Consider the following 144,179-nt stretch of genomic DNA (forward strand, 5'->3'; position numbering starts at 1 on the left):
CTCTTTTGTGCCTGGCTTCTTTCTTCATTAGGTTTGGAAAATCATCTATGTTCTTACACATTGTGATAGTTTATTCATTTTCATTGCTTTATAATATTCCTCTGGATGAATAGACCGCATTTTATGTATTTTCTGAAAGTTGGAGATTTTCATGTTTTAGGCTATTATGAACACTATTGTGCATGTCTCTTGGTACTAATGTGCAAACATTTCTGTTAGGAATAAGCTCAGGAGTAGAACTGCTGTTTTGTAGAGCACACACATACTCACCTTTAGTAGATGATGCCAAATTTTGTTCAAAGGTGGTCATGGCGATTTATATTTCTACCAGTAGGATATGAGTGTTCTAGTTTTGAAAAACTTAAGTTCTAAATTCCAATTTATTTCAAATTATCAATATTTTCCTTGATGTTGGGAACTTTTGTGTCTTGTTTAAGAAATATTTGCCTACCACAAGGCAATATTCTATACAACAAAATATAACAAAAATGTTCTCCTATGTGATCATACAGAGAGTTTCATTGTTTTACCTTTCACAATGATATCGCCAACCCACTTGAAATCTCTGGGTTTATGGTAGAAAGTGGGGGTCGAAGTTTGGTTTTCCCCAGGGGTAATCAATTAATTGTGTACCACTTATTAAATGGGCTGTAGTTCCTTCCCACTGCTACCTTTGGCATAATTCAAGTGCCCATGTGTGTATGGTTCTGTTTCTGCACAAAGAGATAGCAATTTTTAATTTGAGACAATCAGTGTGGATTTAGCAACATTCTAGTAAGCACCTGCTTCATTTTAAATGACAATTCTTATGGATAAATTCCAAACCTCCTTGAGGTATAATATCGCCATTAGAGCCTCATACATCCCGTTCATCTTCTCACGATGAAGTTGGCCTAATAAGAGACTTCTGGTTGACCACCAAGATTAGGTGTGCCTTTTTAAAATCACACTGCTAATAGCAACTCAAAGGGCTAATTTCCCACCATTGTCTTCATTTAACACAGGAAGATGTTAAGGGTATGTGAATAAAACTTACATACTTAGGATCATGAAAAGAGTGAGGTTTTGAGATATAGCAGTTTTAAAAACTCAGATTCTAGGATCACAATCCTTAGGTTTATATCATAATCATGTCACCTAAAAGCTATGCATCCTTAGACAAGTCACATAAACGATCTGTACCTAATTTTTCTCTCTAGCCAAATGGTGATAATTATAGTGTTTTTGGGATGCCTGGGTGGCTCAGTCGGTTAAGCATCCACTCTTGGTTTCAGCTCAGGTCATGATCTCGGGGTCATGAGATCAAGCCCTGCATCAGGGTCCATGATCAGTGCAGAGTCTGCTTGAGATTCTCTCTCCCTCTCCCCCTGCCTTTTCCCCTGTTTGTGCTCCCTCTCTCTTTCTCTAAAATAAATAAATAAATAAACAATAAAATCTTTAGAAAAATAATAGTGTTTTATGTAGAGAATAGTATGTAACATAACATTACTATTATTAATTTTTGTTGTTATAATCATACAATCAATGGAGGTAGAGAACAACTCTGAGCATGCAGCTATAATTTATTACCAGTGTTTCTCATCCCCTCAGGATTCTTCACTTTTGTAAGATTTGATTCTGAGAATCACAGGATGATCAAAATTGTGTTTCCATTACAGCTCTGTGTCTGAAACCAGAGATCAAAAATGGAAGTCTGTCTGTGGATAAGGACCAGTATGTTGAGCCCGAAAATGTTACTGTTCAGTGTGATGATGGCTATGGTGTGATTGGCTCTCAAAGCATCACCTGCTCAGAGAACGGAATCTGGTTCCCAGCGGTGCCCAAGTGTAAGTGGGTAAGTGTCACACATTTCAGGATGTCCTGGCATGTTCTAAAAATTGTAGCCAGTATCAGAGCACTGTCAACCAACATTGATGAATCTGACTTATATCAGGACTCACGAGTTGTTTAAATCACTTTGGAAATCAGCCTCAAATCATTTGGTGAACTCATTAAAGCAAGTTCTAATTCTCTCATTTTAGAGAAAGAAGAACCAAGCCCCTAGATAGGAGGGTTCCGTAGATCCAGGTTACCTGGCCCCTAGCCCTGTATTTTCTACAATACACGCTACGCTTTTGCATAGCTGTCAGAACTATTCCTTCAGTTGTCTGTGAAGAAGCCCCCTCGGTGTCTTCTGCAGCCTCCTTCCTTCCCTGCTTCAACAGTTATTCACAGCATATGGGGAGTGCTGGTGTAGTGCTGGGTACTCTGCTGAGACAGAGTATCTTTTGATGTCCTCCACCAGTCCTGAGGATGGGCTTGATACTCTAATTTTCCTGTCATCAGTGAGGCATCCTGAAGACATCCTATACTTTCACGGTTAGAGAGAAGGCTCTGAATCTATCCTTTTACCTCTTCTAGGAATTCCAAATGGGCTGTGAGCAAGTGCTAGTTGGCAGTAAACTCTTACAGTGTCTCCCCTACCCAGAGGACGTGAAAAAGGCCCTGGAGGTGTACAAGTTGTCTCTGGAGATTGGACACCTGTGCAAGAATGAGACTTGAAAAGGAACGCCATTTAGAAACCAGTACATCCACCACCACCACACACACCCTTGTATCCTCCCCACAAAAGTAAAGAATGAGGTACATTTCTCTCATTAGCAAGTCTACTAACCGTTCGTTAAGTACTGTTTACTAAAAAAAAAAAAAAAAAAAAAAAAATTCCCCGTGTTAGGAGAATCTGTTGATACCCTTAGTACCACCGATAATGTGGAGCTCTTGATTTGTCTTTGCCCAGCCTATGCTTCTGCTGTCCTGGACATGGCAGAATGACAGAAATAAATAATGACCCATCAAAAACCCAGTGTCTTTGTTTTCACTTTGATGCCTATATAATGAAAAATTAGACCCTATACCAATCACTTCCTAATGTTTCTCTAATTAACTTCCTTTTCTATTTTACTGTATCACAAGGTATATGTAGTCCTGGCAAATGTATACCTGTGCTTTATCTGAGGTGTCTTTACCTTACATCTTCACTTCCTACCCATCCTTCACCGCCTGGGCCAAACATCACATCTTCCTCCAAGTCTTCTGTTTTCTTTCTCTATTTGATCACCAGTATTTCTCTGGAACAACTTCTTACTTCTTTACATTTGGTTTTGCTTGACATCCTTTCCACCCAATATTAACCACCTCGAAAGTCTTTGAAAGCCTAATCTTTGTGTCACCCAACCCTTGAGTATGGCCAAGGCTTCAACTCTTTTCTTAATATTTCAATTAAAATGGTTTTAATGTCTCTCTTAGACCAGATTCTCCAGAAGCAGACCCCGAGAAAAGGATTTGTGTGCAAGTAATTTATTAAGGACGTGTTCTGAGGAGAAACAGGAAAAGGAGTAGGGTGAGCAGGCAGGGCAAGGAAGGAGCCTAGCACTGTGATCGGGCCAAGTCCTACAGAAAGTGGCTTAGCCTTGTCCCAAAAGGGAACTCTGGACTGTGAATTTGCTTACTTTTTGTCCCAATTCCAGGTAAAGGGACTGAGCTTTCATTCTGCAGTACCAGTCAGTCATTGGTGAAGAGCCACCCTGGGGGCACACAAGCTCTTAGGCGTCCAGCTCTCTCTGGGGGGCAAAACTGTCTAGCAGCCTGAGGGGCATTCCATCAACAGAAGAGAAGGTAGGTCCATGAGAAACCAGAACACCCAGAAGCTTGCAGAGAAGTGCACAGAAATGGTAGAAGGGACTAAGGGGGCTGGGTGGAGCTCCTCAGTGCTTGTCCCTCATGTGTCCCTCTTAAAGTTCTGGATACTCTTGGGAAACATATTTTTGATAGTCATCTCTTCTTCCAATCTTTCGCCTCCTCTGAAGTCTTATTTCCACTCATGCTAACTTCCCTTGACCTCTGCTTCTCTACTACATCTTGATCCATATTAGAGACCATGGCCTCTTTTCTTTGATTTCTTTAAAATGACCATCACATGAGAAAGTTTGATAGCAGACTTAGACTAAAGCTTTGGTGTTAACCAAGGGGTAATATGACTGGATACACAAGACAGGATTTCCACAGTGAATGTTCCAGAACCGTGATCTTAAAAGACCATTGCTTTTCCCTGCCATCAGGAATATCTTCTGGCTGACTTTCTCTGCATGACCTTGTCAGTCTCTAGGCTTTTCTGGTCTGACACTTCCCTTCTAAAATCTCTCCTTGTCAGACTTCATCTATTCTTGCTCCCACTGCCCCAGAAACTCATTTCCCTTCACTTTATTAGGGAAAGCGTTTTAGCTCACCATCTTTCCCTAGTCTCAGGAATTTTATATCCAAAAATTCATGAATGTACTCAAACAAACCAAGCGCCATCCATTCCAGATCTGGACACCAAGCTATAGAGAAGATTCAGGAGAATCTCTGAAATACGAGTCTTTCCATATTTCCTTCCCTGCAGTCTCTGGAGGGCAGTGTGGAGACATTTTCACACTGATGTGAATTATGCCATAATCTTTGTATTTGTTAAGTCCAAGTTAATTACACATAATATATGTATATATGGACAAGAATTCAAGCCTTACAAAGGTATATATAAAAAATGAAAATGAAATTCTTCTCTCCTTCTGCCTAAGTCCTGTTGTTCTGAGTTTTTCTACTGGTTAGCTTAATCATTCTAAAGAGGAAGCACACACTTTTTCATTTGACTTTTTCTCTCTAAAGAATATATTTTGATTTCCTGCTACAAAATGATCAATCTAGCTCTGATTTTTCCCCCTCCTCTCTCTCCAAGGGTCAGTCTCATGTAATTTTATTTTCTCTTATTGATGACTTATCTTTATGGCTTTAAATAACCTACTTAAATCTCTATTATTTATTTATCTCTAATTTTTAGTAACTTATTATTTTACTAAAGTAATACAAGCAAATAATTATTATTTTTTTTAAAGATTTTATTTATTTGAGAGAGAGAGAATGAGAGATAGAGAGCACGAGAGGGAAGAGGGTCAGAGAGAGAAGCAGACTCCCTGCTGAGCAAGGAGCCCGATGTGGGACTCGATCCTGGGACTCCAGGATCATGACCTGAGCCGAAGGCAGTTGCTTAACCAACTGAGCCACCCAGGCGCCCACAAGCAAATAATTAAAAAGTCAAATAATCCAAAAAGACTTGTAATGAAAACTCTAGTAGTTTGACATACTCAATCCATCCTTTGGTCTTATGCCTCCAAAATAACTACTTTCAACTCCTTTAGCTCTTTCTTAGGGTATTTATCTACAGATTTCCAAATGACAGTCTCATCCTACTTAGGTTTATTTATTATTTTTCAACATTATGTATCAACTTACTATCTGGGAAGAATAGAGTTTAGGTCCTTTATAGTACCATCTTTTCTCAGTGTAGTTGTATCCTACTCTTTGATTAAATTAAGATTCAGTGTTTACCTGATTATGACTGAGCAAATTGTAATCATTGCTAACACACAGTAAACCAAGTAATGACTTACAATCTATTTCCTTACAGGCAAATTCTTTAATTTTTATGACTTGAATATTTTATTTTGCTTTTTGTTGTGGTTTTCTGCTTCTGTTGCTGCTTCTTGCTACATGCTCCAAGAGATCTTTTATAGTCTAGCAATATATTTCTGAATATGCTGAGATGTGTCAGATTCGATTTCCACCCTGCTCCGTGCCACCCCTCCTGGAGATTTCACTAGTCAGTGGTTCTGAAATTAATTGTTTACTTTTGAATCTTAGGTCTTTCCTTTGCTGTGCTCTTCATTACTTTGATTCCAAGTCTTCATGTATTTTGGTTTATTTCCTCTTTTTTTTTTTTTTTTGTTGCTTAAGAAAAGGTGCCTGGGAAGTAGTATCTTTACATATGTTAAAATATATATATATATATATCTTTTTAACCCTCACAGTTAATTGATAGATTACTTGTATGTAGAAGTCCAGGTTCTCTCAGAATTTTGAAGGCATTTCTCCGCTGTCCCTCGCCTCCTGGTGCTGCTATGCAAGAGTCCATGAGAGTCTGATCCTTGATACAGTGTTATTGATCCCCCCACTGTGATTTTAGTATCTTCTTTTCATCTCTGTGGCTTTGCTCTAGGGTGCTTTTTATGCATTCACATGGGTACCTTCTGGGAATTTTTGATCTGGAAACACACGTGCTTTAGAATTTAGAAATTTTGTTCATTATTTTCTGGTTTTATTTTGTCTTGTCTTCTTTGTTTCCCTCCTCCCACCTCTTGCCCCTGGAACTTGCTTCAATAAAATATTGTTTCAACCTTTTCTACCTTACTTCCCGTGTCTTTTTCTTTGTGTTCTACTTTCTGGGAGATTTTTTTGACTTGGTATTTTATGACCTTTATTGAAGTTTGAAATCTATTTATTTCATTTTAATTTCCAATAGCCCATAGCTGTATCTACATGTTCCTTTTAAGTGATATCCTGTTCTTTCCTCGCGAATGCAATATAATTCTTTCTGTCTCTGAAAATATTAAGTATAGGGTGGTTTTCTTTGATATTCTCTGCTTTCTGCTCATAAGAAAGAATGGGACCCTAACATATTGACTAATGTCTCTGTGTGAATAAGTAAGGCTTTTCTAATGGTGAACTTCTCTGTAGCAAAATGGGCAGCAAGGTTTAACTATTTGTATGTTTGTTTTATTTTTAAACGAGACATGTCTTTTCTTTGAGGATGCTCAGTGTCCTCTGAGATTTCTGTAATCCCCTCTGGATTGATCTATCAAAGTCATTCTTTTCTCTCGAGTTTCTTTTTTTTTTAAGGTTTTATTTATTTATTTGAGAGAGAGAAAGTGTGAGCAGATGGGAGGGGTAGAGGGAGAGAGAGAGAGGCAGACTCCCCTCTGAGCAGGGAGCCCGATGTGGGACTCAATCCCAGGACCCTGGGATCATGACCTGAGCCAAAGGCAGATGCTTAACTGACGGAGCCACCCAGGTGCCCTTGAGTTTCTACTACTACCATGTAAAATAAAGGAATGAGTTTCTTCTAAGTTTGTATCCAATTCCACAGCCCTTTTCACCTGTCAACTTCTATCTACATACTATTATTTTTATACTGCACATTTATATAGCTCTTTGATTCTATTGGACCTTTGACCTGTGATGATAATTAAGGTTCTCTAAAGAAGACATAAAAATTGTCAATAAACACATGAAAAGCTACTCAGCATCACTAGTCATTAGGGAAACAAATCAAAACCACAATGACACCCCACTTCCCACCCTCTAGGATGACATTCATATATTGTTGGGAAGAATGGAAAATACTGTAGCTGGTAGGAAAAGTTTGGCAGTTCCTCAAAAAATTAGAGTTAGTAATGATCCAGCAGTTCACTTCTAGCTATACACCCAAGAGAACTGAAAGCATATCTTCATACAAACATAAACACATGAACGTTCATACCAGCATTATTCACAATAACCAAAAAGTGGAAACAACCCACCCGATGAGTGGATAAACAAAATGTGATCTATCCATGCAATGGAATACTATTCAGCCATAAAAAGGAATGAAGTACTGACACCTGCTACAACATGGATGAACCTTGAAAACATGATGCTAAGTCAAAGAAGCCAGACACAAAGGTGATGATTCCATTTATTTGAAATGTCCAAAATAGGCAAATCTATAGAAACAGAAAGGAGATTAGCTGTTACCAGGAACTGGGGGGAGAGAATGAAGAGTAACTACTAAAGAGTCTGGGGTTTTTTGGCGGGTGATGAAAATGTTTTGGAATTAGATAGTGGTGATGGTCGCACAACCATATGAATTATACACTTTAAAATGGTGATTTTGTGAAATGTTATTTTATATCTCAAAAAAAAAAGCCATTGTTTTGGGCTAAATTATCTCCCCGCCCCCCTCTCCCCAACACAAATTCATATGTTCAAGCCTGAGGTACTCTAGTACCTCACAGTGTAACTGCATGCAGGTGATTAAGTTAAAATGAAGTCTTTAGGGTGGGCCTTAGTCCAATATGACTGGTGTCCTCATTAGAAGAAGAAATTTGGACCCATACACGCAGAGCTTAGACATGTGTGCACACAGAGAAATTACCATATTCTGGAACAGAATTCTCCTTCCCAGCTCTCATAAGAAACCAAACCTGCTGACACTGTGATCTCAGACTTCTAGCCTTCAGAACTGTGAGAAAATAAGTCTCTGTTGTTTAAGACATCCAGTCTGTGATAGTTGGTTATGACAGTACTAGCACACTAGTATAGACAACTTTAATGGAGTGAAAAGGCAAGCCATAGGCTGGAAGGTGGTATTTGTACCCCTGTCCAACTAAGGACTTCTATCCAAAACATATAAAGAATTCTTACAAATCAATAAGAAAAATATAATCAACCCACTAAAAGAATGGACAAAAGACCTGAAGAGCCTCCACAACAAAGGATATTCTACTGGCCTATAGACTTATAAAAAGATGATCAATTTCATTAATTATCAGGGAAGTTACAACTAAAACAACAGCGTATGGTTGGACTACCACATGGATGGACCTCGAGGCCATTAGGTCAAGTGAAGTAAGTCAGACAGAGAAACACAAATACCATATGATCTCTCTTATATGTGGAATCTAATATGTATAGATGCAGAGAAGAGATTGATGGTTGACAGAGGCAAAGGGGGGCTTAGAGAAATGGGTAAACTGTTTTTTTTTCAATTTTAAACAAATTGAATGAATTTTTATTTTTTTAAAGATTTTATTTATTTATTTGACAGAGAAAGGGAGAGAGCACAAGCAGGGGGAGCAGGAAAAGGAGAGGGAGAAGCAGGCTCCCCACTGAGCGGGGACCCCAATTTGGGGCTCAATCTCAGGACCCAGAGATCATGACCTGAGCCGAAGGCAGACGCTTAGCCATCTGAGCCACCCAGGCGCCCCTCAAATTGAATAAATTTTCTAAAAACAAAACAAAAAGTCCTTTAATATGAAAGCATAAACATGAAAAACTGATGAAATATTTTCTCATAAATACACATGCAGTCAGAGAAAGAACAATATTTCAATGTACTACAATGTACTACAGGGCATAAAAATTCCAGAAAGCTAATTCTCCAGAAAATTAACTCTCTAGAAATGCGTTTGCTTATTTGACTATGAATTTTAAGTGTAATATAACTTTGCAGAAATAAAGAAGCTGCAGCTGAATTTTATTTCTTAGAGAGTGAAGTTGGGAGAGAAAAATTTGGCTGGATGTTTTAAGTGGTTGTTGATTTCCCTAAGAATTAGAGTTGGTAAGGAAACACACACACACAGACAAACACACACACACATCCTACTCACAAATACACTAGGAATCAGGCTTTTTCATAAGAAATTTCAAGTATAGATACAGTGGTTATGTACTGAGAAACAATAAAAGAGCAACTATATAAAACAAAACAAAACAACCCCTCCCCCAAAATAAACAACCACAGAGCAATTTCAGTATACACCCAGAAGAACCGCTAAAATGAGAAAACACCAAGTGCTAGCAGAAACGTATGGCAACCCCAAATCTGAAACAAACTGTTGGTGAAAGTGTAAAATTTGTCCAACTGCCTTGGGAAATTCTTTGGCTGTATCTACTAATGCTGAACGTGTGCCTACTCTGTGATCTAGCCATTCTATTCCTAGGTGCTGCCCCTCAGATATGCATGCATCTGTTCAACAACAGACAATTATTAGAATGTTTATAGCAGCCCTATCTGTAATAGCTCCCAACTAGAAACCACCAAACTGCTCACGTGCGATAGAGGGGATAAATTAATTGTGGTACATCACATGGTGAAATATACAACAATGGAATGAATAGTTATATGGATGAATTTCAAAATATAAAATGTTTACTGAAAGATGCCAGACACAGAATAGTACATACTGCTTTATTTAACTTATGTAATGTACAAAAGCAGGCAAAAGTTATCCATAGTGTTCGAAGTCAGAATAGAAATCCCTCTTGGGAAGGGGACATGAGGAGGGCCATGAAGATTCTGGTAATGTTTTGTTTCTTTACCTGGGTAGTGATACATGGGTGTGAATCAGTGTGTAAAAAGTCAGCTAGCTCTATAAGATATTGCACTTTTTTGCATGGAAAATATATTTCAGTAGAAAATTCCCATAATCCTAACAAAAATATATTTTTACATTCTCTCAAAAACAGTGCAAAGGAAGAAGCAACTAAATCACATGGCTGGTGAGATGTGGGGGGCAAGAAAAAGAGAAGACATCAAGCAACCTGTAATCTCTAGCCATGGAGAGAATGATAGTATTTAAGACAAATATAATGACCTGGCTGCAGAGAATATCAGGATAGGCCCTCATGGCCTCTTCCTTTGATTTCAAGAGACCTCAGTACGTAACCTTCATTCCCATTCAGGAATGTATTAGTCAGGGCTATGTTACCCAAGGAGGCTTTGGTTCACTCTCTAGTCCCTTCAGGTAGGCTTCCCCCTCACCTTCTATCTTTTTGGAAAATAATGGTACCAGCAACTGAATATTAGGGCAAAAAATAAATCTTCGTCTAAACCTCACACCTCATATAAAATTTAACTAAAAATGAATCTTGGACTGAAATGTAAAACATAAAATAAAAAGAAAAACTTTTAGAATAAAGCACAGGAGAAACATTATGGAATCTAAGCCTTAAATGGAAATTATAAAACTATAACACGTTTATTTTTTATTGCTTTTTAAAAGATTTTATTTATTTATTTGCGAGAGAGAGAGAGAGAATGAGCAGTGGGGAGGGGCAGAGAGAGAGAGAGAGAGAGAGAGAAGCAGACTCCCTGCTTAGCAGGGAGCCTGACATGGGGCTCTATCCCTGGGCTCAACCCCAGGGATTGATACCAGGGCCTGGAGACCATGACTTGGGCCAAAGGTAGACACTTAACTGACTGAGCCACCCAGGTGCCCCAAACTATAACACTTTTAGAAAAAAAAACATAGGAGACAATCTTAGAATATATGGCTAAGCAAAGAGTTTTTCGACTTGACACCAAAAACACAATTCACAAATGGAAAAATTGATCAATTGGACCTCATTAAAATGAAAACCTTTTTATCTGCAAAATACCATGTGAAAGCAATAAAAGACAAGCTACAGTCTAGGAGAAAATAAGCTCAAACCATGTATCTGACTAAAGACTAATATTTAGAATAGATAAAGAACTCTCAAAACTCAAGAGCAAACAAACAAACAAACAAACAAACAATCCAATTAGAAAATGGGCAAAAATCATGAATAGACATTTCACTGAAGAAAATATATAAATGGCAAATAAGCATGTGAAAAGATGTCCCACATTATTAACCATTAAAGACATGCAAATGAAGACCCCAAGATACCACTACACACCTATTAGAATGGCTAAAATTAAAAATGGTGACAACATCAAATGCTGGCAAGGATGTGGAGAAACTGGGTCATTTGCACATGCTGGTATTAACGTAAAATGGTACAGCCACTCTGGAAACAGTCTGACAGTTTCTTAAAAACATAAAAAGGCAACTACAACATGACCCGCCAATTGTATTCCTTTTATTTATCCCAGAGAAATGAAAACTCATGTTCACACCAAAACCCGTACATGAATGTTCTTATCACCTTTATTCCTACTAGTTAAAAAACTAGAAACAGTCCAGATGTCCTTCAATAGGTGAATGCTTAAACACACTGTGGTACATGCATATTGTGGAATACTACTCAGAAGTTAAGAGGAATGGACTATTGATACATAAAATAACTTCAATGGATGTCAAAGGAATTATGCTAAGTGAAAAGAATCTAATCCCAAAAGATTATATACTGCATCCCTCTATTTCTATACACTTTTGAAATGACAAAATTTTAGAGAAGGAAACCAGATTAGTGGTTGCCTGGGGTTAGGGCTGGGGAGATGACCAGGAGGGAAGCGGACGTGGTCATAAAAAGGCAACATGAAGGATCTTTGTGGTCATGGAATTGTTCTGTATCTTGACTGTGATAAAACTGCACAGAACTGAATACACTCACACACGAGTATAAAACTTTAAATAAGATCAGTAGAGTGTATCAATGTCAATGTTTGTTCACTCAATAGCTCTTGATTAAGTCCTTTTGTGGTTTGGAGGAGGGAGATAGTGTTTCTGCGTTCTGGATAATAACCGCATTTTCTTATGTTCCTTGACTCTACTTTGTCTCTAAATAGTCACCTATTTTTTGACAATTATTTATATTATTTTAGAAATACTAGGTTATAGTGGAAAGCATGGATCCAGTTCAGATTTTGGCTCAGCCACTTATTGTTTGTAAATTTTTTGGCAAGGGTTCCTTAACATTTTTTGAGAAGAGGATTAAAAAAAAATCGCAGGATTGGGGTGCCTGGGTGGCTCAGTCAGTTAAGCATCTAACTCTTAATCTCAGCTCAAGTCTTGATCTCAGGGTGGTGTGTTCAAGCCCCACATTGGGCTCCACGTTGGGTGTGGACCGTACTTAAAAAAAATCACAGGATTGTTGTAAGATTAAATGGAAGCATTTATGGAAAATCCTTAGTACATAGTACGTGCTTAATAGAAGGAATAATTCAAAATAGTCTTCTAATGAATATTTTTAATTGCTTGCTTTTTTTCTAATGTTTAGTATTGTCTTGGATTCTTTTGCTAAAGTAAAGCAAATTCATGGTGAATTTATTTGCCTTTCTTTGTCTCAGGAAGACTGAAATTTAATTGTGCTGTAATCAATACTACATCATAATTTACCCACTGATCTCTAGTGGGAGTGAAGCACTTTGGATTTTGAACCCTATAACAGCCTGCAGCTGACTTGGGTAAGAAGATTGTTTCCAGGCGTTTCTCAAAACTCATTTTCTTCTTTGAATAAAAATCAGCCTATCTTCAAATATTACTTCCCATGAAAGATAAGAATAGTGCATGTGAACACTTGTCATTTGCTGCTTTAGCCAGAGACATAACACAGGACTGGTTGTATCTCTTGGCTGATTGGACACTTTCCAAATATTCTCAAGGTCTTAGGGAACTTTGTTGCTCTCTGCATAGTTCACCACTCCCAACGCTTTCAAAGTCTGGGGCTTGTTTCCTTGATGCTTCAGGCACCACTGTTCCTTTTTCTAACAGACTAGAATGGCACCTGAGTGTGATTTATTAGGTGTCTTAGGTAACTCAGGAATAACAAAAATGAATGTTCCACTCAGGAAATTTTTCAGGCCAGTCTGTATTCCTGAGTCTTTTCTGACTTCTCTCTCTCCCCATAGGCTTTAGAACTTCAGGAAGGAAATTTAACTTTCTCTAACATTTGTTGTTTTGTCTGTTTTTAAATTTCATCCTGCTGTTGCCAGAGCAAACTCTTCACCGTAGTCACAACTTTCCCTAATAGCTAATTCTTCTCAGGAGTAGCTTTCTTGCACACTCATTTTCAAACTCCATTGGACCTAGCACTCAGCTTTATCCTACTCAAGTTTTGCTTGGAGGGTTGCTGAGGCTGCCCACTCTGAACCAAAGTGCTCTTTACCGTCCCTTGTTTGTTACACAGAAGTCAATTATTTACATTTCTAGATAGCAATTTCCCACTCCTACCATAAAAAGGAAAGCTCAGGGTTACACTTCTAAATACTCTCAGGGTTGCACAGCTCTGCTTGCACCTGGCATCCAACCACTGACGCTGAAAGAGAGGTTTCAAGTGCCCTTTGACTCTCTTCGTTCCTGGAGCCCTAATTCCACCCTCTTCTGCTCAGCTTCTCCCTAACTTGGACTTTTCCCTAGGGTTTTGCTGACCATTGCACAGCTCAACTCCAGTTTGGCATGCTGCGAGTTGACTCTCTTTCTTCCAGAAATTTCCAGGTGAAATCTGAGACCTTTGAGCTTCTGCTGGTGCAGGGTCAACAGGAACCATGAGGGCTTTCTGAGGGAGCCACTCCCCAGCTCTGTGGGGTTCTGCCTGTGCTCCTATGCCCAGCCCACCTGCCTGGTGAGTAAGGCAATTACTGGTGCTTAGAGCCCAAGGCAAACAATAGAGAAGTGTTCAGTTAGTGAAGAGAAAGTAGTTTAGACCAATTTATCGCAAATGTATTCCTTACTAGGAATTCTAAAAGTGTGATCAGATTGCAGTATGTCAAACTTTTTTCAATGTTGATTAATTTATGAAAATTACTTACCAAACTGCAAAAAATAAAACCACATTTACAAAATGTCTGATAGTTTACACAGGACTTTTATACACACAACTCATGAATTAAGCTTTAGTGAATTTTTTCATAGTGATAATTACAATTTCACTTTTGCTTTATAAATGGTAAAAATATGACAAGCAATTAGAAACAAAAATATCTGGGATAAAAAAACTCATTTAAAAGATAAAGGAAACTTAAGCATTTGTGAATTTGTATTTATAAAAGTGAAGTTACTTGCAATTTATTCTTATCTGTTTACAGGAGGAGAGCCCCACGAACGAATATCAAAAAACTGTTTTCTCTGGTGATGGTAACAGCACATGCCTAAAATTATTAAAACCTTTTGAAAATATTTTGGAATTCAATCTTTCCATCAATAAAGTGGAAATTAATAAACAATGTATTATACCATAAATAAAACAGTTTCATTGTTAGTAAGAATTAAATAAAACAAGTTATACCTCCCACAAAGGAAGTTAATTACTTAATTAAGTTAAATTAATCAACATTATAAAGGTTAGTACCTGTAGGACCCTATGGGGAAATATGGTGACTGGAACATTTCATTAAGTTTTTTTTTTTAAAGATTTTATTTATTTATTCATGAGAGACAGAGGGAGAGAGAGAGAGAAGCAGAGGGAGAAGCAGTCTCCCAAGGAGCAGGGAGCCCAACGCAGGACTCGATCCCAGGACCCTGGGATCATGACCTGAGCCGAAGGCAGATGCCCAACCATCTGAGCCACCCAGGAGCCCTCATTAAGTTTTATATAAATGAATATCTATGCATTAAAGGTGATCTTTTTTATTAGGCGACAATGATTACTTTTCCCCCCCTTAAAACATATACAAAACTCCATGTACTCGTCACCTGACTTAAAAAAATTACCAACTCAGGGGGCCTAGGTGGCTCAGTTGGTTGAGTGACCGACTCTTGATTTCGGCTCAGGTCATGATCTCAGGGTCATGAGACAGAGCTCCTCCTCCGGCTCCTGGCTGGGTGTGGAGCCTGCTTGGGATTCTCTCTCTCCATCTCCCTCTGCTCCCCTAAAAAATATCAAGTCATGGTCAATCTTGTTTTATCCATACCTACACCCATTTTGCCTATTCTAAGTTATTTAAAAGGAAATCTTAGACATAATATTTCAGTTCTAAATATTTCAATAGGTGTCTCTAAAAGATAAGCATTCTCTTTAAAAACATAACCACAAACCATTATCATACCTAAAGTTAAATAAAAATTCTATAAGATCAAATATCTAGTGTTCAAATTTTTCTGATGGTCTCATAAATGTTTTTGTAACAGTTTATTTGTTCAAATTAGAATTCGTATAGTGTCTGCACATTGCAGTTGGTTGATACATCTCTTAAGTCCTTTTGAACTTATAAATCCCTCCCTTTTTCTTATATGATTTTTTGTGAGTTAATTTTTAACCTGAATTTTAAAATATTTATTCAGAGATTCCCATACCAGCTCTTAGAACATTAAAATACAAGATTTTGAATATGAGGAAAATGTGCTGATTGATTTCTATGGGTCTAAAGAAATTAAAGTGCAACTATCCTTTTTTAGACTTTTGAAATCCCGTAATACCCTGGTAACACTGGGGCAGTTTTTTCTAAGAAGGGTATGGAGGCATCTTTCTTTTGAAAATTTCTTTTACAGCAAAAGATGAAAATCACCAAGAGAAGTCTGAAAGTTAGGCAAAAGGGTCAATGTGGATCACAAATCTCTTCAAGTTTTTAGCTGGGAATTGGATCTGGTGATTTTTGACCAGATTTAATAAATAGATTCTCTTTCTTCTTTTTTTGCATGTGTGTGTGTGTGTGTGTGTGTGTGTAGTGTATTTATTCTACCAATCTTCCATTTTCATTTTTTCTTATTCCACGTTGACTAAGTCAATGAAAGAAGCCATACACCATTGGTCAATAAGTCTTGTGAATTATTCAATTATTTTTTGAACAAGTTCCTTCTTTTTCGTTCCCTTAAAAATTCCTCCATTATTTATGGGATTAAGTCTTTAACTCAGTGTGTTGCTCAAAACCTGCTGTACTCTGATCTCAAGTTATGTCACTTCTGCCCCATATGATTCTCTAGTCAAATTCATCTACTAACTCACCATGAATATTTCCATGCATTTCATTCCTTCCCCCTCTTGCTAATATAAATCTCCCCTAATATAAAATGCCTTCCACCAATGCAGCTACCTATCCAATTCCAATTCCTGATACCAGGAGGCATTTTCCTCTCTTCCTACATTACCTATTTTCTGCTCTCTTTGACATTTGTCAGACTCTGCCTGGTATTTTGACTTAACTATTCATGTGTTATGCCTTAGTACGTATTTGGGAACTACTCTTTTCAGAGGAACATGCTAGGTGCCTGTGGCATGGAGAGGCGTGAATTGTGCTCCTTGCTCTCAAAATGCAAGTTTTAATAAAAAGCTGTTCATTTATCTATCTATCTATCCATAGGCATAGATACACACACACACACACACACACACACACACACACACACACACACATCATCATACAACTGCCAAATCAGTGGAACAAAGAATAGAATCTCTTTAAGAGCACAGATTATGGAGGCAAATAGACCCAAATGGTACCCCATTCACTGAGTGATCTTCGGTGATTTATTTACTTAACTCTTTTTATTTCTAATTTATTTAGTCTGTTAGTCTGTTTCTTCATCTACAAATGAGGATGATAATAATATTTAATAAAATTGTTCTGAGGATTAAATGGATTATCATAAGTGAAGTGCTTAACACAGTGCTTGCTACGTAAATATTCTTGTTTTTACTAACAAGTGATATGTGGTTCAGAGAAAACAAAGATTGTTGTGTGCCAAAGGCAGTCAAGGAGGTTCACAGATGTGATACTGTGATTTATTTTATTTTTTTTATTAACATATAATGTACTATTTGTTTCAGGGGTACAGGTCTGTGATTCATCAGTCTTACACAATTCACAGTGCTCACCATTGCACGTACCCTCCCCAAATGTCCATCACCCAGCCACCCCCTCTCTCCTACCCCCCTCCACTCCAGCAACCCTCAGTTTGTTTCCTGAGATTAAGAGTCTCTTATGGTTGTGATTTTTTTTTTTTGCACAAGAATAAGTGTTTTATTGCAAAGGTGGTATTGCTATTCTTTTTTCTTTTCTTTTTTTTAAATTTTATTTTATTATGTTATGTTAGTCACCATACAATACATCATTATGGTTGTTTTTTATAAGAAAAACATATATTTGGTCGTTCAGAGTTCAGATGACCACTGTTCCTGACTCATGCTCTGCAAACCCTAGGACTTTCCTAAGTGAGAAGAACATCAAAGGTGTCTTTTATTATGTAATGACTTTTGCAAAGTACCTAGGAATAGTTGCCAGGGGAACCAATCTTGTGATTAGAGGGTTGGAACTTTCAGTCCCATCCCCCTGACCTCCAGGGAAAGGAAAGGGGCTAGAGATTGAATCAATCGCCAACGACCAATGATTTAATCAATCCTCCTAAGTAATGAAGCTGCCATAAAAACCCTACTTGACAGAGTTCGGAGAGCTTCTGGGTTGGTGAACATGTAGAGACAGTGAGGAGTGGTGTGCCTAGAGAGAGCATGGAAGCTCCTTGCCCTTCCCACATGCCTTGCCCTGTGCATCTCTTCCATCTGGCTGTTCCTGAGTTATTTCCTTTTACAATAAACTGGTGATGTAGTAAGTAAAATGTTTCTCTGAGTTCTGTGAGCTTCTTTAGTAAATTAATTAACCTGAGGAGGGGTTTTGTGGAAACCTGATTTATATAGCCAGTTGGTCAGAAGTACAGGTAACCATCTGGGCTTGAGACTGGTACTCTGGAAAATAGTATGGAGGTTCCTCAAAAAGTTGAAAATAGAGTTATCCTATGACCCAGCAATTGCACTACTGGGTATTTACCCCAAAGAGACAAATGTAGGGATCCGAAGGGGCACGTGCACCCCAATGTTTATAGCAGCAATGTCCACAATAGCCAAACTATGGAAAGAGCCTAGATGTCCATCAACAGATGAATGGATAAAGAGCATGTGGTATATATATATACAATGGAATATTATGTAGCCATCAAAAAATGAAATCTTGCCATTTGCAACAACGTGTATGGAACTAGAGGGTATTTTGCTAAGCAAAATAAGTCAATCAGAGAAAGACAAGTATCGTAGGATCTCACTGATATGAGGAATTTGAGAAACAAGACAGAGGATCATAGGGGAAGGGAGGGAAAAATGAAACAAGACGAAACCAGAGAGGGAGACAAACCATAAGAGACTCTTAATCTCAGGAAACAAATTGAGGGTTGCTGGAGTGGTGGGGGTGGGAGTGATGGGGGGGCTGGGTGATGGACACTGGGGAGGGTATGTGCTATGGTGAGGGCTGTTAATTGTGTAAGACTGTTGAATCACAGACCTGTACCCCTGAAACAAATAATACATTATATGTTAACCAAAAAAAATTAAAATAAAATAAAGTTGGGGGCAGATGCAGTCTGGTAGGACTGAACCCTTCACTTGTGGGATCTGACACCATCTGTGGTAGGACACCGAGCTGGTGTCTGGAGGATTGCCTGTTGGGGTCATGGAGAACGAGCCCCCACCCCACCCCCCTGCTGCTTCACACACATGTTGAAACTGGGTCCAAGAACAACAAAAAGAACAGGGAAGGTGGGAATTGAATTAGATAAGGGGGAAAGGGATCAAAGAAGTGGTAGGGAGAAAGGATTACATAAGTAAAGATACGGATGTAGGAACCCAAAGCATGATGGCAGAATGCTGAGCATTCATTTTCAATAGCAAAACCAGGAAAAAGTTTTTCTAAAAACCCCAGGATTGCTTTGTGGTTTCAATCTTTTATTTACAGAAAATACACAATTATGAAACCTTTCTCAATCCCAATACAACATCTTCTCTAAAACCTCTTTCTTTAAAATTATCTGTATTTACCAATGCACTAAAATATACTATTAAATGCTCTAACAAGGGTTTATGAAATTTTATACAATGTCTTTTCATATGAATGAATTCTTATTTCACCACTCAAGCAATTAAAATAACTCCCCCCCCCACCAAGATTCTTTTCTATCAAAGATTCAAAATCAGAGAGTATGGTTGGCAGTGATGGGGAAGGAGGGAGGTACTCGGGGATTCTGGATTTGCACAGTCCTTACAAGTATTTACAGAGCAATGTCTCCTTGTCACAGATGTTTCTTGAGTAACTTCAGTTTCAAAAAAAAAAAGGGACTCCTCAGTGGCTGACTCTAAGCCTTATTATCTTAAGGTCCCTCTCTGTCCCCAAGTAGCTGTTCTCTCAGCTGAGACAGCATATTTTCCAAGAGCATAGGGGCAAAATGGCACCGACTCTGTTCCTGCCTACTCCATCTCTCTGTTTCACCATTAGTAAAATGAGGATAATAATAATGCTTGCCTAATAGGGTTCTTTGGGGGGATTAAATTAGTTAATATTTGTTAAATGCTTAAAATGTACACACTATAGTAAACACACACACATTTTGTTGAACACTTAAATTTATTGAAAAAAATTGTTCCTACAAAGTGAAGAGTCCATCCCCTTTTCCCAGATAGCCATCCATCCATATGCAAACCCACTTAATTCACAGCCACATGATAATATGGAATGCACCCTTACTCTGTGAATGATTCCAAGTTGTCCTATGGGCAATGACATTGATTACAAACGATAAAAATCTTCCAATAAATCTCCTTACTTCTGGGTTATTTTCTTTAATGAGTCAAAAAACAAACAACTTTCTCTTCCTCTTTCTCTCTCTTATCATCCGAGGTTGCAGCACCACCCAGAATTCAAGGATACTGTTAAGATAATAGTAGATTGCTACTGTTCACTACAGTGATGGAGTATGGGTGCAAGGGAGGATGTGTGTGCTCTGGTCCGAGCAGCTAAAACATCCTCTGCATTTTCACAGTGGTCATCGCCAGCACCTCGATGAAAAGATTACCCCGGCTCCCTGGGGCAGAATGGTGCTAAGCAGGTAGGACCACTATAGAGTGGTTCGGAACTGAATCTGAGAGAAACGGTCCTCCCAGCTGGAGGCAGAGCGGTCTCTTTGGGCGCATGCTCCAGCCTAAGCGAGGTCCATCACCGTTTAATTCTAGATATCTGAGGAATAGCACCCGCAGCTTCTGATGCACTCCAGAGCCTCCCAGGAGGGAGTTGATCTGTGGGGTTGCCCTTCCTCTTCTCAAACAGCTGTTATGGCAGAATACGTAAAATGTTCCTAAGTGTTTACTCACAATGATTCCCGGAGCTGAGTCACTGTCATTGCTTTCATTTTACACAGGGGAAAACTGAGGCAAGAAGAGAGGTCCTGTAGTGCGTAAGAGCTCAGAATCTGGAATTAATTAACACCCCTGGGTTCACACTCTGGCTCTGCCACTTAAAAGGGGAAGGCATTTAGCTTCCCTGTGCCTCACTTTCCTGGTCTCTACAATGGGAATAACCTTAGTGCCTTGCCTCCCTCATGGAGTCGCTGAAGGCTTTCATGAAATAATGCATGTAATGTGCATGTAATGTGCAAAGCACATAGTGCTCAGTAAATACTAGCCAGTGCTAGTGTTGGTAGAGGTGGTATTGTTGGGGGAAGGAGTGGTGGATCAGTAGGGCAGGAAAAAAAGTAGAAGCCAGCAATATCCCTTTTACTATGATATTATCAGTGTTAAAAAAAAATGTATTTTCTCTGAGATACTCAAGATGCTAAGAAAATGTGTTTTGCTTAGATCTTTGGGCCGAAAACCAGAAATACCAAATGGAAATCTGTCTGTGGAGAAGGATCAGAAACTGTCACCATCCCTTATGATCCTGGCTATGGGATGGTTGGCTCCCAGAGTGTCTTTTGCTCAGAGAACAAATCTTGGAGGCTGAGAGGGTGAATTATACTCATTCAGTGAATTTTATGTCATATGACACATTGAAATAATTTACACGAAAATAGGATGGTTCAGAAAATAAGAATAGTAATGATATGTCCTAAAGGGCTATCTCAGTTGTTGGGGTTAGTTTTAAGGGGTTTACTGGCTCTTTCCATCTTGAAGCATTATGATGAGTCTGTAGTGGTAGTAAAGTTTATTGCACGGATCTTATCACAAGTCAGCCTGGGTCTGTGAACAGGAAAGTCTCCTGACAGATATCCTGGCCCTAGCTCTCAGCATTTTCTCCAATATATGATGTGCTTTTGTTCCATTTTTGGTTGGTCAGCTGACATGCTGCTTATTGTTTCAGATGTTTTGGGGAGATTCTCTCACCGCTTAAATTCCCTCTCTGCTTGAGCTGATTCTGATTATTACCTAAGAACAGATATGGCTTCAGCTCTTAGGGAAATCTTTTGTTAGGATCCAAAGTATTTTTCTGGGGTGTCCTGCCCATGAATCAGTACTGTGGTCTTTCTTCATCTTCCAGTCTTCCTCTTACCACAAGACTTCCTGAGGAAGCACAACCTTTTACACACTTTTGATTTTCTTGTTCAAGAAAAAAGACAGTGGGATAGTCCTGAAAGGCAAAAACAAAAACAGAAACACACACACACACACACACATGGCTATTTAGAGTATATATGTATATTATATACTGGCTATTACTGGCTATATATATATATATGCTATATATATATACAAATATATGGGCTATATTTATATTTATATATACTATATAGCCAGTAATAGCCAGTATATAAATAGCCAGACACTGTAAATATATACATATTTTGAGATATATATATATGTATATATACATACATACATATACATATCTATATATATACATATATATATATATATCTCAAGTCCCCAGCACCCAAAGGTGATCCTGGAGTTACATAAACTATCTCTGAAGATTGAAAAACTGGAGCAAGAGAAAGAGAATCATTTAAATAGTACTACACCTCTTTCTCCAAGAAGATGGAGAAAAGATTTGCTTTTGTCTACAGCTCTAGAAAGAAAACCTTAGTTTATCAGCTCCACTGAAACATCGTTTATTGTAATATATGACTTTGGTAAAACTTGCTAACACACATAGTGACCATGGAACTATGGATACTTTATATCACTCAGCTTAGATTTGTACTTTTCTGGATTTGGCAGGCTGGCTGAAATAAATAATTACCTGTTAAAAATCGGTTTGTCCTAATTCTCTTTTTTTTCTGCCCAATTTTCATTTGAATATCTATGTCATACAACTTAAGGGCCCTGCACAAGTCCACTTCCTAAAGTGAGTTAAGTTTCTTTTTCATTTTATTAAATCCCAATGGGGTCGTGAAGGGCAATGAGTTTACATAGTAGTGTTCATGCGGTTATTTCTCTCTTTCTGGACACCAGGTACATATTCCTTAGTTCATAAGAGACTGTTATCTGTGGTCATTGTAAACATCCCTCTGTCTTTTCTTATCTCCTGATTGCCATTCCCCATATCCCGCTCTCCATTTTCCAGTAATCCACTTTAATTCAAGATAGATACCCTTAACTATGCATGCAGGTTTGGGATATGAATATGTTCCTCACATTCCTTGCTCCTGAGTGCTGCATAATATTCCGTAACATGTATCTCCTAGATTTGCCTATTCATTTTCTTTGTGGTGAACACTTAGGTTGCCTCCAACTCTCCTTTACCCCATACAATACTGTAGTGAATATCCTTGTATACATCTCTGATCTGCTTGAGGCTTTCTCTTGGATATATGCTCAGCAAAGGAGTTGCAGATCAATTTACTTCCCTGTGCGGGAGAGTTCTTTTCTGTCCACACTCACACAACATACAGTAGTACTTACCTTCCTAATTTTCACAATAGTGATTTTCTTATCCTCTTAGTAGCTGCAGGATCTGTAGTGATGCTCATTCCTATGTTGATAATTCATAGCTTCTCTCTCTCTTTTTTCTTTCTGACCAGTCTGGCTATAGGTTTATCAATTTTGTTGATCTCAAAGAACTACCTGTGGTTTCATCAATTTATTCTTTTTTCTTTACGATATTATTTATTTATTTGACAGAGAGAGACATAGCGAGAGAGGTAACACAAGCAGAGGGAGTGGAAGAGGGAGAAGCAGGCTTCCCGTAGAGCAGGGAGGCCGATGTGGGGCTTGATCTCAGGACCCTGGGATCATGACCTGAGCCAAAGGCAGCCGCTTAACCGACTGAGCCACCGAGGCACCCCTTCATCAGTTTATTTTTCTCTTCATGTTTTCATTGGTTTCTGCTTTGATCTTTGTTTCTTCTGCTTACTTTGCGTTTAATTGGGTCTTATTCTAATTTTTTTTAATTTTTTATTGTTATGTTAATCACCATACATTACATCATTAGCTTTTGATGTGGTGTTCCATGATTCATTGTTTGTGCATAACACCCAGTGCTCCACACAGAATGTGCCCTCTTTAATACCCATCACCAGGCTAACCCATCCCCCCACCTCCCTCCCCTCCAGAACCCTCAGTTTGTTTTTCAGAGTCCATCGTCTCTCATGGTTCGTCTCCCCCTCCAACTTACTCCCCTTCATTCTTCCCCTCCTGCTATCTTCTTCTTTTTCTTTTTTCTTAACATATTTTGCATTATTTGTTTCAGAGGTACAGATCTATGATTCAACAGTCTTGCACAATTCACAGCGCTCACCATAGCACATACCCTCCCCAATGTCTATCACCCAGCCACCCCATCCCTCCCACCCCCCACCACTCCAGCAACACTCAGTTTGTTTCCTGAGATTAAGAATTCCTCATATCTGTGAGGTCATATGATACATGTCTTTCACTGATTGACTTATTTCACTCAGCATAACACCCTCCAGTTCCATCCACGTCGTTGCAAATGGCAAGATCTCATTCCTTTTGATGGCTGCATAATATTCCATTGTGTATATATACCACTCTTCTTTAGCCATTCATCTGTCGATGGGCATCTTGGCTCTTTCCACAGTTTGGCTATGGTGGACATTGCTGCTATAAACATTGGGGTACACGTACCCCTTCGGGTCCCTACATTTGTATCTTTGTGGTAAATACCCAGTAGTGCAATTGCTGGATCGAACGGTAGCTCTAATTTCAACTGTTTGAGGAACCTCCATACTGTTTTCCAGAGGGGTTGCACCAGCTTGCATTTCCACCAACAGTGTGGGAGGGTTCCCCTTTCTCCACATCCCCGCCAACATCTGTCGTTCCCTGACTTGTTAATTTTAGCCATTCTGACGGGTGTGAGGTGGTATCTCATTGAGGTTTTGATTTGGATTTCCCTGATGCCGAGCGATGTTGAGCACTTTTTCATGTGCCTGTTGGCCATTTGGATGTCTTCTTTGGAGAAATGTCTGTTCATGTCTTCTGCCCATTTCTTGATTGGATTATTTGTTCTTTGGGTGTTGAGTTTGACAAGTTCTTTATAGATTTTGGATACTAGCCCTTTATCTGATATGTCATTTGCAAATATTTTCTCCCATTCTGTCGGTTGTCTTTTGGTTTTGTGGACTGTTTCTTTTGCTGTGCAAAAGCTTTTTGTCTTGATGAAATCCCAATAGTTCATTTTTGCTCTGGCTTCCCGTGCCTTTGGCGATGTTTCTAGGAAGAAGTTGCTGCGGCTAAGGTCGAAAAGGTTGCTACCTGTGTTCTCCTTTAGGATTTTGATGGACTCCTGTCTCACGTTTAGGTCTTTCAACCATTTGGAGTCTATTTTTGTGTGTGGTGTAAGGAAATGGTCCAGTTTCATTCTTCTGCATGTGGCTGTCCAATTTTCCCAACACCATTTGTTGAAGAGACTGTCTCTTTTCCATTGGACATTCTTTCCTGCTTTGTCAAAGATAAGTTGACCATAGAGTTGAGGGTCCATTTCTGGGCTCTCGATTCTGTTCCATTGATCGATGTGTCTGTTTTTGTGCCAGTACCATACTGTCTTGATGATGACAGCTTTGTAATAGAGCTGGAAGTCCGGAATTGTGATGCCACCGGCTTTGCTTTTCTTTTTCAATATTCCTCTGGATATTTGGGGTCTCTTCTGGTTCCATACAAATTTTAGGATTATTTGTTCCATTTCTTTGAAAAAAGTGGATGGTATTTTGATGGGGATTGCACTGAATGTGTAGATTGCTCTAGGTAGTATTGACATCTTCACAATGTTGGTTCTTCCAATCCATGAGCATGGAACGTTTTTCCATTTCTTTGTGTCTTCTTCAATTACTTTCATGAGTATTTTATAGTTTTCTGAGTATAGATCCTTTGCCTCCTTGGTTAAATTTATTCCTAGGTATCTTATAGTTTTGGGTGCAATTGTAAATGGGATTGACTCCTTAATTATTCTCTCTTCTGTCCTGTTGTTGGTGTATAGGAATGCCACTGATTTCTGTGCACTGATTTTATATCCTGCTACTTTACTGAATTCCTGTATGAGTTCTAGCAGTTTTGGGGTGGAGTCTTTTGGGTTTTCCACATACAGTATCATATCATCTGCAAAGAGTGAGAGTTTGACTTCCTCTTTGCCGATTTGGATGCCTCTGATATCTTTTTGTTGTCTGATTGCTGTGGCTAGGACTTCTAATACTATGTTGAATAGCAGTGGTGACAGTGGACATCCCTGCCGCGTTCCTGACCTTAGGGGAAAAGCTCTCAGTTTTTCCCCATTGAGAATGATATTTGCTGTAGTTTTTTCATAGATGGCTTTTATGATATTGAGGTATGTACCCTCTATCCCTATACTCTGAAGAGTTTTGACCAAGAAAGGATGCTGTACTTTGTCAAATGTTTTTTCTGCATCTATTGAGAGGATCATATGATTCTTGTTCTTTCTTTTGTTAATATATTGTATCACGTTGATTGATTTGCAGATGTTGAACCAACCTTGCAGCCCAGAGATAAATCCCACTTGGTCATGGTGAATAATCCTTTTAACGTACTGTTGGCTCCTATTGGCTAGTATTTTGGTGAGAATTTTTGCATCCATGTTCATCAAGGATATTGGTCTGTAATTCTCCTTTTTGATGGGGTCTTTGTCTGGTTTTGGGATCAAGGTAATGGTGGCCTCGTAAAATGAGTTTGGAAGTTTTCCTTCCATTTCTACTTTTTGGAACAGTTTCAGGAGAATAGGTATTAATTCTTCTTTAAATGTTTGGTAGAATTCCCCTGGGAAGCCATCTGGCCCCGGGCTTTTTTTCTTGGGAGATTTTTGATGACTGCTTCAATTTCCTTAGTAGTTATAGGTCTGTTCAGGTTTTCTATTTCTTCCTGGTTCAATTTTGGTAGTTGATACATTTCTAGGAATGCATCCATTTCTTCCAGGTTATCTAATTTGCTGGCATAGAGTTGCGCATAATATGTTCTTATAATTGTTTGTATGTCTTTGGTGTTGTTTGTGATCTCTCCTCTTTCATACATAATTTTGTTGATTTGGGTCATTTCTCTTTTCTTTTTGATAAGTCTGGCCAGGGGTTTATCAATCTTGTTAATTCTTTCAAAGAACCGGTTCCTAGTTTCGTTGATCTGTTCTACTGTTCTTTTGGTTTCTATTTCATTGATTTTTGCTCTGATCTTTATGATTTCTCTTCTCCTGCTAGGTTTAGGCTTTATTTGCTGTTTTTCCTCTAGTTCCTTTAGGTGTAGGGTTAGGTTGTGTATTTGAGAACTTTCTTGTTTCTTGAGAAAGGCTTGTATTGCTATATACTTTCCTCTTAGGACTGCCTTTGTTGTATCCCAAAGATTTTGAACAGTTGTGTTTTCATTTTCATTGGTTTCCATGAGTTTTTTTAATTCTTCTTTAATTTCCTGGTTGACCCATTCATTCTTTAGTAGGATGCTCTTTAGCCTCCATGTATTTGAGTTCTTTCCGACTTTCCTCTTGTGATTGAGTTCTAGTTTCAAAGCATTGTGGTCTGAAAATATGCAGGGAATAATCCCAATCTTTTGGTACCGGTTGAGACCTGATTTGTGACCTAGGATGTGATCTATTCTGGAGAATGTTCCATGGGCACTAGAGAAGAATGTGTATTCTGTTGCTTTGGGATGGAATGTTCTGAATATGTCTGTGAAGTCCATTTGGTCCAGTGTGTCATCTAAAGTCTTTATTTCCTTGTTGATCTTTTGCTTAGACGATCTGTCCATTTCAGTCAGGGGGGTTTTAAAGTCCCCACTATGATTGTACTGTTGTCAATGTGCTTCTTTGATTTGTTATTAATTTCCTTAAAATTGGCTGCCCATGTTCGGGGCATAGATATTTACAATTGTTAGATCTTCTTGTTGGATAGACCCTTTAAGTAGGATATAGTGTCCTTCTTCATCTCTTATTACAGTCTTTGTTTTAAAATCTAATTTGTCTGATATAAGGATTGCCACCTCAGCTTTCTTTTGGTGTCCATTAGCATGGTAAATGGTTTTCCACCCCCTCACTTTCAGTGTGGGGGTGTCTTTGGGTCAAAAATGAGTCTCTTGCAGACAGCATATTGATGGGTCTTGTTTTTTAATCCAATCTGAGAGCCTGTGTCTTTTGATTGGGGCATTTAGCCCATTTACATTCAGAGTAACTATTGAAAGGTATGAATTTAGTGCCATTGTATTGCCTGTAAGGTGACTGTGACTGTATATTGTCTGTGTTCCTTTCTGGTCTATGCTGCTTTTAGGCTCTCTCTTTGCTTAGAGGACCCCTTTCAATATTTCTTGGAGGGCTGGTTTCGTGTTTGCAAATTCCTTTAGTTTTTGTTTGTCCTGGAAGCTTTTGAACTCTCCTTCTATTTTCAATGACAGCCTCGCTGGATATAGTATTCTTGGCTGCATATTTTTCTCGTTTAGTGCTCTGAAGATATCTTGCCAGTCCTTTCTGGCCTGCCAGGTCTCTGTGGATAGGTCTGTTGCCAATCTAATGTTTCTACCATTGTAGGTTACATATCTCTTCTCCCGAGCTGCTTTCAGGATTTTCTCTTTGTCTCTGAGACTCATAAGTTTTACTATTAGATGTCGGGGTGTTGACCTATTTTTACTGATTTTGAGAGGGGTTCTCTGTGCCTCCTGGATTTTGATGCCTGTTTCCTTCCCCACATTAGGGAAGTTCTCTGCTATAATTTGCTCCAATATACCTTCTGCCCCTCTCTCTCTTTCTTCTTCTTCTGGGATCCCAATTATTCTAATGTTGTTTCGTCTTATCATATCGCTTATCTCTTGAATTCTGCCCTCGTGATCCTGTAGTTGTTTCTCTCTCTTTTTCTCAGCCTCTTTATTTTCCATCATTTGGTCTTCTATATCACTGATTCTCTCTTCTGCCTCATTTATCCTAGCAGTTAGTGCCCCCATTTTTTATTGCACCTCATTAATAGCCTTTTTGATTTCGACTTGGTTAGATTTTAGTTCTTTTATTTCTCCAGAACGGGTTTCTCTAATAACTTCCACGCTTTTTTCAAGCCCAGCTAGTATCTTTAAAGTCATGATTCCAAACTCTAGGTCCAACATCGTACTAATGTCCGTATTGAGTAGGTCCCTGGCAGACGGTACTAACTCTTGTTCTTTGTGCTGAGGTGATTTTTTTCGTCTCGTCATTTTGTCCAGAGGAGAATAGATGAATGAGAGAACAAAATGCTAACAGGTTAACAACGTCCCTAGCAAATATACTCTATACAAATCAGAAAAGACCTGAAACCAGTGGAAAAGAAAGGGACAGAAAGAAAAAAGAAAGAGGAGGAAAAAAAAGGAAAAAGAAAAAGATAAAAACAAAGAAACACAGAGCAAAACAAAAAAAAAACAGAATATGATCAAATATGATCAGGCTAGTGCATAGATAGATCAGTGCCACACACTGGATTTTGGGCGTATTTTGGTCTGTTAGAAGAAAGTGCCTCCTAAAATTTTAAAGGAAGAAAGACTTATATATGTACAAAATAAGGGTTGATACAATGAAGGGATGGAAGATGACTGTAAAGACGAAAATTATAAAAGATTTTATAAAAGGAATTGATAAGAAGTTGTTTGAAAAAAGAAAGAAGATTTAAAAAAAAAAAGGAGAGAATGTGATCAGGCAGGAGACTAGAACAAAGCCATACACCAGTGATTTAGGGTATATTTTGATCTGTTAGAAGAAACTGTATGTCAAAATTTTAAAGAGAGAACAACTTCTATATACGCCAAAAATAAGGGTAACTACTATGAAGGGATAAAATATGACTCTAAAAAAGAAAAATAAAAAAATGTTTTTTTTTTAAAAAGGGATTGATAAGATGTTGGTTGAAAAAGGGGAAAGAAAAATTAAAAAAAAAACAGTTAAAAAAATTAACTTTGAAAAACTAATGAATCATGGTAAAAAAGCCATGAATTCTATATGCAGTATTCCCTTAGCGCTGGAGTTCTCCCGTTCTCCTTGATGGGTAAACTTGGTCTTGGCTTGCTGGCTGTTCGTGCTGATCTTCTGGGGGAGGGGCCTGTTGCCGTGGTTCCCAAATGTCTTTGCTGGAGGCGGAATTGCCCTGCCCTTGTCAGTCCGGGCTAAGCAATCTGCTCGGGTTTGCTCTCGGGAGCTTTTGTTCCCTGCAAGCTCTCCCTACAGCTTTGGAGGACCAGAGTGAAAATGGTGGCCTCCCAATCTCTGCCCGGAGGAGCCAAGAACTCGGGGCCCCGCTCCTCAGTGCGCCCCCAGAGAAATGCAGTCACTCCCATCTCCCTGGTCTCCGGCTGCACTGCGTGCTCACCCGGCCTGTGACCGAGTGTTTCTTTCTCTGGCTCCCCACCCCGTGTGGAGTCTCCAAACCCAGCAGATCCCTGCGGTGCACTCCCACGCCACTCCTCCCCAGGGAGGAAGGGGAGTCTCCCCAGCTCTGCCGCTTGTTGGGTCCCTGCTGGAGGAGCAGTGGCCCGACTGGGCCGCGGATCACAGTTTATGGCAACCCCGAGCTGAGAGCCCGCGCCTCGGCTCCGTCTCTGCAGCCAGCTTCCCCGCTCCGATACCTGGGAGCTCTGCCGCACTCAGACACCCCCGGTCTTTCTTGACCCCGAGGGTCCTGAGACCACACTGTCCCGCGAGGGTTCCACCCCCTGCTTAGCGACTGGAGCGACGTCCCTCAGCGGAGCCGACTTCTAAAAGTTCCGATTTTGTGCTCCGCGGCTCTATCACTTGCCAGAAGCGGCCAACGGAGGCCCCTCCCCCGCCATCTATCCTCCCGAATATCGCCTCGGATTCACTTCTCCGCACTTCCTACCTTCCAGTAAGTGGTCGCTTCTCTGTTCAGAGAGTTGTTGCTACTCTCTTCTTCGGTCTCCTGTTGAGTTCGTAGGTGTTGAGAATGGTTTGATCCCTGTTCAGCTGAATTCCTGAGACCAGACGAAATCCAGGTCTCCTACTCCTCCGCCATCTTGCTCCGCCCCCGAATGTCATTATTCTAATTTTTTTAAAAAGATTTTATCCTTAAGCAATCTCTATGCTCAACATGAGGCTTGAACTTACAACCCCAAGATCAAGAATCGTGTGCTTTCCCAACTGAGGCAGCCAGACACCCCTTTATTTGGGTCTTCTGATTCTAGGTTTTTAAGGTAGAAACTGAAGTCATTGACGTAGATCTGTCTTTCTTTCTTTCTTTTTTTGAGAAAGACAGAGATTGGGGGCTGCAGAGCGAGAGGGAGAAAGAGACTCTTAAGCAGGCTCCACACCCAGCATAGAGCCCAACATGGAGCTGATCTCATGACTCTGAGATCATGACCTAAGCCAAATTTGAGAGCTGGCATTTAACTGACTGAGCCATCCAGGTGCCCCCCTTCTTTTCTAATATAAGCAGTCAGTACCACAAATTTCTCTATGAGAACCCCAGTACAAGCATTCCACAAATTTCAATATGTTGTGCTACAATTTCATTCAGTACAAAATACTTCCTAATTTCCTTTTCAAGCTTTTCTTTTATCCATGGGTTATTTAGAAGTGTGTTACTTAATTTCCAAGTATTTGAAGGTTTTTTCCAAGTATACTTTTGTTATAGATGTCTAACTTAATTCCAGTGTGAACAGACAACATGCTCTGTGTGATTTGAATCCTTTCAAAATGTATACATATTTTGTAGTTCAGAATGTGGTATCTTGCTAAATGTTCCATGTACACTTGAAAAATACTTGTGTATTTTGCTGCTGTTGAATGACCATTTCTTATATATGTCAGTTAGGTCAAGTTGGCTGCTAGTATTGTTCCAGTCTTCTCTAACCTTGCTAATTTTCTGTCTACATGTTCTATCAATTATTGATAGAGGGATATCAAAATTCCCAACTCTAACTGTGGATTCATCCATTTTTCCATGCAGCTTTCAGTTTTTGCTTCATGTATTCTGAAGCTCTATTATTAGGGGCATCAATGTTTAGAATTTGTATGTTTTCTTGATGAATTGACCCCCTATCATTATCTAAAACCTTTATCTTTGATATTTTGTTCCCAAACTTAATTTGTCTGATATTAATATAACCACTTCACCTTTCTTTTTCCTAGATTAAATTCTAAAATAAATTCTGAGAACCAAAGTGAGACACTTTGTATAATTTTTTAGTTGTTACATTGAGAAAAGTAAAAATAAACCAGTGAAATTAATTTTAATAATGTATTTTCTTAACCCAAGATTTGAAAAATATTTTCATCTTAACATGTAATCAATATAAAAGCTATTAATGTGATAGCTTTTTTTTTTTTTATTTATTTTTTTATTTATTTAACATTCTTTTCTTCCTATCTTCAAAATTCAGTGTATATTTTTTTATTTATAACACGTCTAAATTTGAACTAGCCACATTTCAAATGTTCAATAGCCATATATGGCTAATGGCTGCTGTATTATATGATGCAATTCTAGGTTTTCTACAATGTAAATGTTAACAAATATTAAAATAAGTGTTAATATTTTCATATTTCTAGGGGTATATTTGACTTTTTTAAGTGTACCTTGGAATCTGGAAGACATAAAGGAGACATGTGCAAAGAACATAATGCCAGGTACAAGAAAGGAAGATATTTATCTACAAGTAGGATATAAAATATTACAGGAATGCCAGTACTGTAAGTGAAGAGGTAATAGAAATGAAAATTACTCACTGCTCTAATTCCTCCAAGCTCTTGAAAATGTACATAGTAATGATGAGTTACCAAAACTTTAAATATCGAGTTCCTGATTCAGAATGTTGATAATAACTGTGAGTGACAGATTTATCCCAAGTCATACAGAACAGCGTTTAGTGCTATGAACACCAGTGCAGATTTGTGACACTAGATATGGGGCAGGAGTGACTTAAGCCTCTGAAGGGTGGAGTGTGGAGTGGAATGAGTATATGGAGTGGATTCACCATCTCTGATCAGGAAACTCTTCAGAGCAAGCCTGGGATGGAGACCAGCCTGGGATAGAGACCACCCTCTTAGGGCAGATGGCAAAAAAAAAAAAAAAAAAAAAGGCCATGGATGCTTTCTGTCCCTGTATTCACATCCTTAATAATCTCTCTCATCAGAAGTAGGGTCTTTCTTCATCCCTTGAGGGTTTGGGATGCCTTTGATTTGATTTGGCCAATGGGTCAAAAATAGCAAATAAGATGCAAGCAGTCTCGCCAATCATTATGCATTAGGACTTGCCCCACTGCTGCTCTTAGAACCCCATGTTCTAAAAACTGGAAATCAAGACTCTCTGCCTTCCCTCCTGTCTCCTGGGACCTGAAATTCCATCGCTGGTCTGATTGATAAGTGCACCAGGTCCTCCAAAGAGGGTGGAGGGGAGTTCAGATATTTTGCTGTAAATCTATGTTTCCTTTACCATGCCATTTACTAGGTCTGATTTGTGGCCACATTCTATTCCCTGCCCACCCCACACCCACCCAAAATATAGTTCCCAAGAGAGAATCAAGCCTACTGGCTCCAGGAGGTAGCAACCCTTGAGGGCTAATTAGGTGAGGTTCTGCTGGAGATGTTTTCCCTCTCATGAGTCCTGCCTCTACAGCCTCCCAACCCTCCCAGGGCTGCCCTTATTCCAAATTTCAGAGTTTATACAGGAGGGAAATCTAAAGTCATTGTATAGCTTCTTATGCAATTTCAATCTTTTATGAGTAATATGGGTTCTTGGGATGATTGGAAGAGATGGCATCTTCAGCGTTCTGACTGAAGGGAAAGTGGAAGAAATTAGTGGTTGTGCACATGGAACTTAACATTCTGCTCCCAGAGGTCACAGGTGGTTCTGAACACTATTTGGGCACATGACTGCTTACCCAGAACCTGTCAATGGATAATCCAAAGAATTAGGGTGCACTTCCGAAATGTTGAGCTGGGCGCAGTCGGTCTCTGGTGATGTGCCTACAACTGACATCCTTCAGTTCATCACTACCTGTGACAATGCACCCAGACCAGGAATGCATGCACCTACCCCTGCCCATGTGTCTCAGAAAAACTATCACATTCGATTTCACAATAGAGCACCTCCCCTCCAACCTCATAATACCATCTTAGTGGTACAGAGACTAGAGATGCTCCTGTACTTGGCCTCAGTACTTGTAGTAGTACTAGTAGCCTCAGTGCTTGACTACAATTTGCAATTCAGCTTTGTCCTGTGGAAGGCCAAATAGCTGATGCCTCTTTCAGCATCATCTCTGGCATCCCACAAAGCCATATCTAATCACATCTAATCTGAGTAACAATGACGGTCATGTAGAAAAAGAATGTCATTGAAATGTGTAGTCACTACTGAACTTTCTCTTTTAAATATGGGTAGCAGGTATTCTAGATGCAACTTGGTGAAAAGTCTCCTTATGTGCTTTATATTAGGATTCCATCAGTCAGTTGAAGGATATATACTACACATGTCTTATTACAAATATCCCTAATATGTATTACTGTGATAAATCACTGTTAAACCTATTGACTGTATGTACAAAAAACGTTTAAATATTTAAATAAATAGGGAAATAGTTTGACGGTTAATATTAAATATTGACAGTGAATTATAAGGACAACTTTAGGGAAAACATAAATTTTCAGCCAACAAACATCTAATAAAATTACATAATTGCACAAGGCAAAACAAGAGTTTCCATCAAAGTGATAATTTTTATGGAATTGCTTGATATGATAGCACTCATTGTGTTAAACAAAATGATCTTTCATAGTTGTATTGAGTTAATTTATTTCCTTTAGGCTGTTATGTTTTTATACAAGTCCTCTAGGAACTCACCAAAGCAGAATGGAAAAAGTGTCAATGCTGCCACTTCAAATGTGATAAAAAAAGAGAAAAAACTTCCAATCACATGTGATATTCATGATAAAGTATCATCAATTATAATGTAATAAACTATTATAAGATATAGGAAAAAAGGAAGAAATTGTGAAGAAAAAATGTCATAGTTCCCAAATATCTTGTTCTTCTGACTTCATTGGAAAATGAAGGTCTGGGAAGTGTCACAAAGAAGGAGTACAGTAATCAGGGGATCAACCCAGCAGCAGACAGTGCTGAGAAATTCTTGATAAATTCTTGTTCCTGCATGAGAATAGAAACATTAAAAAGTTTGACTATTAAACTTTCATAATACATTTGCAATAATTGTTCAACTGTTTTGGTTTACCCAAAATACTAATTTTTCTCCCTCCAGCATCCAAATTCATTCCATGATCCTCATAATAAGCTTTGGCCTCCACTTTGATCAACTATTATATTCCTGTACTTGGCCTTTCGGCAGGAGGCCAAAATGTATATTTGATACGCCCTTGAAGATGACCTCTTTGGAGTGGTTCCCTTCTAACCTTAAAGCCAAACTTCAAGCTTTCCCAGACACAGCTCATTCTGCTTCCAGGGTCCACCTTGCCACTTCCATGGTTTCACCTGCCACGGCTCAACATTTATATGATGAACCCTTCTAAAAGCTCACCTCAGGGTTCTGCACATCTGTGTTCCCTGAACAGGGTCAGACACAATATATCAAATTAGTACTGGAATAATTCTTTGTGGTTACCAAGAAAGAAGACAATAATTTGGTATTGATTTGCCAGCAAGTGTTTTTTTTCTACTATGTGGCTGGAACTTTCAGCCCCACCCCCTGACCTCAGGGGAGAAGAGTGGGGTTAGAGATGGAGTTCAATCACCAGTGGTCAATGATTTAATCAATTGTGCCTCTGTAATGAAGCAGCCATAAAAAACAAACAAACAAGGGACTGGGTTCAAGGGCATCCTGGGTGGTGAACATGTGGAGATGCAGGGAGATGGGTGCCAGAGAAGTCATGGCCCCCCCCCACCCCTTCCTACATACCTTCCATTTCGCTGTTTGTAAGTTGCATCTATTTATAATAAACTGGAAATCTTGTAAGTAAAACGTTCTCCTGAGTTCTACACGCCAATCTAGCAAATTAATGGAACCTGAGGAGCATGTCCCAGGAACCTCCAATTTATACCCATGGGTCAGAAGGACAGATGACAACCTGGATTTGTGATTGACATCTAAGTGGGGGTGGGGAACAGTCTGGTAGGACTGACCCCTTAATGTGTGGGAGCTGAACTATCACCAGGCAGATAGTGTCAGGATTGAATTGAATTGTCAGGTATCCAGCTGGTGTCTCAGAATTGCCTGGTGTGTGGAAACGCCACACATCTGGTGTCAGAAGTGAATGGTGTTGTAGTGAAGTGTTGAGAATAGAGGAGACACAGGAGGAGTGTGTTTTTCTTTAGTAGAAAAAAAATGCATATTAGTTTCATCCCTGTGCATGTGTATGCTGACGTACTTTAGAAAAAATGAACTCACCACCCCTTGCTGGTTGCATCATGTCTCTGTGGAGATATTCATGAGATGGGAAAGCATGCTGCTAAAAGCCATGACTCCAACCATTAGAAAGAACCATCTGGCTGACAATACCTTGTGTTTTTGGCAGTTAGAATTCTGAAACCATAGAAAGCATGACACTGTTGCCTGGAAGAAGCAATTTAGCTTATTACCTAAATTTAAACATCCTAAATATACTTGCCAAGTAGTTTCCTGGTTTGGAAAATTACCACCACAACAGAAACAAATAAAACCTAAAGGGAGAATACAAACAATGTCAAAGAAGGAAACACTTTTTGGAACATAAAAACCAGAAATAAAGTTTCCTAAACAATATTTGAAGTTTTCATGAGTTTTCAAACAATATTCAAGGGCTGTATCTGTAGAAGGGACTGCTAGCCTTTGTGATCAAGACTGATGATAATTTTTAAGTGAAAGAAAATTCCAAATAAATTGCTATGCTACCTGTTGTGTAATGTTAAGAAACTCTGGAATTCACTGACCATTCAAATTCTGGGTCCTCCATCTACCTGCTGTATGTGCTAATCTCTTTGTGTCTCAATTTCCTTATTTGTGAAATGAGGATTTAAAAATATTATTTATTTCATAGAGCTTTGGCTACTTATGAAACAAATATTTATAGAACACCTACTATGTACTTCTATAATCAGGTAGAATTTTTTTTAAAAGGCTGATGTCTTGTGGAATGTATATTCTGTAAAGAAAAGACAGAAAAGGAGCAGTAAGCATAATAAACAGGTAAATAGTACTTCAGAATGTGAACGTTGCTATGGAAAAGAAAAAGTATAGCAGGTTGGGGTGACTAGAAATAGCAGAAGTCGGTGAGGCTGTGACTGAAGTAAAATGATAAGAGTAGGACTAAATAGTTTGAGGAACAAAAGAAAAAATGGATATAACATACTTATCACAGTATGTGATATATTGCAAACAATATTAGCTGTGATGATGAGATCATGAGTCCTGCATTATAAGTTTTAACATAATGTAACACACATTTTTTATTACAAAAGGTCATCTTCTTCCCATCTTACTAAATAAATACTGAACCAGAGTTTAAATAACACCGACTTAAGGGGACGCCAGTTATTAAAACACCCACGTGTCACACTCTGGTCCAGGAATCTCAGAGAACTCGTGGCTTTGAGAGAGTTCTGGCTATTACCTTGGTCAGATCACATAGAGTTGAAATGCAGTGAACTAGCTGTCCATCCCCAGATATACTCTGTTCTTGCCACAGTTATATTGGAATTTTTGTGGCGTGACACACATAGTAGAAAATACTTTTACCTCCTAAAAAGTGAAAAGCAGATTTCCTGGGTGTGTCTGTGGAAATGTAGGGCTTTGTCAATTACCCTGGAAAATGGTGGGCAGAAGTAAGCACCCTGTATGTATATATGGATGTATAGCAGTTTGGCATGGCTGGAATGAGAGATATGAAATTCTGGGGGTGGGGCATGTCAGAAAGTAAAATTAGAACTATGCCATAATAAGAGATTTCCAAGCATGTGAGAGGCTTGGAATTTACCCAATAGGTTATAGAGAATCATTAAACAATTTAATGGTGGGAAAGAATATAAACAGATATGTAATGTAGAAAGATTATTCCAGCTCCTGATGAGAAGATGGATTCCTTGAGACAAAAGAAACGGGGGAGAGCAAATGTCATCATAAGAGCCATATGGACCGTGCGTTTACATTCTGGAAGTAATTAAATCAAGAGTTGGAAAGACTTTTAGTGAAAATGGATTGATGGGCTGAAAGGCACAGCAGGATAGAAATTTCTATCATAAAATAAGTAGGAGTAGACAATAGGGATTTCATAAGAAAAGGCAGCTGAGCATGAAGTATGATCAAGATAGCTTGGTTTCTGTTAAGATGGGAGGGAATAAAGGTAAACCTGTTCAACAGGCTAGCCGTGGGTGTGGGGGTGTGGGCTGGCAGGACAGTCAGGTGGTGGGCAGCAGGATTCGAGTCACTTGGATTATTTTGAAGGGAAAGCAGAGGTGATGGTTTGGGTCTGTTTGTTTGTTTGTTTTGTTTTAGGTTGTAGGAGTAAATAGCAAGGATGAAGGAAACTGAAGGCTTAAGTAGCAGACTGGGAACAAAATTTGGCAGTAGGGCCAGGAAGAATAAGTGAGAGCAAATCTTATTGGTTAAGGAGGCTTGAGGTGGGTGGCAGAAAGATTCCAAGCTGATAGATGTATCGTTCATTTTATAGCTCATTTATTTAGAGTTTATTCCAAATAATCACTCCTGAATTTGATTAGGTATTTATGAGTTGAGCAACAAATGTCTGCTAGAGCTGTTTCCTTCTCCAGTGAATAGAAAACACTTTGTTTTTGTCTGAATTCATGTTTATGAAGTTGGTAAGATTAATAGGTCAGAAGTCCATACCCTGCTTTTCTCAGGCTTCGGAGGCCAGAAGTGAGGAATGGAGCTTTTTATTTCAATTCATTCATCATTGTTTTTAAAAAGCAGGAAGTATGGGGTGCCTGGCTGGCTTAATTGGTGGAAGGTGTGACTCTTGATCTCAGGGTTGTGAATAGAGATTATTTAAAAATAAAAACTTAAAAAAATACATTAAAAAATAAAGAGGAGGAAGCTGCTGCCATAATTTAGCAGACTACTTTTTCCTACTCATTAGCTTTCAGACATTTGTCATTCAGTTAGAACGGCTGAACTTAGAATGACAAGCACACACCCTCAATAATGACCAAATATCTAATCTTCCTTTTTGGGAATTTGTATGTGTGGTGGGGGAAGGGCGTGGGGAGTTTCTCCTACTCTTCTGTGTTCTTCTAGCTGATCTAATAATCAAATTGACATGATTCCTGATCATGGAGAGAGGTGGGGGAGAGAGAGAGAGAGAGAAAGCAGCACACAGGGGATTGCACAAGGTAAGCACTTTCGACTAGGAAAACAAGAGGGGCTGATTATCATGAGTTTTTACAACGAGCAGAGCTCAAAGACTGGAGTGTTAGAGGTCAGTGACTTGGCTAGTATTGAGCTCAGCAGGCACTGCAGTGCTCCTGTGGAGAAGGAGGTCAGAGGCCTGGGAGTGGAGGGTGCAATCTGAGGGCCCCCTGGTATGGACGGGGAGAGATGGTTCTCCCTTCTTAACATGCATCCTAATACACAAAAGAGCTGGCAGGTGCCGTTGCACTGCCCCATTCCTTAGCATAGGGGCAGATACACCTGCTGAGTGGGGCTAACCCGGACATCAGCTTTTTGTTGTGCTTTACTCTAAGCTTTAAGCTCCTGCATGTTGGTGCAACTGCCCTGGGACAAACCAGCACCAGACCCAGTGAGGAGAGACCCTCCCCCAAAGGATGTACATGGGTCCACACTGTGCCGGGTCCCCAAACTTTGGAGTTGTGAAATTCACCTGGCCTGCCTGGGATAAAACACAGGTGCACTGCACTGACAGGCAGGCAGATGGCCCAGGCATAGACAGGGTGAAGGCAGGTATATGAGGGGCGCCTGGGATACAGAACGGAGATTGTTCATTCTTCTGGGAGGGCTTCCCAGACAGCAGGGAGGGGAGGGAGGTGCAATCTCCCCTCTCTGGGGATGAAGAAGAGGGCTGGTGCCATTTTTTTCTCCCCCACCCATCAGCACAGACTGACTTCAGTGAGCAGCACAGTGCCAACAGTGGAGGCCAGAACTGCTTACACCAAGCCCCACCCCTCTGTGCTCTGCAGGTGCTTCTTTACTAAGGCAAGTGTGCCTGAGAACCACAGCAGCAGGCCCCTCCCCCAGAATACCAGCACAACCCCACCCGCCCCACCCCCCACACACACCATGTCTACCGAACATAGAGTGTGCAAAGCTTCAGTTCTACTGGAAATATCAGCCGGTCTCTTTTAAACAAGCAAAACCAGAGTACACCTAGTTAAAACTCATCACACTCTGTACAAGGTTCAAACACTCCCCACTGCAAGCAAAGAGAAACTCTGCAGAGGATAGACCTGAGGGATAGAGCAACCAAAACACAGCAGAAGAGTGCACACAGCATACACCAGAAACCTTTTCTGAAACATGAGGCACTGGACACTCTTCTTAATAAAGCCATTACTCTAAGGAGAGGAAACTTTCCTAATACACAGTCTTTCCTAATACACAGAAAACAGGCTTTCCTAGTACACAGAAGACAAAGACCTAAACAAAATGCCAAGATGGAGGAATTCATCCCCAAAAAAGAACGAGAACAGGTCATGGCCAGGGATCTAATTGAAACAAATATAAGTTAATATGCTTAATCCAAAATTTAAAACAATCATAAGGATACCAGCTGGGCTTGAGAAAAGCATAGAATACACCAGGGAGTCCCTTACTGGAGAGATAAAAGACCTAAAAACTAATCAGGCTGAAATAAAAAATACTATACCTGAGATGTAATGACCACAGGATGGAAGAAACAGAGGAATGAATAAATGATATAGAAGATAAAACTATGAAAAATAATAAAGCTGAAGAGGGAAAGAAAAATACTGAATCACGAATGTAGACTTAGGGAACTCAGCAACTCCATAAAATATAATCACATTTGTGTCATAGGAGTCCCAGAAGAAGGGAGGAAAAAAGGAGAAGAAGGTTTACCTGAGGAAATTATAGCTGAAAGCTTCCTTAATCTGTGGAAGGAAACAGACATCTAAATCCAGGAGGCACGGAGAATGCCCATCAAAATTAACAAAAGCACGCCAACACCAAGACATATCATAGTAAAATTTGCAAAATATAGAGATAAGGAAAAAATCCTAAAAGCAGCAAGGGAAAAGAAATCCCTAACTTACAAGGGAAGACAAATAAGGGTAGCAGCAGATCTGTCTGCAGAAACTTAGCAGGCTACAAGACAGTAGCCTGACATATTCAAAATGCGGAATGGGAAAAATAAGCAACCAAGAATACTCTATCCAGCAAGGTTGTCATTCAGAATAAAAGGAGAGATAAAGAGTTTCCCAGACAAACAAAAACTAAAGGAGTTCGTGGCCGCTAAACCAGCTCTGCAAGAAATATTAAAGGGGACTCTTTGAGTGGGAAAGAAAGACCAAAAGCAACAAAGACTAAAAAGGAACGGAGAAAATATCCAGAAACAATGACTTAACAAGTAATACAAGGGCACTAAATTCACAACAATCAATAATCACTCTGAATGTAAATGGACTATATGCTCTAATCAAAAGACATAGTGTGTCAAAATGGACAAAAAAATAAGACCCATCTATATGCTGTCTACAAGAGACTCACTTTAGACCTAAAGACACCACCAAATTGAAAGTGAGGGGATGGAGAACCATTTATCATGCTAAGCGATGTCAAAGGAAAGCCTGAGTAGTCATACTTACAACAGACAAACTAAATTTTAAACCAAAGACTGTAGCAAGAGATGAAGAAGGGCACTATATCATAATAAAGGGGTCTATCAAACAAGAAGTTCTAATAATTGTAAATATTTATGCCCCCAACTTGGGAGCAATCAAATACATAAAATAATTAATAGCTAACATAAAGAAACTCATTGATAATAATAGAATAATAGGAGGGAACTTTAACACCCCACTTACAGCAACGGACAGATCATCTGAGCAGAAAACCAACAAGGAGACGATGGCTTTGAATGACACACTGGATCAGATGGACTTAACAGATCTATTCAGAACATTTCACCCTAAAGCAGCAGAATACACATTCTTTTTTTAAATTTAATTTTATTATGTTATATTAGTCATACAATACATCATTAGTTTTTTGATGTAGTGATCCACGATTCATTGTTTTCATATAACACCCAGTGCTCCATGCAGTACATGCCCTCCTTAATACCAATCACCGGGCTAAACCATCCTCCCACCCCCCTCTCCTCTAAAACCCTCAGTTTGTTTCTCAGAGTCCATAATCTCTCATGGTTCATCTCTCCCTCCAATATTCCCCCCTTCGTTTTTCCCTTCCTTCTCCTAATGTCCTCCATGCTCAGAATACACATTCTTTTTGAGTGCACATGGGACATTCTCCAGGATAGATCACATAGTAGGTTACAAATCAGACCCTAACAAATACAAAAAGATTAAGATCATAGCATGCATATTTTCTGACCACAACATTATGAAAGTTGAAGTAAACCACAAGAAAAAATTTGGAAGGACCACAAATACATGGAGGTTAAAGAACATCCTACTGAAGAATGAATGGGTTAACAAGGAAATTAAAGAAGAAATCAAAAAAGACTTGGAAGCAAATGAAAATGAAAACACAACAGTCCAAAACCTTGGGGATGCAACAAAAGTGGTCCTAAGAGGGAATTATATAGCAATACAGGCCTACTTCAAGAAGCAAGAAAAATCTCAAATATACCACCAAACCTTACACCTAAAGGAAGAACAAATGAAGCCTAAAGCTAGAAGAAGAAGGGAAATGATGAAAATTAGAGCAGAAATAAATGATATAGAGACAAACAAACAAAAAACCCCAGTAGAACAGATCAATGAAACTAGGAGTCGGTATTTCAAAAGAATTAATAAAACTGATAAGCCCCTAGCCAGATTTATCAAAAAGAAAAGAGAAAGGACACAAATAAATAAAATCATGAATGGGAGAGGAATGTGATCTCTTCACAACCAACACAACAGAAACACAAACAATTATAAGAGAATAGTATGAAAAGTGACATGCCAACAAATTGGGCAACTTGGAAGAAATGGATAAATTCCCCAAAATACGTAAACTAGCAAAACTGAAACAGGAAGAAATAGAAAATTTAAACAGACCCATAAACAGCAAAGAAATTGAGTTAGTAATCAAAAATCTCCCAAAAAACAAAAGTCCATGGCCAAATGGCTCCCAGGGAAATTCTACCAAACATTTAAAGAAGAGTTAATATCTATTCTTCTCAAACTGTTCCAAAATGTAGAACTGGAAGGAAGACTTCTAAACTCATTCTATGAGGCCAGAATTACCTTGGTTCCAAAACCAGACAAACACCCCATCAAAAAGGAGAATTACAGGCCAATATCCCTGATGAACAGGGGTGCAAAAATTCTCATCAAAATACTAACAAATTGAATCCAACAGTACAAAGAATCATTCACCATGATCAAGTGGGATTTATTCCTGGTCTGCAAGGGTGGTTCAATATTTACAAATCAATCGATGTGATACACCACATTAATAAAAGAAAGGATAAGAACCATATAATCCTCTCAATAGATACAGAAAAAACATTTGACAAAGTATAGCATCCATTCTTGATAAAAACCCTCAACAAAGGAGGAATGGAGGGAACATACCTCTATTTCATATAGAGGTCGTATATGAGAGACCCACAGCTAATATCATCCTCAATGGGGAAAGACTGAGAGCTTTTCCTCTACAGACAGGAACAAGATAGGGATATCCACTCTCACCATTGTTATTTAACACAGTACTGGAAGTCCTAGCCTCAGCAATCAGACAACAAAAAGAAATAAAAGGCATCCAAATCAACAAGAAAGAAGTCAAAGTTTCACAGATGACATGATACTCTATGTAGACAACTAGAAAGATTCCATCAAAATATTGCTAGAACTGATAAATGAATTCAGTAAAATCTCAGGCTACAAAATCAATGTACAGAAATTTGTTGCATTTCTATACACTAATAATGAAGCAGCAGAAAGAGAAATCAAGGAATCAGTCCCTTTTACAATTACACCAAAAACCATAAGATATCTAGGAATAAACCTAACCAAAGAGGTAAAAGATCTGTACTTTGAAAAAGATCTGTACTTTCTTATGAAAGAAATTGAAGATGACACAAAGAAATGGAAAAACATTCCATGCTCATGGATGGGAAGAACAAATATTGTTAAAATGTCTATACTACCCAAAGCAATCTACACATTTAATGTAATCCTTATCAAAATACCAATAGCATTTTTCACAGAACTAGAACAATCAATCCTAAAATTTGTGTGGAACTACGAAAGACCCCAAATAGCTAAAGAAATCTTGAAAAAGGAAAGCAAAGCTGGAGGCATCACAAATCCAGACACCAGCTATATTACAGAGCTGTAGTCATCAAGACAGTATGGTACTGGCACAAAAACAGACACATATATCAATGAAACAGAGTAGAAAATCCAGAAATGGACCCAAAACTATATGGTCAATTAATCTTTGACAAAGCAGGAAAGAATATCCAATGGAAAAAAGGCAGTCACTTGAACAAATAGTGTTGGGAAAACTGGACTGCAACATGCAGAATGAAACTTTCTTATACCATACACAAAAATAAATTCAAAATGAATGAAAGATCTAAATGTGAGGCAGGAAACCATCAAAATCCTAGAGCAAAAGACAAGCAGCAACCTCTTTGACATCGGCCATAGAAACTTCTTACTAGACATGTCTCTGGAGGCAAGGGAAACAAAAGCAAAAATGAACTATTGGGACTTAATCAAGACATAAAGCCTCTGCACAACGAAGGAAACAATTGACAAAACTAAAAGACAACCAATGGAATGGGAGGAGATATTTACAAATGACATATCTGACGAAAGGTTAGTATCCAAAATCTGTAAAGAACTTATCAAACTCAACACCCAAAAAAATAAATAATCCAGTTAAGAAATGGGCAGAAGACATAAATACACATTTTTCCAAAGAAGACATCCAGACGGCTGACAGACACATGAAAAGATGTGCTCAACATCACTCATCATCAGGGAAATACAAATCAAAACCACAATGAGATACCACCTCACACTTGTCAGAATGGTTAAAATTAACAACACAGGAAACAACAGATGTTGGTGAGGATTCGGAGAAAGGGGAACCCTCATGCACTACTGGTGGGAAAGCAAACATGTGCAGCCACTCTGGAAAACAGTATGGAGGTTCCTCAAAAAGTTAAAAATAGAACTACCCTATGATCCAACAATTACACTACTAGGTATTTACCCAAAAGATACAAAAATACTGACTAGAAAGGACACATGCACCCCAATGTTTATAGCAGCATTATCAGCAATAGCCAAATTATGGAGCCCAAATGTCCATTGACTAGTGAATGGATAAAGAAGATGTGGTATATATAACATATGCAATGGAATATTACTCAGCCATAAAAAAAGAATGAAATCTTGCCATTTGCAATGATGTGGATGGAGCTAGAGGGTATTATGCTAAGCAAGATAAGGCAGTCAGAGAAAGACAAATACCATATGGTTTCATTCATGTGGAATTGAAGAAACAAAACAGATGAACATAGGGGAAAGAAAAAAAGAGGAGAGAGAGGCAAAAGATATAGACTCTTATCTATGGAGAAAAAACTGAGGGTTGCTGGAGAGGAGGCGGGCAGGGGATGGGCTAAAATTAGGATGACGGGTATTCAGGAGGGCACTTGAGATGAGCACTGGGTGGTATATGTAAGTGATGAATCACTAAATTCTACTCCTGAAACTAATATTACACTCTATGTTAACTAACAAGAATTTAAATAAAACCTCGAAACAAAGCAAATTGATATGAAACAGATTAACAGGAGAAAAATGAATTTAATTACCTATACAAAGGGGCCACAGAGGAATATGACACCCACAGACGGGCAGCTGAGGCTTACACGCTACCCTGAGCTAAGGAGAAGCAGGGGTCTGGAACTGCAAAAGGGAGGAAGGCAATTCACTAGCAGATGGGAAGAGCAAATATTTGGTAAACAAATGTTTGCCAAGATTTGTGAAGTCTTTCTCACCTAAAACAAAGTTAGCTTTGCTAACAGCTCTCTTTTTGGCTCATGAAGTCTCCTTATCTAAATTATTTGCGGCAGTTAAGGGGAAGGTAAAAAGAAAAACTTCTTGAGTCTTCTGTTTGTTAAAAATAATCAGCCTAAAATAATCCTTATGCCAAAGAGACACATTTTGGGTGGTAATTGTGCCCAGTTTCTCCACAATTTCCACATGGATTCTCTTTGCAAAGGCTCATCCAACCTTATCTAATAAATTCAGGGTCCTATGTAGGTTTGAGCAAACTGATCTCATGAGAACAGAATAAAAGAAAGGTTTTAGTGATAGAAATAATATATACAAATAAATCAGTAGGAGTCATTTTAGGTAAAAAGTATAGCGGTGGAAGGGTCATCAAACCTCTTTGCTTCAATAAGCATTTTATGACATAAGCCCACTGGGCCGATGGGCTGGTGGGGAAGGACAAATATGGTACTTTCCAATGTTAGGTTGGGTGTGGGAGAGAGCTTATCCTGATTTTTACGGGAGCAGGTACAGCTCCTGAACTGCCATGTTGCCTTACCCACTCTCATTGTATGGACCTGGGCATGTTGTGTTAATTAGTCATTTATGGTATTTCAGATCATTGGACCTCTAAAGGATCTGGTGTGTGCAGGTGGGAGAATCTCACCTCAAGAGTGGGGTCGTTCATGGCATCAATCAGTTGACTAAAATATGTTTTTTCCTGTCAGAACATAGGAAGAGGCTCTGTTAGTACTGGTGGGGAAGGGAAGAGGGAAGCCTGGGTGGTTGAGTGGAAATCTCTCTCTCTTGATCTGGACCACCTTGTGGGCAAGATGTGTAGAAAGAAACTGAGGATGCTCAAATGATTTCCCCCATAGGAAGCCAAGCCAGATTTTGGAAGTCAGAGCACAGGCAAAATGAATGGGGTTCAGGACACACCACCCCCCAAATATAGCACTTTTAGCCTATTGAATCTCTTACACTGAAAGAATTTGAGAAAATGGCAGAAAGAGGAAGGTCACTCTGATTGTTCCCTCCTCCCCAACCTCTTGTGTTTGTTCCCTGAAAGTAGGAGCGAAATCTCCCATGTGAAAGGTATCCTCCCTACGTGAGGGGAAGGGAAAACATCCTTAACCCTAGAGAATGGGAATTCAGAGCCAAGAAGGGTATATAAATACACCTTCTTATGTCTTCACCATTTACTACCCCTAGCCCAAACCCCCTTGTGTTGTCAATTCATCACATATTTATTGTGCCTTTGTCTGAAAGGTATAAAAGCCTCCTGCTCTGCTCACTTGCGTCTTCATTGTCTTGGGAAGGCTCCCATGTCTATGTAACCAACTTTTTTTTCCATGTAACCAATTTAATAAATTTGCATGCTTTTCTCCTGTGACTCTGTCTTTGTCAGGTTAATTTTCAGACCCAGCCAGGGACCCTAAGAGGGTCAGGAAAATTTTCCTCCTCGAGAGGGAGAAGGCTGTAAATTTGTGTCAGCCATTTGAGGTTAAGTAAACCATCTCAGTTAGGGTGTAAAATAGGACAAGGTCTATAAGCCCTCAGTGCACACCAGCACAAATAAAATAAAATTAGGAAACTGTAGTTTATATGCCATAGTTTTCATGCACTTATATATTTTATGTTCCTTTTCTTTTTTTGTTTTGTTTTAACTGGTATTTTAGAAAATCTTTTGTGAAAGTTCCAATCTGTCTTAGCTGTGCTAAGGAGGAAACAAAGAAATGAGTTTGTGCTTGGACCAAAATTAAATGGCACAGAATTCAAATACACGTCAGTGTCAGGTGGCAGAAACAACCAAAACGTGAGAGCAGGTAGGTGGGGAGAAGAGCCACTAGCTAGCAGTTGGACCCGTTTGGAGATTCTCTTACAAAATAAAAGCTTGGAAGTGATTTCTTTCCTTTTGCTAATACATTTGGCTGTTCCTTTCTGGGCTAACCCAGACCTCTAAAGTGAAAATACCATCACAGTCTCAGGAAAGATTCATTGCTGACCTTTAGCTGTTTTTATTCCAGGATCCTGGATCGCCAAACAGCTGGGTGAGATGATCTCTCCCTTTAAAAATAAAATAACACATAATAAAATAAAATTAAAAATAAATAAATAAAATAACATTAAGTGATTTGTGCAACGATATCTGACAACTTATTTCTGCAAGAGATGTTTATTACAGTTACAGCCGGCCTCGTTAATACTCACTGTTAGTAGTTACTTACCCTTAAATTAAAAAAAAAAATACATGTATTTCTTTCATCTGGAGTGGGCTAATGCTTGAATTTCTGTCATTAACAATGTATTTGTATTCATTATCACTGTTTTACTGCATCTTCTTTAAAGCATTTTTTCTCACAGGGGAAAAGTTAGCAAGTTCTGTATGTTTGTAACAGATTTTTTTAAAGACTTTATTTGGGAGAGAGAGAGAGACAGAGAGAGAGAGACAGAGCAGGAATGGGGAGAGGGGCAGAGGGAGAGGGAGAAGCAGACTTCTCGCTGAGCAGGGACCCCCGATGTGGGGCTCGATCCCAGGACCCCGGGATCATGACCTGAGCCAAAAGCAGCCGCTTAACTGACTGAGCCACCCAGGTGCCCTGTAACAGATTTTTTTTTGACCGCAGGAACAATAGTAGAAAACGGAACAATTTGTGACTGAGAAAGCAGTTGGCTTGGAGGCAGGATACGGAACAGTGGGTAGGAGGCACGTGTAGGACAAACTTTACCTACGTCCAGGTTGCTTAGAATTGGTGATAGTTGGTTTTTTTTTTTTTGACCGGATTTTTTTTTTAGTTTCTCAATGGTAATGACCTTTAGGATTGCAATCCAAATGACATAGGAAAAGCATCATTTAACAAGGCTGGCCATTCCCAACATTAATCATAACTTATGTAACTTCACCATATTATCCGCTTTACTTTGTTTTCAGTGACCCTGTCATTAGGAAATGTGTTCTGTCCCCTCCCTTCCTCTGAAGGTTGTTGCCAGGGTGGAGAGTGAGAGCTGCAAGAGCATATCGAGTGTCTCATGTTGAGATGATCACTGGGTGGCTCTTTCCAGATAATTCGCGTCTGATTTTGCTGCAGTTGTGAAGATTAATAGCAGAACCACAAAAGCAATTTACAAGTGGGACTCTAGAGTGTCAAATATTGAGGGCATCTATTTAGTCTGAGGGGACTGATGGAAGAGAAGGAAGAATCGTTCATTAATTAAGCAAGTATTTCACGAGCACTTAATATAGGCTTATTGAAGGAGGTGTTACTAGGAAATAAAGGGAAAGCTAAAACAAGGCGTCCTCCCTTTAACAATCCAAAATCCATGTGGGGACACAAAATGTCCGTAGCAAAATAACTGAGGTTTGACCAAACTGAGGTTTGGTCAAACCTCAGGGCCATGTACAGGAATTCAGGGCCAAGAGAGGGCCTTTTAGCTGAAAGTCTTGTGGAGGAGGTGGGATTTTGGTTTCCAAATTTACACCTAATAATTGCCTCTTTCCATTGAGCATGCCTGAGAATTTCGAATAATGTAATTTTTCAAGACCCCTGGTAGTCCGATTAGGGAAGGAACAGAAGTGACATGATTCCCTCTGGGTCAACAGAACTGGTAGAAGAGGGTTACCCGTAGCTGACAGGATGAGCTTACATTTACTGAGTTCTGCTGATACTCCAACCTCAGAAGAAAAACAGCTTTTTTCAGAACAAAGCAAACACCCGTCTTTGTGACTCTGGGAATGTTATTTATGGACAGCTGGAGCTTTCCCATGTCTGCTTCATCCAGGTCTGCCTGGATCTCAGCCAAAGCCTTTTTCCAGCATCCCGCAGTGTGTCACTCCATGGTTGGGGATTCAGATCCAGACGTTTCTCTCCATTCTTTACAGAAGCCTGTCCCCGTGTGAAGCCATGCTCTTCAGGGGCTGGAAAGAAATAGAAAAGGAACATTTCAACTGTGTGAGATTTCAGCATGTCATGTCATAAGCACAGGGAATGTGAATTCTGAGGATGCTGAGCACGGAAGGAATTTGAAACGTGCAATGATGACTTGTCCGATTGGGGCGCCTGCAAATTCTCTCTTCCTCCTAGAACAATGATCTTGGTAACTAGTTTCAGTGGTGTCTTAGTTCTTGTCTATGCATGAGTCTCCTATCTTCCCCTTTTACTTCCCTCTCAGCTCTAATAAAGAAACCACATAAAGGTTTGAGGTATTCAAAAGGGGGTGATATGCATCCTTCATGGTACATTCTGTAAGCACTTTCCCGGAAGCAATAGGTAGCTTCGTGCTCCCTCCTCACCTTCACCAGCAACTCATATTTTCCCTGTAATATTATTGCAAGCCCCAGAGGCACGAGTGTGCCCAGAACGCCTAAGATTAGCAACCACTGAACCAGTGTGAGACACCTGCTTTAAAGGGACCTGTCTCTTTCTGGCTGGAATCTGCCTTCCCCAGAGCTCTGCACTTCAAATATTATGGTAAGAGATTTCTCAGACACACAGTGAGATGTTTCCACTTCCGAGAAAATGGTAACTGAATCAATAAAATAGAAGGATGTGGCAATTGGTCAGTAGTTTCTTTGTGGCTCAGAGACAATAGCAACAAGATTCTCGACTGTCTTTGGCAGTAAGACTGCTGATTCCGAAGAACAGTTTCATAAAGCATTTATAACAGACACCATATGGGTGTGTGCCTCTTTCTTTAAATTCCCTCCTACAGAGAGTTTATTTTTCATTACTCACCCTCTTTTGGATACTACTGTATCTGTTTAAAGAACTATAAATAAAAAACCAAATCCTCCCCAAGAATTAGCCATAAAAGTCAAACATTTTTTTTCTTTTTTCTTTCTATGGGAAAGATGTTTTTTTCCCAGAGATTTTGTCTGGTTTACAAGTGACAAAGGACTTGCTTAGCATAATTGTCTTTGGGTAGACTGGTCACACTCAGGGATGCCAGAGACAGGAAGAAGATATTTTTTCTGCTCTGAAATATTTTGTATTTTTTTTCACTTTTTAACAAATTTAATTCCAGTATAATTAACATAGAGTGTTATATTAGTTTCATGGGTACAATAAAATGATGCAACAACTTTGTACATTATTCAGTGCTCAGCATGGCAAGTGTACTCTTAATCTCCTTCACCTATTTCACTCACCCAGTTCGGCTATTATAAATGATGCTGCTTGAACATAGGGATACATATATCTTTTCGATTAGTTTTTTTGTGTTCTTTCATAAATACCTGGTTGTGGAATTACTGGATCATAATGTAGCTCTATTTTTAATTTTCTGAGGAACCTTCATATTGTTTTCCACAGTGGCTGCACCAGTTTGCATTCCCACCAACAGTGCACGAGGGTTCCTTTTTCTCCACATCCTCGCCGACACTTGTTTCTTGCGTTGCTGATTTTAGCCATTCTGACAGGTGTGAAGTGATATCTCATTGTCGTTCTGATTTGCATTTCTCTGATGATGAGTGACGTTGAGCACCTTTTCATGTGTCTGTTGGCCATCTGTAGTCTTTGGAGAAATGTCTGTTCATGTCTTCTGTCCACTTTTTAATTGGATTATTTGGGGTTTTTTTGTTTGTTTTTTTGGTGTCAAGTTGTGTAAGTTCTTTATATAATTTGGATACTAACCCTTTACAGGATATGTCATTTGCATGTATCTTCTTCCATTCCGTAGGTTGTTTTTTAGTTTTGTTGATTGTTTCCTTTGTTGTACACAAGCTTTTTATTTTGATGTAGTCCCAGTAGTTTATATTTGCTTCTGTTTCCCTTGCCTCAGGAGACATATCTACAAAAATGTTGCTATGGCCAATGTTTGGAGAAATTACCACCTGTGCTCTCTTCAAGGATTTTTCTGGTTTCAGGTCTTTCATCCATTTTGAGTTAATTTTTGTGTATGGTGTAAGAAAGTGGTCTAGTTTCATTCTTCTGTGTGTAGCTGTTCAGTTTTCCCAACACCATTTGTTGAAGAGATTGTCTTTATCCCACTGCATATTCTTACCTCCTTTGTCAAAGTTTAATTGACCATATAATCATGGGTTTATGTCTTGAAATATTTTGTACTTAGACCCTGCATCAGCTATGCTTAAATTAATAAGAAAATGAAAGTTTTACTGTCTCTAGGGCCTGTAGTTTCTTTCCTGCTTTAAACTAATAATGATTCCAGATTTTGCAACAAAATTCAGTTGCAAAGCAGACACTTTGTTGTGGAATGGGGAGAGGTTGCAAAGTCATTTGGTGCTGATAGCTTGGGTAGATGGCCATGCTGTTTGTATAAATTGCATTTCTCTCCTTGATTAGGACTGGATGTATTTGCATATTTAGAGATGATTTCATCATCACATTATACTATTCTGTAGTCTTAGATCAACGAGTCATTTAACAGTGTTCCTTCTGTCCAGATGACACCCCTTCCCAAGAAAAAATAAGTTCACTGCCAACTTTCCCATCTTTCCAGGAATATTTGGGGGTGGAGGGAATTTGATAAACTACAGAAGTTTATAGGCCCTGATTTATCCAAAGACTTTTTAGAAGATGTTATTTAATACTTGTGTTATGTCTTCCAGTGGTCTATAATAGAGGTCATTAGCTAAATGCCATAATGCTGAAGACTCAGGGGATGCTCAAATTTGTGTCAGCATTTGCACTTGACATTGGTGCTCCAATCCCCCTGGACACTCACAGATACACTGTACGTTTGAGTCTGTGGCAGGAGTTAGAATCCACGTATAAGCTTCATGTTAACTGAAGACAAAAAAAACAACAACAACAAAAACCCGCTTTCTCTCCCTCAGGCTGCTGCTGAGCAACCTTGGAGCATCCCAGGGGCAGAAGCAGCCAGCTGGGCTAGGCACGCCATTTAGCACATAAACCACGGGGACTCTGTAGGGCAGCACAGCCTATAATTCCCAAAGTGAGGGTCCAAGAGGGAAAGGGGAAATAAATAGATCTCACCTGAAGTATGTTCTAACCAGTCACAACTCCCTTTGTGTCCCTAGGAGTTACTGAAGTTAGAATAATCCAGCGATTACCCCATAAAGATAGGCAGACACCAAGGAAAGGCAAAATTTGGGTGAAACGCTCTTAACCTGGCCAAGGTCATTGCCCAAATATGCAATTATCCAGAGGAGAGTTTTACAAGTGTGGTATGTGTAAATGGGGGATTTACAGTTTAGCTTTTAAAAAAATTGTTCCCAGCCGTGGCTATCTCCTGAGCCAGAATGAGGGTTACCAAGCAACAAGAGAAACAAAGGCAAGTTCCAAGAAGTTCATTAATCCTCACAGCTGCAGGGCTTTGCTTCACTGTTCTCCACCCTAGTGCAAGAGACATTTCCAGGCAGAATTGATCCTTCTTTCCGTCTTTGCCCTCGCCACACCCCCCTCTCCCACAGCACTCTGTTTACACTGTAAATTTTAGCACAGAATACATTTTGTCATGATACCATGGCTTTTAAGTGGTCTCTATGTTTTCCAATTAGATCACTGGCCCCTTTAAGGCAGGATGCCTGTCTTTTTTTTGTCTTACTGATTTAGTGCCCCAAACAGTATCTTCCTATACATAATAGGTTTACAATATATTGAATGTTAAGTATATATTAATTATTTTTGCCTATTAATGTTCCAACATTCCTTTAAGGCCTATCTCAACTGCTCCCTCTTTCAAGAAGCTGCTTCTCTCCAATGTGTTGTCATTTCCCTCTGAATTCCTACAGAATTCCTTTACCTCTTCCGTGAAGCTTATTTTGCCTTGTAGTACAGTCATTCCAGTTTGGCCCTAACTGTGTGCTCCTTCGGGATAGAAACCATGTCTTCCTTGGCTCTATATCCTTGGATACAAACACTTGCAGAGACTTGCTCATTCACTTATTCATTCCTTCCTTCCACGAATATAACTGAGCAGCAATTATATGGATTCTGTTCTAGGGCTGGAGGGATAAAGCACACATAACAGACATGCCTCACAGAACTTAAAGTCTCAAGGGGAATTTTGACAAGTAAAAAGAAAATTAAAGCTCAGTGCTTTGATGGGATACAGAGACCATGAGATTACTTGACCTAATTCAGGGGACCAGAGGAGACTTCCTGGAGTAAGTGACACTCATGCTGAGGCTTAAGGAAAGAAGGAACTGTATATGCAGAGACCAGGAAGTGAGAGAGAGACTGGTATACATAAGACAGAGGAAGAAGTATAGAAGTTTAAAACTGGCTCAAACGGAGAATGCTTGAAATTTACATCATACGTTTCTCTAGAAAACTGAAATCTACAGGAGCAAGGCATAAAAAAAGAGAAAGCTAAGTTCATAGAGATGACTGGGCTAGCAAGAAATTCTGCCTTCCAGATCAGTTCTCTCTCCTTTAAATATTTCTATTCTGCATTTGTTTCAAGGCCAAGCCTCTTTTCCATCATCACCCTCATGGAAATCTGTTGATGCAGAAAATAAATATATGCAAGCATTTGATGAAGTTTATGGTGCCTTAAGTCATTTTACTTTCTGGTTAAACAGTGTTCGCCCTGATGTTTCATCCTTAAGTAAGAGAATAACTTGTCACAAGTAAGTTGGCAAGTAAGTACTTAGAAGTAAAAAAAGTGAACATGTGGGGAACATTTTTACGGTCTGTGAGCACATCGTCCTGAATGTGACCTGGAAAAGTTGGTTTCAGGAAACCAACATCTGGAGGGTTTTTGTTCTGTGGATCTACAGTTTCAACAGGGAAAGGAAATGGAACTATAAATAGACTGACCATATAAGTTATCATCCCAACTGGGACACCTTCAGAGTCAAATGGAGAACATAAAACAGCTATGTGTCAAGAAAACAGGGGCAAACTGGGACCACCCACATAAACTGAGACATATAATCATTCTATCTATAACTAAAAAATTCGCAGATTTAGACATCTTCACAAGCACAGTTTCTCTTTGCTTTCATTCTAGACCATATTTTACAGAAGACACTCTGAAAATAGTTGATGTTCAAAGAATGTTCTTAACTATATCCTAAAAACAGAAGAATCACATTCCCTTCCCTCATCCATAGCAAATTGGGTCATTCATCTCTAATTACAAAATCTCTAAAAATTGCCCAACTGCATAGTCAATATTTATGAGTATGAAATAATAAGCAGTATATATATTGATCTCTTCCTCCGATTCCTGCTAATAGTTGGTCTTTGACTCCAGTTCTTATGACACAGAGCCCCCCAAACCCTTGTAATTTCTTGAGTGATGGGAACGTCTGACACAGGGCTCCTAAATCCCTTGGAATTTCCTAGGTGGTAAGAGTGTCTTTTGTTCTAATGAGGCAACTCTTTGTTGGCTCTTGAATGGAGGCTGGTCACCAGAAAGATCAAGCCATGATTAGAAGCTTGAAACTTTAGCCCCACCCCACCCCTCATTCTCCAGAGAAGGGAGGAGGCTAGAAATTAAGTTAATAATTGATCATGGCTACATGATGAAGCTTCCATAAAAATGCCTAAAGTATGGGGTTCAGGGAGTTTCCAGATTGGTGAATACATCCACATGCAGGGAGAGTGGTGTATCCAGAAGTTCCTGTGCTTAGGAGCCTTACAAACCTTGCCTTATATATCTCTTCATCTGGCTCTTCATTTGTATCCTTTAAAATATCTTATGTAATAAATCAACAATAGTAATTAAATTGTTTTCTTGAGTCCTGTGGACCCCTAGCAATTATCAAACTCAAGGAGAATGTTATAAGAACCACAGATTTGTAGCAAGTCAAATAGAAGGTATGAGTAACCTGGAGAACCATTACTTACAATGGGCATCTAAAGTGGGGGGGCAGTCTTGTATGATTGAGGTCTTCCCCTGTGGAGACTATTTAAACTCCACACAGTGTCAGAATGGCTTGGTGTGGAAAACACACACATCTACTGTCAGAAGTGTTGTATGAGCAGAAGAAAACAGAGTTTTTTACCAAACAATGAGCCTCCAGAACTACCTAACACTCTAGATCAGCATCATCCAATAGAACTTTCTGCAGTGATGGAATGTTTTCTGTGTATACTCTCCAGTATAGTAGCTAACCACATGGACTATCGAGGAGTTGAAATATGGCAAGTATGATGGAGAAACTATGTTTTAAATTTTAATTATCATTAATTGAAAAGTAAATTCAAACAGCTAATATGGCTGGCAGCTACCATATTACCTAATGCATCTCTAGACTGCTGGGAGTAAAAAAGATGACATGTGAATGGTACTAAGATAAAAACAGAACGTCTTTCGTTTTCTTGTCCAGTGTGTGCATACACCACCAGGATCCTAGGAGGGTAAAGTCTCAGCCTTTCCTTTTGAGAATCAATTTCATCTCTATTAAATATAAGAAAAAGAAAGACCTTAAAATATATAGGTATCAAGGGTATGTGTGGCATAGAGCACTTATTTGCATGTCCATTCTACTTGAAACACTGTGGAAAGAGTTTATACTAGTGGAAAAGATGGTGAACATGAACAAGAACTTCCTCATCCCATCCTATACAATGCTTTAAAGAAATGCAAAATTTCTCAAGAAAGTCCTATTTCTGCCAGAGCCTTCTATAACAGTATCTTAAGGCCCCCAAACCCTCTCTCTGGCATTTTATTCTTCTCAATAAAAGAGAAGAAGGCTCAAAGCAATTGATATTAGATTTCCCAATCTCATCAAATGTATCCCTCTCTTCTGTCTTAAGCTCTTTGAATCTGCTCTGTGGCTCTTACTACTTTCTGTTTTGTGTTGGCTGTGTAACTAATACAAAACAGTGAGAAATGGCAGTTTCATCATATTACCTCTCCTACTGGATAGTAAATACTTTGAGGGCAAGCACTGTATATTCCCTAGCATTAGGTATGGTTCCTCATGAATAGTAAGTTTGTTAAGGAATATTTGTTAGTTCCTTTAGAATTTTTTTCTTTGTAGATACTCACATTTTGTAAAAATCAAGTTTCCAGAGCATGAAATGGGATAAGGTAAATTCTTAACTTTGACAGCAAGCCTACTGTCAGGGAGTCATAGGAACTCATGAGTCCCTCCCAACTGTAGTGCCTCAGAGATCAGTAATGCAGATATCATAATTGACTATAAATTTTAGAGTGCAGTAGACTGATGTTTTTCTCTCTCCTTTTTTTCTTTTGAGAGAGAGAAAGAGAGAGAGAGCATATGAGCTGGGGGGTGGGGAGGGACAGAAGGAGAAGGAAAGAGAATCCTAAGCAGACTCCATTCTCAGTATGGAGCCCAACTCGGGCCTTGATCTCATGACCCTGAAATCATGACCTGAGCCAAAATCAAGAGTCAGTCACTTAACTGACTGAGCCACCCAGGTGCCCCAGGACTGATGTTTTTCTCTTAAAATAGCAAGCTGCTACAAGTCTTTTGAAAAGTAATATGGAAATTTCTACCAAAAGCCTTTGATATAATTTTGTAGTTGAGATTCATTCTCTTTTTTTCTTATTTATTTTACAACAGGAAGTTGGTATCTCTTTAAAAATTGAAGTATAATTAACATACAGTATTATATTCATTGCAGATACACAGTATAATGATTCAACAATTCTATTCATTATTCAATGCTCATCGTGATAAGTGTACTCTTAATTTCCTTTGTCTATTTCACCCAGCCCCTCTTCCCCTCTGGTAATCACCGGTTTTGTTCTCTGTATTTAAGAGTCTGCTTTTTTGTTTGTATCTTTTTTTATTTGTCTATTTGTTTTGTTTCTTAAAGAGATCATTCTCGATGGAATAATTTTTAAACCACTTTACTGAGGTATAATTGATATACCAGAGCTGTACATATCTAATATATGCAACTTGTTCAATTTGGAGATAAGTATACACCATGAAATCATCACCACAATCTATGCCATAAACACCTCCAACATCTCTAAATGTCTCCTCCCATCTTTTTTACTTATTATTAGTTTGCGTGTGTGTAATCAGATCACCTGTCATAAGATCCACCCCCTTACCAAGTGTTCAAGCATACAATACAATATTATTATTTACTATGCTATACAGTAGATCTCTAAGACTTATTCTTATTCATCTTGCATCATTAAAACTTTGCTCCCTTTGATTACTACCTCCCTGCTTTCCTCTTCTCCCAGGCCTTGGCAATCACCATTCTACTCTCTATTTCTATGAGTTTGATGATTTTTAGGCTCCTCAAAAAAGTGTATTATTTGTCTTCTGTGTTGGCTTATTTCACTTATAATGTCCTCAAGTTTCAGCCTTATTGTTGCAAGTGACAGGATTTCCTTCTTTTTTTTAAGATTGAATAGTATTCTATTGTATGTATATACTTCTTCTTTATCCATTCATCTATCAGTGGACCTTTATGTTGCTTCCATGTCTTGGCTATTGTGAATAATGTTGCAATAAACATTGAGATCAGAACTCTTCAGGATTATGATTTCATTTCCTTTGTATATAAACCCAGAAGCAGAACTGCTGGATCTTATGGTAGCTATATTTTTAAACTTATTTTTAGATTTTTTATCTATTTATTGTGGGGGGAGGGAGAGCAAAAAGGGAGAAGCAGACTCCCCGCTGAGCAGAGAATCTGACACGGGGCTCAATCCCAGGACCCTGAGATCATGACCTGAGTCGAAGGCAGAGGTTTAACTGACTGAGCCACCCAGGCATCCTGGTAGCTATATTTTTAATACTTGAGGAGCTTCTATACTGTTTTGCATGGTGGCCATACAAATTCACATTCCCTGCAGTGCACAAAGACTCCCTTTTCTCACCACCCCCACCAACATGTTACCTTTCGTTTTGTTGAGAATAGTCAGCCTAACAGGGACGAGGTGATATCTCACTGTGGTTTTGATTTGCATTTCTCTGACCACTAGTAATGTGGAGCACCTTTTTATATACGTGTTGGCCATTTGTATGTCTTCTTTAGAGAGATTTCCATTCAGGTCCTTTGTTTATTTTTAAATTTGAGTTATTTGGGGTTTTTTGCTATTGAGTTGTAGGAATTCTTTATATATTTTGGGTATGAATCCCTTATCAGATGTATAGTTTACAAATATATCCTCCCATTCCATAGGTTGCCTTTTCATTCTGTTTTTTCTTTTCCTGTGCAGAAGGTTTTTAGTTTGATGTAATCCCACTTGTCTCTTTTTGCTTGTGTTGCCTTTGCTTTTGGTGACATATCCAGAAAAAATCATTGCCAAGGCCAATGTCAAGAGGTTTTTCCCTGTGTTTTCTTCCAGTAGTTTTATGGTTTTAGGTCTTACATTTAATTCTTTAATCCATTTTGAGTTGATTTTTGTGTATGGTATAAGGGTCCACCAATGAAATAATTTAAATACTGGGAAAATGTATATAGAGGATCTTCATTTCTGCCTTATTTGTAATGGTGAAAAACTGCAAACCACCTAAGCATTCAACAATAGGAAAATGATTAATAAATTACTGATGAGTTATAAATGTACCATTGTGAAACTATTTTAGAAGTTTTCATTGATATTGGAATGTTCACAATATATTAAGTAAAAATAATATAAGAAAAAAAGTCAAGGGGGAATTCACCAAGATACTAAGTAATCACTTCTGATGGGTTCACTTAGATGTTTACCCCCTTTAATCCTATATATTTTACTTAATGTCATTGATGTTAAATATTTATGAGTATGTAATATGTGATTTGACATTAAGTATTTCCTCTTTTTTAGAGCTAATCCTGACTAACAGAGACTTAGGACAACAAACTTCTAGAAAGCCAAGTACTCAAAGATTTTATGTTTTACTTGTTTGTTTCTTTTCTGTGGAGAGAGGAAGGTAGATGGCTCGCCATGTTTTAATCCAGCATCTTGATTTTGAACAATATGCTTAAATGCTTAATACTTTTGTGGCCAGATAAATGAGAAGTGGTCAGTAGTGAGTTCCAAACTGAATAGTGACAAAAGTATTAACACAAAAATATATCTCAATTTTAATGCACACTGATTTTTTTTAATGGGTTTTGTAGGGTGCTTGGGTGGCCAGTCGGTTAGCGTCTGATTCTTGTTTTTGGCTCACGTCATGATCTCACGGTTCCTGCATCAGGCTCTGGGCTAGGCATGAAATTTGCCTGAGATTCTCTCTAGCGCTCTTCCTCTTCCCCCCCAACCTCCCACAGGCACTCTCTCTCTCTCTCTCAAAAAAAAAAAAAATGGGTTTTGTAAAATAATAAATAAAAGAAAAGCCCTCTTAGGAAAACTCAAGCCAATAAAAACAATGGGATTAGATGATGGGTATATTTTTATCATAATGTAAAGCCTCATCTTCCAGCATAAGTCTTGCATCTTCATACCTCCCTGTGATGAATCTTGGGCTGCTTTCTGACCAGCAGATTTTTTAAAAATGGTCACTGTTTGTGTAGAACATAGAGTAAAAGAAAGAAACAATGGCAAATGGGAGAAAGGAAAGTTTGGGGAAGTCCAGATGTAATTGTGCAGGCGATGTTGTAGCTCTAGCAATCTCTTTGGTACCCTGAATGCCTATCAATTCAAAGTTCACTGCACAAATCTTTGCAGAGAGTAGACAATCAATATGTATTAAATGAATTAAAAGCAGAGAGGGTTCATATTTCACCTACTCGGACCATTTGTTCTTTAGAGTTTTCTTCTGGTGAAATTTGCCTTTTTCTAACAAGGTGTAATTTAAAGAGTAGGGACTAAAAAAGAGTTAAAAATTGTAGAAAAATCTGAGAAAGGTATAAACACAGTCTTTTCCTGGAGGATTTGCCATTTAAAACTGCAGCTGTTTTTAATGCCAGGTATCCTTGGTGGCCAGTGCCTCATGAAAGCATAGAAGCTGCAGAGAACAGGGTTCAAGTGCTCCCGGAGGGCATGGCTTGTAGCTTTCCACTCATTATGGAATCCAGCCTTGAAAACCAGTGCCCAGACTGAGCCTATTGCACTGCCCCACCAGAGAGAGAGAAGAGGTAAGAGGATCTGAAGAATGTAAAATGGAAGACATTTGGACAGTGATTAAATTTAAGAGATCTAAAAATTTTTAATTCATCCCTTATTTGGGTATGAAACAAAAAAATAAAAGAGCCAGAGAACATATATTATAGACCTGTAGCTAGGCTGAAGGAAGGGGTAGAAGATGAGGTTGAACGAGATTTCCTGTTTAATATCCTTGGGAGTATGAGATGTATGAATGGTTTTCCAGTTCTCTGACTGTTGGTTTCAATAATATCAAAAGGATCTTTTTTTTCTTTGCTTCCTCCTGATTTTTCCTGCACTCTATCTCCTTTGTCCCTGAGGGAAATTCAAGGGTTATCATAATTATTGCCCAACATTTCAAAATCATGTTTAATTTAATCAAGCCTATTTGCATGGACAGAAATAAGGGGTTTGGAGCCAGGGAAATTTGAATCTGGTCCCTTCGCCACTACTTCTTAATTGTGTGTTCTTGGGCAGCCACTTAACCTCTCTAGTTCTCAGTCTCCTTAGATGGAAAAGGAAGGTCAATGCTATCCACTTCCAAGGATTTGTTGTGTACAGCAGCCCAGTGCCTGGTGCACTGTAATCACGTAGTGGATTTCAGTTGTTAGTATATGCTCAACAAATCTGTTTCAGGCTCTCTACTATTTAATATATAACTCCTTGCCTTCAGAATCAAGGTAAGATCAAGGTAGACAAATATAGTGTAAGGAATAAGACGAAGCCATTAGAAAAAAGAAGGAAGGAGAGAAGGAAGGGAGGGAAGGATGAAGAGAAGTTGGGAGGATGGTAATCACAGTAAATAAACAGGAATCCAGGAAAGGAAGAGATCACAGGGATGAGCCACTCTCATACCTAGCTCATCGGACCCTCACCACAATTCTGTGATGGAGGTATGAGAATGATGAATGCATTTGACAGGGTGGAAAAACCAAAGCCCAGAAAGGTCCCAGCTCCATTTCAGCTGCTAGAAAATAAAGTGATGTATTTAGAAAATTCCGAAGTTTCTTTCAAGGCTGTAATTTCATTATTCTTTGACTTTCCTAAAGTAAGCCGACTCGTCTATGAGACTTGATACTAGAACTCACATGTCTTGATTCTCAACCCAAGACTTTGTGCTGAGGCCAGAAGGGCTTGGGAACAAGGAGAATCTTGCTTCAAAGGAAAATGAAAATTTCAGCTGTGCAGAAATAACCCCCTTCCTTTTCTCCTAGCACCATTTTCACATGGGCTTAAAAATTCTCAGTGCCATGGCCCTACCAATGTGTCTCCAAATGTGCTCATGCCTGAATAATGATTTCCAACTTCCGACAACAAAGTCCTTTCACTCCGTTGTAATTACACCCAGTTCTTACATGCTTCTGATGTTTGCTCAGTTCTATCAGACTTCTCCACACTCAAGCTTCCCTCCATGCCAGAAGAAACAAATCTTTTTTACCTCTTAGTCTTATTTCCTTTCTTTTTAGTTGTTTATTCTATTAAAAGAAGTCAATCTGACTTTCCAAAATAAATATTTAAAGCTGAAGTTCTACTCTTCTGTCAAAAGACAAAATAGGCACACCAACAGAAGAGCCTGTCACACACTTAGAAGAGTAACAGAGGAGACCAAAGCATTTATACTCGTGGCAGGGTGTGTAAGTACATGTATGAATGTACACTCTGCCTGTGGTGTACTTCATGTTGGCTTCTTTAGACTCCAATTTGATCTGAAGTCCAAAGTGGCCTCAGGTCCCCAAAGCCCTTAGGGCCTTATTTTGTTCCAAGAGATAATGCCATAGCCAATGTCATGTTTGCCTGGTTACAAAGACTTCCACAGAGGCCAGCATATTCCTGGCAAGGTTTAGCAGGCACTGAATTTGAAATAAATATCGCATCTCTGTAACTTGGTTCTGACTGCTTTTATTCAATGAATCTGTTAATAAGGATGTATGTAGTAAATCCTTATTATGTGGAGAAGGGGAAATATACTTGACTAACATTTTTAAATGGAGAAATTACATTTGCATTCAAGGTAAAAAAATTACTTTTGGGTGTGTTTAGTCATGTTTAAAAAATCCGTTACTTTATTTTACTCATTTGATGATGTGTGGAACTTGTTCTTATTGTCTTCACCGAGACCTAAAATAGATATTGGTATAGAACAAATGCTACATGATGTGTGATCCACATAAATGCTAAGAGTAACAGGACATATGATCATAACAGATACTATACAGTAGAAAAACTAGAGGCCTTGAAGATGCGTGTGGGATCTTCTAATTAAAAACTTTGCAACTTGACCAAGTTATCAATATTCTTCTATGTAAAGTGGTGGTAGTAATAGCATCTTCAAAGTGTCATTGAGAAGACGTATGTAAAGATTACATGTAATTAAGGCATGTGCTAACATAGTGTCTGGCACATAATAAATACTCAGTAAAGTTTGTTAAATCTGAACTAACTGAATTTCAAAGAACATACTGAAGGATGGGCACAATGAAAAGAAATTAGAGATAAAGTAGGTTAGTAATTGGGGTGAAGGATGGATCTCAGAGATAAGTCAGGCCAGAAAGAAGAAGAAAAGAAAAAGTCCAGCATGGCAGGAAGAAAAAGTGAGTCCAGATGACATGCTGTGGATATGTTAAGGATGTCTTTGGGTCTTTGTGCTTGGTAAAGCCATTTTCTGACAAATTAATAAAATGATATTTATAAAAGTATATAGACGCTATCAATTAATAAACTAAAATGAATTTTAAAGTATTTCTGAATTCATGGTAGCTTTTTTTAATCATTATATATATTTTTGGTCAAAAGATTCTAAAAAGTAAACCATTATTATATAAGGATCTAGATTCTGACATTCAAAAAGGGTTATAGTACTGGGTCGGAAACCACTTGTTCAGACTGTTAGTTACTGAGGGAATGTAACACCTTGTATAAGGGCTCACATGCTGGCCCGAGAAACTCCCTGATTCAAGTTATGCCACTGTGTGCATTCTCCAGTAGATTCAATAGCACACTTTCATGAGAGCATGCACAAATTACGTGTTAGCTTTACATATTTACATATGAAATATTAAAACTGCCCCCTGTTGATGATGTGAAAATGGTGCCAAATCATTTATTATACGTTTTACCAATCACACACAGGGCCCCACGTGGAATTGAGGCCAAAAATGGTCTTTGAGTTGGAGGAGAGTTCCTGAAACTGCGGACAAACTGGATGGAGAGAGTAATATCATCAGGAAATAGAGATATTGGAAAGTCCAAAGTCCTGAAGGGAAATCCTTCTTCAAAGGGAACGATTCTCCATGTCTCTGTCTCTTACAGAGCTGGACTCAGCTAGCTTTAAGTTAAAAGTTGTTTGCTTATTTTCTCATAGGTCCTGGCAAGCCACAGTTGGGAGAGGGTTGGTTCTGGGCTTGCAGTTAGAACAGGCAGTCAGGAGTCAAAAGGTTTGGGTTCTATTTTCATTTCTTTCCAATTCCTTCTTTCCTTTCCCTGACAGCTTACCTGTTGGCAAGACGTGGGTAAAAACTGCTGCCTCTCAGTATTGTAAGCTTCTTTAATGAGGATGTGCTTTTATATGATAATAGGGAAGGGATGGTCCACATAAATTATGAAGGATGTTGACATTAAGTTGGTTCCTGTTGCTAAAATAAGTATTAACTTGCCCTTAAATATAGGCTCATGGGTAAGCGTCAGGAACATAGCATCCTACAGGGGTGATGGATACATGATATAATCTACACTTATTCTGCTAGTCATAGGTGGACCAAAAGCTTCAGGCCCAAGAATAAATGGACATTGTAGAAGGCCCACCCAAACTCCAAAGATGTAGATGAGAGGCTAAGGAAAAGGAGATGAAGTCAAAGATTACCTGTGTTTGTCAGAAGAAAATACAAGAATACACAATGCACAACCTACACAAAGTCAACATCAAGATAGTTTCTGCCTTCCACTTCTATTCTCTCCTCTGTTACCTCCAATATTTATTGAAATCTTAACTCTTGTTCAAGCTCTGTGGTAGGTCCTATATTTCAGGAGCAAGGCAGACATGGCTCTTCCCTCCTGGACCTGACAATTGTTCTTTCTAGTCATTTCTTCACATGCACTGCCTGGAAGTTGGAGGGCTGGGTCCCAGAGCCAGATCAAGCCCCAAAGGGAGGGCATGGAGTTTCCTTAAATTAGGACGGATATTCACACTGCAGAGGTTTAAAGAAGCAGGACCTCTCATGGATAAGACTGATCTGCAGCTTGAGAGGATAAGGGGCCAATGCTATTCAATGGGGTCCATCCATGAGGGCACTTCTTATGAATAAGTTGACCTTTTTCTTGGATAGTGGTTACAATTATGTTTAGCCAAGAGTTTTTGTTGTTGTTGCTAATTTTGTGTTTGCTTGTCTTTTTAATTTCCTCTTACATCATCTGTGGAGCTTTGGTACTTGGCCAGGCAGGTACAGTGGAAGAACAACAGGGTACGAAAGTTAAGGGTGTTGGAAAGAAAAATGGAGAAGTAATGGACCAGAGACTATCCATCAGGAAAGGAAGGAATAAAGACAGACAGAAGCCGAGAGGGGGTAGAAAGTAGAGGGATCAGTGAGTTGGAGGTCTCAGTGAGGACAAACAACTGTAGATTGAGAGTGATTGATTCAAGATTATGTTCAGAGTCTAATGTCTGAAAAAATGTTTTTGCAGCTGGAGCAATTCCAGGTGATGACAAGTCCCAGGGTGTGTCTATGGGAAGGGGTGCCTGCCATAGAAGAAGTCACTGGAAATGAGTATGTCAAGGAAATAAATGTCCAGAATTTCAAACATGGATATGATGTCATCTACAAAAATGGGTGGATGTTGGATGGAGAAGAAGCCTGTGAGGATGCCAAAGTCTTCAATAAATCAAGAGCTGCAGCTGACATTGAGCAGAAGGCATGGGACAGCGTTACTAAATAGAACAATCTCCATCAGGGCAGGGAAACGTTCTTACGTGTGGGTGGAAGAGAAATTATCTGAAACTACAGTGCAGAACAAACATGTTATTTACTAATAGAAATCACAGAATTGGTGAGGTTGGGTTGATATTTTTAACTTTTTCTTTAAGAAGAAAAATTTAAATAGAAAATGAATTAACATCTTGTAAATGATATGGTTCCCTTGTTTGTATTTTTTCTTTAAGTCATGTTTTCTGCCTGTTGAGTTCACCTAGTTTGAGGCTCTCTCTTGTTCTGTTCTGTGCGTGGTAGACTGGTGTACTTGTTTGTACAGCCCTGTAATGTATTATGATGAAATATATAAGGTACTACACCTAGGTCTTTGTGACTCACAATTCTTAGGAAAGATTGAGAGACGTTAAATCATTCATTTATGGCTCAGTAATCTGATATATTATGATTATAAGCCTGAAAGTTGATGGCTACTATGTACGCAAGCCCTGAAACAAAGTTCTAAAGAAAGGAGAGAGAATGGAAGCAAATCTCTGTCCTTGACAGATTCACCCATTTATATGTTTATTGATTATATCTTATATATCATGCACTGCTAGTTAAGTTAGTTGCTAGGGACATAAAGGTGATTAACTCCTGATCTTTCTCCTTGAGAGGCCATGGTCTAGAGGCAGAAATAATTACAGATCTTTGTTAAGGGTGTGATAGAATATTGTACAAAGCATTATGAATGTCTCCATGGGAAGGCCTTGGAGAATTTCCTGAAGCTGACAACAGTTAGCCTGCATCTTGAAGTACGAAAATCTTAGGTAAGGGTCTAGTAGTTGAGGTGGAGAAAGAGCACAGTGTACCGAAAAGAACCAGGAGTTCTGCTGGGTTTTAGCATAGGGTATGTGGAGGGAAGAAGCAGGTTGTATCAATGGGAAGGTATGGAGGGATCCAGTCAGGAAGGGCCTTGAATGCCATGCTAAGGAGTTTGGATTCTAACCCCAAGAAAGTCAAGGCTATGTAGGATTTTACATAATTTTTTTAGATGGCAATGCTGGCCACATGGACCGAGAAGAGTAGGGTTGAGGGTTGGGAGAACTCAAGGCCAGAACATCAGTTAAGAGATTATTACAAAACAAAACAAAACAAAACAAAAAAACACTTGCGTGGTAAAGGAAAAGAGAGAGAGGAGACTAGAAGACATTTAGAAGGTAGAACTCCTAGGACTTGGTGGTGGAAATGTACATTGAAATTAAGAGAAAAGTACAGATAATGACTGCAGGAGTCTAGCCCATGTTTACTTGGTGTTCTGTGGGGGCCATTAATTATGATTAGAAACACTGAAAGAGACATAATTTTGGTTGCAAAAGAAGAGGTGAGAGTTGCTGGTTAGGGAGGGAGGTGCAAATAACACCTTCACAGGATAGATTTGAGATGATTCTGAAAATTCCCAGCAGTGGTCTCTATTAAGTAGTGGTTCTGCGAGTCTGGAACTCAGGAGAGAGTTCAGACTGAAAACATGGGATAAAGGGCAGTGTGTGGGTTCTCAAGGCCATGAAAGAAGATCCTCAACAGAATGCACGGAGCACATAGATTCTCAGCCTGAGAGACCTGAGATGAACTTTAGAGCAACCAGGAAACAGACACAAATGAAATTATTTTTTCCCTTTAATTTTCTTCTTGCTACTTCGAAAATTGTCTTGTTGAGAAGGAAAGAAAGAAAAAGAGAAAGTATTGTTCCCTTATCACATGAGTAGAGTAGAAGTGGGTGCTGCTGCAGAGTCAGATAAGACACACTCATCACCAGATGAAAGACAATGGGAATGATCAAGAGTATGTATCATCCAAAGGAAACAGCCCTGTGCCACTCCAGGCAGTTTCCATGTTGCCTAATCTCTGACAGGTCCGGAAGAACTATAAACGTGGTATTTTATGGGAAATTTCCAGATTTAAAAACGCTGTGCATGAATTTATTTATTCACCAATATGTGTTGAGCACCCACTATGTGCCAGGCACTATTCTAGGATCTGCAGACTTTGCAGTGAGTAGAGGAGACAAAAATCCCTTTTTGTCTGGGTGAATGTTTGGATGAAGTTTACATTCAAGAATGGAGACACATAAAATAAACAAAGGAAATGAGGAAAATATATAGTATGTTAGTTGGAGACGCAAGTGCGAAAGGCATAGGAAGCAGGAGTGCGGGATGGATGATGTTGGAGTGGGCTGCAATATTAAAAAGGGTAGCAGGGAAAAAGCCTTCCTGAGAAAAGAAGGTCTGAGTAAAAGCCTTAGGGAAGCAAAGGAGCCAGCCACTTGGATAATTATTTTCATATTCACGTGAAAGAGAACAACAAATGTCTCCGAGGTAGGACTTTGCCCAATGAGTTCAAAGAGGCCAGTGCAGCAGAGGCAGTGAGACCTCGAGGAAGAGTCTGGAAAGATGAGGGGAGATGTAAGGACGATAGGATCCTCCTGGGTCTTTGACGGCCACAGTGAGGGTCTGAGCAGTTATCCTGGGTGAGATGGGGAGCCCCTGGTCTGTTGGAGCTGAGGAGGGACTCTGTGCTCGCTATGTTGAAATCATACTTCTACAGTCAGGGAAGGAGAGAGGAGACCCAAGACCACACTCCTGCAGTAACTCTAGCTAGAAATGACAAGACTGGTAGGGGGACATAGAGTCAGATTTGCGATGTATTTGGAGGTAGAGACAACAGAATCTGCTACTAGAAAGATCCAATGGAGAAAAAAAGCTAAGGATGCCCGCAAGAGGGGAGACAGCTACTGGAAGAATGTGCTAGAGCAGGAGAGGTAGGATGGGGCTCCGGGGCCTGAGTGGAGGCAAGAGTGCATACGGAGCATTGGGTCCAGCCTGCAGGCCTCCAGTTTGCCACATCTGCATATTTTACCTGCTCATCCTGAAAATACACTGGACATTATGGATCCTTCACAGCAGAAAAGACTTCCTTTGTAAATATCCATATTCAGATTTTCTTCAATCTAAACGTTGCCAAACTAAAGCTGCTACCCACAACTAGAGGGAATTTGAGGGACTCCTGCTCAGTTGGATTTTGGCTCAAAGAAATAAAGACAAAATTGACTTCAAATTGCATCATCCCCACTAGAACTCACATTTCTTTTAAACATTTTGGTCTTGGTCCATGAGGAATAGATAGCTACATCATTTGAGCTACTAGATTAAAACTACCGGCATTTCTCGAAGAACTTGATTTGTTTGTTAAGTACATGCGGTTATCCCAGAAAAATTCTTAATTTGGAACCCCCTTTTGGAAGCTTAGACTCATCACATATTTGGAATGCTGTAAACTTCAAATAGAAGTAAAAACTTTAGTGCTCTGTGCCCAGATCGAGCACCTGTGATCCCTGGCAACCCTTCTGGATTGGCTGCTTTAGAGAAGGAAGGCTCCCCATGGAGCCCTATTACTTTATTCACAGGAAATACTCCCATCAAAGGCCAGCCAACCCAATTCCTGGCACAAAGTGGGGGCATGATGAATAGTTGCTAAATTAATGCATAAAAGGGGGCCTGGGTGGCTCAGTTGGTTAAGCGACTGCCTTCGGCTCAGGTCATGATCCTGGAGTCCCGGGATCGAGTCCCGCATCGGGCTCCCTGCTCAGCAGGGAGTCTCCTTCTCCCTCTGACCCTCCCCCCTCTCATATGCTCGCTCTCTCTCTCATTCTCTCTCTTTCAAATAAATAAATAAATAAATCTTTAAAAAAATAAATTAATGCATAAAAATTAGTTCTGTCTACTCCCTGAAGCACTGCTATATCCATTAGACCCCTGAACTTTGAATTAACATTTTTTCATGTGATTTTATTGAGAAACACAGCCAGACCTTGAAGATTTTCTTTCTTTTTCTTTACTTAATTTAAGTTTTTATCTTAATTCCAGTTAATTAACATACAGAATTATATTAGTTTCAGGTGCACAATATAGTCATTTGACACTTCCATACATCACCCTGTGCCCATCATGGTTTTCTTTTATAACTCACAAGTTAGTGGGCTTGTAGAGGACAAATATTGATGCACCTTGTTGCATTTTATTTATTTTTATTATTTTTATTTAAATTTATTTAAATTTAAAATCAATTAATTAACATATAGTGTATTATTAGTTTCAGAGGTAGAGTTCAGTGATTCATCAGTTGCATATAACACCCAGTGCCCATTACATCATGTGCCCTCCTTAATGCCCGTCACCCAGTTACCCCATCCCCCCCACCCACCTCTTCTCCAACAACCCTCAGTTTGTTTCCTAGAGTTAAGAGTCTCTTATGGTTTGTCTCCCTCTCTGATTTGCATTTTAGGTAATATTGGGGATAAGAACAGCCCACTCTCCAACCATTTAAAAAGGAAGAGTTGATTTACAGTTTGCCTTACTTGCCAGATGTGGTTTTTTTCCCTAGGAACAAAGATTTTCCAACTTACGCCTCTGTTCTGCATTTTAAATTGACATCCATTTTTTTCAAAGTTCCTAGCCAGATGCTAAATAAATATTGGCTGATAAATTGGTCTCTGTTTTTTAGGTGATAATAGCATCACATGAGATGGATAAGCTGTAAATCTATCTATCTAGCTATCTAGCTATCTAGCTATCTATCGTCAGGGACTTCTGGTTTAAAATTATAAAAAATGAATATTCATGTTTACTTCTACTCTTTCCACAAATTCCACTAAAATGACAGGAATTTTTTCAAAGGCATAAGAACACAAGAGAATGACAATGGGTAAGGAGATGCAGGAAGGTGTTTGAATGGTTACTGATTTAGCAGAGAGGAGAAACCTAACTGCCTGCATAAGGAAAAGCCCATCTTTTATGCTAAAGAACCTCAAAATGCTGAGAAGTTGTAGGCACCAAGAACCTCTGAAGATGGAGAATGAGGGTTTGGACTGAAAATAGGAGAACAGGTTGAAAAGCTATGTAAAGCAGTTGGACCCCAAGGACCCTTCTCAAACACAGAGCATCCAGGTGACTACCCCGTAGGAGGCAAGGGGTGTTAAATGGAAAAATCAAATCAGAGTAATTCTCAAACTCTAGGATACCAAGGAGAAAGACTTTCAAACTAGAAAGTATGGAACATATATTATTAAAATGCAGCTAAGTTGTAAGAAGTTCAAGTAGAGTATCTGCTTTTTTAAAAAATCAGTTCACATTACTAGATGCAACCAACTTAAACCCTAGAATAATCAAATACTTTGCAATTATGATCTTGAATCAGCTGATAGGATTTCTTTTAAAAATGAAAATAAAGATTTCTAGAATGAATAGTAATATATGCTCAATATGGAAATAGAAAAAATAAAACAGAAGAAAAAGAAAATATTTCGTAATCTGTTACAAATTTATTTGTATACATAACTCTAAATAATTAACATTCAATAATGTGAGCATATGTCCTAAAAGTACTTAACCAAATATAATGGTATTTTTTAAAAAAGATTTATTTATTTATGACGGGGGCTGGGAGGGGCAGAGGGAGAAAAAGTCAAGCAGATTCCGTGCTGAGTGTGGACCCAACTTGGGCCTCGATCCCAGGACCCTGAGATCATGACGTGAGCCAAAATCAAGAGTCGGAGGCTTAACCATCTGAGCCACCCAGGTGCCCCCAAATATAATAGTATTTAAGTATGTTCTAAATTTTCTTTTTACATAGTGTAATATTTCTGCTTAAGATCTTTTTTCTGTATTGTGAATTACCTCCTTAGGCTAGTTTCCTAGATAAAAATCTTTGAGAAAAACAATGGACAATGAAATAAATGACCAGTTTAAACATAACTTCTACTTATGTGGGGATGAAACAGTTAAACAGCAAAACCTTAGTGAGGCAACGAAATGACTTTTTTTTTAACCACACTGCTACCCCTGAAGAAGGACTGATAATAACACTTGGGAAATTAACCAGAGCATAGAAAACATCTAAGGAAGTAAATTAGGGTTGATAATTACATCAAAAGCACACTATAGTAATACCTATATTTGTGTGTTTTTATGTTGCATTTAAATTTATTTATGTGTATCTACATTTAAGTTAACTAGGAGTGTGGACATAGTACATTTGGAAGTATAGGTGCAATTATTCTTAGTTCATCATATTGTTGTTTTAAAATTCTGAATTAATAGAAACAGTAGACATCATTAAGAAGAGATATCTGAGCCAGTTAGTAGCCCCTGGCACCGGTAGTGAAAATTCTGGTGCCAAGTGAGCACTGGTGCCTACAGGGGTCAGCTTTTCATTTTGCAGTGTGTTGTGAAGTATGAGTGGCCTGATGCACAAAACACCAAATCTGAGGTCAGATGATTTGGGTTCAAGTTTTGCCCTGATCATTACCAGATGTATGACTTTGTACTAGTTAGGTAATGCTTGAAATTCACTTGGGAGATGGTCCGAAGATCTACCACACAGACTGGATCTGCAGATTAACTGGGATGTCAATGAAAAACTCCTCAGAGGCCATAAAATTTTGCACAAATCTTAATTGTTGCTGTCATCACTTCTGTCCTCCACATTACCCTGGCACAAGATTTAGTGGGGATTCACTGAGCAAGAGAGAAGTCATTTGCAAAAGAGCCAGAAACTCTCCTCACTAGCTCTGAAAACATTACCACTCAGAGGGTGTGGTAAGAGCAGACTGTTTACTCATTTTTTTTTTAGATTCCACATATAAGTGAAATCATGTGGTATTTGTATTTCTTAGTCTGACTTATTTCACTTAACATAATACCCTCTAGGTCCATCCACGTTGTCACAAATGGCACAATCTCATCTTTTTTATGGCTGCATAATATTCCATTGTATATAGGTACCACATCTTCTTTATCCATTCATCTATGGATGGACATTTATTCAGTTTGATGAGTTTGATAAATGTATAGATATGTAATGTAACCTAACCTCAATCAATATATAGAAAGAATATTTTTGTTGCCCCCTCCAAAGTTCCCTCTTGCCCTTTTGTAGTCAGTCTTCCTACCCTTTTGCACTCCCTACTCTAAACAGTCACTAATTTGATTTCTGCCACTGTAAATTAGTTTTGTATGTTCTAGAAAAATCACATAAATGGAATCATATAGTATATATTCTCATGGATCTAGCATCTCTTGCTCAGGATGTTTTTGAGATCTGTCCATATTTTGTATATCACTAATTTGTTTCTTTTTAATGCTGAGTAGTTGTACGGAAGTTCCAATGTGTGAAAGTACAACAACTGGTTTATCATTTCAGCTGTTGGTGGACATGTGAATTGTTTTCACTTGTGGCTATTATGAATAAAGCTTCCATAAACATTTATGTGCCAGTCTTTTGTAGACATGTTCTTACTCCCGTGGCTCAACACTCAGAAATGGAACTGTTGGGTCAGTTTAATTAATTTTATTAATTAATTAATTTTTTAATTAATTTTATAAGATAGTCACCGAAGTGTTTTCCCAAATGGTTGTATCATCTTATATTTTTAATTTTATAAGAAGTCACTGAAGTGCTTTCCCAAATGATTGTATCATCTTATATTCTCATCAGCAAGGAATGAAAGTCATTTCAGTTGTCCTGTATCCTTACCAACACCTAGATTTTTGCAGTCTCTTGAAAATGTTAGTGATTCTAGTGGGTGTTTAGTAGTAACTCACGGTGCTTTTGATTTGCATTTTCCTGATGAGTAACCATGTTGAGCTTTTTTTCTTCCCCTGTGCTTATTTGGGTCACTCTAATATACTCCTTTGTAAAATGTCTTCAAGCAACAGATGTGGAGGCACTGAGGTGTGGGTGGATAATGCTACCATTCTTGGAGGTAAAGCAGGCTTGAATTAGAGAGACAGGTGATGAATATGAAAATGAGCTCATTTCCTTAGATTTCCTATATAAACTCAAAAACATCTTATACAGGCTCTTTTCTCCTGGGAAATCCTTTCTTCTCTTTTCTACCTATTAAAATTCTGATCTGGTATAGAGGTCAGGGGAGGTTTACCTAACTATGAAGCAAGAAAGAAAAATGGCCAGAGGTTGAAATAATGTTTTCAGGGCTAATGTTAATATATCTGCAGGATTTATTGAATGAACACGTAAGTCCTAGGGTCATAAAGAAGACAGACTAGTAACTATAATTTAACAAACATTTATTCAGTGCCTACATTGTGCATGGTATCACACTAGAGAGTAAAAGATATAAAGATAAATTAGACATTATACTGCCCTTAATAAGTTCAAATCTCCCTGAGATTTAGACTTGAACCTCAATTAGCCTATACATGGCAGAATAAACAAAGAAAGTACCAGCAAGGAGAGTCCAAGTGCTCTGAAACTCGAGGATTGATGCCCAGGAGGGAGAAAGAAAGGGTATCACAGAAGTCTCAGAGGTGGAGGTGGTCTTTTCCTCCTCTTAAGGAAAAGAGTAAAATTTTCAAGACTAATTGCAATTATTGTTTGCTTGAAGTGAACTGTCTTCTTTATTCCTATTTGGCTTTGTATAAGAAAGTGCAATTTATCCTGGAAAGTGCTCATCATTTGGGTAAATGACTTTTATTTGACAACTGAAAGAAAAGTGGTAGGAAAATACTTACCCACTAATGAATAGTCCTGAGACATATCAAGGAAACATTTAGCCTTAATTATGCACCAACAACTATAAGGGGACACACGTAGTGGAAGGAGCATAATTTTGAGCTACTTAGACCTGGGTTCAAATCTTGGCTTTGCTATCTACAGCCTTTGGTCCGGTCATTTCCCCTCTGATCCTCTATTTCTTCAAGTCAAAGTGGATGTTGTAACAGTTTACTCACAGCATTGATGTAATGGGTAAGCAAGAAGGTTAGGTCTCAAACTAAGAGCACATAGTACATGATGCTTAAATGCAAATTTCTTTCTTCTCTCCTCATGCGATTCTCATGAGTGTAATTCTGCTTCTTAATTTGAAAGATCATAAATCAAGGCAAACAAAACGCAGATGGACTACAGTGGAGGGAAGGAAAGAGGACAATGTTTAAACAAATCTGGACTTTGCAAATGACCTAATCTTTGCCAAAGAACATATTCCATTGGGTGGGGAAAGAATAAGGAGAATAACTGAATGATCTCAACACTATCAGCATCTCCTCTGGAAATTTTCTACTTCTCTTACAGATTTTTCAGATTCTGTGTCATGACATGTCCCTTTGAATAGATTACATGCAAAGTGGGCAGGTTCTGGTATATGAAGTGTTCATTCATGTCAGCCATTGCTATCAGTTACTGCTAATATTTATGGTGCAAGCATTTGGTACATGGCGAATGCTTACATATGTTATCTAATTTATCCTTCACAGAAACTCTAGGAGGTACATAATACTATCACATCTGTTTTATGAATGAGGAACGTGTGGTACAGTGTGGTTTCAAAACCAGGCCGCACAGAAAATAAGGGAGCAATAACTGACGAATGTCAAATTAAGTCAGTTTGACTCCCAAACCCACCCACTCTGTCCCTGTGCTATGTTGTCACCCATCACATACACACACACACTCCACACGCTCACATTTACACACATACATACATGACACACACACAAATACATATACACACACTCCACACTCTCATTTACAGACATACGTACCCCACGCACACACAAATACACATACATACAGTACACACACACACACTAATACACACACACACACACTAATACACACACACACCCCCCACACAATTTTTCTGGCTCCTGCCACCACTTCCTCCACTTGGCAAAAATTCACTGCGATCTCAGAAAATTAGGGCTTGGCAAAGAAATATTTGCTTATGTGAGTCAGCCATTCCACTTCCATTGGTCATTGAGACTTTCCTCACACATGGGGAAGCCAGAGGCAGGGCAGGTGAAAATGCCACGTATTAGGCCACTTTACTGGGGACTGCTAAACGTTTACCTAGTAAGAAAAAACACACACAGTATCTGCCGTAGTGGGTGATAATCCAATTAGTGAAGTCCTGGAGGATGAACTTCCCTCATGAGAAATAGAGGTCTGCTACTTGGTTTTTAAAAAAATAGCATTTTTTTAAATGGTATTTTAAAATGCTAAAAAAAATTCTTTTTCTTATGTTATGTCATGTTAGTCACCATACAGTACATCATTAGTTTTTGATGTAGTGATCCATGATTCATTGCTTGCGTATAACACCCACCGCTCCATTCAATACATGCCCTCTTTAATACGCATCACCAGGCTAACCCATCCCCCACCCCCTCCCCTCTGAAACCCTCGGTTTGTTTCTCGGAGTCCATAGTCTCTCATGGTTCGTCTCCCTCTCCGATTTCCCCCCCTTCATTTTTCCCTTCCTTCTCCTAATGTCCTCCACACTATTCCTTATGTTCCACAAATAAGTGAAACCATATGATAATTGACTTTCTCTGCTTCACTTATTTCACTTAACATAATCTCCTCCAGTCCCTTCCATGTTGATGCAAAAGTTGGGTATTCATCCTTTCTGATGCTGAGTAATATTCCATTGTATATATGGACCACATCTTCTTTATCCATTCGTCTACTGAAGGGCATCTCAGCTCTTTCCACAGTTTGGCTATTGTGGACATTGCTGCTATGAACATTGGGGTGCATATGGCCCTTCTTTTCACTACATCTGTGTTTTTGGGGTAAATACCCAGTAGTGCAATTTCTGGGTCATAGGGTAGCTCTATTTTTAATTTTTTAAGGAACCTCCATACTGTTTTCCAGAGTGGCTATACCAACTTGCATTCCCACCAAGAGTGTAAGAGGGTTCCCCTTTCTCCACAACCTCTCCAACATTTGTTGTTTCTTGCCTTGTCAATTTTTGCCATTCTAACTGGTGTAAGGTGGTATCTCAACGTGGTTTTGATTCAAATTTCCCTGATGGCTAATGATTATGAACATTTTTTCATGTGTCTGTTGGCCATTTGTCTGTCTTCTTTGGAGAAGTGTCTGTTCATGTCTGCTGCCCATTTTTTGACTTGATTATTTGTTTTTTGGGGGTTGAGTTTGAGAAGTTCTTTATAGATCTTGCATGTTAGCCCTTTTTCTGTAGTGTCATTTGCAAATATCTTCTCCCAAGTGAAAATGAACTGTTGGGACTTTATCAAGATAAAAAGCTTCTGCACAGCACAGGAAATAGTCAACAAAACAAAGAGGCAACCCACCGAATGGGGTTATTGTGCACATTACAACTGCTCTCATTTGCAGCTGCATGGCAAAATACCTCAATAAAAAGTTTTCTGTTTTTCCTCAGCCATGTTAAGATTAGTTGGGAATCATTCTAGACTGAGTTCTGAATGTGAATATGAAATAGATGGATCTCTTAGACTGGAGGACTGACAGACACATGGAGGACTTTCGGTAGTGTAGAGGAGGGGACTAGATCTGACAGTGTAAGCAGGGGAGCCTTCCTGGAAGAGGTAATGTCTGAGCAGTGTAACAGAGGGTCTAAGGATCCTAAGCCCAGCTCCATCCCCACAAGCCCTGTGGTTTGGGGCTAGTTTCTTAACTTCCCTAAACACCAGTTGCCTCACCTACAACTAGAGTGATAGTATTTGGCTCACAGTTTGGTATCCGTGGGCTTTCAGGAAATTGCACCATTCTCCTCTTTTTCCATTTCCCTCTCCTTCCGCTTTAGTGTTTACACTCGAATGTGGGGGGTTGCTCCTTTGAGTTTCAGTTTATACTCTCTCCCTTGGTCACCTTGCCTGCAGCCCTGTCTCACAAAGGCTCCCACTCAGTCTCCTGGTATGCTCATCTCACACTCTACATGTGCACACGGATCCCTGCCAAGGCAGTTTACATTCAGCCACTGTGCAAACAAATTTGTTATTTCTTCCCTAAACTCCCTCTTGACTCTGGAATGGATAGTTCTTCTAAATAGGGCCCCTGGTCTCACAGACACCAAACCTCTGAGTCATCCTTAACGCTTTTTTTCCCCCTTGTTCCTTATCTAATCACTCAGCAAATTCTGTGGGTTCTTCCTTCAAAACTTCTTCCATCAGAACAGACAGGAACACTTACGTGGTTACAGTAATTGTGTCAGGGGTTTTGTAGGGTAACAAGACTGTTTCTTTATCATAGATTTATTCATTTGAAAACTAAAATTAAAGACATTTCCATTCTCCAAACTTAACAGCCTGAACTATTTATTGCACAGTTAGGGAAATTGGGTCTTTCCTGACAGTCGCTCCCACGGCAGCGTCTTGCACACAACTTCCAAGCCAACCTGGGACTTCCCTGCTTAAGATCTTCAACAGTCCCTCAGTGCTTCTGAGTCGCAGAAAAGGAAGAAGGCTCGTGTTTAAAGCTCTCACACCTCTTCGCAGCCTATCTCTCAGGCTCTTCAACCCCTTCTTCTATTGCTCCAGTTCACTCCCCCACATTCTCCCTTAAGCCTCTAAATATTCTTGGAATCAACTAACATTTTCCTGACTGCAAACATGTGCTCATAACATTCTTATCACCTTTCATATTTTTTCCCTATTGCACTGATGTTCATTCGTCACATTTAGCTGAATCACTAGGCCGGTTATCTTCCTCCACCCCAATGGCCATGGTCTTTTCTCTCTTTTTGATCCCCCACGCTACATTGGCTGTGGCATTCTCTTAACATTAATCACATAAAACCTGCCTAGTAGATTATAGATTCTTGGACACAAGTATTGGCACATTCTTAATGTGCCTCTGAATACAATGTGTTCCCCGGTTTATTAAAAGTCTTTGATTTAGTCATTATATGGTTCCTGGGACAGAGTGAGAGCCATGATCCTTAACCTCTGCCAAAGTCATACACTTATTTGCTGTTTTTTAAAAATATTTTTGACATAATTACATAAACTTATTGTTTTGGAATTGGAAAGCTCTATAGAGACTATTTTAGCCCCATACTCTTGCTTAGTCAGTATAGGAATGAGGCCTTAAGGGGTAGAGTGACTCGATGAGAACACACAGCTAGTTTTTGGGAAGGTCAAGTATGAAGACTTGGGTCAACTGTTGACACCAGAAGCAGCTGGGTTACCAAAGCACTTCCCAAAATACCAAATTCAGTGTCCTCTACACAGAAGAAACCTTCGCCAACTGGGTCCAATAAAAAGAATGTAGTGATGTAGAGTTGGAGAAGTACAGATTTTGAAATCAGACAAACTCAGTGTAGATTCAGGCCTGGTCACTTATTAGCTTCATGGATTTTGGAAAATTACTAAGCTGTTCAGCTTTTTTCCTCATCTGTAAAATGTGGGCAATTATCTCCACTTGGTGAAATGGTGTTGGTGAAATGGTGTCATGTGTATGAAGTGATTGGAACACAACACATTGAAGCCATTATTTAAAATAATTCTCAGTAAGTTACAAACTTGTATATTTCATTTTTCTTAATGCATAGAATTTCGTCACAGATCTTTTTTTCTAAATTGAGAAATGGATAGTGGATTTCTTTCTTTCCCTTTGCTCTCAGAATGTTGAAATTTTGATGGGTAGTCATAGTATTACTAAAAAGCCCCACCCAGTTATTCACGGAAAAGTTCCTTTTTTTAAAAAAAAAGTATTATCAAGAACAAAATATTTTAGAAGGTGAATGTGTACAGCACTTAGTGTAGCTAAACTGGGTGTTAGAGATCTTTTTTTTAAAAAACACTATCCAGAGCTCATTGTTTTCCTGGATAAAAAGGTGTTACATTCACTTAATAAACACTTAGAGAGCTCCAACAGGCCTTGCTTGAAGTTAAGTCTTCAACTCCATAACTGGCCTTGACCTTCAGCTCTCTTCCATAATGCCACCTTGCCTTTTACACCAGTTCTATGAGCTCAAGCAGGAATAAAGACTGCCTGCCTGTATAATGGTGGGACAGAAAGGAATGGTGGATAAAGTCATGGGAGAATAAACAAAGATCTGGTATCAATTCTAAAACACTGCTGGGCCCTGATATACTTTGTGTTTTTATATCACATACGGAAGTAAAAGCAAGGTGTTTTAATATCAGATAGGAGGATCATGCTAGATAACTTTATTTTTTTTAAAGATTTTATTTATTTATTAGAGAGAGAGAGCACAAGAGGAAGAGGGAGAGGGAGAAGCAGACTGCCCACTGAGCAGGGAGCCCGATGTAGGGCTCGATCCCAGGACCCTGAGATCATGACCTGAGCCGAAGGCAGATGCTTAACTGACTGAGTCACCCAGGCGCCCCAATGCTAGATAATTTTAAAAGTCCCTCTACTCGACTTCTAAACTCTAGAATGTTTTAATACTGATAGGTTTCCATGCAAACCTATAGGAGTTCCTTTCTTGGAATCCCTATACAATTGGCTCCAGCATTGGGTAACACAGGGTTTATTCAGTTCACTACAGTAAGCATGAGCCAGAGAAACAGAGAAAACTGTTGTCTTCCTTCTTATAAAGCTCTTACTAACCGAAAAAGAGTGATCAAAAACATTTAGGAAAGAATATCATTACTGGAGCCACAAATACCTCCACATCTGATCCATGGACTATGGCAGCGTATTTCCAAGTTGAGGATTTCATTTAACCAGGGAAGGTATTCGAGGGAGTAGGAAACCTAGGATGGACTCTGCTAACCAGACTGATGTGAATTACTAAAGGGAAATGTTCTTGGGGTTACTCTCCATAAAGATGATGTCTTTTTGTGTTTTTGACAGGGACAGTGCTGGACTGGGGGGAAGGAGAGACCTTTACTCTGACCAGCCCCATATAGATTTGTGCTGCCCAGTGTAATCACCTGGATGCTTTAAGTAATCCTGCTGCCCCCTTCCTACCCATCCCCAGAGATTCTAATCTAAGTAGTCTGAGGTGTAGCTTGAGCATCTGGATTTTTTTTTTAAGCTCCCCACGTGACTCTAATGTGTGGCTAGTCTTGCACACCACTGGAATATACTTAAGGTCTTCTAACAAACCTTCCTCTTAAAACCACCACCCTATCATTTCGTTTTCTGGCGCTTGGTTTTTGTTTGGGCATTTTTCTCCCCTTGCATCACACACGCACACTCCACGGGATGGTGCATTTCTTCCAGCAGTCGGACTAGAATAGCCCCAAAGAGGAATTCATGAGCTGTCCTTGGTAAATAAGGAGAACCCTGGCGAGGAAAATGATTCCCACCCAAACATAGTATGAACAATGGTCACTCCTTGCTGTGTTGCTTGACCTGTTTTCTTGGGCCATTTCCCACTTGCCGTTTTCAGATTACGGAGTGTGCTAGGAGACCACACACTGTTTTTTCCCCATTCCTTGTTGGCATTTGACAGACCTCCAGTTGAAGGCACCAGGTTCCTGGGTGGGCACTCTTTCTCAGTTTCCAGGGGCTACCTGGGAATCCACCGCACCTTCTGCTCAGCTTGGCAGCACTCAGGAGCGCTAAATTTTCTCTTAACCTAATTCAGATTTCCAGGAAGCGAAGCCCCGGCCGCTTGAGCCACGCCCCTCTCCTCCGCCCCCCGCCCCCCGCCCCCCAAGTGTTTTGTTTACTTGGAAAGTAGATATTTACATTTCCAGATGGGAGCTCCGCGCAGGCCCCACCCCAGCAAAGAGCAAAAGGGAGTCCAGGCGACCGGCCAGAGAGCCCCTCTCCCGGCCCGTTATCCCCCTTCCCCAGTCTAGGGTCTCTAGGGGAGGGAGCCGCGAGAGTCCCCCGCCCTCGCCCTGCCTGGCACCTGGTGCGAGCTAAACTCTCCTCCGAGCGTCTCTTCGCCCCACCCTTTGTGATTCAGAGCCCCAACCCCGCCCAGGAGCTAATTTAACTCGCCTGGCGGCACACCCAGGCGCTGCTGCTGCTTACAGCTCCTTGCTGGAGCCCGCTTCCACTTACTCCGGGTCCCGGGCCCCGCGCGCCATGTGCCTCCCCGGCGGGCCGAGCGCGCCGCCGCCGCTGCTCCTGCTGCTGCTATTGCTGGGTCCACCTGCGGCTCAGGGTGAGCGGGGGCTGGGGGGCCCGGCCCGGCCGGGGGAACCCTTAGGCTGGGTGGGAGGGGCTGGATCCGTCTCCGCGACGACCGAGAAGTCTGGGCACCGGGGGAGGTGAGGAATGAGGGCATGGGTAAATCGTTCCCGTAATCCTCTACCCTTAAGGCTCGGAGCTCCTACTGGCACGATCCCTTGGGGACAGGGAGAGGATCTCCGGGCTGTCCTGCAGTGTGGGGTCTTGCTGTGCTGGACCCCAGCTAGCACGGCTTCAGGAGTGAGGCGGGGACCGTTGAGGAAGCGCGGGCTGAGTTTGGGGAGCAGCCAAACCTGGGGAAGCCAAAGGGCAGGGCTCAAAGAGTGAATTCTCAATCCCTCAACATCTCTTTAAGGGTGGGAGGCCAGAGTTGACCACTGTCACCTCTTAAACAGAGTCCAATTGTGTGCTGCACGGGACGCTACCCGTTAGCAAGTCTTGTCTTCCAGGTGGAACGTTCCACGGGGGCGTCTGTCTTTAATTGTGTGCTTAGTGACAGCATCAATGTGGAGATCAATTCTAAACCACCTTTTTTTTTAATAATGAAGAGGGGGGTTGATTCTGTCCTTATTTTAAAACTGAATTAATTGACAAGACAGGCAGCCTAGCAAATTCTTGGTATGTCGGTTCAGCACTGTATGGAAACCTTACCTGTGCATCAAAAGCCTTGGCTGCTTCCCTTACTCCTCTTGCAAAAGGAATGTTGCTATGAACTGAAAAGTGTTATTTCCTTCAGTTCTGTTTTTTCTTTTTTCCTCCCTAGGTGACTGCAACATTCCCCCAGAGGTACCTAATGCCCAAGCAACTTTGGGAGATCTCTTGAGTTTTCATGAAGGAAGCACAGTAACATACAAATGTAATGAAGGCTTTGTAAAGGTTCCTGGCAGGGCCGACTCAGTGGTCTGTTTCAACAATAAATGGTCAGAGGTGGCAGAATTCTGTAACCGTAAGTTCTTCATTTTTGTATATATAAGTTATGGGAATGGAACGTACTGCGTTAGCTTAATTTTATCCCTCTTTGGTGTGAGTGGTAATTGATAGTTTTCAAGCATTAGGAAACCCCAGGGTATATAAACCTGGCACTTCACCCTGCAGCTAATTGACACAGTACTTCCCAGAATAGGTCCTGCTTCTTCCTTAACAGGTTTGGGCTTTCTGTTGTTCTCTCCCCCACCCTCCGCCCCCACCTAATGCTGTACCCCCTGAACTAATAGACAAAATAAACAATAGGTACAATTTAGGAAGTAAATTATATATGAAGATGTTTGGCAATCACCTCGCGACATATAACATAGGTCTTCTGTGTTCTTAAATTTCATTTTGTAAAGTAGGACTCACCAAATACAACTCTGCGGTAGCATTATAAAAAGTTCTCTGTATTTCCCTCAAAATCTATCACTAGATGCATAGTCCTATATTAACTTTGACAGAGACAAATAAAGATAAAGATGAGACTTGGTTCCTAGCTTTGGACAACCTGGAGTAATAGAAGGTACAGGAAATATAGAAACTGCCACAAGTATTTTGTGAAACCTGTGAGAAATCAGCTTGAACCTTTGGGTTTTGTGTGTGCAGGATAGAAGGCAGTGGTTGAAGTACTTAAGCCTTTGCACGTGTATCATGTTTTAGTTTATAATGCTTCTACCTAGCTGACTCCATTGACTCCTCCATGAGTGGACAACCCCATGAGTGGAGTAGGGACTCTTATCCCCATTTTTCAGTAAGAAGTAGTCTGGGGAAATAGTCCCCCCAGAAGTTAAGTAACTTCTTGAAATCACCAGTTCTTATGCAGGAGAGCCAAGGTCCAAACTTGAGTCTTTGGACTATAAAGTCCGTGTCCCTTCCACTGTACCATGCCTCTACACATTCACATTTGCCCAGATGTTTACCGTTTATAAATACTTTTATGTATACCCCTGGCTCACCTGATCCGTTGCCTTCTGGGTTGTTGTGAGGATGAAATGAGCTTATACATATACAACATTTAGAGGTATTCAATAAATATTAGCTATTATTGTTACTGTTATTGTTGTTGTTCAGGACATTAGCCCCGGGGGTCTGAGGAAATACTGGTCCTCCTCTCACCCCGTCCTCCTTTGGGCAGGTAAGGGTCAGTGGCAGAACGGTGCCAGGCAACTAAAATGTGTTATATTTCCTGAATTGTGGGCATAGTGATATCTAGGTACCAAATTTACTAATCAGGAAATAGAAATATATACGTGAATGTGCTTGACACACTGTAAATGTTGTAGTGATATTACTATAGTTAAATATCAAATATGTACAAAGAAGTACAGAAAAAGGGGTGATGTAAGGACCAAATAATTCTGGATAATTAAACATAAATTATCAAATAAGGTGATATTAATTATGTTGTTGCTTTTGTTAATACTTTTAGGTAGCTGTGACGTTCCAACCAGGCTACTTTTTGCATCTCTCAAAAAGTCTTTTACCAAACAGAATTATTTCCCAGCGGGTTCCATTGTGGAATATGAATGCCGACCTGGCTTCCGAAGGGACAGTTTCTTCTCAGGAAAACTAACTTGCCTTCAGAATTTTACATGGTCCAAACCAGATGAATTTTGTAAAAGTGAGTATAATTTTACAGAGTATTCGTAATCATATGGTATTTGGGGAAATGGTATTTCTTCCTTCCTTCATGCTGGACGTCTGTGTGTACATATTATTACTTCGAATGATTCTGAAAAGAACCATTAGAGTCATTTTATAATTTTGTTTTAAATTAGGCCAACTAAATACTTGTGAGATGGGAGTATTAATTTATTCACACTTAATTTGTTTAAGGTTACCTAAGATGTAATAAGCATATATTCTAAATACGGTGTTTTATTTGAAACTTACAAAATGAGGGAAGGATTTTAAAAAGTCTAAGGATAAGAAATATCAATAGTTCTATGCAAATGATGGATTTGCATAGAAGTGCCTGATAATTTAATGAAAAAAAATCAATTTGTGTTCCCCTCTAGAAAAATCATGTCCTAATCCTGGAGATTTAAGACATGGTCATGTCAGCATACCAACTGACCTATTATATGGTTCATCTATCTCCTTCTCGTGTAACGAGGGGTAAGTTTTGGCATACTACATATTTATACTCTATATTTAACAAATGTGAAAACAAATTAGGACTTAAGATGCAAGTTTTTAGACTTGTGGTCAGTGTTTACAAGCTAGTCTCAATAAAACAACTCCTCTGCTCAAAGGTCTTTCATCGTGAGCTCATCATGGTTAAATTTGATAAAATGGGGGCAAGAAAGGACAATTTCTTGTAACACTGAATTCTCTCACTTGTTAGATTTCAGTACATGTATGATTCACTATAAAATTTTAAATGTGATTAGTAAAGGAAAAAACCTGTAATATGTTGGCACTTGCAGAAATTATATCCTTCAAGTGTTCAAGTGAAACCAATCCTTACTTTACCTAAATAATGAATTTGCATTTTTTTCTGTGTGCAAACTGCCTGTTGCAAAATATTATGTGTTAAAAACATTTACTCCTAGCATAAAAATATCATGCTGACCTGAGGTCTTTTCTAAGTTCTCTATGTAGGGAAAAGGAACTCACTCTTTGGGTATCATCAGTGTCTCAGAGACTGCCGGAAACTTTATGTTCATTTTCTCATTAAATATCTGCATATTGAATTATGATATTTTACTCTGTGTGTGTGTGTGTGTGTGTGTGTGTGCGCGCGCGTGCGCGTGCCTGCTCTTTATAAAATAAAAATATCAACATCATGTGTCTCCTGTATGCAACAGAGATGCTTGGATCATTAATATGATTAATATCAAATCTGGGGAGTACTTTGAGCCTTAAAATATAAATATGTTCTATTATTCTATGAAGCCTCTGTTGATCTTTTAGAATTCAGAAATATAAAATAGTCAAGCATCTATATCACTTTAAAATGTTTCAAAATACTTTCCTGTTTTCTCATGTGGACCCCACCCAAATAAAAAAACATTTTGTATGTCTTATACTTTTGTATCCTTTGGATATCACCTTTTTTAATTTAATTTTTTCTTTCCCTTTAAACTGCCTTGTGAACTTTGATCAACTTGTTTTGTCTCCATCTACTGGCGTACTACATATTTTAAGATGATATTTTGGAGAATTTAAGGGAAGCCAAACTTGTGGATGGAACCTAACTTTTTTTCTCCCCTCATTGCTTTAGGTACAGGCTAGTTGGTGAAACTTCTAGTTACTGTTCCCTTGTAGACAGGGATGTTGGGTGGAGTGATCCATTTCCGGAATGCCAAGGTAAGACTGAAAAAAGCCTAAGCACTCTAGTTGTGAGGCTGAATAGTCAATGGTAAATTACTTTCTCTCATGAAGAATTGTTCACATTGTGTATTTGTAGTACCCTCACCTTCCAGTGTAGGAGTGTCTTAGCTAATCTAAAGATCTTTATTAGTAATGTTTCTTAATTTATTAGCTGCAGAGGTAAAGGATTAGAAAAACCCAACAAACTCCAAAACAAACAAATAAACAAACAAACAAAACAAAGAAACAAAACCCCAGCAAACAGGTGTATATTGTGGTTGGTCATTTATTATCCCTACCTTTCCTTCTAACAATCAAGCAAAATAGATGCAGGGTTTTTCTTCCCCATAATTTTTAATTTTATGAATTAAAATACTCCTGATCAGAGAGTCTATATGACCTGAACCTACATCCCAAAGTAAGTGGCAAGAGAAGGCATTTAACCCAGACCTCTGGACATCAAACCCATCATTTTTCTAGGACTCAATGTTGCTTCATTCAGGATTATGAACTGAGCTAATTATCTATAAATGTTTTGAAATGGGATTGATTTTTCATCACTAGAGGAATAAGGTTATACAATAAAGAAGAAATATGATTTCTGCACTTGAAAATCTTATCTTCTTAGAGGGAGATTAGGACATAGAAATAGTATCATAAATGCATGTATCCAGTCAAATTTATATCCACTAGAGGCATATGTCTCTTGAAAATTGAGAGGATTAAAATATGTGCAGCATATTTCTTTTTTTCTTAAGAAAAAAATGCACCATTTAAAAATGTAGGCTTTATTGTTTCTCCCATCTTTGCCAAAAGGTCAAGTTTTGGGTGTTATTAGGAGCAGAAAACTAGACTAGACTTAGTGAATTTGACAAGCGTGTCTTGATTGACACACTGTGGTAGGGAATGTATGGGGTCAGTTGATATGAAGTTATGATATGAAGACAAATAAAATGAAGTCTTGCCAATCAAGAGCTGGCAGGTGTAAGCTGGTCACACCCAGATACCCCTTTACACCACACACCACCTTGAGTTCTACCCTCCTATGTCTGCTAGTTCTCCTTTTTCTCATTATTAGTACTTTGAAATTTTCAGCATTACTACCCACCACCCACCTTTCCCATTTCTGTCATCTACTAAGGGATGCTGTAAGTGATACTAAAGTGAGTTTGGACAGCAAACTTACTCGAATAGGCATCCCCTCTGGCACTGTGAGAAGCCTCTGATGCATGTAAATGCACAACATGGCCCACACGCCCAAGTCATGTACCGTGGGACCTCCCCTCACCCCCATGGCACTGAACTGTGGACTACAGGTGTACACAACAATCACGACCATGTGATACATATACTAAAATTGGAACAATACAGAGAAGATTAGCATGGCCCTTGCTCAAGGATGACACAGAAATTTGTAGTGTTCCATATTAAAAAAAAAAAAAAAAAGAATATAGACCAGGAGAAAGGACGCTTTCAGGCCCTGCAGGGGGGAATTCCGAGGGCCAGTTCCTAGAGCCGAATTTACAATGGGGTGGGGGAAGAGTTCTCAGTGAGCACACCTTCAGCCCTGCAGATACCCCACTGGCAAGGAGAAGCACAGTCAGAAGAGGGCCATAGCCTCTTAAAGTGTAGCAGCTGGGGCAGGAGTCCCACTTGCCTGAGTTCAAAGGTGACGCTGATTGCATTGGCCCCCATCCTCCATTCTTGGACTCCATTAATGTTTCATCCACATCCTACCCAGAGTGATCCATCTGAAACACGGATGTGACTTATCTCTTCCGTCTTAAACTTATACATGTCTCCTCATCACTTGCAAAGTCCAGACTCCTTAGTAAAGCATATGAGGGTTGCCATGGTCTACCCACTTCACACTCATGTCTTGTCCTCATACTTTATGCTCTATCCATGCAAACCTCCCTACATCTTTCCTTCTGTTACTGCCCCTGCCTAGAATGTCCTTCAGCCCCTTCTCTGCTTAGCTTTTCTTTTTCTTTTTTCTTTTCTTTTTTCTTTTCTTTTCTTATTAAGGGTTTGCTCTGATAGACCTTCTAAAAGCTTTTGCTGACCTCCCTGCTGGCTAACTGTTCTCTCTTTTCCACACCATGGTGCACACTTCTGTGATAAGCCTCGCTATTTTGTGTTAAAATGAAAATCTTTGAACTTTTTGTCACTATATTTTTTTTATTTTATTTATTTATTTGAGAGAGAGAGAGCACAAGCAGGGGGAGCAGGAGAGGGCAGGACTCGATCCCAGAACCCTGGAATCATGACCTGAGCCGAAGGCAGACTAACTGACTGAGCCACCCACGCGCTACTGTCACTATATTTCAACACCTACTACTTAGTATTTTATTTAGTTTTGCAATTCCGTTTGTGGAACAGTGCCTGGTATGTGTTAGGTGCTCAGAAAATCTCTGAACGGCACTGATGGTGACGTGCAGGCGGCCTGCACCTTAGCCTTACGTAAAGCCAATTAACCTTCTGTTCCTTGCTTCAGTCAGTGGCCTAAAAGTAATGTATCTGTTTGCTCATAGTCTCTGGTTACTTAAGGCCACTCGATGTAACATAATTGATGTACACACATGACCACATTGCTTTCCTGGCTCTAGACAATGTGGATCCATTGCATTTTTTATCAGGGCTACTGCCAAGGAGGGGCTTCTAGTACGGTTTTCCGAGTGCTGCTGCTCAATACGTTTACTTTAAGTAAAAGGCTGTGTGTCAGTGTATGCTGAACAAAATTTGATACTAAAAGTCAAAATGTAATCCTGACACTTCAGATATTTCACTCTGTCAGAATCATGTATTCCTATTTCCCAAGTATGCCACCTGACTTCTAGGCTCCTTCCATTTGGCATCATTTCCCCCTGGAATGCAGAGCAATGCCCTCTGCTTTGCTCTCTTAGCAGAAGGGTATGTCTCAGTATCACACTCAAGGTCCATTTCCTCCTTAACATCTCTGCCCTGCTTTCACCAACTCTGAACTCTGGCAGTATGGGCTTTTTCTAGCACAATGTGATATGTAATGTGTGAGGACTTTACTGTAATTTTTGCTTCGCATATATGTTCTAGATCTTATTTCTATACATTGGTCTCAAAGTTAGCATTCATGTTTTACACCATTTGTATCCAGAGCTCCAAATACACTACTCATTACTTAATAGGTATTTCTAAGCTACCTGGTTGATAATGCTGAATTTAGAAAAATGGTAGATTTTTACTTTTTTTAAATAAGTTATTTAACATGTTTTACTCTTACTTATTAAAGTAAGTAATTGGCAGTTTTATTAATGTAAAATATGTTGGAATTTTTTTAAAGAAATTTTTTGTCCAGAACCACCAGAAATTAGCAATGGATTCATTCTGGATCCACGGGACGCTTATGTGTATCAACAGACTATAAAATATAGATGTAATGAAAGCTTCACCCTGATCGGAAAGAACTCTATTTATTGTACTGTTAGAGGTGACCAAGGAGAATGGAGTGGCCCGCCACCTGAATGCAGAGGTATTGAGTTTGCATTGTTGTATTTTTGTTTTATTTATACCTTTAGGTCTATATATGGGCTACAGAGATTCTATGAACTCCCTGAGAAATGAATGGAAAATGTGGTACATATGCATATTTTTATTTTTCTGGGGGGCGCAATTTTTCATCAGATTATCAGAGGGGTCTATGACTTCCAAGGAAGGAGGAAACACTGATATGGAGAATATATGGTAATGTATGAATAAATAAATAAATGCATACACACACACAGCGTATAGCACACACACATACACGTAACTCACAGCGTATAGCACACACACACACGTAAACGTAACATGTCTCACGTTTTTAGTGAGTCAGCTTGCATTTGCTATTTCTTACCATATCACCTTCAATAAGTTAATATTAATACGAAAGTAAATAAAATGGTTTATTTTCTTCAGTTGGGAGGGAACCTTAGACTAAACTGAGGGATCTAGATAGTGATCCCAGTAGGCGGTATTTAAGCAATGTGATATGTGATGCCAGGGTGACTTGAGCTCTCTTTATAATTATACTTGGAATTATGTTAGCATGAATTTTTAAATATCAGTGTTGGTTGAAAACAGTTGTTTGTTATAAGTGGCATACATCAACAGGGAAGTAATATTAAAACCATGCAGAGGGGTATAAAATGTAAAGTAAAAATCTCTCTGTCCCTAGTCCTTCTCTCAGAAGTAACCATCGTTCACAAATGTTTGCATTTGATTCTAGAAAATAAACATACATACACATATTTATATTTTTAATCATAGCAGTTGTATGAATATATCATTTATTTAACCCATTGAGGGAAATTTAGTTTTTGATTCTAGTTTGTGTTTTTTTTTAATTATTATTATCTTTTGTAATAAAAGATGCTGCAACAAATATTGGGCATCTGGAATTGCACAAGTGTGCAAGTGCATTTTGTACAGTAAATTCTTTGCAGGGTAGTTACTGGAACAAAGGTACATGCATTAAACTTTTGACAGACGTCACCAACATTGTTTCCAAAGAAACTGTAACAGTTCACTGTCCCAGCAATAGTGCTTCACTGTGCTGGCTCTCTGCACCCCTAATGATAATGGTTATTATGATGTGGAGATGTGACAACTGCGTGGTGAAAATTTCATTATATTGTCTGAATTAATTTAATTATGGGAGAAATTTGATATGTGTTTGCTTCTTAATCTGGCTATGTGATACACTTCATATTTATTTTCCCCTGTTTTATTAAATTATCAGTTATTTAGAGCTTACAAATCTAGGGTAGTGCCCAAGTAGGCCATGGTAGGCCAATATTTCCTTTATAATAACTACAAAATCTGGAGAGATTTTTTTTTAAGTCATATTTTGAAAGGCATGAGATACAAGGGTAGGAAAAACCAGGACTAAATGAACTAGAATTCCTGGGGGTGGAGAGTGAAGGCAAGCCACCCTGAGGTGCACCTGGGCTGGGGGGTCCATCGTGACCCGCTTAAAAGACCACCGCCAGGAAAGAGAGAAACTGGCCAAGCTTTTAGCGGTTGTGGTGGCTAGAAAAACATACTGAAAATTGAGGTCCTCAGTGCAGGGCCAGTTTTTCCCAAGGGCCATTTGCTGATTTCTTGGGCTGCAGGGGAGACTAGGGGTTAGACCCAAAGCTTCCAAAGTACAAAATACAGTCTCTCAGATCCTTCTGGTATTTGGGCAACAGATATCAGAGGAAGAAGCTTGGATCAAGCATACACTCCTGTCCCCCTTAACACATTTGTGCCCATTTTGAAGCTGTGTGGGGAAGGAGGCTAGATTGCTGGGCTGGGGACTCCTGAAGGGCAGACCTGCGTCTCCCACAGTTTCTCAGGGCTGAGGAAACAAAGATTCCCTGGCTGTCGAGGAAAACCCCAGAGGGACAACTCCCAAGGAACAGAGGCAAGAGTAGAAGTAGACTGAGTTTTACTAAGGCTGAGACCCAGCTCAGTCCCTCCTGGGCTGAGGATGTAATCACCTCCAACCAGTCTGCCTATCAGAAAAAGGGACTCTCTTGGAAGATCATACCATCTGACTGTTTTATATACAATGTCTGTAATACAATAAAAGAGTTACTAGAAATGGAGAGAAGTAAGAAATTATAACCAAATCAGGGGAAAATAAATCCAGATAAAGGAGATCCAGATAATTGAGTTAGCAGATGAGGACTTTAAAATCAGTGGTTAATATGTTTAAGGTATTAAAGGAAAAGAGAAATAGAGAATTTCAACAAAGAACTGGAATCTATAAAAATAAAGTAGACGTTCTACAACTTTTGAAAAATATACAATCTGAAATGAAGAGCACAATAGGTTTAACAGTGATATGGACACAGTATTAGGAACAAGAAGGAAGATTCATTAATAATGCCCAGAAGCACAAAGCAGTGGGGCGGGGGGGGGATGTAAAATATAGGTAAAACTTTAGGAGATATTTGAGACATGTTAAACTGTCCTAACATAGGTTAGCTAAGAGGAGAGACAGAAAGAGAGAAAGAGAAGCAGAAGTATCCAAAGAGATGACAGAATGCTCCAAAACTGATGAAATACATCAACACATTCCAAAGGTTCTCAGGACTCTTAGCAGAATAAAAATAAGACCACTTCCCAGCATGTCATGGCAAAAATTTTGGCAACTCAAAACAATGATAAAAGCATCAAGAGACAAAAAGACAACATTATCTTCAAAGGAGCAACACTATACCTGATCACAAACTTCTCAACAAAAATTATGGAATCCAAAGAAATTGAGAAGAAATCCTTCAAGTTAAGGATAAGAAAATGACTGCTCACCTAGGAGTCTTTACCCAATGAATATATGCTTTAAGACTGAATGCCAAATGAAGATGTTCTCAGACGAAAACTACGGGAACTTGTCACCAGAAGACCAGACCTGCACAGAACAACAAAGTAAAAGCATTCCTTCAAGTAGAATGAAAATAATCCCAAGTAAAACATGAAAATGCAAGAGGAAATGAAGAACACTAGCAAAGGTACATGAATAGGTACTGTACAAAATGATAAATGCATTGTCTTCTAGGGTTTGATGTGTATGTCGAATCCAAGTGTATAATAGCAACAGAGCAACAGGCAATAAGAGGTAAATTGCATTTAAAAGTTACAAGGTTCTGGCAATACTAAAAAGTTGTAAAAATGTTAATTTGCATAACTGACTTATAGTCTAATACATACGGTAATCTCTAGGGCCGCCATGAAAATAATAGTGAAAGAAAGTATAAATCATAAGTAACAAAGGAATGATAATGAACACTTCATCCCAAAGGAAACAAGAGAGGAAGGGAAACATAAAATATATGGGTGGAAAAGCAAACTGATAGTAAGGTGTTTGCTATAAACCCAACTCTATCAGTAATTACACAGAGTGTAATTTAAGTAAGATTGTCAGACTGATTAAAAAAAACCTATTTGCTATTTACAAGAGACACAATTTAATGATAAGAACACTGAATGGTGAAAAGTAAAGGATGGAAAAATATATTTTGCAAACAATTACCAAAAAAAAAAAAAGCTGGTGAAGTTCTATTAATATCAAAGAATACTTTAAGAGACAACAGTTCATAATGATAAATGGGATCCATTCAACAGGAATCTATCACAATCTGCGATCTATGAGCACTGGAGAAAAAAAGCTTCAATCCACATGTAGCAAAAAACGGACAGAAAGAAAAATAGAGAAATCCATGATTAGAGTTTGAGTATTCTACACACCTATTTCAATAGCTGTTAGAATAAGCAACCAAAAATCAATAAGAGTATAGAAGCAACAGTTAAACTTTTTTTTTTAAAAATTGACATATTAAGAGCATTGAACCCTATAAGGACAGATGGAAGAAGTTTTTTCAAGTGTGCATGGAACATCGCCCGTAGGCTGGGCTCTAAATCACAGTGTAGTTCAGAAGATTGAGATAATCTGGAGCGCGCTGATGGCCATGGAATTGAACTAGACATCAAACAACAAAAAGGCAATGAGAAAAGCAATTTCCAGGACACTTACACTATACTAGCATGTAGGTCTTCTGGCTCGAAAATGAGAACTAACATGGTTGGACAAAGAATAAGATTTATATATGAGCACCTTAGAGGAAAAGTCCATACAAAATCTTACCCTAACAATACCATCTACCATTTTTTGAGGGCATCAGTCCTACTCTACTGGCTAGGGCTTCTCCGCGAGCTGTCTGGTCCCCACCGTCCTCTGAGGTAGATCACAGGAAGCAGAAATAAATGATGCTGGGTGTCTGAGTGAGTGCAGCAGGATGTGTGTGCTGGTGGAGCAGGCAGCTGCTCACCAGAATGGTAAAATGTGTTCCTTCAGAGACAGGCATTGTGTGAAATAACTTCCCTAAATTATTTCTCTCATTCCTTACAAGAATGTTCTCAAATCTGCTGTTTTTATCCTCACTGTACAGATGAAAAAATCACAGCTTAGCAGGATTAAAGAAGTTGCCCACAGTCTCCAGTGTGTGGTGAAGCAGGCAGCCCTTCTCCATGCTGCCTTAGGTGGGAGTGTGTAAGCGGCCCAAAGGCCAACAGGCACTGAAGACCTAAAACTGTACAAAGTGGTTAGAGCTGTGATTCTCAGAATAGGATCTTAATCAAGGTTGCAATTCAGATATTTGTTACCTGATCTGCAATCCAAAGAGGGACTAAACTAATATGTGTAACGTTGGTAACCAGCACAAGAGGAAAAAAGAGTTATTTATTTTTTTTTTTCAGATTGACTGTATTACTTTTAAGAAGGAGTAAAACAGAACAAGTTCCCAAGGTGACGAACATGTCCTGAAAGCATCGAGAAAAGGAACTATGTTGTGATTATCTCTGTCTGTCCAGTGGTTCTATCTGGTTCTTTGGTCTTGGCATGAGCAAAGGAAAACATTTTGTGAGAGAAAATATCTTAACTTGGGGTGTGTCACAGAATGAGATCACTACCAACTCGGACTTTGGTTTCTTTTCTTTACATGGAAAACAGTTTAAGAACCTCAGTACTACTTTGGTGTAAACCCACTTTAGTTGGCTACAGGCATAATTTAGATCAAAGCAAAAACATGCAGCATTTCAGTTCCTTGGGAAAATCATAATTAGACTTGGTCTCTTAAAAGTCATATTCATATTTAGGTGTTTGTGGGAGAGAAAGAGAGAATTCATAGAGCAAGCAATTTGTTCCTAAGTCTTAACTTGACAGCATTATTTAGCTAATATTTTTTTAACATTTTTCTTCTATATAAGGTTCTCCGATTCCTAAGGTCACACTACCAGCTCAGAACTCCACCACGGTAATTGGATCAGCTACAAAGCCCACATCAACTCCTCAGAAACCTACCACAGCAAATGTTCCAAGTACCAAAGCTACATCAACTCAGAAACCCAGTACAGCAAATGTTTCAGGTACCAAAGTCCCATCAACTCCTCAGAAACCCGACACAATAAATTCTTCAGCTGCGGAAGGCCTACCAACTCCTCCGAAACCCACCACAGTACATGTTTCAGCTACAAAGACCCCATCAACTCCTCAGAAACCTGACACAATAAATTCTTCAGCTGCAGAAGCCATACCAACTCCTCAGAAACCCACCACAGTACATGTTTCAGCTACAAAGACCCCATCAACTCCTCAGAAACCCACCAGAGCAAAAGATTCAGCCACAGCCAAAAAATCCCCCATATCAAATGCTCTATCTACAGAGACCCCATCAGCAGCCCAGAATCCCATCATGGCAAATGCGTCTGCTACACAGGCCATGCCAGTAACCCATAGATCCACCACAGCGAAAGCTTCATTTACACGGAGTCTTCCAGCAACACGAAAGTCCACTATTATCCATGCCCCAGTGACTAAGGGTCTCCATACAACAAAAAGATTGACCTCTGCTCATATTACAGCAAAACAGAGTTCCGCTACTCCCAAGACAACCAGCACACCTAATGGAAAAGGGACCCTCTCTTCAGGTGAGTTGACACTGCTCAGGTTTTCCTGAGTAGGGATCTGAGGTGCTATGGTGGGAAGAGTTTTTCGTACTAACACGCTCTTGACTTTCTTCAGAGGCAGATTGGGAGTATGCTAGGGTGAAACATTTTGCAATAATGTAGAAGAAGATTGGGGCTCCATGAAAACAATGCTAAGTTAAGCTTGGCAAAGAAATTCTGTTTTTTTATATGAGATTTAGGTAGTCCTTGAATTCTTCAAGACCCTTCAGGGAACCAAATATATGTACCATCCTTATGGCCATTTTTTGGGTCTGGTTTATTGATAGAGACCCATCCCTTAAGCATGCTGAAGGATCTCTCCAGATTCCATAGAGTTGCTTATTTGGTAAAGAAGTGTCTTCTAAGTAATTGAAAAGACAGAATTCTTTGAAATGGTCCATATTTACACAAGGGTCTTTAAATGACAATTTTTGTAAAAGTGGAGTAAAATATGTTGTAGACTTCAAAAATACATGTAGAGTGAATGAATGAAACCCTTCTTACTAGTTACTGCTAAGCTTCGGGCTACCAGGATGTCCCCTTGTCTATTAACTTACCTAATGGGTAGCCAAAATTTTTATAGATACTCTTATTCTCTATTAGAGATAACTATTTTTTTTCAGTTCCTTGGAAAATCTCAACAGGACTGTGAGCCAAGAGATAATTTTTTAAATTGTTTTAACTTTTTAATTGAACTCAACACACACCCACACACGCCCACACTCACACTGCATAAAACACCCATGTATGGCTCAATAACTTTTCTAAAGCAAATATTTGTGTAACCACTACCAACGTCAAGAAATAAAATATTAGCAGCCCCCCAAATTTGCCCCCTCAAGTTCCAGATGCTCTGTTAGTGGTCCTGAACTTCATACTCTGACTAATCCTCCTACTTAGCCAGTACAACCCTAGCATTTTCTCCCTATACCGCATGGCCTAGGGTCTTCTTCCCTCACTGCAAATATGCAAACCTCATTCCATACTGTTCTCCCTCTCCGGCTTTGACCCATTTCTGCCTGTCTTAGTTTGCCAGCCAGTGCCTTCAAATCATTGTTATGATTGCTTTTCCATATTTTGTCCAGATTTCATAATTGCCGTGATGAAGTCTGTTTTGCCATCATCACAGATAATTTTTAAGAGCTTGAAACTTTACAGGTATCCTTGTTGAAATTTCCTTTGATATTCCATGATTCCTTTCTGTAAAAAGCCAAATACATGCACATGCACAAAATCTTAACCCATTCCTGCCCGTTTTTGGTCATCCTCTGATGGTATCAAATAATCCTGGGTTTTGTTTTTTTTTAAATAGTTTGACGCGTTGTGACCATATTTTCATAATGATTTCATATATTTCACAGTTGTTATCTTGAAGCCTTTTTTGCCCTTACCTGGCTATTTTTAAGATTTTGAACATTATAGATATTATGTGTTGTGCCATTTCCGTTTCTCTCCCTCTGAGGCACTGACTGCCCTGAGCCTGGTGTTTAAGCATCCTATCTATGTTTTAATTCTTAAACTTGCACACGTGTATCCATTAGTAGTACGTGATATTGTTTTGTTTGGGTTTTTTTTTTTTTTTGTAATTTACATCAGCAGTATCTTGTATATTTCCTTATCTACCTTGGCTTTTGGCACTCCACAGCAGTTTTATAGCTTGTGTTCACACATTTAGGTCTAGTTCATTACTTTTAACACTTGTAGGAGTTTACTGACTTCTTCAATTTTCATGACCTCTCTGGGCCTAAAAGTTTTAGGTTGAATACATCTGATTTTTCATAGAGCAAGGCAATGAGAAAGAAGTCTCACCTCACCAATATAAATTTGTTAGAGCACTAACTTCGTTGAAATATTTCTTTCTGTAAAAAAAAAATACAAGGTAATTTAACAAATTTAAACGAAACCTGAAAAAAAACATGAACTAAACCCGAGTCAATAATTATGATGAAAATACAACCAAGTATTTGGGGTCAAATTTCTCTCTTTTATGCAATTAACTTATTCCTCAGATATCATATACCATTTTTTGCTCATATTGAAAAAGAAAGGAGTCGTTGCCTCTTGCTGGGTATGCACTATAGTTGTATGCACTGTGCACTTCTCCTCTTTGGACATGAGTCCTTGGGACAACCTTGCAACATAAGCCTTTTCAGCTTCATTTTATAGGTGATGAACTAGAGGCTTAGAGATTAATTTGTATGAATCATATAGTACCCAGTTAATAGGGAGAAAGTTGGGAGTTAAACACCTATTTGCTGACTCTAAATCCTGTGCTTTCTTCTGCTGTGTAATGTCGCTTGTTCTTAGTGGTATTTTGAATAAATCCATTTAGTCTACGGCCATACCACCCTGAACGTGCCCGATCTTGTCTGAATAAATCCACTTACTACTTAGGAGAGCAGCATATTATTATAAATATATATATTTATTTGAAAGTAATTGTTGCAGTACCACATTCATAGTCCTTGAAAGGTAAAAAATTAAGTAGTTTGAGCTTTTGATAGAGTCTGCTGAGAAAGACTTCAGTTTCTGATAGTCTCTTGGTCATAGGCTTGGATCACAGTTATTTACTATATAAGCTTTCAAATTTGATTCTTGCCATCAAGTCCTATAGTTGAATTATATGGTGTTTGTTTCAATATTCACTCACTCTTTATCATGTTTCACGTTTATAGTGTTGACTCTGTTGTATAGATATAGGCACTGGTGTATATGTTTCTTGATTAAGTTAATATACAACTGTTTTCATTAATTTATTTATAATTATTTCTTTTAGTTATGAAAATCTGAGTTACTTTTGAACTTTCAAGTACATTCTGTGTATATATATGTTAAATTGCTGGCAAATCAGTGGCTTTACTTTTTTTTTTTTTTTGTAATTCTTCTTTTCTCTTCTTTTCTTCAGATGCTGCCATCATTGCAATTGGTAAGTTTGGTTCTTCGGCAGTTAAAAAAAATTGTCATCACTGTGGGATGTACAATCCATATTCCTGGAAGAGAATATTGTCTTTTTACTGTCTTAGGAATACTATTAAAATGAAATGTTTAAGGGTGTCAAGGAGAAGACAGGTAAATGCAGTTTATCGACGTGTTTGGTGGACACCAATAGGTACTCGGTATGTTCCTAAGTATTCCCAACCACGTTCTTGTAACAGGGTAACTTTAGGGCAACTTCAAATCATTTGGCCAGTCAATCAAGTATCCTTGAATGCCTATTGTCTCAATGCATCATCATTTTAGGGGCCAAAAACAACAAGAAGGAGGCTGTTGTCAATACAGTTTTTAAGCCTCAAGAATTATATAAGTACTCACAAACTACTCCTTGACTGTTTCTCGACTTCTATTCCAAATAAACCAGAATGCTACCTTTGATTACATTCTCTTCCTTTTCCCTTCCCTGTCAGTGATTTAAAGCAAAAATAGCTTTAAAATTATTCTGTTGCTATAGACATAAGGACATACCTGTGTTGCAATTTCTTCTGGCCTTTATTCCAGTATTTTTTTTGTTGTTCATAAATATATTATTTGATGTTATACATTTTAACAAGAAGATTGATAACTCCTAAAGAAGATGATAAAAGAAATGTTTAAGAAGCAATACAGCTATGTAATGTATGGTGATTAACATAACATAATAAAATAAAATTTAAAAAAAGCAATACAGCTAAGTTGGCATATTAATAAGGAATGCCCAACAGAAAATATACACTTATAAAAAAAGTGAGTATTTTAAAATTATGTCCTTATAAGCTAAGGTCTCCTATCTATGTATGCATGAATGAGACAAGGGACTGATGCTGAAAGTAGGTATTTTATTATTATTATTATTATTATTATTATTATTATTATTTATAGTTCTTTTATATTTTGAATGAACCTCTCTTTAGCTAAAATACTTATCTTGAAAGATTTGAACAGTTGGAATTCACTTTGTTTGTTTGATATTTTAAATAGAAATAAATGTATTCTAAAGGAAAACTTCATGATTTCATCATTTAATGTTAACAGTGATGAGTTTAGTGGATGGGCTTTTTCTCACCTGCTCAGTGGCATCCAATGAAGGTTTGAGGGGCTTATTTTCTCTGAAATTCTTGAAGTACGTACTATGTGCTTTTCCAGAAACTTTCCCTTAGGGTTAGATGTAATTCCAACTTGTGCTGAAAAATAAAGAGGAGCTCTTTCCCTCTTAAATCAGACATATGGCAATATTTTTCTTTGGGATCTTACACTTGTAAAATATAAACCTAAAAATTATCTTTATTTCTTCAATTTACTCTGTGAATCGGGTCACTTTTCTCATCTTTATTTTATCAGTTTTTTAAAAATTTGACCGTAGTTGATACACAGTGTTACATTAGTTTCAGGTATACAACATAGCAATTGGACAAGTGTATATACATTATGCTGTGCCCACCCCAAGCGCAGCTGCTGTCTGTCACTATACAAAGCTATTATAATGTCATCGACTAAATTCCTTATGCTGTGCCTTTTTATTCCTGCCACTTTTCTTATTTTAAAGATAAGCAAACTCTACTTACAAGGAAATTGCTTTTCTTGATTACACTGCAGTGTTAATGAGTGATATAGATGATACTAGAACTTTGGAAGTATTTGAATTTTTTCCTATTTAATTCTGCTAAAAAAGAGAGACTGACTAATCTCAGAACTTCCTTATTTGCCATGTAAGTGAAGACTTTATTGTGAGGTCTAAAGCTATTCTGCTGGCTCTGTATTGGTGTTTCTCCAAAACCTTTTTTTCATTATTGCCCTCTCCCCCTCAAGGCACTTTTTAGACATTTTCCTCATCACCCTCCCTCTGTGAAATTTTACTACCACAGAAAATACTGTAAATCTATTTATATTCTCTATGTGTATCTATACTTTATACATAAAAAAGTAAGATTTTTTTTCACCCTTTTGGGATAATACCCCTCATTGAGAATACATGCTCTACATAGTTGTTTTGTTTCTGTTTTTGTTTTTTTTATGCAACGTTGTAAAGAAGACAGGCTTCTGTTTTGGAGTCAGCCAGATCTTCGTTTGAATCCTGTTGTTTTTTTGTTTTTTTGTTTTAATTTAGTAATTATTCAACCCAAGTGATTGAACTTAATCTTTCTGAGTCCCAGTTTTCTCATTTTTGATTGCTGTTTAAAGTCTTTGAAGCTTAATGAGATAATAGATATGAAAACTCCAGCACAGTGCTAACCATTGAATAAATATTAACTTAAAGCAGTCATGCAGTGCAGTCGCTGTTATTTTCCTAAAATGGGTTTCTCTCTTTCTTTTTTTTTTTTTTAAGATTATTTATTTATTTATTTGACAGAGAGGGACAGCGAGAGAGGGAACACAAGCAGGGGGAGTGGGAGAGGTCGTAGCAGGCTTCCGGCCGAGCAGGGAGCCCAATGCAGGGCTCGATCCCGGGACCCTGGGATCATGACCTGAGCCGAAGGCAGACGCTTAACGACTGAGCCACCCAGGCGCCCCCTGAAATGGGTTTCTGACAGTTTTATCATTCCCTCAGGCCACACCAAAGAGTAAGAACAGTCCTTTGTTAAGGTAATATTTGCATTTTTGCTGTGTGGCAAGTACTCTACTGAAATTTTTATATTTTTATTTTACTTTTCAAAACATCTTATAATGTATCTATGTCCCATTTTTAATTTTTTTAATTTTTTAATTTTTCTTTTAAGATTTTATTTATTTGACAGAGAGAGCGCGCACAAGCAGGGGGAGCAGCAGAGGGAGAAGCAGGCTCCCCGCTGAGCAAAGAGCCTGACTCAAACTCTGGGCTCCATCCTAGGCCCCTGGGATCGTGACCTGAGCAGGAGGCAGCTCCTTAACTGACTGAACCACCTAGGAGCCCCTCTATGTCCCATTTTTTATCTGAAAGAATGATTTTTGCAAGATTTGTAACTTGCCCAAGGGCACACATCTCTTAGGCGCTTCAACAGAGGCAGAGTACTCGTTTCTCCAGCACTTGAAAGGATAGATTCTTGTCCTATGTGCAAATCTGCACAACTCAAATTTGACAATTAATGTAGTCCTGATTCTTTACTTCCCCCCCCTCCATTGCTGAAATCCTATATCGTGATGTTCATAAATCTCTTATGGGGATTAATAGGTCAGTTGAAGGAATATTTAAGAAAAAATTAGAGACTACTCAGTGACATATCTAAAATGCTTTTTCTGTATCCTTCAAAGATCACATGCTGATTAACTTTGGCTTTGTACATCCACCTGCATATGGCATATGGTATAGACTAGCCCAAATGGAGGCATACTTTCAAGAGTCTTGAATCATCAGTAGTACTTTGAAATGCATCAGATGCTATATCAGGTCTTCACTGTGTCTTATTACCTTCTCTCTGTAAGATGAACTTACATCCCATTATAAGTAACTTCAATTATCTACAAGTTATTCAAAGTTAAGAAATCAGACAACATAATCATCTAATTTTTCATTGATCTGCTTAGGCTGGCAAGAGAAGCATTTGAATTTCCCGCACCTAAAAAATTCCCTCACACAAAGAAAATCCAATGATAATAACAAAACCCTTCAAGGGTCCTATGGATGTTGCCGAGGAAGTGGGGTTGAATTCTGATTTGTAAATCTGAAAATTTAAGGTTTACTGAAGCACATTCTTTTTCCTTCTATAAAAGCCTCTTTCTGGTGTGACTTCACCTGTCCACAGACCTCAGTTCCTTTATTCTGTTATGTTAAATAGGATTATAAGGAAGAACAACCTATTAACAACTTTTTTAGTTTTTAGTTTTTTTAGTTTGCAGTCTCTGCACACATTCTTCTAGAATTATGTATATGTGCTGATCATTGTTCTAAGAATAAGATTTTGGTTCAGCCGTCTAGATGCTCTGGATCACTTTAAAATTTTCTATCTTCATTTATCATTCAAATTGAAAATGGGGTGGTTTTACAACCATTGAAAATGGTGAAGCTAATGGAAGTGGTGAAGGGAAAAGAAACCCCAAATTTTTGAGGAGCCGTGATTTATTTGATGAATACAATCTTTCCAAGCTAACGATATGGTGCTAGGGGATCAGTTAAAGAAATTGATTGAGTAAAATACCGTAAAAACTTACCTGTGGTAGAAATAGCTGTTTTGTTCAATCATGTATTCATAGGACAGTGCAACTGTGTGACATGAGCGTTTGCTGATTGGTAACCAATTCGTGATTTGATCACATTACTTTCAGTTGCTTTCCTAGTGTCATCTGTAATTTCCTTTGCAATACAGATCAAAAGAATAGAGTTCAAGGACATTGCAGGTTGGAGTAGGAAGGAAAAGGGAGCCCAAGAATGGTATGGAGAAAGGGCACATGGGTGGTTTGGAAGAAGAAAGATTGTGTGTGAAAATCAAACTATAAAAATTACTGTTGACCAACTTATTTGACCAATTACTTTTCTGTCATTCAACTCAAAGTAGTGCATTTAATCTCAAAATAGTGCTTTCCTAAATGAAATTGTATCGACAACAGACTAAACACTGAACAGCATATTCTGTAAGCAACATAAATATGTTTTAGCCTCCATGCACAGGTGATATCACCTTTCCTGTGATGGAGAAATGCCTATAGCTCTTAGCTTTACTAGGAACAAAGTAAATGGCCTTCCTATTAACCACATATGTAGCCCTCATCTCTCTGAGACTCAGTTTACTCATCTACACAAGATACCTTCTAGTGCTAACATTACATAATGCAGTCATCATTTTTTTTTTTTTAAGATTTTATTTGTTTGACAGAGAGAGAGAGAGTACAAGTAGGCAGAGAGACAGGCAGAAGGAGAGGGAGAAGCAGTCTCCCCGCTGAGCAGGGAGCCCAACGCGGGGCTCAATCCTAGGACCCTGGGATCATGACCTGAGCTGAAGGCAGCCGCTTAACCGACTGAGCCACCCAGGCGCCCCTGCAGTCATCCTGTTTGAATGACCAATGATCAAAGCATTTAAAATTGAGCCTGGTGGGGTTGAAACCCTTCAGAAGCCTCTCCAATGGGTTAAACACATCTTATTTGAGTATGTGATACTTTAAATATTTTATTTTATTTTTCTTTGACCGAAAGGATAAATAGCATGCAATTTTTACTGTCAAACTTGTGACATAAGAAAGCCACACACAGAATAGAATTCACATCTCCTGTTTTTCTTTAACTTGGCTCATAACCGGTGTGTTTGTCATTGTAAAACTGCATTGTATATGTACTTGCTCATGCTTCTATTAACCGTGTTACCAAATTTTTTCCCCCTCAAGGACTTGTTGCTGGTACTGTAATTGGTACCCTAATTCTAGTCAAAATTTTCTGGCACTATGGAAAATCAGGGTGAGCAGAAATTCTGATGATTTAAAAAAATTTGTTCTTAGCTTCTTTCCAGTAAAACTTGACACTATATCAGAAGGTAACTTTCATAGCTTAATTGTATTTTTTGACATTCTCTCTCTTTATTCTTTTCTCTGTCATTACTGCCCTGGGTAAACAGACTTTGTGTCTTTTTTCTTTTTTTTTTTTAATTTTTCAGTAGATTCAAGGACATTAACATTTCAAAGGAAAGTGATTTGAAAGCCATTTTCTCACTTTGCAATCTATTAATCAACTCACCTTGTTTCCCTACTCAGTACAATTTCTGGCAGTATCGGTGTGTTACACAGAAGCAAAAACCTGGGGAAAAATCAACCTCTAACAGACTTGGCAGGTTGCCTGTGATCAGGCCTTTTTCTGAGTTGGATTTATGAAAACATGCCAAAACAGCTAAAAACAGCCCCGGGGTTCAGAGGATAGACCCAGGAGCGTGACCCCTTGATTTGAATCATCCCGAGGCTGAAGTACATGCCATGGGGCAATGGGCAACTTCACTTCTCTGATGCTTCTTTTCTTATTTGTAAAGTGGGGGACGTATATCACCTGTCTCAGGGGATTGTAGTAAGGATCAAATGAATTGCCCCCTGTAAAGAAGGTAGAATAGTGCTTGGCACATGGTAAGCCCTGGGATGGTAGAACAGCTGCACATAGGGAAAAAAATCAGTATTATTTGAAACATCTGATCTGCATTGAATGTGCATGTGTTAAGTATAATGTCATAGCTGGCTCTGACCTATCCTGTAGACAGAGGATTATTTAAATTGACCCTCCTTTGTTTTATAGATTTGACCGTTCAGAAAACTTACTGTAGAGTTTATATAAACTTGAATTATTTTTCTAAACTGCCCTACTGCCTGTCTATTTTTTTCCCTTAATTAAAAACAGCTCTAATGCTGTCACTAAATGGCCTGTTTTAATTTGGGGGGTGATGTGAGCTATCTACTTTTTACCCTCTGTAACTCTTACCTTTCTCCTTAAATTAACAGTATTATTGAAGCCTATTATAAGCTAAACTATGTAAATGTTCTTTAAGTCACTAAATGGTTCAGTCTTTAAGTAAAATTATCTGACCACTGGGTCCTGTGAGCTTTTAAGTAGATATTTGCTTATTGCCAATAAAGTATTCTAGTTGCTTAATACCAAATGTAGTAAAATAGAAGTTCAGGTGTTTCAGAAACTTTTTAAGAATGTGGTTTAGAGTCCACCAAAAATGAACAGAATTCAAAGTCATATAAAGTGAGTTAAGTTGGTACAGATGCTTGAGCAAAACTACTGTGGAAGAAAAGTAAACCACCCACCCTACGTACTTCCTTGCCCTTGTTCCGGCTCTCCTTTTGAGTTAGAGCATTGTGGGTTTACCTTGCAAAGCCAATGCTTTGGGGCCTGGCAGGTAAGAGGGGTAGGGAAGGAGTGTGGAGTTCACTGGGAACTCTCTGGGCAGCTTCAGTTTCTTTGCATACTTTTCAGGAAAATAATTGGCCATGTTGGTTTCAGTGGGATGCAAAGTGCTGAAACGTAGAAGGAGGGAATATTTGTTTTGAATTTTATTGGGGTTTTGCAGTAAACCAAATTCCTCTATTTCTGAATCGAAGGAAACTTGTGCAAACCCCCTACGAAAGAATTTGCCTTTTTCATGTGCACTTAAAAAACACTCCACTTGCCTTGTTTTGGAAGTAAAAGCTGTTGAAGGTTAAGAGCTAACTTTGTACATTCCTGGTTATGCTCCTGATTTCATACCGATTTAATTAAAAATTGGATCTTGAATAGGGACAGGGAAAAGAGTTAATGAGTGTGAAGGTGATTGTGTCCCTTCACCTGGTGATCCTTTGTGTTTGCCTATCAAAGGATTTACTTACCTCTTTTAGAAATGTAGTTCCCATAAGTTTTTAGTTAAAAGGGATGTGATTGTAAGGAAATGCTGATACTGCTTTTCGGTTGAAATTAAAATTATATGATTCAATTTATGTTTTCCTTCTCTACTATTCAGCTCTTATTACACTCATGAAAACAACAAAGCACTCCATGTTATGTTTCATAATTTGACTGGTGATCCCTCAGAAGTAAGACCTTGTGGTAAATCGTAAAAGGTATATGGTTTTATGAAGTCACATTTCTGTGTCTTGTAAAATGTCCATCAGTACCACTCGGGCAGGATTTATCCATGACTGTTCAAGGATAATAGGGGCTCAGACCTCTATTATCTTGTCAGACTGGTTTTTCTTTCTTGAGTGACTAACATATTGGATCTCTCATTAGCATGACATGTCATCCAGTCTCCACTCATCATCTCATCTTGTGTTTTGCAATCAGTTTATTGAAATGATTGGATGCTAGCAATGCCACAAATATTTGGGGGGAAAAGCCAAAAGGTAGATACATTAGGGCTTGCAAATAGGAATGCCTTCGTTATGACTGTTTGCATCATGAGATGATTGGCTTATATGGTATTTGTTTCTCCTTTTTGCTTGATGGCTTTTAGAGTTTCCAGTGTTTGGAAATATTAAGATTTGTTTTATGGTATCTTTTTAAGTCATGCTTATAGATCTTATATCTCTTTTCTGTTATACAAAATTATGACAAAAATAACTTAATATAAATGCATCTGTGAAACGTTCTGGGTGTCTTCTTCGAGGTGTCTTTTGATGAAATTTTTCTCTAATGCACGTGTCAGGGGTTTTCTTTGACTTTTAATCTGGAAGTATCTTAATCAATTCTAACTCGGCTACTTAATTTCAAGAAACTAAAAACCTCAAGTGTCATATTTTAGTTGGTGTTGCTATAGCTATTAAACTGTAAAGGCCACCGTGAGGTTAGATAACTTACTAATTTTGCATTTGTTTTGCATGCCACATTAACCGATTAATTTTCATTGTTTATCTCATAGTAACCAAAAGATTAATGTGTATCATCAGTCAATAAAATTATTTTGATGTTAACTTTCTTTTTTAACTTTCAGGACACACATGTATAACACTGACAGTCTTGTGTATGATGCTAGTAACCATTGGCTAGCTGATTTAGCCGAAGAAGAGCTAAGAAGAAAGTGCACATGAGTATGCAGAATATTTCTAGTTCTTAGACTTTCTGGAGGAGTGGACAAAATAAATGTAATCGTGCTCTTCGTTTTGCCTACTATCATTGTCTTTAAGGTGCATAGGAAAATCAATGAAGCAAGGAGAAGCGAGTCTGTCCTGGGACACTCCCAAACCTCTTGAAAATAGAACAACTTGCAAGATTTAGAGTGATTACTTTCCTCGAAGTGTAGGGAAGTGTAGAGGTTTGTTCATACTTAGAACATGAGCATGAAGAAAAGGAAATGTGTGATTTTTTTTTTCACTAGATGTGTAAAGTTACCTTTGTTTACAAAAAAAAAATAAAAGTTAAACACAGTAATTGGATACTGGAAAGAAACAAAAAACCTAAAATCAGTCTCTTCTGAGCAAACTTGCCAAAGAGAGATGGACCGTATTATAAAATAACCCTTGACTGTAAGGCATTTTCTTCTTTTCTCATTCCATTAAAATGAGTCTGAATGGGTTAGCAAAATATTTTAAAGGAAAAACATGCTTATGACTCAAGAGCGTTGATTTTCTTGGGTTAGCTGGTGGCAAAGGAGAAATATAGAATGAAGGAATAACTCTTCCTTTTTGTCACACAAGTACGGGTACCCAATCAGGACTTAGCCTCTCACTTGTAAGTAAGATGGATTGGCCATAGTTTTGTTTAAGGACAATCTTTTTTTTCCTCCTTCTTGGAGTAGGACCCCTATGAAAGAGTGAAAGGTGTCTTCATTAATTTAATGTCTCTAAAACTATCCAGAGATACTTTGATATTAACATAAGAAAAGAGTCTGTATTTCTGAAGTGAGATGTTCATAGCCAGATTGTAAATCTTATTCTTTTGTAATACTGAGATTAATTTATTTATATTTATTTATGTCAGTGAATGCATTGGTTTTACATGTATAGCAAGACAAGTTCAAGAAGCTATGTATAGAAAAATTTATTTTCCCTAAATAGAAATAAATAATTGATCACATTTTTTGTCTCATGTAGTATTTGGAATTTATTTTCTTAGATATAAATAATTTATTTCTGAATAAGAGATTCTTCTCCTTCCTCCCATAAGTAGTTTAGAATGCTCTCCTTTGCTTCTCCTGGTATGAAACATTTTCATTTATTTTGAAGTTATACCATATTGTACTTTCTCAAGCATGTCATATTCTCATATTAGAGTTCTGTCACTTGTTATTGGTTTACTTAAGGGCAATCACGTTAATTTCTAGATTATTATACATTCCTATCATCTTACCAATTCTATTTAAGTGTTGGAATAGGCTAGAACATACACATAACTAAATTTAACAATAATTATTTTGTCATATTGTTTCATCTATTTTGCTGTTGAAGTATTTTAAAGTAAATTCCATATACATCATGGTATTTCACTATAAATACTTCAATGTGTATTTCTAATAATAAGGAAATATTTTCAACCTAACCACAATCATCACAACTAACAAGATTAACAATAATTTCCTAATAGTTTTTAATATTAGGAAATTCTTTTAACTCTCCTAAAAGTTCTGTGTATAGCCACATATCCAACTACTAATTCATTTGTTTGTTAAATGGGAGGGCCTCCTCTGCCTACACTGGGACAGTCTGATGCTTCCTAGGGTAGTAGCAAGCAGCAAGCAAGTAGCACTGATTCAATTATTCAGAAAAATACCGAGAGCCTACTATGTGCAGGTTACCACGTGCTAGGTGTGAGCTTGTCAAGATCACTGCAGTACAGTGGCTGCCTTCATTTTGCTTATATTCTACCACAGGAAAACCAAAACTAACACTTACTGAGAGAAAGAGTATAGAATTACAAGTGTTATAGTAATCACCTGTACAGAATACAGGGAGTACCTAAGCTATCTTTGCTACACGGGTGAATGGTGGGCAGGGAGGCGTGCAAGAAAGGATGTGAATTACGGAAGGACAAACAGAGGAGATTCACAGAGCAGGAATGGAGCCTGCAAACAATGCAGTGGGTTCAAAGTAGGAAAGGCTCAGGCAGAAGACTTGTGTTTCGTGTAGAAGTAAAAATTGTAAGTTCCAAATATTTATTCTGCCTTGATTAAATTTAAAGTTGGACTCAATGAACACAGGTTTATAATAGCAAGAATTTTAGACATTGGGAAATATTGAACTTCAGCAGTACAATACATTGAGTTAGCCTGTATATCTTATTGTTTAGATAAAGGTAAAGCTGAAAAAAAATTTTAACAGTTTTCTTGAAGAAAATAATATAAACGTAGGCATATTGTGGGTAATGGCATTTTCTTGTAGGATTTATAACTACTTTGTGTCCTGTTGTCATGAACTTGAATAATTTTATTTTTTCCCAAGGCAAGCTCTGCTTTGAGGTTATACTTTGATTTCAAAGATTGTGTTGCCTTTACTTTTGAGACTGATGCTGGTTTGTTGTAGGAAATTATACTTGCTTACCACAGAAATTTGCCTTTTATTATATTTAACCTACTATCACTATCAGATTTCTTGGAACACTTAAACATTAATAGTTTTTGTCTTACCACACCCCAGCATTTTTTTTTTTTTTTTGGTTAATGCCAAAGTGGATACCTTATTTTCTATTCAAACAACTTGAGTGTTCCCTCCACTCCCTTGTCTAAATTAAAAACAACCTCTTCCCTAAAGTCAATGTTTTCCTTGCAAACTACCTCAGTGGTGGGTGGTTCATTTTCCTACTCCATGTGCCTCAGTGTTGAGAAGTGGTGGTATTCTTTTCCTTACTTCCCATTGTGTCTACTTCCATCCATCTCAAGTTTTCCATATATTCTTTAAAGAGAGTAATTATTCTTTCGCTCTAGTAGGGCATTTTACTAAAATGTTTTTTCCCTATAGTTTTCTCTCTCTCAATTCCAAGTAGGTAGCCAAATTTTCGTCTTCCTTGCTACAGGGAAACATCGTGACCTGTGGAAGCAGAACCACTTAAAGACAACTCTCTTTCTTACCATTCCTCTCTGAAATCCTGTACTCTCATCATGGACTAAGCTGTGGGGAGGGAGGTAGAAGCAGAATCAGGAAGAGAGAAGATTCCTGTGAACAATAAAGAAGACCTGTGTCACTCAAAGTCTCTGATCCAAGCATCCTGACAGTTTCTAGGGTGAGGAGGTAAGGACTCAAGAGGTGAGTGATGGGAAGTATAATGTTATATTTTGAAGTTGGGACTAGCAGGATTTGTTAAAGGATTAGGTGTGCAGTTAAAAAGGAAAGGAATTAAGGATGACACCCAGGGTTTTAGAGCAACAGAAAGGAGATTGTCCTCTTTCCTAACCTTACTTCCCTTGGGGAAGACTTTTGTAACAGAAAGATCAGGATTTTGTTTTTATACATGGTAAGTTAGAGATGCCTTTTAGACATCAAAGTGAAGATGTATATGTAGTCAAAAATACAAATCTGGAGTTCTGAAGAGGGGTCTAGGCTTGAGATATATATTTGGGAGTCGTCAGTAAGAGAACATGTGTCAATGAACCCAAATGAAAAAAGCAAGATGAAGACTTATATTCAACATTAGGGTTTACAAAATGGAGGTCATTGGTCACCTTGAGCAAAGCTCTTTCAGTAGAGTAGTTGTAATGAAAAGCCTAGACGGAGGGGCTAAAACAGAGACTGGGATGAGAGAGATTGAAGATAGCCAATACAGATGAATATGGACAACTTTTTTCAAGAGTTTTACAGAAAAGTTTGGGCAGAGAAATGTTTGCTGGAACATACTGTATGCTCAAGAGAGATTTTCTTTTAAATACGGGGGAAATTATAGCATGTCGTATGCTGATGGATATGATGCAGGAGAAAGAAGGAAGAATTTCTAAAGCCCTTGAGGAGAGGAGAGGTAATTGACTCCATCCCGAGAAATGGTATAGCTAAGTCGTTAAGAGCATGGATTTTGAAGACAGACTGCCTGAGCTCAAATCAAACTCCTGCCATTTAACAACTGTGTGACTTTAAGAAAAGTCCTTATCTCTGTACCTTATCTATCTATAAAGTTATCTATCTATAAAGCGCCTTTCCGTCTGTAAAGTGGGAATACATAGAATTGCTATGAGAAGTATGAGAATTAAGTTAATAAACGTAAAGTGCTCAGAATAGTGCCAACCACATAGGAAGGGCTCAGTAAGTTCGAGCTCTTTTTAGTGCACAAATGGAGAGGAATCTATAAATACGTAAAGTGGTGCTAGAATGAGATTCATTGTATGAAATTACCTTTCACAGCACTTGCAAATCTGCTGGCCGAAACATGTCTATCTGTGGAATATCAGGAAGGGTTTAGGAATCCTCTGCTTTCCCTCTGATTCCTACATTCTCAGTAAGTCTCATTATCGCCAACATCCTTTGTCACTAGTATTGTGGATCTCCTCCAGGGAGGTTCCTTTTTGTTCATTTTCCTCCGTGGCCACTTCAGAATGACCATGAGTGGAGGTTAGGGGCTCTGTTCTCCTTGGAATGTACAGCTGTTGCAGCCCACTTACTGCCCATGAAATTTGGGGCACCCAAAAGCTTGACCAGCCAAAGGTTTTCTAAGTCCAGGATCTTAATTTCTTTGACTATACAATTCCCTCAAAAACCCAGTGGGCTTCTGATCTATTTGCTTCCAGGGCACACTATGGAATAGTTGCCACTGCCAAATAATTTGCTGAATTGAATTCTCAATCCTGATCTGTTTCTTTGCTTCCTACTCACCATCTCATTCTTTCCCTTATTTCTGCAGGTTCTCACTCATGGCGGCTTACTTCCTTGTGTGCCCGGTTGCTTTTGACTGTGCTACCTGTTCCTCTTTGCAAAATTACTTGTTGGGATTCCCTAAGGCATAGGGTGAAGGTACTCTCTCCAGAGATACTTTAGTTTTCCATCTACCAAATTTATTTGGCAGTATCATTTGGGTACTACCTTAAACCACGTTTAGAACTTGGGCTTTCCTGACCCACCCAGGGCTTGAGAACTTGGACTGGGAATCCTTACCATGACTGGGCAATTGCCACAAGTTCTCAGGGTTAAGTTTTTATGTTTCTAGCATTTTTAATTTCTTCTGCTTCATTCGACACTATGGCAACCTTCCCTACAATCTTCCAGGGTTGGGTTCAGAAAAGGCGGGTTTACTTTTGATTCACTCTGAGCCTGAGGGTAGAGTCCTTTACAAGTCCAGCGTAATGGTGGGACCACATCTGTTATAACTTTCCGCCTTGAATGGGCCCTGGACCTTGACTTCGGTTCGCTTGCCCCATGAAATTAAAAGGATAAACACAAGTTTTCTGATATCATTAAATGACCCTAGGGCAGATTTAATTTTGTTGCTGATATTCTCCCTTTCTTTTCTGGGTTTAGTTTTGCAATCAGAGTTACCTCTGGCAATCCCCATGCTATTTTGTCGGCTTATCAATGGGTTTAAGATAATTTCTAATGTTTTAAATCCATTTACCTTGATTGCTTCTTAGAGAGTAATTAGTCCAAATCTTAGGCCACCACTATTGAAAAATAGAATTCTTAAACACAATGTATGCTCTCGTCATATATTCTTATGAAAAATGAAATGTTGAAAGGAAAAAAAAAAGGACACATCAGAATGATGAAATACATGTAAATTTAAAATATTAAGTCAAAGAAAAATATATACAGTTGACCCTTCCTTGAGTAACAGGGGTTTGAAGTGCATAAGTACACTTATATGGGATTTTTTTCTTATAAGACAATACTGCAAATGTATTATCTCTTCCTTATGCTTTTCTTAACATTTCCTTTTCTCTAGCTTACTTTATTATAAAAACACAGTAAATAATGCATATAACATGCAAAATATGTATTAATTGACTTTGTTATTGGTAAGGCTTCTGGTCACTACTAGGCTATTAATAGTTATTTTTGAGGGGGGAGTCAAAAGTTATATGTGGGTTTTCTACTGTGTAGGGAGTCAGCCTCTTACCTCTTCATTGTTCAAGGTCAACTGTAATTTCAAGTGTTATAAATTGTCAGTAGACAAAAACATTTCAGACTGAACAAGAACAATTTCTCATTGATAGTGGCCATCAAGCTTTTGAAAGGATCATTAAAGACTCATTATCAGGAATTATATAGAGCATTTCAAGAACACAATTATATATAAAAAGTTATATAAAAGCTACATAAGTGAGAAAGCTGAAGTTTCTCATTTAAAACTTTGAAGATATTTTATTTGGAAATTTCATATACATTCAATATACAAGGTCTTTCCTAATTCTTGTATTTTATTATTCTTATCATAGCTATGTGATATTTTTAATGTAATGAATTTTTTCATCATGCCCTAAATAGGGGCTCCCAGATACCTTCAGTTTATCATTTGATGACATAGAAATATCACAGTTTTCTATTTGTGCCCAGATATGAAAACAGTTGGAAATATTGGGAGAGGGAGAAATCAAAACTCAAAGGAACAAGCTAATTAATAAATATAGAAGTAGCTGATTTTATTATTGAGTAAAGCAAATATAATACAAGTAGGGATACATACAGGTAGCCAACAAATGACCACAGAGCTGTAGAAGATTTCTGCTCTATTTACACAAAATTAAAGCTACAGTTGCTATACACCATCCTAGTTTTAGTAAACAGTCTGCAGGGATTTATTTTGTGTCAGTGGTTACATGGAGCAAACTCTGACATTCCAGTCTTTCCTAATTCTTTTTTTTTTTTTAAGATTTGTATTTATTTATTTGAGGGGGGAGGGGCAGGAGGAGTGGAAGAGAGAGAATCCTGAAGCAGAAGCCCCGCTGAGCAGGCAGCCCAACACAGGGCTCAATCTCATAACCCCGAGATCACCACCTGAGTTGAAACCCAGAGTCTGGACGTTCAACCGATTGAGACACCCAGGTGCCCTGAGTCTTTCCTAATTCTTTTCAGGCTTGTTCTGATATTCTGAACTTCATAATTCTTTGTCAAAATCTTCTATGTTTGCCCCTAACAGTACAACTAGTTCATCTGATTAGTCATTCTCTTCAAAATTCTTTAGTGAGGTTAGATTAAGCTCAGTTTCCACACACTGTGTGCAGGGCCCCAAGCAATTTTTTTTTTTTTTTTTTGAGAATCCCTTGTCTATAAATGTAATTTGGATTAAAAATGCATTACAAAATCCATGGTCCCATATGAGGTATAATTATTTATTGATGAAAATTTACAGTAATAGGTAGAGGAAAAGTACTTATTTATGTGTTTATTATCTAATCAATGCACAGGAAATTATTCATAGTGTCCAGGTACCATCTCTATTCGTTTGGGTCCTAGATCCCCCACATTGTTTTATTGCTAAATGTGCCCAATGTGCTACTCCTGGGTAGTTTGTATCTCCTAGAGGCAGGAAAAGATGGCAACATTATTACTACTCATAATGTTACTACTCATAGTTCTTTAGAACCTACTTATATTGATATAGGTGTTCTTTCTGTGGTTCCCTAATACCATTTACTCATTTTTAATCATACTGTTATTCATTATGTTGATCATTCATTGTGCCACCTGTGAACACTGGCTTCCAATGACTTGAAAGGTTGTTACACAGCTTCACTGATGATAACCACAGATGCAAGTGTTATCCATTTTCCAGGCAGTGAAAATGTAAATAATACTTCATTTTCTAATTGTGTTGTATTTACCCTTTGGAGTTTGTTGTATGTGGTATCTCTTAACCTATGGTATGACTCTTTAGGTCATAATCACTGCATTCTTGGAATGGGACCTCTTTCAATGTAGACTGCACCTCTGCCTTCCACACCTTGCCATCAGCTGGGAGGACAGGCAAGGTGCCTGTGGATGGAGTAAAAAAGTAGCCCATTAATATAAAGATTACCCATCTCTTCCCAGCATGGCCTAACACTGAGCAAGGACACCATGGCATTTCCACATGAGTTGGAGGCAAGAGAGGGCACTGAAAGGAAGGGTCATTGGTTTTGTGGAGCAACAGTCTGGAAAATTCTGAGGGGAAGATAGAAGTGGTCACCCCTGGAAATCTGCCTTCACATGGGCCAGCAGAGGGAGTGGGTGACTATTCTGGGTGCTACCGAGGGGGAAGAGAAGATAAAGGACATCTGCTACCACTCTCACCATCTCCAGGTGCCATATTCCAAGGTGCTAAAGGTGTCACCCCAGTTAGAACAAATAGGTGAGAGCTGTCACAGGGGCCCACACACATATTTGCAAGCCCTAGGGCTGGTGGTGGTTGGTCATCCAGAGCCTTAAACTAGAAGGATGTAAATAATCTCTAGTAGACCTAATCCAAAAATAACACAAGTTCAGTTTTTCATCAATGCACTATTATAAAAAGAAATACATGAAATATAGAGTTACATACAAACTACACCAAAAACCATTGGGTCTTTACTGTTTCAGGAGGAGTTGCCAAATGTAGTAGAGTCTCAGTGGTCATTTCCTTGTGGGAGTGTTGAGTTATCACTTGCAAGATGGCTGCTATGGCCTGAATTGTGTCCACTCCAAATTTCCCATGTTGAAGCCTTAACTCTCCAGTGGGATGGTGTTTTGAGATTGGGCCTTTGGGAGGTAATTAGGGTTAAGAGGTCACAGGAGAGGGCCCTCATGATGGGACTGATGCCCTTATAAGAAGAGAGACAAGAAAGCTAGCCCTCTCTCTCCGTCTCCCCCACTGACCACCACAGTATGAAGACATAGTGAGAGAGTGGCCAACTGTGAGCCAGGAAAAGAGCCCTCGCCAAAACCCACCATGCTGGCACTCTGATTTTAGGCTTCCAGCTTCCAGAATGGTGAGAAAATTAATTTCTTTTTTTTTTTTTTTTTTTTGTGGTTGATGACTTTATTATGGCATAAAAAACACAGGCTGTTTCTTCCTCCTCCTCCCCGCCCCCCCAAAGTGGGTTCACAGCAGTTAAAGGAAAAAAAAATCCTACATTTCTCCTCTAGGGGGCTGCCTACAAGGGGGTAGACAGCGAAGCAACCTAGATGTATAAAGGAAGGGAGCAGAAAAAAACCCATCCAAAACCCTCACCCGCACCCTTAGAGCTCAAGGCCTCCATAAGGGGAACATCAGTGTCCCCCCTGCCGCCCCAACACCCATTCAGGAGTTCCCCTTACAATGGCCACTGGGGAAGGCTGTCCTGGTGGCACAGGGAGGGGGTGGCTGGTTTCAATGGGTGGAGGAGAAAGGCATCCCACACCCACAGGGCCCTCCCTCTCTCCCCCTGTCTCCACCTGGCCAGGCAACCTGCAGGTACTGCCAACTCTCTCCTGCCCCCAACCCTCTCGACAAGGAAAGGCACCTCTTGTTGGGGTAGCAAGAGGTAGGGAAAAGAGGGAGCAAAAAGAAAGAACATTACTTCTTAAACTACCCCAGGCCCATGAGTCTCTCAGGGAGAGTCACCCTGTCCCTTCTAAGAAGGGCTCCCTTCTATGCAACGTATATTCCTAACCAGACCCCAGACCCACTTCCCATTTAGCTCCCAGTCCTGGGACTGGGCTCCAGCATCCCCAAGGGAGGGAGAGATGCTGTGGGCCTAAGCCCTAGGACTTTGGACGGGGTGAATAAGGTGGGGTCTCTCTAGCTGGAGACCCCAGGCTCAGTAGAGAAACACACACACATACACACACAGGTACAAACAACATGCATATACACACATGCCCTAATATTAAATAAAATACCTTTTGCTTAGCTGGTGCAACCCCTCTGGAAAACAGTATGGAGGTTCCTCAAACAGTTGAAATTAGAGCTACCATTCGATCCAGCAATTGCACTACTGGGTATTTACCCCAAAGATACAAATGTAGGGACCCGAAGGGGTACGTGCACCCCAATGTTTATAGCGGCAATGTCCACAATAGCCAAACTGTGGAAAGAGCCAAGATGTCCATTGACAGATGAATGGATGAAGAAGAGGTGGTATATATACACAATGGAATATTATGCAGCCATCAAAAGGAATGAGATCTTGCCATTTGCAACTACATGGATGGAACTGGAGGGTGTTATGCTTAGTGAAATAAGTCAATCAGAGAAAGACATGTATCATATGACCTCACTGATATGAGGAATTCTTAATCTCAGGAACAAACTGAGGGTTGCTGGAGTGGTCGGGGGTGGGAGGGATGGGGTGGCTGGGTGATAGCCATTGGGGAGGGTGTGTGCTATGGTGAGCGCTGTGAATTGTGCAAGACTGTTGAATCACAGACCTGTACCTCTGAAACAAATAACACAACATATTTTAAGAAAAAAGAAAAAGAAGAAGATAGCAGGAGAGGAAGAATGAAGGGGAGTCAGTCAGAGGGGGAGATGAACCAGGAGAGATGATGGACTCTGAAAAACAAACTGAGGGTTCTAGAGGGGAGAGGGGTAGGGGGATGGGTTAGCCTGGTGATGGGTATTAAAGAGGGCACATTCTGCATGGAGCACTGGGTGTTATGAACAAACAATGAATCATGGAACACTACACCAAAACAAATGATGTAATATATGGTGATTAACATAACAATAAAAAAATTAAAAAAAAAAAAACCAAGGACTGAATCCGAGTTAGAGAGGTAAGGGGTTGGTTCCTTCCATTGCCCCACCAAATCCCTTTCTCTCATTTTAGAAGGGGGCTTTCTGCCCTCCCCGTCCCAGTCTAGCTCCCTCCTCCACCCCACTGCTCTCGATCTCTTCCCCTCTTCCTTCATGGCTCCATCAGAGTGGGTTTGGAAGGGTTAATCAGGAGGCACATCAAAGAAGTTATTTCTACAGCAACAACCCTCCCAACCAGATAGATACCCCTCCCTAAGGGGGACCCCTGTCTCCCCTACCCCACCTCAGCTCTCCCTCGGGAAGCCATAAGGATAGAAGCACTATAAGGGGGAGGAAAGGGACCTGGGCCGCAGGGCGGGTCCGTAGGCGCTTTTATGTCCCGGTTCCCAGGCGCTAAGGACGTGTCCGGACAGCTACCCCCAGCGCCCGCGGCGGCCCCACTCCTCTCTGCTCCGGGGACGCGCCGTCTCTTCCAGCAGGTCCCCTCCGCCCTCCAGCCGCGGTAGGGGTACCCCACCCCAACCCCCCCCGCCCGGACGCTGGAGCGAAGTAGTGAGGAAGGGGAGGACGGAGGGGCATGCGCAGCTCCTCCCAGCCCAGCCAAACACGTCTTGTCCAGCCTCAGAGACTACAGAAAACTCTAGCGCCGGGTCCCCCGGACCCCGCACCACTTTTCCTCCCCCTCAATAAATAACCACCTTCTCCTCTGACTCAAGTCGCCTCCCAAGGGCGTCAGGCCGGGGTGGGGGGGGGGAGGAGGCGGGGAAATCTCTTCTGATGCCCCCAGGGGAGACCAGCGTGGGGGGCGGGACCGGAGCAGCTCTGTTGGAGGGAGCCGCGCCGCCCTCGGCCTCCCTCTTGCCTTTGCCCCCGGGGGGCTCCACCGCTCCGCCCTCGCCTGGGGCCGCCCCGGCAGCCTCCTCTTTGGCGCCCTCGTGGGTTTTCATGTGTTTGGCCAGGTGGTCGCTGCGCATGAAGACGGGGCTGCAGACTGCACAGGGGAACTTCTTGGTGCCCGTGTGGGTCTGGAGGTGGCGCTGCAGCTCGTCGGAGCGCGTGCAGCGCTTGCCGCAGAAGAGCCAGTTGCACACGAAGGGGCGGTCGCCGCTGTGCCAGCGCAGGTGCGCCTTCAGGTGCGACGTCTTGGCGTAGGCTTTCCCGCAGCCCGGGATGTGGCAACTGTGCAAATGCTTCTTCTTGCCCCCGTCGGGACCGCACGGAGCCCCCAGTCGCTCCGCCTCCAGGCAATTGGGGCAGCGGCAGACGGTCTGGCCAGAGCTGCGGGGCACTGCCCGCTGGGAGCCTTTGGGGCGGGCTGCCTCGTCCAGACTGGAATCCAGCCCCCTGGGACTCGAGAAAATTAATTTCTGTTATATAAACCACCCAGTCCATGGTATTTGGTTATGGTAGCTCCAGCTAATACAATAGCTAAATATAGTATTCATGATTTATTTTGTGTTTGTTTATAGAACACTAAATAATTTTACTTTCATGTATTTTAAAGGGACATTTTATATATTAATTTTTAAACTAAAAAATATATCGAGATCTTGAACAGTGTGATTTTGTGAAAGTTTTATAACATTTCTGTTTCCTCTTCTATAAATCTTACGGTAGAACCTTGTAGAATTTTTATGAGTGAAATCTGTCAATATTTGTAGGGTGTTTAGAGTAGTGTCTGACCCAATATGCTATGTGTTTATTAAATTAAATGTAAGTAAAAATAAAGTGCATTTCTAATGTTATATATATATTATATTTCTGAATATTGTCTTTTTAGTATAAAAACCAATTTAGGCCTAATGCCTTCCATGTTTGTTTTCCTCCTTTGGCCTTTTCATGACTATTATTGGAATGTTGCTGATTAATTTATTATTTTCAGTAGAAACCCTAAGGCCTTTAAACCATTGATTTTCTTTTTCCTCACCCAAAACTCCTGAAAGGATAGAAAGTATTTATACCAGGACAGAAAAACATTTAAAATTTTTAATTTAGATTTTTCTACACAGCTAATATGTATGTATTCTATTTCTCCTCTCTCTCATCAAAGTATACTATTATCTTTAGCCATTGGTGTTAGAACATTTGAATAAGTCAGTATTTTTATTCGGAAGGCAATATTTTTGAATAGAAAAAAAACATGTTAAGACTTTGTCCCCTGAATATGCATTTCTTTATCATATATAAGTAATCATTGTCTTTGCAAACACAGTGACTGCAAGATAGGTGCTTCCATTTTCTTCAAAGTAGAGAGGTTTCTATTGTTTTATTGTTTTTCCTTTTATTTCAGAAAGCATATTTAAAACATTAGGAATGTTATTACATTTGTCGTAATAATGTTCTTACATTTTTTTGAAGTCTTAGAGGCTCTTCTCTGATTTATATATGTATTTAGTGGTCTTTTTGTACTAATATACCATTGCATTTGGAAAACATTATTGTCTTTCTATTAAAGAACTAGATACCTAAACAGTTCTTGATCAACGTTCCCTTCTTGGGAACTGGGTTATATTCAGAATATATCAGGGTTGTCTTCAATATGCCCATTTCACTTCTCAGGAAATATGCAGATCCTGAAAACAAAGTGCTTCTAGAAGGCTGGAGACCCTGTTTAGGACTCATGAATTTCACTCCCTGTCTTTTAATTCATGGACTTTCATTCAGGGAAGAAAAAAACAGATCATCTTCAGTAGCAGAATGTCATCAAATGCTTGGGCAACAAAGTGGAAGTTTTGACCATCCTTTTTTGTCCAAAGAAAAAGAAAAGAAATAGCAAATGTTGAGCCAGGGTAAGGAGAGGCTCTTCAACTCAGAAGTGCCTATCACTGCCCTGAGTTAGCTTCCTGGAAGCAGAGCATCACAGAGTGTATTCAGCCACCAGGGGGTGGCAGTACCCCTTGTGTCTACAGAGCCTCTGCTGGGGGGTGGGGGTAGGGGCACATTAAAGAAACAAAACCTCCCCCTGCTGGACCTTCAGTTCGCCCTAAGAAAAAACACCTGTTTTCTGCCTTTAACCAGACCAGGGTTCTAACCAGTTTGATAGAGGACGTATCAAACCAGAAATGGGGAATTAAGCAGTTTAATAATCTTTCTTTAAGTTCAAAGGCTTGCAGATGTCCTCATATCATTAAAAAAATTCTGAGTCCTATGGATCCAACCTCAGTGACAATCAGCTGCTGGGACAGATGGCAACAGACAGACGGTCTTCCCTGTGAGCCCCAGATGGAGGTTACTCTTACCTTTGTTAGCACACACTCCACCTCAGTTTAATCATTCAGTCCCCAGAGGGTTGTTAATTTAAAAGAGACAAGGATGCTTAATTCTCTCTTTGAATAAGGAATCCAGCAGCACTGTGGGGTTTTACTTTATCTTTTGAATAATGGGGAAAAACTGTCAAAGCTCTTCCTTAAAAATAAGACTCACAAGTATTTATTTATTTAAAGGGGGGAGCGGCAGAGGGAGAAGGAGAGAGAGAATTTTAAGCAGACTCCATGCCCAGCGCAGAGCCCAACATAGGGCTCCATCCCATGACCCTGAGATCCTGACCTGAGCTGAAATCAAGAGTTGGACACTTAACTGACTGAGCCACCCAGGTGCCCTGGCTCACAAGTATTTATATCTTTGACAAAATAGATATATGAATTTCAATATTATAACTAAGGCTAATATTATTAAAGCAACCAATCAGAAGCCCATACTTTTAGGGAATATGTTACAATATAGGATGACTTTTACATAACACAGTTCTGAGACTCTTTGTTGGAGAGACTGAGAGAACTACATTCCAACCAGGCGAGCACACAGTTAAGCAGTCAACTCAGGCTTTCCCCTCCTGAAAGTCCCACTCAGAGACAAAGGTCTTTCTAAGTTTAAGTAATTTATAATAAGACAGAATGCCACACTGCTCCGAGAAAACAGTTATTTACCGTAAGAAAAAAAAATTTCAAATCAAAACAATGGAACTATTCGTCATGGAAAATTTATTTTTTAAAAAAGCCCTGTGTTGTGTTTAGGTTTCAGGAAAACTAGGAATCACCTAGCTTTATCATTTCTGAGGCCTCAGAAAGAGGAACAAATGAAATTGCTTATCTTCAATGTCAGGAGTGCAGGACTTAAGCTGATTTTGAGACTTACTGTAATTTCATAATAGCCATTGTTTTATATCTTTAATTATCTGAAACAAGACTTGTCGAATTGTAATCATGAAAGGTACTAATACATATTTCAGAGTAGATAAACCAATATAGTGAAATGTTTGAGTAGGGAAACAGATCTAACATTATACCGAAACTTAGGATGAACTTGATATCTTAATTCAGTAGAAAAATAATAGAGTATTTTATAAAAATGAAGTCAGGATAAATGCATATTGTTCTGGAAGACAAAAAGATTGCTGCATCACCTCATTTACATGAGTAAAATCCAGGTAGAGTAAGCATCCAAAATTTAAATATGTATATATCATTTTATTATCTTTATGTGAAAGTACATATATGTGATAAGAATTAAGAATAACAATTGAATAAACTTGAACAATACCAAAAAAACAATTGTAAGAAAAATATTTGATTACTTTCAAAATTATATATGGCATAAATCACTATAAATGTAAGCTAGAGAGAATCAATATAATAGATAACAATTTGCAACCATATAATAGATAACAAATTAATATCTAATATAAGAAGAATTTTACAATTAAAAAGATAAACATTCTGGGTGCCTGGGTGGCTCAGATGGTTAAGCGTCTGCCTTCGGCTCAGGTCATGATCCCAGGGTCCTGGGATCGAGTCCAGCATCGGGCTCCCTGCTCAGCGGGAAGCCTGCTTCTCCCTCTGCCTCTCTCTCTCTCTGTCTCTTATGAATAAATAAATAAAATCTTTTTTAAAAAAGATAAACATTCAAATAAGAAATTGGATAAGCCAACAAATAGACAATTACAGGAAAAAATTGCATATACCCAATAAAAATATGAAAAGAAGTTCAGTCTCACAGGTATTCAAAGACGTGCAAATAAAAAAATTATAAATTAAGTTTCTTTCATCAGATCGGCAAAATTTTAAGCATTCAGTGTTAAAAACATTTTGATAAAGCAAACTTACACATCAGCAATAAAAGTGTCTTTTAACAATTGGACAGTAATCTGGCAGTAAATGATCACATTTAAATACCAATAATGTTTAACCTAGAAATCTCACTTTTATGATCTATATCCTATAAAAAGAAGTATATATATCAATTTGTAAAAACATATACACATATAAGCACATAATAATGTACATAAAACACTTTCATTGTAGTCAATAACTACAGAAATAATAAAGGAAGATGTTTCTAGTTTGAAGATAGTCTTGAATCAGTAGAGTGAAAAGAGTTACAGGATTTTAGGCAGAACTGATGCATCCATCTAGGCTTATTCTGAAAAAAAAAAAAAAACTTTAAATTCCATGACAGAAAGTAGCGCTATATAATAGTTTTTATTAGATCTTTTACCCTTCTTAAATAGAAAGAAAACTAGGTTCTAGGCACTGTTCTAATAGTTTTACATATGCAGTTTGACTTTATTCTGTTTTTATAACTGACCATCTTCTGTTGTTCAGTCCCAGAGATTTGAGGTATCAATATAGCATTTGGAAAATACCTGGAACATTTCACATGTCAAGCTTTCATATCACTAAAATAGTAAAAATTTAAACAAGTATATAAAAATGTCAAAAAAATTTATCACATTGTATAACTAACATATATGTCCCTTTCCATATACAATTATTGGAAGGTGAGGTGCTTTTTTTTCCTTTTAAACTGGCAAGTGAACTTTGATCACTTATGGTTATGTCTCCATCTAGTGGTAGAAATATATTTCAAGTATTTGTATACTAAGTAGGGCCACGGTCACACTGGGAAACATCTGAAGCACTGAATAAATAGGAATTACTATGGCTGCTATTGGGTAATTGTCATCAGGGTCTCCACAGTTTATCTTGTTATATAGGGAGGAAATATTTTCTGCTGACTGAAAACTTTATTTAAATTAGTAGAGTCAAGTTTTTAAAAATATTAAAAAGATCCTTTTGTGTAAAGTCTAAAATTCTAATATAAAAACATATATTAAAGATGCTAGTGGCGCAGCCACTCTGGACAACAGTATGGAGGTTCCTCAAAAAGTTGAAAAAAGAGCTACCCTACAATCCAGCAATTGCACTACTGGGGGTTTACCCCAAAGATACAAATGTAGGGATCCGAAGGGGCACCTGCACACCAATGTTTATAGCAGCAACGTCCACAATAGCCAAACTGTGGAACGAGCCCAGATGTCCATCGACAGATGGACAGATGAATGGATAAAGAAGATGTGTGTGTGTGTGTGTGTGTGTGTGTGTGTGTGGTGTGTGTGTATATACACACACACACAATGGAATACTACCCAGCCATCAAAAAATGAAATCTTGTCATTTGCAATGATGTAAATGGAACTAGAGGTATTATGCTGAGCGAAGTAAGTCTATCAGAGAAAGACAATTATCATATGATCTCACTCATATGTGGAATTTAAGAAAACAGAGGATCATAGGGAAGGGGAGGGAAAAATAAAACAAGACAAAACCAGAGAGGGATACAAACCATAAGAGACTCTTAATCATGGGAAGCAAACTGAGGGTTGCAGGAGGGGAGAGGGGGTGGAGGGATGAGGTAACCGGGTGATGGACATTAAGGAGGGCACATGATGTAATGAGCACTGGGTGTCATATAAGACTGATGAATCACAGACCTGTACCTCTGAAACCAATAATACATTATATGTTAATTAATTGAATTTAAATTTAAAAATGTTTTTTTAAAAAAGGTAGATACCTTTGTAATGACTCTCCTTCATTTACTAAGTGAATCTTTCTGAGCCTTCATTTCTTTATCTGTAACAATATCAACATTTGAGAAATCTCCAATACTTCCTGCAATAATGCACATGGTCTCACTCAACTTCCCACAACTTTGCTAGGAGGTAGGAAAAGTATTTATGTCTCTGTCTTCTGATGAAGGAAATGTCGTATAAAGAGATCTTAAAACTAATCCAATCTCAATAAACAAGTAAATGTCAGAGCTGGAAATGTACCATAGATTTCCTGATTCCAAATTTAGTGCCTTTTATAAGACCTCCACTCACTTGCAATTATGATAATTAAATGAGCTAATATTTGTACAAATGCTTAAATCCAATAGGAATATAAGTCACTGTAAAATTACATAATAAAGAGAACAATGAGGTTTTTGAATGAGAGAAGGTTAACGGAAGATAAGATAGAAAAATACTTCATAAAAGTATATACATCAGGCTGAATTGAGCTGACCATCAAAATAAAAAATGTCCAGAAATTTGAGAGGCTTTATGCACATACAATTTATATAAATACATATTTTCTACCTTCCCACACTTTTTCTACACCGTCTTCCTAAAATACCATTGGGTCAATTATTGCTATGTTAAGATTTCTGCTATAAATTCGAAGAATGACAAGGAGAAGATACTATGTGGTCCAACAAACAAGAAAGAAAGAAACAGGCTAAGCGTGTGTATTTGTTGACTGTCTTTCTGAGGCTCCATGTGTACGGAGAGTGCATGTGGGTGGGGACTGGAGGCCAGCTTCGAAGATGACCAATTCCAGTTCTTCTCTTTAAAAAGTTCTTATTTCTCCTGCTCCTATGCTTCCATTTTCTATTTCACTCTATTCCCATCAAAGGAATTGTGACTTGGATAAAACAATGAGACAACAGAAAGGCAGGAGGCATCAAGCTGAGTCACATCCTTCCGGGGTCCTGTCAAGGTTACCGACCACCCAAACAAGCCTCTCCAAACCCACCTGGAGGCCCACTGTGCTTCCTAGTACCTTAGGAACCTGCCGTATGGACTTATAGAAAGCACATTCTGAACATACTCTACACAGAAGAGCAACTGAATCGATTTCTCTTAACTTCTGCCACCTGCCCTCCCACCTCATGCACTCCTTTCAACAATAATGAGAAGGAAAACCCAAAGGTCTCATCTCAAACTTAGTCTTCCTTCTCTGGCAGTATTGAACACAGAAGGAGACTGGAGTTACTTGTGGTTCTAATAATCCAACCAGATATACTCAAAACTAATCACAGATTGTTACTTTAGAATAAATATAAGGTCTAAAGTTGAGTTTGGAAACTTGGACTTTCTTCCTTCCCATCACAGGTAATAAGAAAGTACAGTCTAGCCCATATCTAATTTCCTGCCCCTGGAAGGGTTCCATTATAGCTGAACAAATTGCTTCCCCACCTGAAGTCAACATTTCTTTAACTGTCTTTCACAGGTAAGCCAGCTCTGAATGTGTTCTCCAGCCCAGAGGAGCTTTTGAGCTGTATCGGAAAAAACCATGAGGCTGGGTGTCAGGACATGAGATTGCAGTCCCAGCTGTCACTGAGTGGTATGACCACCTGTCTTTCAGGCTCTCGCCTGCAAATTAAATGAGTTAAACTGAAGACTAGCAAAGGTTTCTTCTAGCATGGGTAATCTGACTCTACAGTCTAATCAAGAGCTGGAAATTAATTCCTAGCCTTTGCTTCAAAAGTCCCTGGTACAGGAATGAGTCACCTCTCTGGGCAATCCCTGCAGATAAGTAAAAATAACTGAACGAAATTGGTATAAGTTCTTCTGAGAAAGGATCCCTCCTTCCCTTTGGGTTTAGCATTCTGTCTGCTGAGTTAACGTTTTGTCTTACAAGTGCCAAAATGATAGACTCAGCTTGAGGTATGTCTTTACCTGCCTCTGGAGAATCTGCATTATCATTGCTGGTTTTCCTCTTTCTTAGTAAACTTCAATCTAAATTTTAAAATGTCATGGAAGTCACAAATATTTGGGTGCTTTCAGCTTTTTCCAATATATAGCTTGAGTGTTTTTTAGAGTTTCTTCTAGAAGCCCTTTCTGAAGGAGGAGTTGCCCATGGGATGGAACACTGTCCTCAGTTTGACAATAAGGCCCATGAAGCCTGTTCTGCTCAGTGCTGAGGCCACTTTGCTCTTAATTAAACCTGTCCTTACCCCTTCCTATCATCCCTCTGGGGATCCTGGATCCTTCTGGAGAGACGTTTCCCCAAGATCCGGATGCAGGAAGCAGGCACCCAAATAAATTATTTCCCAGCTGTGCTCAAGCGTCTCACGCTGGCATTGTGTCCCCCTTCTCTCTGTGGCCCCCTCCCTAGAAAAGTCTTCTGAAAGAATATCCAGAGTCCCAAGTTTTCCAAATGATTCATTTCTTTGCAAAAGCAACAAGACGTTCCTCCTCCTTGGGGAAGTCTGGGGCAATCCAGTTGCGTAAATTTCCAACTAAGGGTCTCTTAGGGATTTTCTTAAAATGAGGAGGAATGGGGTGCATCTAACTACTCCCAAAGTCTCCAGCTGGGAGGTCAACCAGAGGCCCCTCTAGTCCCCACACTATACAGCCCTCTGGGAGACACCACCCCTTGTGGAGCTACCAGCAGCAAGAATGAGGGGGTTTCAGAGCTTCCTCTTTACAAAAGGGGCCCTGCCTCTACATCTCACTCTCCTCTGGCTCCAGATCCGGAGGATGTCCCTGGGGGCTCCAATAACAGAGTCCCAAGAGAGAGTGCCACCACCCACTCCTTCCTGGCCCCCCATCTCCATTTGGCAGTTTTATTTCTTACACCGGTTGCTAGACATTTATGATGTCATTCTCTCTGCATCTTTGTGTATCTAAGTTACTTCATGATAACCAATAAAATTTAAAAGGATTGGATCTATTTTGTCACTTCCCATTTTAGCTAATTGAAGCATTGCCTCTTTGAGGAGATTTTTTTTATTATTATGATATTAGTCACCATACAGTACTTCATTAGTTTTTGGTGTAGTGTTCCATGATTCATTGTTTGCGTATAACACCCAGTGCTCGTTGTAATACATAGCCTCCTTAATACCCATCACCAGGCTAACTCACCCCCCCCCCCCCCCGAAACCCTCAGTTTGGTTCCCAGAGTCCAGAGTCTCTCTTTGTTTGTCTCCCCCTCTGATTCCCCCCCTTCGTTTTCCCTTCCTTCTCCTAATGTCCTCCGTGCTATTCCTTACATTCCACATGTGAGTGAAACCATATGTTAATTGTCTTTCTCTGCTTGACTTATTTCACTTAGCATCATCTCCTCCAGTCCCATCCATGTCAATGCATATGGTGGGTATTCATCCTTTCTGATGGCTGAGTAGTATTCCATTGTATCTATGGACCACATCTTCTTTATCCATTCGTCTGTTGAAGGGCATCTCGGCTCCTTCCACAGTTTGGCTATTGTGGGCATTGCTGCTCTGAACATTGGGGTGCAGGTGCCCCTTCTTTTCACTACATCTGTATCTTTGTGGGTAAATACCCAGTAGTGCAATTGCTGGGTCATACAGTAGCTCTATTTTTAAATACCAAGGAGGTATTATTTTTTTAAAATATTTTATTTATTTATTTGAGAGAGAGAATGAGATAGAGAGAGCATGAGAGAGGGGAGGGTCAGAGGGAGAAGCAGACTCACTGCTGAGCAGGGAGCCCGATGCGGGACTCGATCCCGGGACCCCAGGATCATGACCTGAGCCGAAGGCAGTCGCTTAACCAACTGAGCCACCCAGGCGGCTCAGGTATTATAAAATAGTGGTGGTATAAAATAATACCACCCAGGTATTATTTTTTTATTGAGCTTTTTTCTAATGCTATATTTTCTTAGCAGATTAATAGAGAAAATGAAAAACATCTACTGGTTGAGGGATCGCTTACCTATTTAAATAGTCAACAGTTATCTTCAGTCCAATAAAAAGGGTGAAAGTTTGTCTTATGTTTCATTTTAAAGAAATTGAACTTAATAAACACAAGTTCTTAATAAAGTTTTAGAAATTTTCCTTCTGTTCTTTTCAACAGATACTTAGCACTGTGCTAGGCTGGTGTTTCTTCAGGTGTCCTGGAGTGTAGAAACTAAAGTAACATGCTCCATGCCACATAAGTACCTTATAATCACACAAGGAGATAGGAAGTTCACCACTGGCATCTAAAATTCTCTTTGGAACAAAATAGGAGACAAATAATACATTCATTAAAAGGTAAAGAGTATGATTCCAGAAACCATATGACTTGAGAGGCAGTAAGATGGAGTTCTTAATAGCACACACCCTTCAAGGCAATATGGTGGACAGGAATGACTTTTGAAGCCTCCCATCCCATGCAAAAGGCTTGGAAAAACTGGATACAATAAACCAAATTAATTTTTAAAACAGACAGCTGAGCTTGAAATTGAGATTGGGAAATCCCCAAGTAGAAGAACAGATAGAATATTCAAAATCAATGCAGTGAGCAAGAGCTAAACCCTGTGACCTAGAGAGGAGCCAGAATGAAGTTAATCCCTATGGGGACCATGGTTTTAGCACCTACGACTCTCTAGACTTGAGTCCAAAGTCCTAGGCAATATTGCCACCCAGAAACGGGCCTTTTCGTAAATCTGAGAGCCAGTCCACAAAATGGAAACTAAAATAGCCTGCTCACTAAGCCAATGAGGCAACAAAGAAACAAGACGGTAGAGAAAAAAGAAGTAGGAAGCCTGCCTCTGAACGTTGCTTGGTGTGTTGTATGAATTTGCATTATCTTGTCTATGTGGAAAACCCCAAACGATAAAATCTTATAAAAACTGAAACCTTTGGGCCTCGGCAGACAGAGTCAAATGTGCTCCTGCCCCACGGAGAAAACCTCCACAAATTAGTACACTTGATTCCTGGGGAACTAGCTTCCACAGAAGAAAAATTCCTAATAAAAATGTCTATCCCACATGAGGAGCCCAAGAACTAGGGAAGAGAGAGAGAGATGTGTATTTCTCACATCCAAAGAAATACAGATAATAGAAAAAAGATGAACATGCCTTACATTAAGGATGTTCACAACGTTCCGAAGGGAAGTAAAGAGTGGAAACCATAATGTAAGAACAAGACATAATGAAAAGGGTCCGATTTGTTTTTAAAGAAAGCAAAAATTCTAAAATTAGAAATACAGTAATTCACACGTCCAGATGGGGCCAGACAGCATAACTAGTCCCAGACGTGCCCTGATACCAATAAACAACAAGTAAACTGGATAAAATACGCACAGCAAGTTTCAGATATTAAATAACACGGAGAGAAAAAGAAACAATTGCTCTGGCTCCCAGGTGGACCCCTATTTTGGGTCATAATGGGAAGAGGGAAAACCCAGGCAGAACACAGTGGGCTCGAAGGCTTTAAGAGATAGAGAGCAGTGTTCAGGGAGTCTGAAGTGGCAGGAGTTTCTGGGCAGAGAACCAGAGTGGAAGGGCTCTGTGTATACACAGAAAGAGCTCCAGGAATCCCTGAAGGGTCACCTGCCTGGGACATCACACAAGCAGCAACATTGGACTGTGATCTTCGTGAGAAGGGAAACAGACAAGGTGCACTTTACCACAGGAACAGCTCGCTACCTGGAGATAGCCACCAAGCTACAGTGCAGGAAGCCAGCAGCCTCGCCGGGTCGACAGGCAGAGATTGGAGTTTGCGGGGTGCAAGGTGGCTAGAATTGCTGGGCTGAGCATCAGAGAGAAGACAAGCTGCTCGGAATTCAACAGAGGGATACTCTCAAGTATTTGGCTGAGTACTAGCTACACGTGTATGAGAAATCACCCGAAGCCAGAGAAACTAGCACCAGAAGGACAAAGGCAGAAAATTCCCGAGGCTCAGCAAGCAAGTCTAGGAACGATCACTGGCAAGGGTAGAGAGACCGCAACACAGAGGGCATCAGGTAGAAACCTAAAAGGCTGTTGCCTTACCACGAAAGCTAACTTAACTCTAGAGGAAAAACTGTTCTGAACCCACTTAATAAAACTTAAGAACACAAAAACACAGATTAAATGTTTTTTAAGGATTTTTTTATTGTGCTAAAATAGGCGTAACATAAAACTTACCATTTTAATCACATTTAAGCATATAATCCAGTGGCATGAAGTATATTCACCATATTGTGCCACCATCACCACTACCCATTTCCAGAACTTTTTCATAATCTCAAACTGAAATGCTATGCTCCTTAAACAAGAGCTCCCCGTCCTCTCCACCCTCCAGCCCTTGGTAACCTCTGTTCTACTTTCTGCCTCTATAAAGTTGTCTATTTTAAGGACCCCATATAAGTGCGATCACTCAGCATTTGTCCTTTTGTGTCTGGCTTGTTACACTCAGCATAATGTCTTCTAGGTTCATCTGTGTTGAGGCATGAATCAGAATTCCATTCCTTTTTAAGGCCAAATGATACACAATTGCATGTATATGTCACCTTTTTTTTTAAAGATTTATTTATTTGACAGAAAGAGACACAGTGAGAGAGCAAACACAAGCAGGGGGAGTGGGAGAGGGAGAAGCAGGCTTCCCGCTGGGCAGGGAGCCCAATGTGGGGCTCGATCCCAGGACCCTGGGATCACAACCTGAGCAGAAGGCAGACGCTTAACAACTGAGCCACCTATGTGCCCCTCTATGTCACTTTTTAAAACTCCATTTTCTGTTGATGGACATTTGGGTCTTTTCCTCATCTGGGCTATTGTGACGAATGCTACAGTGAATGTTGGTGTACAAGTATCTACTGGAGTCTCTGCTTTAAATTCTTTGGGGTATTCACCAAGAAGTGGAATTGCTGGATCATATTGCTAATTCCATGTTTAACTTTTTGAGGAACTGCCAAACTGTTTTTCCATAGTGGCTGTACCATTTGACATTCCCATCAGCAATGTGTAAGGGTTCTGTTTTCTCCACGTTCTTTTTTTCAACCTCTTAAGTCAATTTAATTTAAGTTCAACCTCTTAAGTCAACTTTTAATTTAACTAATTTAATTAAATTCTTCCTTCTTAGCTGGTGGAAAATTCCTCTTCACTCCTTCCCGTGCCATCCACACCCATCCCAGGGCTGTATCAAACTCAAGGGACAGGGTATTGGGGGTTGAGCCTTTGGTCCACACAGGCTATCACTGAAATGTTCTTTGCTGTTGTCTGACAAATTCAGGGATGGAAGCTTTCTGCTCTTTCCACACCATCTTTGAGACATGAGGCATTCTTGTAAGGCAGGAAATGCAGGGTCAATAAGTTCTTCTCCCTAGGCAGATTACGCAGACATTTCCCTGGGAAATCATGCAAGACCCCAGCACTGCCAGAAAGCTCATTCTGGTCCCCTGTCCTCTGAAATGCACAGACCCCTCTCTCAATCCCTAGAAATCACTGCTTTCTGGGGGCAAGTTTCACCCCTGTCTTCCTTCTGTTTCTTCTAAACACCCAATTTCTCTTAAAAATTTTACAAATCTTTACACACTCAAACAAAACACCGGAAGTCTTGCAGAGAACTTCTGGCTTCCTGCTGACTACATAATTTCCCAGAAGCAAGGTAGCCCAGTTAGTCAGTAACCTGATCAATTGAATGGGGAAGGAAATGGGGAAATTTGGGAGGGTGGGTGTCACTAATACTTCAAAATGTGATCCAGATAAACAACCAATTCAATTTAAAACAAAAACAAAAATAAAAACTTATTCATGCTTATGGAGAAAATCTGAGTAGTGCAATAAGTATAAAGAAAAAAGAGAAATTATTTATAATCACACCATCTAAAGGTAACGCTTTGAAATATATCTTTCTAATCTTTTCTCAGAACATAAAAATCTGCTTTGTAACTTTAAATTCATACAATGTATGTGTTACCATTCAACATTTTAGGGTCACTCTTTCTTAAATAACTAAAGAAAATGTTTTAAGCTTCTATTTCATATGATTCCCAGAAATCTAGTGTCCTCTGCACTAGTTCTGAGATTTCTGAATGACAGAGAACCCGCTTACTTTCTTCTGATTCTTTTTCACCCATGGTTTCAAGTTTTCTCTAGCCCCCTCTGGGATGTCCAATATGGTAGCCATTAACCACATATGCCTATTTGAATTCAAATTAGTTAACAATTCAGTTCCCCAGTCACATTAGCCACATTGTAAATATTCAATAGGCACAGATGGCTAGAAGCGGCTATCATATCAGACAGGGCAGATGTAGAGCATTCCATCATTCCAGAAGGTTCTGGATGGTACTGTTCTGGATCCCTAAACTCATCTGACTCCTCTACCACACCTGTTACCATTTCTCTTATAATGTAGCTTCCACTCCAGTATTCTCCAAAACACCAAAACGACATTGCTGCTTCATGATTTAAGGGGGAAAAAAGTATTTTATAAAGGTTTAGCAATAGCAGAAGGATATTATTGCAAAAAAAAAAAAACAAAAACCCCAGGAAAATGACTTAAAAACAAATAGCAGTTGTTACTGTTGCTCAAGTTCACTAACCTACACGTCTGAGGCTTAAATACAACCAACTGGTTAACCAATTGGCCCCCAGTTCTGCAACTGATGGGTAAAGCAACCATCAAGTTTTTATCCAAATATTAACTGATTTTCAGTATTTATCATGCTCTTATTACTATGTAATAAACTAAAAGTTCGTAAGAGAGCAAATAAAAATTCTCATCAGGACAAAATGAAATTTCTGTAACTAAAAAAATATGCATATAAACACATATGATGTAAAGTTAAAAATTAAGATTAAGTATTCTTATGAAATTAGATGTTCATTTTCATTACAAAAGCAACTTTTCCTTAGTCCCTGGCACTCGTATATTGTTGACCTTCTTTTTGCCTCTCTCTTTCTTGATCAAGTGCCCCTAAATTCTATCTTTTTAAGCTGCCAATGCAAAAACTCATTATGCTGAGCAATTTGGCTCCTGATCTTCCTAAACCTCTCCCATCTAGACTGGCCTGCAGCCTTCCTTTTCTGAGCTAGAAAACCCCCTTCTTCAACCTTTCCTAAAGAGAAGAGCAGTTTTTCCCTAAGAAGAAATTTGTCATTCCTCTAAAATGCTAACGCAGCCCCTCTGGTATTTATTTTATAACTGACAATTTTTTTTCTTTCTGCTTCATGCTGATTTTTTTACTTCTCAATATTTCATAAATATCTTTATAATCATTTTTTGTAGGTGTCTATAATATTCCCTGGATATATCCTACTTTACTTAACTATCCCTCATCATTGCCTAGTTAGGTATTTTATTGGTTCATTTTAATTTTACTACAAATGAAGAGATTGGTAACTTTTGGATTATTTCTTTAGGATAAATTTGTAGAAGTGGAATCATTTGATCCAGAATGATTTAGGAAACATTCACTACCCTCCCACTGTAGAGGAATCCACATCCCCATACTCTCCCATTGCTGTTGAGTTTGGCCCCGTGACTTGCTTTGCTCAGCACAACCTTATCACGTTTGACATGAGCAGAAACCTTAAACATGCCTCTACATTTGGGTTTGCCCCCTTACATTTTGATAATCTGCCATGAAAAGAGCATGCCCTATATGGCCACTGACCTTTAGACTGGGCCTTAGAATAAAAACATGGGGGGCAGGCTTATAACCAGACTAGAGCATGGAGTCAAGCCCAGCTGACTCTTTCTAAAGCAGAGTCACCCAGCTGAGCCCATCCTAGATGAGCCAAACTGTAGACAACCTGCAGAAGCATGAGCATGAGAAAATACTGGTTTTTACGGCAGTGAATTTTAGGATAAGTAGTCAGCTACACAGCATTATTTAGTGTTAGCTTTGCTTATTAAGATTTGTATTCAGTAACAAGGTTTCCAAAATGTCCTTGAGTCAGGGATTCTAGCTGGAATTTATGGTTCTTTTTCCAGAACACTCAAAAGACAAAACCTTTATCATGACTAAAGAGTTTTTAATTATACAACCGAGACCATAACCTAAACTAAATTTACCTAAACTAAACTAAACTGAAACATTATAAGGCATTAATTTTATAGCTCAAAATCTAGCGGAATTTAGCCTGTCAATCCCATGCAAGAGTTACTGTGATGATTTTCAAATGCATGTCCTTAAATGACTTTGCCACTGGCGCAGGATAATAACTCCACAAGAAAACACCTGGGTAACTTTGCTGCAAACTCCAGCCACTTAACATGTACTGACAAAGCCAAACAACTCCACGTTTAGGAGATTTGTGAATAAGCAACATGTGCCTCATGCATTTGAGGAGGAAATAAATGTATTTCTTATTTTTGCACCAGCCTATAGAACTAATTTTAATGGAAATGAAGAGACTCTGGGGACTGTATGATCTATTGACTGATTCCAAGTATACTGGAAAACTTGGGGAAAGAAAATGATAAGCTCAAGTCTTTAAATTCTCAATTCAGCGTTAGTATAAGGAACAAGAAAAAAATGTTTAATGCCATAAAAAAAAACTATCTCTTATAGCCAAGGAGTCACAAGTTCTGAAAAACCAACATCAAGTCAAATTCAAAGGGTAGCCAAGTTACAGTGCAATGAGAAACATTTATTTTGAAGAAGCTGTAATGAGCTTCCCAAAGAAATTATGAATGCTGATCCTTACCAAGACCCACTTCAACCAGCTGTCATTTCTGCTATACCAATGACATTTTCAAATTCTATCAGTTTCCAGGGTTGGGTACATATGTGACCTGAGAGATGGAATCATATGCATGAAAAGAATTTCAAGGATTTTTTTTCCAATTTATATCCACAGAAACCTGGGAAATATGAGTGGGAGTGGATCCTAACAATGTTAGAAGGGTAGAAGAAATACAGTGTAATATTTTGCCAGATTTAACATGGATGCACTAAAAAGAGATTCTGAATTTGATGTATTCACTTAGGCAACTAGGAGTGGTTCTAACAGCTCACTCCATTGGTTGACTTAAACCTAAACTCAAAGGTGGCCCATGTTGAATAAAATTGAGATGCCAGCACTTCCTTGGTCTATTGCAGAAGACGGTATCTAAACACTAAGGAAATTTCTGCTTCCAGGAAAGATGGGCAAACAGGACTGGATTTGCCCTCCCATGTGTAACAATAAAAAAAAAATGGATGAAATATATAAAATAAGGAGGTAGAAGACACTGGATATCAGAGAACAAAGGACAGTGACCCTGTGATGTGGAGTGCAGTAAACTCCATGAGTTGAGGAGACTATATTGAGTCAGGGGAGACCATAGAACCAAGGAAGGTAGAGTTCAGAGGACAGAGACACAAAGAAGAGAGAATTGCACAAAAAGGGACTCTGGAGATCTATAGCGGGTCCCTTGAGTATTCAGCTAATTACCAATCAATATATACCTGTGAAAGCAATACCTGTGGACAGGGAAAAAGCCACCCAAAAAGATTAACTGTAAAAGTGTCTACTGCTCACCAAAAGGTAGGAAGAGTTCCCATTCTCAAAGGCTTGATGGGAAAACCTCAAGATTCACAAGGCAGTATGTAGAATAACAGAATATTTTGATTCTGTGGTAAGAATGATTAGCCTGAGATTGAGCACTGCTCTTAACCCATCTAAAAAAAAAACAACTTTAAGATGCAAAAGGATCAGTTTTCAAGTAGGTTAACTGCATCCAAGAACAAAACTCAAGAATATTTGTAGAAGTACAAAAATATCTAGTAACCAATGTATAGCATAAATTCATAATATCTAGCATCCAATAAAAAGATTATCAGCATCCAATAAAAAGATTATCAGCTATGCAAAAAGCTAGAAAATACAGTCCATAAAGTCAATTAAAGCCCACCCAGAACTGACACAGATGTTAGAATGAGCAGACAAAAACAGTAGAACAGTTATAAAGCCATATTTGTATGTGCAAAAGGATAAGTAAAGGCATGGAAGGTATTTTTAAAAAGATCCACCTTGGGGCACGTGAGTGGCTCAATCAGTTAAGTGGCCAATTCTTGATTTAGGCTCAGTGTTGTGGGATCCAGCCCAACCTTGGGCTCCGTGCTCAGCAGGGACTCTGCTGGAGATTCCCTTTCCTTCTGCCTCTGCCTCTCCCCACCCTCTCAAATAAATAAGTCTTTTTTTTTTTAAAGATCCAAGTTGAATTCTGGGGGTGAAAACTACAATATTTGAAATGAAAAATACAGTAGATAAGATTAACAGATTAGTCACTGCAGAAAACAGGATCAGTAAACATGAAGACATAACAATGCAAACTATCCAAATGAAACAAAGAGAAGAAAGAAAAGGGCAGAGCATCTTTGAGCTGTGGGATAACTTCAAGTGACTTAATACATGTCATTTGAGTTCTCAAAGAGAATAAGTTAAGAGGACAAAAAATTTAAAGAAATAGTGGCCAAAAATTTTGCTAATTTCATGAAAAGCATGATGCACATATCAGAGAAGCTCAATGAATCCTAAGCATGAGAAATATGAAGAAGAAAAAAAAAACTACACCAAGACACACCATAATCAAATTGCTAAAACCTAATTATAAAAATCTTAAAAGCAGTCAGAGACAAACATCTTATGAACAGAGAAATCATGGTAAGGGTGACAGAAGAATTATTGTCAAGAGACAATGCAAGCAAGAAGACAGAGAAACAGCATCTTTAAAGTGCTAAAAGTAAAGCTTTCAAACTAGAATTTTTTAACCAGTGAAAAGAGCTTTGAAAAATAAAGGCAAAACAGTCATACTGAAAGGATTCATCATGAGCATACCATCATAAGAAATGTTAAAAGAAATTCTTCAGGAAAAATGGAAGTACTGACTTATACAAAGGAATGAAGAACGCTGGAAATGGCTAATTGATTAAGGTTGGCCTTTGATATAAATTAATGGCAAGTGGAATTTTGACTCAGGTCCATATCAAAGTGAGCCCATGTGGTCCTGGACACATTTCATAGATATTTTGCAATTCTTGAATGTATAGTTGGAATAGACATACTCAAAAACTGGAAGAATCCAAATATTTTTCCTCTGAGTGGTGTATTGAGGACTATCATGGTAGGAAAGTCAGAGAAACTGGCTAGTAGAAACCCCTAGAACTGCCACTACTTACCAAAAGAGTAAACCAAAAGCAATCTCATTTCCTGGAGAACTTGCAGAGATAAATGCAACCATCAAAGACCTGAAGGATTCAGAACTCATGATTTCTACATCTTCATTCATCTCACCTGTTTGGCCTATGCAGGGGAGAAATGGTCATGAAATGACATTGGCTAAGCATTAACTTAAGGAGATGATAACTCCAGTTGATGGTGCCAATCAGCACTGCCCCTTCTATTTGCTATGCAGCTGTTGATCCAGAAAATATTTTTCTCTCTGTTAGTAAAACCCCCCAAAGCAGTTTGCTTTCATTTGGCATGGCTGTCAATACACCTTTTTTGTCCTATTTATTGTTACATCAACTCTATCCCCCTGTCTTAATTTAGTCTGTAGGAACCCTCGTCATTTCTCCATTCCAAAGAACATTAACAGCTCTGTGGCATGACTTAGGAAGAGAGAGAAAGCTAGGAGGATAGTGATAAAAGGTGAGGCTAGAAAGATCAGCAAGAGCTGGACAATTCAGCTTCTTGTAGACCAAAGATTTCAAGGATGTTAAGGATTTGGGGTTTTAGCTTAAAAACAATGCGTGATGGACATTAAGGAGGGCACTTGATGTAATGAGCATTGGGTGTCATTTGCAACTGATGAATCACTAAATTCTACCTCTGAAACAAAGAAAAAATAATGGCAAATCTTTAAAGGTATTATAGCTTGATGGATTGGCAAAAGTGAGGGGAGGTGGCAATGTTCTTTTAAAAATGTTATTATTGGGGCACTTGGGTGGCTCAGTTGGTTAAGTGTCTCCCTTTAGCTTAGATCATGATCTGATCTCAGGGTCCTGGGATCGAGCCCCGCATTGGGCTCCCTGCTCAGCAGGGAGTCTGCTTCTCCTTCTCCCTCTGCCCCTCCTCCTGCTCTTTCTGTCTCTCTCTCTCTTTCTCTCAAATTAAATAAAATCTTTTAAAAAATGACTGAGGAAGAAAACAATTTCAAGGTTGCCATGCAAGGTAGAAAACCCATTTGCAGTTGGTTATCCTGAATTTATCCATGATTGCCACCTGCAGTTGATGAAGAAGAGGGTACAGAGAAAGTGGGAAATGGAGCTCTCCAAACTCTTGTAGTAGGAAAACAGAAAAGCAATGTGCTTGTGTAATTGGCAGGAGTGCTACTGAATTTGTGGCTTATGGTCTCTTCACTGATTAAGGAACTGAAGAAAGAGTGGGCAGGTGGATTTGGGGGACGGGGGTGACAGAGGCCATAATGTTGTCAAACAAATTTCAAGAGTGAGTCGTTAAATAAGTAAGCTCAACACAGATGGTATAGACAGAGAGCAGGATGTTTGACTTAGTGACTTTGGAAGTGGTGTGATATTATGACATAATCAGGTCTAGAATGTTACCAAGGAAGTAGTTTGTTGAAATTATCTACTCGAAACCATGCTAAATATTAACCTCATTCTTCAAGTCAGTGTAATGACAATTATCATTTTTAACCCTAACAGTGGGGTTTATACTATTTTTAAAAAAACCAAATCCACAAGGGCTAAGTTTGCATGTTCAGTCTCTGAATCAATTCTCATAGAGTTCATTTACATGTCATCAACTGGTAGCAACTGTGACATTTTATATTTAGGGTGCATACTTCCTCTCAATGGCATTCAGATTTCTCTTACCCATTTACCAATTTCCTAAGGCTGTGACCTCACAACCTAGGCTGATCATCAGAATCACCTGGGGAGCTTTTTAAATTCATAAGTTCCCAGCCTGCCCATGGTTAACTAGATTCAGCTGTTCTCAGGTCAGGCGTGGGAACCTGTATATTAACAAAAAGCTTCCCAAGTAATTTTAATAATTCACCACAGATGGCAGCCAATGTCCTGAGAGACAGGGAAGAAGTCTGACTCTGACTTCTCAACTCCTCAATAAAAACTTCTAGAGGTAGACATCTCAAAGGACCCAGCTGGAAAGCTGGAAGAAGGGGATACAAACTAGAAATAAATGGGACTGAAATATACATTTCAGGGATCTAATTTGTGGATTTTGAATAATTTAAAGATATTAAAACATTCCCTTACTTTACCTTTTCATCTTAAAAAAGAAGGGGCTATTTTGCAATTTCCCTATGAATAACATTCAGATGCTAGTAACTGCATTGAAACATTACTGTGTAATAAATATATGATAGACTTTACCATAAAATGGTGTAATTATTTATGATATTGATTTCAAGCTTTCCTTGTTGTTTTATATTCTCCTCCATATCTGATTTTTGGAGACTGGAAAAAGAGAGATAAGTTGGGAAGCTATTGTTAGAAGACTATGTTAGAGATGATGGTGGAAACTATAAAAATTGCAAAAGGAATCCAAAGAAAAGAAAAAGTTGAAAGTGATTTTAAGATAGGATGGAGACAACATGGGATTGGGAAAGGTGTCTTCAGATTTTGACAGGGGCTCTGAATCTAGCTTTGTATGAGCTTTACCTTTAAGTGCCACTAAGTAGAAAGCTTTTTTATTTTGGTTTAAAGACTGTATATTTAGTCTTATTTCAAATCATATAATTATTCCTAACATTAGCTTATTCTCTAACAAAAACACAGAGATTTAAAACCAACTTTCAGAGTGGATGTTATCACACTCTTTAACCTCAGGACCAGAAAAAGAAGAATCGAAAAGCAGATGCAATGTACCTTGGTTCCTATTTCCTACGGGAACTCTTACGAGAATTAAGATAAAACCCATGGGGGAAGGGAGGAAGTGAACTTAATTATGTAAGTCAGATAAATCAGAGAATACCTAGAGTAAAATAGTAATAAGACTCACCAACTCCAGATAGAGATTAAACCCTTTTAAAGTCCACATGTTGAGAAATACAGTCAATGTCTATAAAACATTACTGAATGTGCATGATCATGAAGCACATGCATGATCTATGAGTTTGTGCTTAAGGTAAACTCATTTTACTTTTACTTTAATCCTTACAAAATAATGATTCCTTGCAAGTGATAATTGTACCCTAAACGGAAGCCTGACTTTGTTCCTCTCAGTGACTTGAAAGAATTATCGATGGCTTGTGTATAAAATTTGTGATTGATATGAAGTAGGAATGAATAACCGGAGCTGGTTAAAAGACTGAGGATGCAAAATAACATTGACCTAAGAAAACTTTTGATCAGATCTAATATGAAGAAATGTTACAAATGTATCTTATTTTAAATACTAGTACTTAATTTTTAAAAAATCTTTAGATGTTCAAATGCATAAGTTCAGCATGGGAACTAATGTAGAATAGAACAAACAGCACATTGTGAAAATAACTTCAGGTTTTAATTAACTCAATATTAGCCAATACTGTGATAGAACAGTATAAGTCACTTCTGTTGTCTTGGAAGACATCCATGCAAGTATAGTGTTCAGGAAAAGGGAAATGATCTTATTCTTCTCTTTGCTGATTACACTGCATGATGTTGAGTCCACCATACTCTAGAAGGAGCATGAGCAAACTGGGTTGTAACCAGTAGAGGATGAAGACAATAGTACAAGAACTTGAATCTATAATATAATTAATTAAAGAAAATACTTGGCCTATAGAAGAGAAAGACACAGCTGGTATCAAAACTGTGAAGCAGCATTAGATTCATTCTGTGTAGTTCCAAATGGCAGAACTCAGTAAGACCAATGAGTAAAAAGAGCAGCTAGACAAATTTTGTCTCCATGCCAAAAGAAGAAAGGAGATAATGCCTTAGCAAACTTCAAGCCCAAGAGGAAACTAGTAAAGCTCTTCAGGGATAATAGTAACACAAACAGTCTTGCATAAGGCAAAGGAATGAAATGTTCAGCAGTCTTCAAAAATTATTTAAATACTGGTGCCAAACTGCAAAAGAGTCACCTGAAAGATTATTAAAAACAAAAGTTCTAGATCCTTCACCTGAGGCTTCTAAGTTATTTGAACTAATTTGGGTTGTAGCCCAGGAATCTTTATTTTTAACATGCTTTTGGGCGATTGTAATGACCAGCCATGTTCAAAAGCCACAGAATCTTATTATTTCTAAAAATATATTCCTACTCGAAATGCTGTAATTCCAAATACTTAAAAAAGATGATGCTATTGGCTAAATTGTCTGATGAAATATTCAATAAGGCTAAGATTTAATTTGTATTTATTAATTTGTCACCAGTTAACTTGCATGAATATTCTAGAAATGTGATCTGAAAAAGAATTTGGAAGAGTTAAGAAACAAAAGCAAACACTAGTTTGCTTATTGTCTAGTTACTCTACTAGATTATATATATCTACTAGGTTAACTAGAAACATTGATGTTTGCTAGATGCTATAGAAGTTCTGGGGTCAAATATAATATTCCTTTGCCATCCTACAGAAAGCACCGGTCTTTCTTAGTCTGATATAGGGATTTTCCAAAAGGGAGCAAAGGATCTTTTGTCCCAATAGCCAACTGTATTGTCTGATTGCTACTCATTAAAAAAAAATGATTAAAAGTTTCATAAAGCACAGACGTCCTTGTGTCCTTAGTCAGCATGAACATAAGTCAGTAAAACTCAGGAACTGTCTCTGCGATATCTCCTGGATTCTGGTCGCACTGTGTGTCCATACTCACGGGGTAGGAGGCACCAGGACCTCAGACCGTAATTTGTTTCCAGAGAGCAAGGATAGCTGAACTGAAAAAGCTGGGACAGAGTCAGAGTTTCTATAGATTAGGCCACTGCTTTCCTACCAACTCTCAATTTGTCATTAGTGGTTGAGAACCACTGATGAGAACATGGTTGTCCGACAGCTCTGACCTGCCCTCTGTGGGCCTAGCATCTTCCCTGGAGGGGAAGAAGCCCTCAGGCAGAGGATTGCAGGGTTTTCAGTCAACAAGCTCCCATGTAGAGGTGAAATGACAAGGGGCACCTGGAACCATAGCATCTTCTGCTGGAGGCCTCTTCGTGAAGGACATAGGCTATCCCTCAGGACCGATCTCTGTGCTTCAGTCCTTCTCACCTGGTACGCACTCAGAGACTTTGTTACTTTTTGCTTCTACCTTCTCTGCAGATTTTTAGTCTATATTTCCCCCCAAACCCTGGTTCCCTATGCCCGGCTGTCAATAGCATCAACCCACCTGGAGATCTCATTGTCATCTTCAAAATTTCCAAATCCTTTCTCATGGTCCTAGAAAAATTGTATTCTTTTTATAAATATTTGTTAAGCCCTAACTATAGTGGCCAGGCACTGCCTAGGTCGTGGAGATAGGTCAGTAAATAAACTAGATTTGCCTTCGCAGATTTCAAAGTCTGAGGTGAATATAGGCAAACAAACAGATGATTCTAGAGTATGAAAAGCACTGGGTTATTGGGCAGTCCAGAAACCAGGGGATGACAAAGAAACATAAGCTGGATGAAGAGTCAGGAATGCTTCTTGGAAGAAGTAAGATCTAAATTGAGACCCAAAGAGTGAGTAGATGTTAATGATCCTTGTGAAGATTGTTTACCCAAGACCCAGCACAGGGCCTAGAGCACAGCAAATTCCCAATTAATGCTTGCCAAATGCACGAATGAGGAAAAAACATTTCGGACTGAGATAAAAATATATAGGAGATTCAATGTTTTAAGGGAAATCACTTTGCATTTGGGCAAATGGTAACAACATTGTATGGATAGAAAAGGAGTAAATATTCATATGGGATAAATAATATTAATGCTAAAAGAGAATTATTCATGCCAATAGATAGAAATGTGACTGCAAACTTTTAAAACTATTTAGAGAAGGATCCGCAGGGGATGTGAGCTCTACATTTGAAACCTGAGACATGAGTGGGAGTTGTCCAAAATAGACATGGGGGTAGCAGTCATGGAAAACGAGTTGGAAAAAAATCCTAGGCAAAGGAATAGTTTGTTCAAGGTTGAAATCTCAGCGACTTGGCAAGTTCAGGTGGTAAGGCAAAGAGTTCAGTAGTATGAAGGGGAAGACAAGACCAAGGGGCTGGAGGGTCTGGATCATAACGTTTTACAGATCATGTTAAGATATTTGGGTTTACTTGAGGATAATGATCCATCAAGGGGTTATCGATGATCAGGTAGAAGGCAAGAGTAAGATGGTGAGAGAATCAGACTGGATGGCCACCTACACAAGATTTCTGAAGGTTAATATTTGTGTCCCCACATTCCAAGGCCTGATTTTTGACTTCACGGTTTCAGAAATTTGTTTTCATCAGCATAGTGGATTGTCCTCTGCTAGGCAGACTCACAGTAACAGAACTTCCAAGGAACTGTTTCTATAAATTGTATGAATTTTCCAGTGCCCAGTATATTCATATCCCCTACACAGAGCCTCTCCTCCCTTCTCTGTGTAGGAGTCTAGGCCTCAGAAGGTCACTTTTTAAGTTGGAATTTGAGAAAACAGACAAGGAAGAATTTGAGAAAACAGACAAGGAAGATATACTGTGGGATATTTCTGAAATAGACCCAATTCCACCCTGTGACTCTCAACCCAGATTGTACATTAGAATCACTCAGGGAACTTTTTAAAATTACTGATATCCCTCTTTGACCAATTAAATCAGAATCTCTGGGAGTCCCAATTTATTTTTATTATTTATAATTATATATTATTATTATTTATATTATTATTATATATAATTATATATATTATTATTACATAATTATATATTTATTATTATTCTCACAATATTCAAACATTAAGCCACTGATATGGGCCCTTGGCATGACCTCCTGAGACACTTTCTTGGCTGAGTCATTGTTCACATTCCTACCAATTCAGCATTTGCATTTTGCTGGACGAGACAGGATACACACTGCCAACTTTCTCATTTCTGACTCCAGGTTTTCTAGCTGCCAATGCAAACCACCTCTGTTCCAATGACATATACTTCCTTTCTCATTTAAAAATATTTCTAACACACAGAAAAAATAGAATAATAAACAACTGTTGACCCAATACGAAACTTTGCCAAATCTTACCATTTTGTAAACTTGCTTCAGATTTTTTGTAAAATTAAAGATATGAATTTAAGTGCTCTATACACCCCTGTCAAATCCAATTTCTCTCCTTCTCTGCTTAGGGGTATTCATTATTTCTATGCATGTTTTATCCTTTCACCAAAAA

The 144,179-nt window shown here is 39.0% G+C and overlaps 2 protein-coding genes and 1 non-coding gene across 8 annotated transcripts in view; all 3 read left to right on the plus strand.

Moving 5' to 3' along the window:
- The window catches only part of LOC113933371 (apolipoprotein R-like), a 7,966-nt gene extending 5,144 nt beyond the window's left edge, over positions 1-2,822 (plus strand). Inside the window, exons 3-4 of the mRNA XM_035722508.1 lie at positions 1,659-1,834; positions 2,401-2,822. Of these exons, the coding sequence (XP_035578401.1) occupies positions 1,659-1,834; positions 2,401-2,541 (317 nt within the window). The 3' untranslated portion in view covers positions 2,542-2,822. The remainder of the gene's footprint in view (positions 1-1,658; positions 1,835-2,400) is intronic.
- A 78,191-nt stretch (positions 2,823-81,013) lies between these two features.
- On the plus strand, positions 81,014-106,996 carry CD55 (CD55 molecule (Cromer blood group)). 6 transcript variants are annotated; one of them, XM_027611165.2, is made up of 11 exons: positions 81,016-81,392; positions 82,182-82,364; positions 83,817-84,008; positions 84,406-84,505; positions 85,614-85,699; positions 89,022-89,210; positions 94,469-95,188; positions 98,112-98,132; positions 103,472-103,541; positions 105,565-105,664; positions 106,534-106,996. In XM_027611165.2, the coding sequence occupies exons 1-10, from the start codon at positions 81,314-81,316 to the stop codon at positions 105,659-105,661; spliced, it is 1,737 nt and encodes a 578-aa protein (XP_027466966.1). In that variant the 5' UTR covers positions 81,016-81,313; the 3' UTR covers positions 105,662-105,664; positions 106,534-106,996. The 6 variants fall into 6 exon arrangements, 5 of the variants coding, with proteins under 5 accessions (XP_027466965.1, XP_027466966.1, XP_027466968.1 ...); XR_004819361.1 differs by lacking the exon at positions 106,534-106,996 and having other exon boundaries at positions 81,014-81,392; positions 98,112-102,524; positions 105,565-105,636; XM_027611166.2 differs by lacking the exon at positions 103,472-103,541 and having other exon boundaries at positions 81,019-81,392.
- On the plus strand, positions 87,031-87,134 carry LOC113933833. Its single transcript, XR_003523528.1, has one exon. It is a non-coding gene; the product is annotated as a U6 spliceosomal RNA (small nuclear RNA).
- Positions 106,997-144,179: the final 37,183 nt, after the last annotated feature.

This window comes from Zalophus californianus, chromosome 10 (assembly GCF_009762305.2).
Source record: "Zalophus californianus isolate mZalCal1 chromosome 10, mZalCal1.pri.v2, whole genome shotgun sequence".
Taxonomy (NCBI): domain Eukaryota; kingdom Metazoa; phylum Chordata; class Mammalia; order Carnivora; family Otariidae; genus Zalophus; species Zalophus californianus.

Coding starts and splice junctions, on each gene's coding strand:
- CD55 (XM_027611164.2), top strand. CDS start 81,314: ATGTGCCTCCCCGGCGGGCCGAGCGCGCCGCCGCCGCTGCTCCTGCTG. Junction 84,506..85,613: donor TCCTTCTCGTGTAACGAGGG/GTAAGTTTTGGC, acceptor TCATTGCTTTAG/GTACAGGCTAGTTGGTGAAA. Junction 89,211..94,468: donor CCCGCCACCTGAATGCAGAG/GTATTGAGTTTG, acceptor CTTCTATATAAG/GTTCTCCGATTCCTAAGGTC.